Genomic DNA, 117,965 nt, shown 5'->3' with positions numbered 1-117,965 from the left:
GGTGCAGGCTGAAACCATTCCATCGGGTTTAATGGAATAACAACAGTGAAACCATGAGTGAGTTATCAAGAGACACAGACATACATCTATTAGATAAGTGAAAGACCAATTAAATCAGCTCTTCCATTTTCCTATTAGCACAGGATTGTTCCCACCCCATTCCATGCTCCATAAGCACATACACAGCTACTCTGCATTCAGTTTACGTGAGAGGGTAGTGGTGGTTCTTTTTCCTAAATGAAAGAAGAGTCCATATCCACTCGGGCTCATCGCAGCCTCTCCTGCAGGAGTGGGCACAGCTGGGCCTGGATGCCATGGAGGATTCCGAAGGCTGCGCCGCCGTCAGCTGAAAGCACCTGCCAAAGCTTTATTGCATGGTTATGGGACAGCTATCAACTGTTCACAGTCTGTGAACTCTCTCCAACAAGTGGTACAACTGTATAAATACATACTTTAGCACAAAACAGTTTTAACACGAGGCAAGTCCAAGTACAAATGAGACCTAAAGGCCTATGGGTGAACTTTAAAGGCCAGCAGTTCTTCAGAGTGCATGTTGTTTAAGGAACGCAAATCGGGTAATTTCAAAAGAAGTTTTGTGAAAATAGAGGCTTCGTTTGGGTGGTTTTTCATAATTAAGGTCCTTAATGCACGGATTAGTGTTTCCTGAAGTGCCTCCACAGAATTGACATTTTCTATTCCAGAGCGATCTAAACAGAAGGGCAGGGTGAGAGGGAGAGAGAGAGAAATTAAAAAACAGGAGGGTAGGAGGAAAAAAAAAAAATTGACTGAACAGATGTAGCCTGCAACATAAAACCAGGGCAAGAATCCCTTACTAAATTAACAAGCACAAGAAAAATCAGATATTTATGCCAGAAGTTTTAAATCACACACCAAAAGTCTTCCAAAGGTTATTTAGCATTAACTTTTCAAAGTACTAAGTTCATGCCAAACTGGCAGCATTCAATCACTATTTCTGTGATCCCTAACCCATGTTTCCAGAGGATGACAGATTGAAGCAAATGTTTAAATATGTTGCTGAATCACAACTTTCAACCCAAGGAGAAAGACAGGGTGCATGAAAGAAAAAATTTCAAATGTTTCTTAAGGCTAGATATAAAACCCTAAACTTGAACTGAAGGTTTGAGGAGAAAATCCCACTCTGGACAAGCCACAATTCTTATCTGCACAATGGGATTCTCAGGGGTAAAGGGCGTACAACCATTATACAACCAGGCACTATTTCTGAGCATGTTCTGAAGCACTTAAAAAAAATGAAACATGATGCACCCAAAAATTCCCAGCTGAGGAAAAGAAGAATGTCAACATCAAGACAAGTACTATGTTCTCACTTACTGCACTCCCACCACACCTGAAGCATTGCTTTCAAGAGAGCTGTTTTTAAGTTGAACACACCTGGTATCATTAGGTGGAACCTAAGTAAGCGGCTTGAAAGGATGAATTTTTAAGTAAAACATCTCACCACATAATCATGCACAGTAGCAGTTTTTTTTCCAAGCTGTAGCTTCTTTTCTTAAACACTATGTAAATCCAGCAGGGCACATACATAGCCGAGTGACTGGCACAAACAGAAATGTGCTTTGATGTGTACATGTACTTAAGCACTTTGCAGAACTGGGACGTGGAATGACAACAGCTTTCTGGAGTAACACTGAGTCAGATCCTACAGAGTGGGAATCCCTTCCTTATGCTGTCAGTGTCAATCCCATCAGATTGCTCAGGTGAACACTCTGGGAAGTCCTCCTGGACTACTCAGTGCAGTTCCCTACTGCTATAGGAAAAATTATTACATAATCAAATTACGGATGCATCTTGAAGCAGTTAATTGTGTTTTGTTCCTTTAGGAAGACTGTTCCAGAATCTTCCACAATTAGGAGCTCTGATTACTATTACACAATTTTTATTAGTACATATTCTACTTTTCTGTGAAGACTGTCCATTGAACAATTTTCAGTAGCACATATTCCACTTTTCTGTGAAGACTGTCCAATAGGTTTGACAGCTGCTGTCCAAGAGAACACAAATGAGGAGACATCTCTCTGCCTTTATTTATTAAATGATCTCTCCTGCTTGCCCCCTGCTCTGCAAAATCTTTGCTCTATTCCAAGCAGGTAAAATGACATTTGCACAGAATATGCCCAACAGAGTTTCACAAGACCTCTGTACAAGAGCTGACAAGAGTACTGCCTTGCCTCTGAAGGTGGAAGAATGCAGCCCAGCCTTTCCCGGCTGCCTCGGGTGAGTTACTGTAACCTCCTCACTTCAATTAGTCCAAGTCTTTCTTCCCCCTCTGAGTCTACTTCCAGTTGCTCCCAGTGGCCAGCAGATTTTGTTAGTATTATGCCAGTAAGGGAGAATAATAGAGGGTGTGTACTTCATATTCTTCTACCACAAAGCAAGACCCTTAGTTAAGGGATTAACTGGTCTCTAGACCTGCACAAACCACATTCTTTCAGCTTTGCTTCTGCCTTGCTTTTTCCTCCTCCAGTGGCCATCATCCACCTTGCTACCTCTCCTCCATCTTCAACACATCCAGCTAACTGAAGGCAGAGGTGAAGCATTCTTTTAATTCTGGAACAGTACCAAGATAATTCCACAGCACCACCCAAGTGTGATCCTGCTTTTTTCTTTCTTTGCCGTATGACATGGGAAAGAGAGGATGTACAGACTTACACAGTCCTTGCTACTACCCCTGCTTCTTCTGTATGTTCTAAATGCTACTCCTAGGAGTGGTTATTCATCCAGTATTAAGTGGAGATGTTTCTTACAAGCATTCCCCCAACTAGCAGTATTTAGAGACCTAACTTCATTTTCCATTGGTGGGTTTTGGTTTTTTCTTAGTTTTAATCAACTAAAAGTCTTTAAAAAGATCTTTAATTAGTGCAGCATGGTACTTCATATTTTGCATTGCTTAATCAGCATTCAACAGTCACACTCCTTTCTGCTTTTGGAACTGATGTAAATCCTGACTACTATCTCCCTTTCAGTATTCTCTTGAATAACCTTCATTCTGAGATGAAGAAGTCATAATGGCCTTTTTCCTCCACCTTCCATTCTTCTTACATTTATGGCATTTTTCCCTTCGCCTGCATCCCCATGTCATTCTCTCTGATCCTGTTCTTCAACTCTTCATCTCTAACGAAGCACCACCTCCCCTTATAGGAAAATACTTTTTTGGTTACACTACTCCTCAAAGAGTGGGATGCAGGGATCTGTCTTTCAAGATCTGTTTAATCAACATATGCCCACAATCCTTCGGTTCTATGGGCACCTTCTCCTTCTGGCAATCCCTCTCACTGTAAGCATCTTCCCCAGGAACTCTGCTGAGGCCACTTCTGTTCTTCACTACCTGCCTGAGCATGAAGCCAGCTCGTTTACCCACTTGTGCAAAGTAACAACTGCAGCATTTCAATCCAGTCTTATGGAACAGAGTAAAGATGCTCTGAAAGTTTTTGAACTCACAGGGTTAGCCCTATTAACCCTGACCATCAGGGTTAGCCTTGTGTCTGGAATACAGCCCCAACACTGACGAATAAAGCTGTACTTTATAAAACCCTAAAAATTTTTGCGAAGATATCCAGGAAAACTGTGATCAGACTAAAGATCAGATCATGAGGCAGCTAAGATAGGCAGCAATAGTTTCCAAAATATGATCTGAAAAATCCTCAGCAACTGCAAGAAGCCTGAATACTAAACACCTTCTCTTTGTCCTGCTGCACGGCTGTCCCTACATGCTGTACATGTTACATGCCATCCCTAAGCTAACCCCTGCTGGGAGCTGGCAATCAGCACAGTGCATTAAAGGCTGGGGAGATGGCACTGTGCTAGAAGCACATTTAACACAACAGATACAGCCACTTAGACTGAAAACAGGTGGCACAGAGATTGAGATATTCTAGGACCCAGGAGCTGAGCAAGCAAGAAGAATGGCTGTAAGCCTAGTTAGAGTGCACAAGAAGAAAAGAGACCTGGTTGTCAGTCCTTATTTTAAATGCTGCCTGCAGTTCTTGTCAAGAATTTCTGGAGTCTGGAAAGGCAACTAAGACCTCAGGTTTCTCTCTGCTACCTGAACATTTTCATTAACAGATTCCATGCTTCCTTCAGATCATAGTGCCATGCTTCCTTCACACTGCCATTTGTTCTGGCTCTTGAAGCTTGCTAATTCTGTGCCACCCTCTGCTCATTATCATGGCTTACAACCTGAAGAAGTGACAGCTGCCCTGTCCTGCGCTGTGACATTTCAGCTCAGCCATGCACAAAGCTATTAGACTGAACTGTCCTACCTTGTTACAGAGGCCTCACGTGCCTACAGCACCATGCCCGGGTGCCCCTCCTTGATAACACATGGGTCTAAATTGCTCACGTGGAAGGGGTGCCCTTGTTCAAGGAGCTCAGTGCTCCCCAGCTGCTGGCTCGTTGTCTCAGTGGGTGCTGCGAGCATTCCTGCTACCTACCCCTAGGAGAGCTTCTTACCCAGCAAGCAGGGATTCTGCATCTTGCATTCCAGGCATTATATGCAGAGCTAATGTGCCTAATTTGAGGCTTGAGATAATACTACAGAAGTAGGTGCTTAATCCTTCTTTGAATCTGGGCCAGGGTGTTCTGTCTATCCAGGGACTGAAACAAGATAGGAGGCTGTGAAGATGTCAGTGGATTGGCAGGCCTTTGGTGGTGAGAAGTCACGATGCAGATGATAGGGCTTTCTTGCTGACATAGGCAGAGATCAAACTGCTGGATTTAGACTTAAGTAAAATACGCAAGAGACTTAAATGACAACAATTGGAAGCAAAAATACCACCTTATCCTAAGACTTATGCTGTGCAAGTCTGGAGTAATTTCAGTGATGCTGTCCTGTGAAACTTAGAGGAGCCAAACAAATAGCATCTAAATGGCCACGGTGCAGCTATTTGTTTTTGCATGACATAGAAAGAAGTAGGAAAACTTCCCATTGTCACCTTTTTTTTTTTTAAAGGCAATATTAGAAAGACTAGGTATCTTAAAAAGTACATTACAGGATGCTAGTACCTTTAAAACCTACTCAACTGCACTTATACATGAAATATAACAGGGTATACGTTTTACAGAAAACTTTTAACAGAGTCACATTCAATTTTTGGCAAAGGTGCAAGTTAACTTTCTCTCCTTACCAGCAGATACCAGGACAACGGCTGTAAACAAACTCATTTCCTCATCGCTAAGTTGCAGGGCATTCAGTTTCTCACTAAATTCAAACATTGAGTTGAGCAGATCACCAGCTCCCATTGAATGCAAGTCATCCACACTGTACTTCTTGCCACTCAGGAAGGTGACAGTACGTTCCTTTGCATCAAACAAAGATGCAAACCGTACCATTAAAACCTGAAGAAAGGAAAAGGAAGAAAAAAGGAACAACAAAACCAGATAAATGCAGGTGCATTTCTAGAAAAGCCGAAGAAAAAATTGAACTTTTTAACATCATTCAAAGTGTCTCATTAACCATTCTAAAAGCATTCTGTACAGAAACTGTCAGCATGCTACTGAGCTGCAAAACACAGTGCAAGCTCTGGCCCCATAATCTGGAGAAACAAACAAGTGACAAAATTAAGGAGTGGATGCAGGGGAGGGGCTACAGCATATGAAAGGCAGGAAAATTAAAATTTAAGCCTCAGACAGCCTAGGCCACACAGACCATGTCATTCATAAATATGCCAGTAGGACAACTGCTTAAGCCACACAACAGCCAAAGGCACACAGAGCATTAAAAGAAATGTTTTCTTGGCCACACTCATGAGGAGCAAAATGAAGGTACTGAACCAGATTCTCACTTGGCATAAAGTGGAGCAGCTCTATGGAAACAATGCTGATTTACACCACCTGATGCTCGGGCCCCCTAGGCATTCTTTGGAAAAGTACCATGCCACATCACTGTACCCACAGGAATGTTAATGAGTTCTGCTAGAAAGGAGCCACATGTAGAGCTTTTAAGAGGCTGGGGAAGCACAGCTTGAGATGGCACCTGGTCTGCAGCAACTGGGAATACCCCTTTGGTACAAGCACCTGGGCTGGAGCAGTTGAGGTGTGCTAAACTTACCCCTTTGGGCTGAAATTTCTCTCGTGGTTTCTCAGTTGTACTGTGAAATGTTTCCCTCTGGAATGGCTTGTGAAGTTTCATTTGCTCATGTTCAACAACCTTATTTACATTTTCAAGGTTTAAGTTGCACGGAACAGCTTTCTTATTTGAAGAACATGAACTAACTGGCATTGGTTAAAACTTCACTGTAATCTCTTGGTGTGACAGTTGTCTCTTCTCATTTACCCTAATAACTGCATTAATTCAAATGTTTACTACAGGTGAGAGGAGAACCAGGTTTTCACAAGCTTAAAGAAAGGAGTGTTCAAAACAAACAAAAATGTTTGAGAATTCAAACACTTCATGCACATTACACGACCTTCTCCTAAATTTAACAAGCCAAACAACATGCAGCAACCTTGATGGACACAGGAGCACTACATACTATCCACTTTTGTCAGCTAAGCTATCTTTGATGTCCTTTGATGACATTAACTACAGAGTGCAGAAACCCAGATGCAGAAGCCATCAGAATACAACAAAAACAGGCAAAGGGCAGGCAGACAAAGCTGAACTTGTGCATTAGCACAGACCCACCAGGTATCCAGCAACCTTTCAGTTCAAAACAGTATTCTCCCTATAGAACTGGGCTTTAGAAACATCTTTAAATAACAAGCAACCAGGATTAGTACTGATATTCAAAACTGGAGCCCATAAAGTTGTCCTGACTTATTCTGAGGTAAAGACCTCACCTATTTCAATGCCACCATTCTAAACAAAGAACAGTTTGGACCATGGCATAGCACAGGACTGATTAATCCCATTTCACTTCAAACCAGGCTCATACTTGTACATGCTGAGGACACAACTGATCAATCCCATCACCTGACCACAGCAACACAGGCACAGAAAAACCCCCACTCTGGGAGGTTGCTCCATCATGTCCTTACCAGCTGCAGTCAAATCTGAGTCACTACTCAAAGGGATCCAAGGGCCTTGTTAGTTCTACCATCAACCACATTTGGAGGGGAGGTGGAGGAGGGCCCACTCAAAACCAGCCAAGTTCCTTATTTTAGGCTCACTGCTGTTTCTGAGCTGGCTCTCATAAGAAGCCATGCAAATGCCACCACGATACACTGAGCTCCCCAGTACTCCCAGTTCTAAGAGACCTTTTTAGCTTGTATGTGAATATAAATATAGCTGTGCAGCTTCTGCACCAACATTGTCTCCATGTGTGCTCTTACCCTCCCAGGGACAGGCATTCCTCGAATATGAGCTGCTAAGAAGCACAGTGCCAAGCCAGCCACACCACACCTGGAGGCAGCACTTTCACTCAGGTTCTTCTATTAACATGCAGACATTGGAACATCCTGGTTCAGTTACTCAGAAGACAGGAATGACCTTGGATGCACCAGGCTTTCAAGATGCTTTTGCTTCTATCACAATGGTTTCGTTAATCCTGTTGTGGATTTTTTCCAGTGTTCTGCAGCCCTTTTTTTTTTCCTGTTGCTAAGATGTCACATAGACCTTTTACTGCAAGTTGTAGCTCACTAACAGGAATCATTAATGTTTCTTATAAATAAGTGAATAGTGACAAGCATGCAGCCATACATTATTACTAATTTCCTGGATATAGAAACCTCCTTATCAGCAGTGCTTGTAACTAGCAAAAAAGCACAGGAGTGAGGCCTGAGAAAACCTTCAGGTGAAGCAAGGCCAAGACAAAATGTTTTACTTGCAAAACATGAAGGTTTGGCTTTACATTATAGGGACAGCTCAAGCCAATTTTTTCACCCTCCACCTCCTTTGCAGAGGAAGGAACCAAGATTTTTGTGAAAGGTGAAAGTAGTGAAGAAGTAAAAATACAGCCCTTTCACTACAGGAGTTGTAGATGAATATTAAAAGGTCAAGAATAAGCATAACAGAAAAAAAATACGTGACAGCAAAATGAAGGAAACAAGAAAACTAAAAGACTCCAGGCAACAAGTCTTCCTGTAAACCTTGTACCTTCCAACCCAACAATTATCCATTTTAGAACTGGGCTGTATAAATGCAGCCAGACGACCCAACACATCACACAAGAAATGTCTTCATTTCAGGTAAATATAAAATCCAGCATCTCTCTTTGAAAGAATAAATCATGTAAACAAGAGCAAAGGCATCATGAATGCTACATTCCCCAGAAAAGCACAGCAACATCAAATACTTGGGACTTTGGCTCCTCTGACCCTCTCTATTCAAATTTCACATTTGAATATTTATGAAATGTGTCCTCTCTACTCAAATTTTGTATTTGAATATTTATGAAATGTGTACGGTCTCCAGTAGACACAAGGGTCTGGAAGGGCAACTAAAACACGATGTAAAGGTCATCTAGTGAAGGTCACTAATTATAAAACAGCACCAAGCTCTGTGGTATCATTTCCAAATTAATACCACTAATTCACATATACGTCATGACCACAAGTGGATGCAATTAACCACGAGGACCTAGTGGGATTAGTCTAGAGTAAGTCAGGCTGCAGCTGGCACACAATATCTACAGAGCTGCAGCAGTACACGTATTCACCATTGTTACTGCATTGCACATGGAAGCTTCAGACACTCCCAAGCTGCCACCTACGTGGGGACTGGTCAGGATTGGATACTCTGGCTTTTGCAGGAAGCAGAGTGGCACAAGGAAGGACATGCAGAGCAGTAAACACATTCCTCGACAAACCCTCCAAGTCAGTAGACAGCTTTCTAACCTATCCACCCTTCCAGATGCAGTAGTTTTCCAGAGTAAGCAAAGGTAGCTAGAAACCCCTAATTATATATTTATTAATGCCCAGGGAAGAGGGAAGGGTAGAAGGGCTGAGCAGTTTTGTGCTCATTGGAAGAGGGACAGGTCACCAAGGTCTGACCAAACAGATCCCTTGGACACCACCACCTCAGAGAACACTCAGAGCATCCGTGAACAAGCTGGTTTCACCTGACACGCCCCAGTTCTATTTGGTTCTGTTTGTACAGGGTCAGACTGATGCACAGCTTGTCAGGTTTGCAATATACACACACTGGTCTCACCTCGAAGGTCCCAGCCTTCAGAAGATTGACCTGGTCATGCTGGGAGAGGTCTCGGAAACCTGGGATGCGCTTGGCGAACTCCACCACTTCCTTCACTGCAGGAGTAAAACTCATGGAAAACTCTTCCCAAATTTCATGGCCAGATTTGTTTGGGTCCACATGGGGAGTCTTACTCATAGGGCAGACCTGATGTTTGCAAAACACAGACAGAAAACAACCTTTAAAGGTGTAATTCCGAATACTTGAGAGAAAGATGTTTATTATTCAACAAAACTTTGCAGTAATGACACAGAGAAAAAAGATAACAGTATTCCTCAATCAATTCCCAAGGAAACTGGATTTCTTCCCCTTGCTCAAAAACAAACTAGGAAGAAAATCCACGGGATTGTCAGCAATCTGTTCATAAATTTGTCAACTTCAGAACCTACAACACTGTGTACTGCAAAAGACCTGACACAACCAAAGTTATGCTATTCCTCCCTGATCTCAACTGATCTGCTCTGACATCTGAATTTCTCTTTACTTGTATTATCCCTGTAATTTCACAGTAAATTGCAATTTCACAATCAATCAGTTGCAATCTCACAGTCACTATGACATTCATTCTCCTTTCTTGTTCTGCAGGCTATTGAAGTGCTTCAGTCAAGGCGACAAAGATGTCAACACCAGAGCAAGAAAGCAAGCCTTGGTTCCCTGAGTCACAGGTTTACACCCTCATTACAAGGATAACCCTCTTCTGCAAGTTTGCTTTTACTTGTATCACTGAAGGAGAACACCAAGGAACTGGTATTCCAGTATTTCTCAGTCACAAGATGACAAAATGTTCTTTCTTTTATTCAAACATACAGCAGTTTTTTTGTAGGAAAGTCTGAATCCATTACACTGAGACCAGACATATCAGTCAGGGCTGACTGCCAATAAATTCCCTTTGCAAGAGCCAACCAGAAGCTCTGCAATATTTTCAGTTCTAGCTTCTAAAATTTACATCTTTTAATGAAGCTTAAACCTTTTAATATTCATTTCACCTGTCATCATCAAGGACAAAAATTCCTTTTAAGTATTCCTCACAAGCATACTAAATGGTGTATGTAATCCTACATAATATCAGCAAAACAAAGAGAAAACATTGAAATAGATTAGCAATTCCTCAGAGCTGTGCTGTTTTTGCAGGGCATCTTGAATATGGTAATTGCCAAGCAATTCTTTGTGTGGGAGGTCCTAAGATTACAAGACTATAATATTTTGGCAGAAGAAAAGGTCTAGGCACACAACTAGAAGGACAGCAGCTGCCAACCACCGCTCTGCCTGTGATACTGGAATGGTTCACATCAGTATTGTTATAAATACAGCACTTTCCGAAAATAAGGAATCTCTGGTTCAGTACCCTGCTCTGCAATGGACACAAAAATCACCTTAACTTCCCATTCTACAACAGCACACCCTTACCCACAGGCACTCAGTCCCAAGGGGAAATTACCACTACCACACCCAGTGCATTGTGTCTGTGGTCTCCTGACAGACCATGGCCCAAGAACCAGAGTATCTCAAATTAGGAGAGACCCACTCCATGCTCCTTGCAGGACCACCTAAAACTAAATCATATGCCTAAGAGTGCCATCCAGGCACTCCCTGAACTCTGACAGGCTTCCTATGGAAGCAGCTGTCAGCTTGTACAGTCACCAGTTCTCTTCAGAGGAACCTCTTCAGGAATGACCAGCTCTGCTTTTCTGGTTACAGGGATATTGAGTAAAAACAACCAAACCCCTGAACAACTGTCTCCATACAGGTTCAGAGCCTAATGACTTGCCCTTATTGCTGATGACTCATTTTGGTCAGATCCTGAACTCATGGAGTTCTTGGGCAAAACCCTCACTGATATCAGGAACGTGGGGCGGGGCTGGGGAGCTGCAGTGTTCTGCTGGATTTGGTTTTGTCTCCTCATCACTGATTAACTCCTGCCTGCAGCTCCATGCACAGGTCAAACTGACTGGTTGAGTCTCTGCAAGGCAGCACCACTCCCTGCCCGCCCATACTGACAGGTTTAACCTCTGCTTCTCAGGAGTGCCAAGAATGCTGCTGTAGTGACACCACATACTTTCCCTGCAAGGAAGAAAGGCTGGGAATTATTATTTGCCATGTTGCAGTGCCTGGAGTCTGCAATTAAGGTCAGACCCTGCTAGGGATCGCATGGTCTATATATGCAGTAGACAAAAAGAACTTTTTTTTTTAAAGAAAAAACCCCAAAAACAAAAAAAAAAAAAACCATGGAAATGCAGCATCAAAATAAACACTTTTACTGAGGAGACCTTTGGGGGTCTTAAAGAATGTGTGAAGGATCTTCACAAAGTAGGAGGCAGAAAAACAGCAGCAGCTCAAGTACTTCAGAAAGGTCAGGGGCTCGCGCTTCACACCAGGAGCGCAGGATGAGAACGAGGATGTTATGTTCTCTCATCCCAGGCTCCAGTGATAAAGAGAAGGACAATCTATTTTAAGGGGCTTACAGAACTGGTTGCCTGAATGGCAGAGAAACAGCAGGTGCAAGGCAAATGAGAGGGACCTGTTAAGCAAAGGCAAAAAAAAACCCCAACCAAACCAACAACCATACACAAAAAACCAGGAAGCATCCTTGTTAGGAATTCAGTGAGAAAATGCTCTAGCAAAGTCATCTAAGGTACCCGGAAGTATGTCCAGTGCCTCACTTGCCTAAGTACTACAGAAAAGACCCTGAACTTCTAATTGTTTAGCTGTGCATCTTCCTCCTGCCTCTGTTCAAATCCATGTTCTATAGAGAAAAGGATGCGCAGCCTGTGGGCCTCATTAAAACAAAACAAATCAAAAAATCCCCATCACCAAAAAACCAGCCTACCCTGCAGCAGAGATTCTACAGCCCATAGTAAGGCCTGTAGACTGGCTTAAAATCCTAGCTCTGGGGTTTGACCCCAGAAATTTGCTCTTAAAAACCCTTAAAGAAAATACAGTACCTCTGACTGCATAGATTATTTAAAAGCGAAGTCTTCAAAAGGACTGAGTGAAAAGGGAAATTTATAAACTCCTATTTTCATTTTAAAGTCAAGTCACATAAAAAACCCATGACTTTTTTTCAGCCAATACTCTTTGATGTTATTTCTCTGTCAGCTAAAAACCAAGGCAAGAAACCCCATTACTTGCATGATTCCAAATCCGTCACACCTTGAGCCATTTTTATACATCATCACAATTTGCACTATCAAACTTGTGTCACCCTTTAAGTTTTAGCAGTTGTGCCAACTGCGTGCAGCTTCACCGAGTACTGAGGCACAGCTGGATCACACCATCAATAACTAAGTCAAATCAAACAATTGATATCAATATACCAGATGCATTCTTCCACCAGTGCTGCACGAGTAAGCGGCATTCTTGTTTGGAGAAAAGCCATCTTCTGGGATCCTCTCGCACATCCGCTGAGGGTAACCACTGGCGAAGTTCACGCAGTGGCTGTTTGTGAAGCACACGGGGTGCCCGCTTGGATAATGCATTGTGCTCCTCCCTTTGTACTGTCCGCCAAGGTGCTGCTCCCTGTCAGGGTACTGAGGGCCACCGAGGCCACCAACACAGTGCTCACTGCTCAAGATGTACTGCTCGGTGCTCTTGGACACTCTCTCCCCACTCTGGGGCTGCATCATCTCTGCTGGGTTTTGGGACTGTTCTTGGTTGTACATGAAAGTGTCTTTGTGGGCCCTGGTGACCATCCCGATGACCTCCTCCTTAGCCATGTCAGCGCTAGGAGGGGGAGAAGGGCTTTTGATGGTTTCTCGCTCTTGTTTGGGCTTGGAGGAAAGATCTTCTTGAGGTGCTTGGTCTTGATGTTCTGCCAATGCTTCGTTGGGCAAGTGACCGCTGAACTGACTGTTCATCATGGTTTTCATGGCACTCTGCATTTCAATCAACATCCTCTGTTTTTCACGTTTGGGAATACGGCCAAATCGAACAGCTACCAAGGTGGAGAAATGGATAGTGGTGGAAAGTGGGGGGGGAAAAAAAAAAGGAAAAAAAAAAAAAGTCAGTCCTGAAAGTGTTAGCATGCACACACAAAATAACACACCCCAACAAAAAATCCTGCCTTCTAAGGCAAGATTTTAACTGCTCTCACCAATACTACAGCCTGGGTATTACCAGAGAAGTCAAAGAGCTTCTGGGGCACAGGACTGGCATGAATACAAACGTATGCCATTGTTTAGGGAGAAGGCAGCTCTAAGGCACACAGTCTGTAAAGCCTTTTCCCCTTTTGCCTCAAACCTGGCTATGCATTATACACACAGTTGTGTTAACTGAATAAAGTGTCAGGCTTTAAGACTGGATCTCTTAAATCAGCACAACTTCATGGCTGACAATTAGCTAAATGTAAACACAGTTCATATCATCTTTGCATAAAAGTCCTACAAGACAGGTCCTTACGAACCAATTACGTAACTTACCAAAACAAGAGAATCAATGCTGAATGAAGCTTACCTTGGCAAATTTTCTTGGTAACTTTGCCTTGACAAGGACATTTTCTGCTGGCAAGGGGATGGGCATCATTGTGGCTGCAGCACTTTTGACCCTGTCCTAGGGAATCTACAACTGCCTCTACCACCCTGTCCAACCGCAGCCGCACGAGGGCTTATAACCAGTTTCGACTGATGTAATTATGCAGTAGTCCATCATTAATGTAACTAAGTCTCTTTCATTAAAGCAGGTGCAACCTCGTGCGCAAACAAGCGCCTAGGGGATGAAATAACTCCTATGCATGACAAGAACTCGGAACAATTATTTAAAATAAGTTCTAGCACTCCACCCACTAAATTATTAACAGCCCGAGATTCCTAGTTCTTGTGAAATAAACACCCAGAGAAAATTTAAAAGTGAAACAGAAGGAAGAGTTCTGGTTGTGGCAGTAAGTTGTAGCAGACAAATGAACTACACTTTCAGCATTATTTATTAAAATGGCTCAAGGAGTGGACAGCAGGCAAGGTGGTCAGAGACACAGACCAACACTTCCTCCTTGCCTTTCCTCTCCGTCTAAGAAAAGACAGAAAGAAGGAAAAAAAAGGAGCAGAAACATGCTCATCCTATGCACCCAAAGCTAACTCTTTAGGCTCTATGGTGACAACTCTAAAGCTATCAGGTTGGGCAGAATTCCCTTTCATTGAAAAAGCAATAGTAACAAAAGAAAATAGGAAAAAAACAAAGACAAAAAAAAAAAGAAAAATATGAGTCTTGTTCAATTCAGGTAGGATACAGCTGTAAGTCTTAACATTAAACCAAAATCGAGACGCTTGTTACAACCATCCCCCTAGCAGGCCACTGCAGCACATCCCATTGCATCAGCTCCACAGGCAGGAGGACAGCTCTGCGGCTGCCCGCAGTACCACCTCACCAGCCCAGGACACTCATGGAGCAAGAAGACAAGCTGAACTAAATGCTCTCAGACAGGGAACCTCTCCTGGACAACAGGGCTTGGCTGCATTATCTGCCATTAAGACCCTCAACAACTGTTTTTGAGGCGGGCAGCAGATTCCCTCTCAGAGGACCCCTGCTCAGTACAGGAACGTACCATCTCTTGACATCCCAACAGACAGGCATTTTTTGAAACGACACTGCTGGCATCTGTTCCTATTCATTCTCATTATAGAACAGTTGTTATTCTTCAAGCACTTCTTATATTGGATGTTTTGCTGAATGCTTCTTCTGAAAAAACCCTGTAAAAACAAGCAAAAAAACCCCACAACTATCATTACAGCACATGTCAAATCCTTCCACCAAGATTCATGTCTCCGCCAGCACGGTAAATCTCACTGCATCGCATCAGCAGCTTCAGAGCCATCAGCCCCAAGAGATTTTAAAGAACTTGGTACTCCTCATGACTTACTTCCCCTTTGTGTGTGATCTGTATGTAATGTGAACTAGTTATGATTTTTAATTACAGAAGATGCTAAGTTGTTCCCTACACAGTCAGCACCTAAGAGCAGAGCATCTCAAATATTATCCCTGTCACTGTACCAACAGTTCCCTAAGAAATGCTCTCAAACACCTGTGACATCAAGTGCAAAGATGGGAGTCAAAATAACATATTTTAACTTCCATCTCTGCAGTTTGGCAATAAAACCATCCTGCTGCACCATATGACCTTCTAAGGTGGTTTTTTCAAACAACCCTTTATGCTACTAAGCTCCTTCACAGAACATAACATTTGCAATGCTACAGATTAAGAAAATACATATCTAGTTCTGGCTTTCCCTGGGTAAAGAATTGCTTTTCCAAAGCTGTTTTGTTCTGTGTCCCAGCCCAGGTGACAACTCACACCCACTATCTCTTAATGCAATTAACATGCACATGTCTTGCGTGACATGGTCCTTACCACCTCTGCTTCCAGTTCTTGCTCTCTGCTGTGTGCTCCAAGTCAGGCAGGATTGGACAAGGGGTGGGAACAGAAAGTACTGCAAAGTTTGGAAAATGCTGTATATTCCTAAGTGGTTTGCCTGTTCCCTACAGCTTCTGAAATTTCTCATATTTAACGGAGAACTATACCAAAATTTGTTTTAGCAGTATCACCCCTTTTTCCCCTATGGGGAGAACTTGAGCATTTCACCAGCAGAAAGGTGAGCAGAAATATAGCTCACCTTGCAGCCCTCACAGGCATGAACACCATAATGAAATCCTGAAGCGACATCTCCACAGACTTTGCAAAGAAGAACCATGCCATTAAATTCTAGAATCAAACAAAAAAGTCAAGGATATAGAAACCAGTGACAACTGCAGGAACATGTTTCCAGCTTTTAAAACCTGGACTTAAATTGAAATATGTCAAGTCAGTTCAACATGTGAAAAAATACAGCAGAAGAACAGACAACATGAATGTACAAACCCCCTGAACAGTTCAGAAGGTACCAGTGCAAGGGTGGGGGGAAAAGAGGACAAACACGAAGCACTCAAACAAATAGGGAGAAAGCACATATTCATTGGGCTGTCAAACAGAGTAGCACTGCGCTCAGCAGCAGAAAAAGAAAGTCTGCTTACATTTAAGCACTTTTAAAAGGACCATTCAGTTAACTAGGCCACCAAAGTTCAGCCTCAATCTGTTTTTTCCATCAGGACAAGAAAGCCTATGAAAGGCTACAGTTTCCCCAACAGAGAATAAGCACTTTTTATCTTAAAAACCAGAAATACTAAAGCACATTTTATAATAGATTCAACACTGGTGATACACTGTAGATATCTGATAACAATTTAGGACTGGTAACTCAGCCATATCTACACATGTAGAGACCACTCATTTGAGTGCATACCCAGAATGGCTTACACACTTGAAATTGAAAATACCTTCTCAATCCCGTAAAAATGCTCACAGTTTAGGTTTTTTAAGTTTTTCCCCACCTATTTTATTTCAGCTTGTCAATAAAATTTTTTTGCAAGTCCTAAGGGCTGGTCTAACATTGGTTTCACTGAAGCCAATGGGAACCTTACCAGTGATTTCAGTAACCACAAAGTTACCTTAATCCAACAGAGACAGCTGGAAATACTCCTACAGAAACATATTCTACCAGAAAAGTAACTTACTTGACATTTGGGTTTCATTTGTAAAGAGGAACTAAAACATTTTTTTAAGGTTTTCAAAAAGGAAAAAGAACCAAACCACAACTTTTTTTTTTTTTAACAATTAGTACTGAGCTAAAAAACTTATCTATCTGAACAATTTACAACAGGTTTCATTCCAGGAACCTCTGCCCTGATACTTACAAATTTAAGTAAAGGTTCTTACTAAGAACTTAAGGTAGGAATACTTTAAAAAAAAACCCAAACAACAAAGCAACAAAAAAACCTTATTTGAGGTACAGCTATTAAGTTAGAGCTATTAAGCAGTTATTCTAGCTTCATAACAATCCAAAACAATAAAACAGTTCTGCCAGTAAAAGAATTCAGCCTCCAAAAGACCGAATTTCAGCTGTTTGCTGAATCACTCATTCCAATACTTATTTTGAATCCTGCCCTTCCAAAACTGTTCAAACATACTTCTCTATCACTGATCTTTTCTGATTACCAAAAGAAGCGTGAAGTAAATATGTAGAGATAGACTGTTGTATGTATTTTAAAAGGCCATTCTTTAGTTCCAGTTTACAAGTACTTTATTTTTCACATCCACAGAATTATGACTTGGAATCAAAAAGATAACTGTTCCACCCATAGCTATAAAAGTATTACGCTTGGGTAATTTATTTTGTTCCTCACAGCTGGTGGGGGGAGGGAAGGTGCAGGGGCAGGGGACAGAGTATGAAAGAACAGAGAAACTAGATTTCCAAGACAGCTCCATAAATACTCTTGAAAGCAATGTCTGATTATATCACCTTTACTTCATCACTTCTTTTTAACCGTTTGATTTAGCTAAGATCGGTTTTCACTAATGACCATTTGAAGTAAAGCTGAACTGTATTTATGGACTGTTTGAGGTTGGCAGCAATGGGACCCCCATCGTGTCAGCATTTCTATGGCAATACTGTAGGTATTACCGCACATTTAATGCCACAGGATAAACATGGAGGCTTTGCTATGCACCTACACCACAAGCCAAAGGGAGACCTGGTTGTAACACACGGGGTTGTAAAACATAAGGGCAAAACGGTGTTTTCAGGAACTGGCACCAAACATACTTGTGACTCCATTATGGCCTTTTGTCAAACCAGCAACACTTGACTGGTTTGTTTTAATAGTCTCCTCCAGCCGATCGCTCTTCGGCGCCCCGTCAGAGCCTTCACTGCTCCGGCCATTGCATCCGCCTTCCGAGGAGGAGCTGTTTGGAGGAGATGGAACAGGCGAAGAGGACGACTGGAAACCGCTGTCTGAGCTCTCGCTGTGACATGAGGCTGGGCTAGATGCCGAGCTCGAAGAGCTGATGTAAGCTATCACACCCCCTAAGGCAAGAAAAAAAAGGCAGCACGTAGTGACATAACCAGCAGACATGCACCGCTGCCATGTGAGCCACGCCGTGACCCAGCACCACCAGATCAGCCATTACGTGCTCCTGGGAGCACTCCTTTCCCTCCCTCTCTCCCTCAAGCTTGTTTGTCTCCATTCGTTTTCTACAGCTGACCTCCCAGTCTGCCTCATCCCCTTCTCCCAGTCCTATCAGCCTCCTCTGGTCCAGGCCGAGATGAAACGGCATAACCAAAAGATGGAGCAACAAGCCATGGTGCTGGAAGGATGGGGCAGCAGGGACAGGGCATGGAGTGACCCAGAGAGGGTTTCCCCGGCCACCCTCTGAGTAGAGCTCATCTGGAGCCAGAGCCAAGACAGGATCTTGCAGCGCTGTGGAGCCAGAATGCAAACAAGCTAGGTTAGGGACAGAAATAGGGCAGAGAAAGACTTCATGCAGGCTACACGCCAGAGGCACAGAAAGGAAGGGCTGGGAGGTGCTCACGATGCAGAAGGAAAAGGGGCAAGGGAAGGAAATAGCACTGCAGTCTGGTTAGCCTACTGAACGCCATTTGTCCGACTGCAAGCCTTTGTAGCCTTTCTAGCAGCAGCTAAACTCCAACTGCCTGGCTGCTATTTGCAAACAGCCTCTGTCCTGCCGCGTCTTGCAATCTGACACACTTCAGAATCCCTCATATGAAACAGCTTTTTGTTCTCAGGCAGACCTGGGAGCAGTTCTGGCTTTTCACAGGCTCCTTCTTCTTGCTCGCAAGCAAGAGAAATTGTTTGCACTTCATATGAGCTTGTCTCCAAGACTCAGCATTTCAGAAGTCAATATAAAAACATTTGATATTTCACTCAAGAATTTCAAAAGCCATAGCCATGAAACTGTATAAATAAATTACACTCAGTATGTTCTACATTTTATGCCTCTATTGCTCAGTAGACTCTCCTCACTGATGACTCAGGACATTGCAGCAAGGAACTCCACACACCAGTAAGAATTCAAAACTTCAAAAGGGCCATGCACTGCCTTCCTTTGGCGGAGAAAAGCACTGGTGTCTGTAGAATCCTCGATCAACTGAACTGGCACGGCAGGCAGAGGCTGTAGCATCTTACATCAGCCATACCCTCCTCACAGATAAAAGCAGTGGTATTATACAACCCTGGAAACATCGCTGCTCACAGAGAGCAATTCTGACTTACAAATATTCAGCACTTTTATTAGACATAACGGTCCTCTTAGCACCTCTGCAGCAACAAAACTGGCCCACTTCCTCTTCAACATTTCATTTTTTTCTACCAACGAAACCCTTGGCAGGAGGGTTCCCTGAACAGCACACAGCCCAGGAGCTCCTGGCAGAGCTGCCTGGAGCAGAAGTCAGACCAAGGGGCCATGTGACACGTGCAGGACACACAGACTGCTGCTCACGTTCCCAGACAGCCGTGTCCCTGCGCCCTACATGGGTTGGTCCTGAACAGATTTTTTTTTTTCTTTTTTAAGAAATCCTCCACACCGCATAGCACGCATTCCGGATCAGGTTTTCAGAGAAAGGAGGATTGGCAAGGGGGTCATGAGTTCAGCCACGGCATGAGGAGCAAGGCATCATCAGGCACCCGTGCTGGGCTAAGACGCCACCTGTTTGGCCAAGGCCTGTGCCATCCCCCAGCGCCGCACGCGCCTCTGCCAGGTGCCAGGTCAAAGCTCACTGTTCACCTGGTCCGAGGGAGGCACCGGGCGGCTCAGCAGGCGCCATCCTTATCGGCAAGGGGCAGATCGGGACACGCAAGCACAGCCCCTGCAGGGAACTCCACGTTTCTCCACGCTGCCACCGCGCCCCATTATCTTTAAACCCTGCTCGTAAAAGAGATGCTCTTTTCCCTCAAGGGTAAGGCCAATGTCACAGAGGAGCACGGAAGTGTGTGCCTGTGGGGGAGTTTCACCCCTCTTCTCCTCAGAGCTGGAGGAATTCCAGACCGCTGGGCTGCTCTGGCACCCTGGAGAGCTTGGCAGTCTTGCCAGCGCCACAGCCGCAATTCCTCGTACTTTTTGTTATTTTAGAAATTACACTTCCCTGTGAACCCTGTTTTTGTTTGGTCAGCAGGCAAAAGTTGACTGTCACACAGAGCACAGGGTGACATCTCAGAACAAAGAGCACAGACACGGAGCACGTACACGTGCACACGGACGCTGGCACTCCGCAGAAATGGGGTACCGGGGTGCTCGGTGCTCCGGCAGCCCCGGCTCTGTGAGCTGCCAGGGATTTTCCTAGGGAACCCGCCTGCCGGAGGGTGGTGAAAGGAGTCCTTCGGGCTACGCGGAGCCGCGCTGGGGCTGCTGCTACTGCGGCGGCACCGCCGGCTCAGTGACAAGGACCCTTTGGGCTCTACCTGGCGGGATTCACTTCAGGGATGGGGCGGGGGGCACCATTAACACACATGCTGGTACTCCACTAACACACATCTGGGAAGCGGTAACGCCGCAGGGGCACGAAGCAGGCGGCAAACTGCCCGGGCGACCCAACCGGCCCCCGGGACGCTGCGGCTGCCGGGGCTCCGCGGCCGGCACCCCCCGATCTCCCCGGCTAACAAAGCGAGAAGGGAGCGGGGAGCGCGGCCGCCCTCCCGCCTCACCCCATTCCACCGCACCGGGGCTGCGGCTTTTCCCTGCCGCGGTCACGCGGCGCCGGGGCTGGGAGAGCCGGGCCCGCCCTGCGCTGCCCCCGGGCCGCCCCCTCCCCGTTACACAACGCCGCCCCCGCTCATCGGGACGGGCCGCGTGCCGCCGCCGCCGCACACGGCCGCACCGCGTGTCCCCCCGCGACCCCGCGCACTCCCCCGTGCCGCCGCCCGACCGCCCGGCCCCCCCGGCGCGCTCCGCCGCGGCGGGGGCGGAGCCGCGGGAGCCGCGGGGGCGGGGCCGCCGGGCGCCGCAGCTGCGGCGCGGCCCCACGTGTCCCCGGCGCGCCCCCGCCGCCGCCGCCGCCCCGAATGTAGGTCACCAAAACAGCGGCCGCCCGCGCGCCTCACGTGTCCGCGCCGCCCGCCGCCCCGCGCCGCCGCCCCGCCGCTATTATGCAATGCGCGCGTCACCGCCCCGCGCGGCCAATGAGCGGGCGCGCCGCGCGGAACGTAAACACAGCGCGCACATGGCTCGCCCGGCGGGTCCATGTGAGGCGGCGCGGGGCCGTCCCGGCCACCAGCGGGGCCGGGGCCGGGCAGCGCCGCCGCCCGCCGCGCTCCCCCCCGCCCCGCCGCGCCCCGGCCGACCCCCGCCCGCGCCCCCGCGCCCGCCCGGCCCCGCGGGACCTTCCCGCACAGCTGCCCCCCGCAGCGGCCGGCCTCGCTTACCCGCGCTGACTTCCATGGCGACCTCCTCCCGCAGGGGCACGGGCGGCGCCGCGCTGGGTTCCGCCGGGCCCGGCTCGGCTCCGGTCGGCGCGGCGCGGCTCCGCTCGGTCCTTGTCTTCCCAGCTCCGTGTCCCCGCCGCAGCCCTACATGCAGCCGGCGGGAGACTGGCAGGCAGGGAGGGAGGGAGGCGACCGCGCTGTCTCCTGTCAGAGCAGCGGGTGCGCGTCCCCGCCGCGGCGCCCTCCCCTTTACAACAAAAGCGCTCTCGGGGAGCCGCGCAGAGCGAGTGCGGCACCGCCGCCCGCCCCGCCCCGCCTCCAGCCCGCCCCGCCCCGGCGGCCGCCCCGCCCCGCCCCCGGCCGCCCCCCTCACCCAGTGACACACTTTCCGCGCCGGCGGCCCCGCTCACGTGCGGCGGGAGCGTGCGGGAGCGCTGCGGCGGCGGGGGCAGCGCCCGCAGCGGGGCCCCCCCGCCCCTCGCCCGGCCGCGCGGCGGGGCAGCCCCGCCGAGGTCACCGCCGCCGCCGCAGCCGGAGCGGCGCTCGCCCGGCGCGGCCGCGGGGCAAGGTGAGGGGCGGCGGTGTGTGTCAGCTGCTCCGGCGCCGAGCGCCGGCAGGAAATGCCACCGCTGTGACTGCCGCAGCTGACGAGCTCTCTCCTATCCCGACACGAGCATCTGACAGCTCCCAATTCCAGCTGTCAGCGCTCCGTGCCCTCTTAGCCGCGTGTTTTCTCACTGCCGGGAAAGGGAATATCCGGGAGAGACCCCTCTCGGCAGCGCGCACATACCGCTGCAGCCATAGTCTCTCCCTCTGCAGCCATAGGGAGAGGCCATCGCACAGTTGATCCCAATCTCCATGTCTCCTGTTTTCTGCCAGGACGTGATTTTGTCACTCCCAGAGCGATTCCAGCCTCTAATACCTCATACCATGCAGTGATGTCTCTGGGAACAGACCTCCCGCAACGGGGCAGGGATGTGCCCCCAGAGGACCTAAAGCAGGGGTGTCCCAGCCGGGGTCCCCATACTCCCACTCCCATAAGGAAACCCAGGAAGAAAATGCACCGCAACAAAAAAGGGAGCAGAAACGTGGGGAAGACTCTCCATTAAGCTAATACAGAGCCCAAAGTGAAGCTCTGGCCCTCCCCGACCCCGGGGGTTCAGAGGCTGATGTGTGGCTTCGTGGACTATATTGACCTCCAGACTGAGAGCGAGGCAGTGGAGGTAAATGAGGTTAGCAGGTGGAGGTTAAACGCAGCTAAATGTAGTTTACTGCCTCCTAATTTGGGTGAGTTTCCTCTCCTCTCAAATGAGGTAAACAGGTCAGTTTGTGTGAGCTTCATCGCTTCTAGAATAAGGTAAGAGGGTGAGTTTTCCCATTTTTCTGTGCATGGTCAGCAGCTGGGAGGCATACAACTTTCCTCTTGGTCCACACTCAATATCCATCGCTATCTCCAGTCCCTTCATCCCCCAGCCCCAATTTCCTACAGAAAAAGCTCCTCATGTTCCCAGTTTTCCTCCTCATACCAGTTTTGAGCTACATTTCCTAAGCCCTGCCGTGCTGCCTTCTGGGATCTTGTTTAGTCCCTGCCTGCATGACTGGCAGCCGAGCAGTGCTGCCTGCCCTGGGCAGGTACAGGGCACGATGGCCCACCCTCCCTTCCCGTGCTCAGGGCTCTGTCTCGCTCCTCTGCCCAGCTGCTGGTCGTTGTGGACAGAGCACAAATAAAATGTATTTGATATCAGCCTATCATGGCATCTCAAGCCTCTCAACAGATTAAACTGGCCTACAGACTCAAAGGAGAAGGTAGTGAATGCACCAGATGCTATTAGAAAACTAGCTTGGATGTCAGGAACAACAGCAGAGCAAGTCCTCTCTGTCTGTATATTCTGTCTCTCTGGGGTTCCTAATGCTGTATTTGGATTTTAACAAAATGTTTGAGTAATGTTTATTAACTGGTGGGTCATCAATCCCGGGTATTAACTGAGTCTGCTAAAAAAACCCTATAGAACTCTTGCTTTTGGATAAGGCTTCAATTTGCACGTGGTGGTGGAAGCACCCAAAGATGAGTATGGAGGCACTGGCACTCAGACCAAAGGTCCACCTGGCCTGCAGGCAGTTTGTGGTGCTCAAGGGAGGCTCCAGGTTTTTCGGGTGCATGGACTCCATTCCTGAGAGTGGTCAATAATGGGAAGGACTGCTTGTTCACTTCCTTTGTGGGCAAGGATAAATGCTGCTGCTCCTGCCTGGCGGGACAAATGGGAAAGGCAATGTACGCAGGTTCTTAGGATGCCATAGGGAGAGGCTATCACATTATTGCTCCCAATATCACTCTATCCTATTTACTGTCAGGACGTGATTTTGTCACTCCCAGAGAGATTCCAGTCTCTAATATCTTTTACTATCTACTTTTGAGACTCTCAGGGATCATTATAGCAGTTTCAGCCTGCTCTTGCCTCTGGTGCCACACTTGGCAGTCCTGAAGCCAATCCCCATCTATCTTCAAGAATGTATTTATTTTGCTTCCCTCTCCTGTCTCAGAACAACCCATCCAGACCTAGGAGTGCTCTCTATGCTCCCATACTCCATCCTTTCTGGTTCCTTCCCTGAGGTGGCTGCACACACACGGTTTGCAAGAGCACTTTTTTTATGGCAAAAAGCAAATAATGGGCCCATCACCCAGCCTCACACAGGATCCTTGTCCGCTTCAAGGGCACCAAAAGGTGTGTTTCCTGAGAAGGTCCAGCAGGTAAACCTGGCTGTGGGTGGCCACGGGGTGCAAACAGTGTGGCTTCTGTCCCGGAGTTTCCACAGGAGGTCTCAGAAATGGCCCATCCACTCCTATGCTCTAGTTCTGCTGTTCAGCACAAAGCTGTGGACTTCCACAGCAGATCATGAGAAGCACTTCAATGTTTGGAGAAGAAAACTGTCTTAGACAGCATCAAGGTTTTTATTCTGCCCACTAACCTGGAAAAAGGCTCCACTCTGCCAATGTAATAAGAGGGTAAATTTTTTCTTAGAGCCTCTTTCTGCCTACCTCTTCCAAACCCACACAAGAAAACACCTGGCTAACAACTTGTGGCTCTGGGTGCTGGCCAAGTTGTGGTGCCTGGACCTCTTCTTGAGGGGCTTCTCTTTGACTCTAGCTTGGCTGCTAAAGCTTTAGTGTTACTTGCTGAGCTGCAAATAACATTCCCTTAAAGATGTGAGGCTCAGTGGATATTCCCTGGTCCCCACAAGGGTCTGTGATTCAGCTTTCCATGAAGGGCAAAACAAATCCTGGCTTTGTGGAGAAGCAGTGTACTGCTGGCATTCACAGTGGCATGGCACCTCTCCAACCTGAAGGCTGGGCAGGCACTTGAATGATCAGTGGAGGAGTGATTGGGAATTTGTGTGTTTGGTCAGTCCTTAGAATCCTTCAGCCTCTGTTTACTGCTGCTGTCTGCAGAAGACTTGTGGTTCTGGGAACAGACTGAAGCGAGGCATTGAAACATGAAGGGGCAGAAGAAGGGAAAAAGCACTGAAGGTGGGACAGACAGCTTCTTCAAATCCCTTCCCACCCCTGGGAAGGAGCACAAACATTTATCCCTCTTTACTCCCAGCCCACACACATGGAGCAGCTCAGCTCAAGCAACATGTTTAAATTCCAGAGGCTGCAGGGTGATTCCCATCCGTGCTACCTCTGGATGGGAGATGGCACAATGTTGTTGCAACCAACTAATGCTGACTTAAAAGTTAAGTGCAGCTGATAGATGGATGGTGGGACAGGATGTACTTTGGCCACCTCAGCAGAGGTATGTAGAGGCCAATGACTCTTTCTCCTCAGCCTGACATGCTGGTGGTTCCTCAGGTTAGATCCGAATGCCTGCACTTTTTTGTCCCCTTGGAGAGGCCCTCCTAATCCTAGTAAACATCCACACACCAGCCAGGAACGTGTGAGTTTCTATTAGCAGGCGTTTGTGCTTTCGGATGAGTTGGATTTCTTCAGTGCCTGGCACATTTACAATAACATCAGTTTGATCCCAAAACATAAACTTTGCTAAGAGAAAAAAATTGTTTACTTGAAGAGTGCCAAGGAGCAGCATTTTTTCAAGCCACAACAGCTCCTGAAGTTTTCTATTTCTTTTTTTCCTTATTACCTCAGGAAAAATTCCTAACCTCTTATTTGTCTTATTAGCTGATGCTCAGAACAGTGCTGACATTTGCACAGATCCACAGTAAGTCCAAGTTCTCTTCCCTGGTTGTTTACAGTGCACAGTGGTTTAAATAGAATAAAAGATATTTCCCCCCCATATAAAATTCTTTGTAATTCTTTTTCACTCTGGTCAGTTTGTGTGATAAGATCCTTCTGAAACCCTCAGTAGTGTGTCTGTCCTGAATAATTTGTGCTCCACAACTGCAGATGGAACTAGTTCATACAAGTACACTTAGGTGAGGCAACTAATACCAAACCCATGCTTGCATTTCCAGTTTCTTTAAAGCAGAGATTCACTTGCTATCTACAGTTACTACCTTAAATACTGCCCTCTAAAAGTCTTTATAAAGATAGCTGTAACTGTGACTTTCTTTCGTACATTAAATGATATAAATAGCCATAAGTCATCTAACTAATCTTAGCCTCTGGAAGCCAGTGGAAATTTTTCTATCGATTAGAGTCAGCTTGGGTCAAGCCCTACACAGTGTTTTCTGACCCCCTGCCCTACTTTTTCTCCATTCCAATTTAACATATATACCTCTAACTCTTTCAGTTGGTGCACTTTTTTCTCTCTGTCAAACAGAAATCCTGATAAGGAGGTCCCAGAGGTCTTTAGCTTGTCATCACATCCCTTCATAGGCTGAATGTGTGCAGAATGCTTTAGGAAGAAGCAAAAGCTAAATATAGAATAATTTAAAGCTGCCCATTAAGGGCATGCCTACATGACACAAATGCAGCTAGCTTAGGTACTGGGAGTGGTGCAGTCACAGAGCTAAGTATAACCAAGCAGAGGATGTGGCTCACAAACCATCCCCTTGCACTCACATCCTGTCTCTCGGTATCAGGGCCTTAGAGGAAGATATAAAAACTCGTAATAGACAGTCATATACTAACTTGCCCATAGGGTAACTCTCTTCCTGATTAAGCTCCTCAGCAGTCAGTTTATAGCCTGAAGCACATAACCCTGCCACCTTTTTCCTCTTACCCAGCATTATTGCAAGTGTGCCTTTACTTCACAGACTTTGGTAGTACAACTGGTTGCCTGGGCTGGTCAAATTGATGGGAAATAACCTCATGCAATAGTGATGTATTACCACTAGCCTCGTCTGCCCCTGTAGATTTTAATGGAAGGTGATGACTTGGACTTTTAGTCTAGAAAGATAAAGCATTAATTCTATGTCAATTAAGCCTGTCTTATATGGCAGTAATATCACTGCCCACCTTTTTCTTTTTGTGCTATAAGTTCCTTAATCTGTCAGTATATCATCTATTTATATAGAAATCAAATCATCACCTAATGAGACAAAGATGAGAATATATACTACTTGATTGGGCCAAATGGGATTTTTTGGAAGAGAAGCAGAATGGATAGTGCAAAGGATGTACAAGGAGCTACCCTTTGCCTTCACTGAAAAAAACTCCCACAACTTAGCCACAGGTGATTTCTGACACGTTGTGCTGTCTCAGAGAAGGCATCAGCAGTGTTGTATTGCAGGCACAGTCAGCATACAACTGCTGCCTTATGCTCTGACAGCTGCCAGTCCCTTCTCCCCACCACCCAAACCTCTCCAGGGGCAACTGCATTTCCCACTCTGGTGTCTGTTGTACTAAATACCCCTCTAAACCTGGATTTTTTGTATCTTCCTCTGCCTTTTTCCAACTCTTTTATATCACAGTGTCCTGAAGAGCACCTTTTTTCAAAGCAGTGATGCTCTCTAGGAAGTTAGCTAAGCTGGAGGCTGGCAGCAATCACGTTGGCACTGCCTGACATGGTGCTGGCCAGGACATCCCTGGTGTGGTGTCACTGCTGTCACCAGATCAAAACCATTGCTTCAGAAGTCTTCTCATAGCTCAGCTCCACCATTCCCCTTCTCAACCCTCCAGGCCACTGAAATATAAACCCAGTTTGATTTTTCTCTTCATAAACATGTTCATTCTTGGAGAGATGTAGAGTCACAACACAAACATAAAGCTCATCCTGGGCAGAGCAGAGATGCAAATGATGCCTTCTCCTTGTTTTGGGGAAATTCTGCAGGTTGTATGAAGGGGACACACAGAGAGAAATTATAGCCCGGGCTCCTGCAAGGTTTTATGTATCACCCTTTCTTCTCTCTTCCGCAGCAGCACAAGCTTACTGTGATTACTGATGTATTTTACAAGGAAAATTCTGGAGAAAACTCAGGTCAGTCACCAACAGATGCAAATATGACTTGCATCTGGGCCTTAAATAGCACGAGTTTGTGGAAAATGAGCAGCTTTCATTACAGGTGCCATTGGTCCCTGTGCATTGGTCCAGAGAGTGAGAACTGGTTTTACATCCAGGCAAAACAAAGGCAACTATAGTCAAATCTGAAAAAAATTCTCTGGGAAATAAACCAAAATGCATATTGGCCCTGAGACTTATTACCTGTAACTACCCAAAGGATAGCTGGCAGCTCAAGGGCCAAGACAACTCCAGGCTCTACACAGCACAGTGCTTTTCCCCCTGATTGTTGTCACACTTGGAGTCCAAAAGATGACTTACAGCTTCCAGGTGCTGAGTTGAATCAAGAAATGATGCATGGGACTCTGTATTGGATCTAGTGTGCTGCTGGATTAGGCCCAGCTGGTCAAACTCTTCTTCTGAAAAGCTGGCTTCTGTATCCTGCTAAGAGCCTAAAGAGTTAAAGTTATTAACTGGCTTCTGAATAAAATGCATTAGGAATAAATATGCTTTAGGATAAACCTATTAAATGGATAAAAATACCATTACCAGGGGTGAAATATGATTGCGTGACCTTTTAAATAAATAAGCCTGCTATGCACCAAATTATGTCAGATAATAAGCTTTGTACATGATAAAGTCATGCAGTAAGTCTCAATCTTCAGGCATTCAATGAAATATTGCTGGCCATAAAGGGCTCCTGAAATGTTACACTAAAGAAAATTGCTTCCAGCTATAAAAACTTAACTGTTAAAACAAATGGAGTCTCTCTCATAAAACCCTTTGCAAGGCATTGATAGTAAGAGCAAAAGCCTACTAGAAACAAACCTGAGGCATTTGCAAGTACACAACGCTTCTGAAAATAACTCAGATTCCAGATAAGTCTGGAATAACTCTATTGAAAGCAGAAGGGTGTAACCCCAAAACACCAGCGTGAGATCCAAATTGTACTTGTAGGGCCTTAGAAATATGTTGGTGGGATAGCCCTGGGTACAAACATTGCTGTGTATCCAAGCTGATCTGCACTTGCAGCTTTGGCACTTGTACAAGCAGTGGAAATGCTGACCTCTCTGTCTGTCCTGAATCTTGGGTCTGGCTGTGTTATGCCTCAGCGACTTGCCCAGATTACTCCTGACACAACAATATTCCTGCTAAGGCACCATTTGTATTTGATGGGATGGAAACAGAGCTGGATATTATCAGCCTTGTGAATAAAGGCAGACGTGCATTTAGCCAGATTCAGCTACCAGCTTCACATGCAGCAAAACTGGCTCCCTGCATCAAGTCAGAGTAAGAACTTTCTGCTCTAAACCATTACAAATTAGAGGGAAGGAAGCCAATTCTCTCATTCCTTCTAGTGATCACAGGCAAACCAACAAAACCTCCTGGTGAGGCGCTTGCAGTTTTAATAAAATCATCATGGTCACTTCATCTCTTGTTACGTGAACATCAGCAAATAAACACAATTCCCAGCTTGGGTCTTGTGCTGGTTTTGGCTGGAACAGAGTTAATTAGTTTCAAACACAGTTCCAAGGACTGGAAATACTCTTGGAGTTCCCTGACACAATCAATTATCTTCTTAAAAAGTTGATATCAGACATTGACAAAAAGGACCATTCTTGCTTTTTCTGGGTTTTACTTTTTTTTTTTTTTTTTTTTGCTTGTTTGTATTCTTGTGTGGGGGTATTTGTTGGTTTTTTCCCCTGAATTGGGAGAATGCATCCAAGAAAGGATCTTCTTAACCTTCATCTACAAACACTGATAATTTTCACCAAAGCTCAATCCAGTGCATTCTTTTCCACGAGGGGCACTTAAAGAGACATAGCTAAATGCAAGCACACAAAATTAGCCAGCCTTGCTCCAGTTCCCAAAGAGTTCACTGTCTGAGCCTTAGCAAAGAAAGAGGTACATTCTCCACAACTAGTTTTAGTGCTTCTGCTAAATACAGAGAGGTACACTGTGGCAAACACAACCTAAACAGGACCACTGCAAAGGAATGGGTGGCATCATGAGTCCAGCAGTGAAATTTTATCATGTTTTCCTGAACTGGAGTGCAATGTCTAGAAGCAAATAATAGATCTGTTCCAGGCAGGAGCTCAGCTGCATCCTGAAGATGCCTCCAGGCACTTGCCATTTTGTTTTATTGCTGTTCCTCACACTGGTGAATTGTAAGCATCAGTCTCACAGAGAAGACACATTATCGGAGTGAAGGACAATGGCTTGTTATATAATCCTGCCAAATCCTTGATACAGCAGTTCTCAGCAAACAACCATCTTGCTCTGAGTCATCTGGAAAGTCTCTGGTTCAGTGAGCTTCCAGGAGCAGACCATCAAAACAGGTTGTATTTCCACTTCCCATTTCAAATTACAGGAGGCACTTATGAGTCAAGGCAATAATTTTCTCTTTATCTGCCTTCAGATGCCATCCCGCATACGGATCCAGCCCGTGCACCTGCTGAGCCAGAAGCCCTGTGGGAGTTCCCAGCCAGTGCTGGATGTCACAGCTTGCAGCTGTCCTGGGTGGCTGCTGGCACGAGGGCAACCACAGTGTGAGGAAAGCCTTACCCTGCTCTTCAGAGATCTGGAGATGCTACATGCTACATGGAGCTGGACTTGCTCTACATTCACCAGCCTTTTTCTAAATGCCCATGGCTGGTCCCTGTCAAAAGCAGGCACTGTGCCCATTAGACCTTTGGGCTGGCCCTGCATGGCCATTCACATTTTTTTCTTGTTTTATTTTCCTTTGAGGCAATGCCAAGTCTTAATTCAGTGCTGGGTCACAGATCCCACGCAGCAGGACACATGACACTGTGTCTATCTTGGAATTAGGAGCCAGCTCAGACCCACTGCTCTCCCACCTCTGCTCCTCCCCACTGTGCTGACAGACAGTCACAATCAGCTCTTGGGACAACAGCATTGGCACAAGAAGCTGACCAGCTCATCTTTTACAAACCAAACAACCACAACTTTGGCAATCTCACTCCTACTGAATAACAACAACAACAACAACAACAACAAAAAGAGCCAAGTCAGCAGGTAGCAGTAGCCTGTTGCACAGAGCTGTAAATAAACCCAGGAGAAATGAGATGAGTCAGCTTGGGTTGGCTGGTGGGTGCTGAAAGAGCTGCTCCAGGGTTACCACTTCAGTGTGGGCCAAAGTGGGGAACATGGAAGGCAGTCACTTCCCTGGTTCTCTGTCTGACTCCCTGCACAGGACAAGATTGCTTCAGCCTTCATGGCTATTACAAACTTCCTATGAAAGTACCATACAATTCAGTGCTCAAGCTGTAATGCAATTAATCTGATTTTAGCACAATTTGCAGAATCTGCAAAAACCATCAAGTTTCATATCTGTGGTTCATTTCAACTGTCATAATTTGGCTAACAGAATTATTCATGCTCAAAACTTCTTATTTTAAATTTTTTTTTTCTTAAAACGGGTTAAAATTTCAGAATGTTGTCAGAATAGCACCTACTAGAAGGTGAGATTGTTTGCTAGAGATGCATTTTGAAGTTTTTCGTTCTAAACAGATAAGGCCATCACTGGAGAAAATAGAACTCATGTGTGCCATATGTTTTACATAGTTTTATGATTCTCGTATTTTTTATTAAACTAGCCAATGAACATAATAACTATACTGGAGATTTTCATTTAGCCTCAGGAGTCAGAACAGTGATTCAGTTTCTCATGGTGTTTTCATTTCTGTTTTCCTTCTCAGCAACCTAAATCATAAATCTAAGAGTTGGGTTTTCAGTGTAACCTATAGTAATCAGCTTATTTTGTGTTTCCCATTGATATGGTATAACTATTGCTTTAAAAATGCTGTTTACAATGGACAGCAATCAGCTTCCCAGCACAAATCATTGGTCTAAAATTAAAAACTTAGTATCTTACTATTAGTATATATGGGTTTTTAGTCTCTGCCTCTTAAGAAAGGACTAACAGGCATCTATCAGAAAAAAAACCACTTAGATTAAGATTTGAGATTAGATTCTACAGATTCAACAGAACCAATTGAATCAAGTATTTTCTATAATTCTATTTTTAAAAAAACAAACCCCAAGAGAAGTCCTTTTACTTTCACACTGACTTTTCCTGTGTAGCTGAGTCTTACTTTGTGTCTTTTTCTGTAAAAAAGATCTTAAGCAGATGGTCCCCACCAACACCCATAGCAGTAACTTGCAAAGTGAAAATAATACAAAACTTTGTTTTACTTAAAAGGTTCACCATGACTTTGTTTAACTGTGCCTTGGCAAAACTGCTTTCCAAATAGTTGCAAACAAAGCAATTTATAACACATTATTTTTATATATGGCTGTGAAAGAACTGAAAACACAAAGCTCAAAACACATAATTTATAAAGGTTGTGTAACTTGCTATCTAAACTTATCTGACTAATCATGAAACCCGTGAGAGAGGCAGGTGGATTGTAACAGCAGATGAGTTGAAGGGCCACAATTCTCACACAAGGAAAGGGTTCAAATAATTGCTTGTTAGTCACAGAAAAACAATGCTGCAAGAAAACTGTATGAATAAATGAATGAGTGAACACTGGACTAATGAGCTACTTCCTCTGCTTGGTGGATGAGCTCTCAAGGGACGAGAGGGATGACGACTCGTTTTTGTTACACTCCTCAACACAGAGTTAACACGGTCTTGGTTTCTGCCTGCTGCTCTATTGACACACAGCCTGGTGACAAGACCTGGGACATGGAGGGCTTGAGCACTGGATACAGGACATTTATTTCACAGCACCCACTGAGAACTGTCCTCCTGCTCTGGGTTTGGCGAAGTGCAGCCGCTGCCTGGTGTTTCAGGAAGGCAGATTGATACCAGAGACACGGTGGAGCTGTTCTGAGGAGCTGTAGGTTTGTTCAGCCAGGTTTACACTGTGGGCACTGCCCCACACAGGCCTGGCTGATGAGCCCTGAGGGACCCTGGCTAGCTGTAGCCTTGTCTACCAGGTGTTCCTGTCCCTGAGCAGCACCAAAGTACTAAGCCCCACTGAAAGCCAGCTGACTTGTATTTTTTTTTTTCACTTCTCCTCTGGTTCCCCCCCTCTGCCTCCCCCTTTCATGTGCCTCTCCATTCCTGTTTCCAAGAGAACTCCTCAACTTGCACATGGACAGCCAGCTTGGGTCCAGAGGCACTCCCCTGCTGCTCTTGTGCAAGGAGATACAAACTGCAAAACCCCTATGGAGTCAGCTAGGGCTCAACATACTAACTAGCAAAGGTTTTCCCAAAGCCTGGCACCGGATGTGCAGGGGGACCTGAGAAGGCTTGGAAGAGGGGTACCTGCCATTTGAGAGAGCAGTGTCAGCCAGCACTGGTCTTATCAGAGCCAGGCTTAATTTAATCATTCATCTGCTCTCTGATCTCCAGGATACCCCTGCTCTCCATTTCCCTGAATGATGGAGGGATGACAGTATTTAACGAGACTGAATATCATCTTCATTACAATAACAGCCTTTAATTATATCATTGAATATCATTTGATACCAAAGAAAAGCATCCTTTCTTAAATTTCAGGCAGTGACAATGGGTCCAGAAGAATTAGGTTCCATTCCTGGCTTTGCCAGAGGCCTCTTCTGGCCCATTAGGTAAGAGCAGGATAGCCACTGAATTAAAGGTTGTGTAAGCACTGTAGCTCAGACACTTCCTAACTGTAGGGAGCAAGGCTCTGCAACCTAAACACTCTGTGTGTAATTATTAAATTGAAGCTGATTCAGAACCTTGACACATAAAGAGAACAACCTACAGGCTCTCTCCATCCTTTCATACAGCTTTACATTTCAAACAATTACTTTAAAAGGACTGAATCAAAAAGCGGGTGGTTGCTCAAAGCCCCAGAAAAGAGCATCCAATTCAAATCCAAATTGGATTTTTTTGTGGCTGCAGCAGTGTTCCATCACTCTGAATATTTTGGCTTGATACTCTCCGAACTAGACTTGTGTCTGCTGAAAAAGAAAAGGGATGTACAAAAATATGGTGTTTTTTCCCAGCTTGGAGAGTGAGTAGATAACAGAGTAGGAATCAGGCTCTATTTTTAGAGCCTAGCTTTTTAATTCATTAGCTGTACAGAACTCTTCACAGGCAGTCACTTTTCTCTACTGGGTCAAGGCTAGGGAACAACTGCTGCATTACAAGGACAGAGATAAGTGAGAAAGTCGAGCTATAACTCTCCTCCATCGCTAATTACTTCATTCTGAGGCCCCCACAAAAATCACCAGTGAAATTCCATGACCTTCTGCTGCAAGGAAGGAGCCAACTGCCTCCTCTAGCAGCATCTGTGCCTTTTGCAGGCATGGTGCCAGTATGCCTCTCCCAGCAGCACACAGCTGCCTCGCAGAGATTCCCAAAGCTTCAGAGACAAAGCAAGGAAACAATTACACTCGCTGTTGATTAGTGAGTCCCTACTTTTCAACCTGGCTCGTGTTGCCAAGTAATGAGCACTTCTATTAGCTATGTGGAAGGGAGTTTCCTACTTGCTTATTTAAAGAACATCCTAAATCACACAATCTGTTTTTACACATCCCACCCTCTGGGACAGAAATAGTGCCCTTGCCAGGTCCTCACCTTGTACCAAAAGCTGAGTGATTAGCTAATCTAGGCAGCTGACACAGAAGTGAAATGCAGCCTAATAAAAGCTCACAGTCAACTATTTTCAACAGCACCTAAAACCAGCCTGAACCAGCCTGGTACTGTACAGCCCCACTTTTCTGAAGTTTAACTGTGGTATTCATTTTATCTTGCCTAGAAACCAGACAGATCTTTTAATTACATCCAAAACATGCCTGCTCAGACTGAGAAATGATCAGTCCTGCAAACAGAGCCAAGTAGATGGCTTGGAAACAGATTACTAGATTCCTCTATGTCTTAATAGATTTGCTTAGTGAAATTCCTGAAGCTTCCTCTTCCCTCCCCCTGCCCTCCTTCAGCTGCAGCTTAGTGTCCCTGTTTCAGGCAGACCCTTGGTGTCTGGGGAGGACTGCACTCATGTTACAGCCTCTCACTAGGACTGTCTCAAGTGACTGGCTTCAAGTGTTCCTTAAGGAACACAGACTACTTGCAATCTCTTGAACTTGTACAACAGGTTCAAGAATCAAGTAGGAAAGGCAGAGATCACATAACCTTTTTCTAACCCTGACTTCCCAAGCCAACAACCCCAAACAAAAAAGTTTTTCCTCAATGTTTTGCCTTTTTAAAACAAAGATTTTAATAAAATATACTCAGTCTTTCCGCTTCACATAAATTCTGCACAGTGATGTCCCTTCAAACCCAAAATCCTGTTTAAGAGCATGAGACACTTCCAATGTGGAAAGACACAAAGGCAATCTGACTTCTTGAAGACTTGGAATGAGCTGTACATACCCAGAGCATCCTTTGAAGGGACCACCATCTGTTTCAAATTCCTTCACTGGTCTGCTAGATACCATGCCCTTTTAGATACAGTCATCAGCAGCTTTCAATAAATTTCAGAGGGGATCGTATTTTCTTTTAAAGTTCAAAGAATTACAGGACCACAAGGGCCAACCTGAAGTAGGTCTCACCGAGGACACCTGCCACGTGCTGCAAGGTTTGAAAGCTGGCAAATGACACAGCATTAGTGCTGACTGCCCTGTCACCTGCTGTCACCCTCCCCCATCAATGGCAAGGGTTCCAAAAACTTTAACAACCCCCAGTACAGTATCACCAGTCATGAAGTTGTTACCTTAAAAAATCATAGATTTGAGTTGAAGGAACCTTAAAGATCATGGGCAGGGATACCTTTTTCTAGACCATGTTGCTCAAACATGCTCTGTACAGCTAATGAATTAAAAAGCTGGGCTCTAAAAATAGAGCCTGATTCCTACTCTATTATCTAAAATAATTCCAAAGGAATGGACACACTGGCCATACTGGCACTACCTGAAGCTGCTGAATCTACAAGGAGACAGATCAGCTCCCCCTCTGCAACAACCCCCTCCATGCTCAGGGGAGACCTCACTCATGAAATTTGCTCTGAGGAACTTCCTGTCCTACATCACAGGACTATCTTTCAAGAACATCAGTGATACTTTAAAGGAGAGGCTATAAAAATCTCCCATGTTTAGAGCAGATACCTTTACCACTTTTTAACAGATTATTTTGCATTTTTCTTGTTTGAATCAAAAAAAACATGCCATCAAAGAATTGCCACCTTGAGCTGTAATTCCTGGCTTTGAGAACACACTGCCAAAATGTCTCTTCTTTAGACTACCACCCTCCTGTAAGAACCTAAACTGGAGTATTAAGTGAATTTCTCAGAAGGGAGAATCTTGACATGTTTTAAATCTCAGGGAAAAAAAACAACCCAAAAACATTCCACATCCCAAGGTGAAGTTCCAGGAAGACACAGCTACTTCTGTCAACCTTCTTCACAGCCTTCTATCAACCTCTTTTCCTGTCACTAATATTATATCCTAATGGATATAATACAGAATCTGTGGAAGCTACAACAGCCATCCACCTAATTTACCACGACCTGCATTTAATCTCCCAGCCTTTATGTGCAAACAGACTTCATGCTGAAAAGGTCACACTGTGATTTCACAAAAAGTAGTCTAAATACATTCAACTGTAACTGTTACCCAAGTGTGTTTATTTCTACCACCTAACCATGCAGAGTAAATCAGAATGCAGCTCTTTAACAGAGATGCATGTTTTCTGTTCTGGCATCTGTTCTGGTATCTGGAGGGTTTGAGAAACTGTCCCCCCTCAATTTTGGCACATGCCTTACCTACTACTCTACAGTCAGTTTTTTATTGTTCAGCCTAAAACCTTGTCATTCTTTGCAATATGCCCACACTTTTAATACTGTGCACTACAATGAAGAGAGCAAGCTTTACCTTTCCATTCTGTGCTGATTTAGACAATGTTTGTAGCTGAGAGGCCTAAGAGCTGGTTTGACACTGAAGTACAAAAAACCAGAACTTGAAAAATGAAATAGCCATTAGTATTTAATTACCCATAAAATATAAATGAGCACTTTCAGTTTACATCTCATTGCACAAGATCAAAGCTGGCCTTCAGTCCAAGCACTGGACCAACAGAGACCCCAACCTACAAACAGCAACTAAATAAACTCAGACCAAGAGAAAAAAGAACATGGACCAGTCCCTGGGCTTTCAATACACACTGCACACATCCTTCCACGTTATCAAAAGTGAAACCCATCACAGAACTCTATACTCGGGGCCTACAATCTCCACAAGTATCAAATTACATTTTCAACTGCCCGTCAAAATATGGAAACACCTGAACTGCAGGAGAACTCTACGCTTATCCACACAACGCAAGAAGCAGCAGAAGCACTGTTAAGTTGAACAACCTGCAGGATCTTTATTAGATGGCCACGTTTACAAGGGTTAGCGGTAGCGGTGCAGCTGCAGGGTGTTGCGCCGTCTCCAGGCGGCGCGGCGCGAGCCACCGATGGTGTGGTGGAACTTGTGGCCCTTGCCCAGCCCGCGGCTCTTGCGCCCGGCTGACGTCAGCCCGCGCATCTCTCTGTGCTTGTGGACGGGCTTGGTGATCCATTGGGTATCGGGGTTCCGCCTGATGGTCTTGTGGAAGGGATCGATCAGGATCACTTCAAAGAACTTGTAAGTGGAATCTTCACCCACCCAATACGAGTTCAAGACTCTCAGAGCGCCGCAGTGACGGCCAGCACGTTCCTGGAGGAAAAAATAAATGCAACAGGCTGTAAAACCATGGATGCAGGGCGCTCTTCATGCAGAAAAAAAAGGCTGTCTGGATTCCTGCATGAAACAGGTTTTAAAGACCATGAGCAGGAAGGTGCTCGGTTGACAAAAGAAAGAACTCTGTGTACACAGAAGCACCCAGTCAGTAAAAACACAATGTTAAAAATAAATTCAACGTGAAGATGAAGAGCATGAGCTGCACTTGGGGTGACGGAACAATCTTTTATGAGAAGTTATGAAAGACTGATTAATTTCCACATCCAAAGCTACAGGGGAGAAAGAAATTTCTGCAGAGTGTAAGCCTGTACTGGTAGGAGTAAAGGGATAGCTGATGCAACAAATCTTTGTACCACTGCTGGTGTATCAGTGTGTGCTATTCCTACCCTCACTTGTGGTTAGGAAGACACAATCTTAGTTTGGAAAACAAAATAAAGCAGAAAATAGCAATTATGCAACTCAATCTGCTTCTCCTGTCAAGAATAGTTTATTTAAAACACATTAAGTGTGTTTAATTGTAGGACTTTATCATCATCATGAGGAAGCATGAACCAATGGAACCCATTCATCTTCTTCCCCAGTGTGATCTTAACCTATTGTTACAGGCTTTCCTAAAGAGCTTGACTATTTTCTGTACACGGAATAACATCTTTTCAAGTCCTTTTATTCTAGTGTGAGAGCAACACCTGTATGAAGTATCAGAACACCAATCACCCTCAACCAGCTTCTATTCGAGGATGGGAGTTCCAACTGAGGCTTTGCATTTCTGTAATCTGAAAAATTTAAGTCTTCCAGAAAGACTGTGTCAGATTCAGAAAATTTGAAGCTCAAACTGAGGGCAAATCACCCCTTCTATAGCTGTCCTAAGTGAGCATGTGATAGCCATCAGGTATCTGGGAATAACACATATGAAGAGAGTGCCACCAGCACTGAAAACAGAACAGCATTTTTAATTCAAACTCATCACCTGTGTTTCTCTTAAATAAGCATGACCCATTTATATTTTTTCCCTGAAAAAAAATCCCACCATATTCAACTTGCAGAAGTCACTCAGCAATATTTTCAAAGTCCTGAGAACAGAAAAGTCTTCTGCTTGAAGATGGAAAAGAAGTGACACTAACCCTTCTTCCACAATGCCTAGTTTGAGAATGCAGCCTGCTATTATCTCTAACCCACTGAAAGAGGGTTTTTTTTGTAAAGGTGAGAACTCCACCTCTTCCAGACTACAACTGTGATAGCAATGAAGCTTACAAGATCTCATCAAACCGAAGTTTACATTTTGAGTATTTCAGTAACAAGATCTCACCTAAAAATAAGTTAACCACCAAGCTGTGTGCTTGTGAGGTACCAGTTTTTTATCAAGAAGCAGAAGGTCTCTGGCACACTGCCTTCACTCCTGCAATACAGCTAAGCGTGCTGTGCTGCACTACACAAACAGGTGCTACAGGCTTTAGGACAGGAACTCACGTGTACTTTGTGAAAGGACCATCACCTACAGCTGGTGATCCACACCTTAGCACGTGCAAGTTCTTATTTCTCATGCTCAGCTCTTTATTTTACTGTGGCTCAGACTAGTTACATGTTTTTCACAACAAATATTGTGGCATACTTGGGAAGTATGAACTTCACCAGACCACTCAATTGGTTCCCACAGACCCCATTTTAAGAGTCTGAATATTTTTTTATTGTCTCAATAGTTTTTCAAGATTGCTGCTTTCCTGCCACCATTATTCAAAATCTTACTAACAGTTTATTAACAAAACAGCTGGTTTGGTTCTGTATTTTTTGTCTCTGAGTATTTTCAGCTTTTACAGCCTAAAACTTTCCAACGCAAATTTGTGAGCAGTAACCAAAACACTCACCTCTGCTACAGACTGAAGACTCCGGGCAAACTTGAGCTGGTTGACACCATGATGCACAGGTTTGCCATAGGTTGCACCTTTGGGGACGGGGCGTTTGCGGCCTCCACGGCGAACGCGGACACGGTAAATAACGTAACCTAGAACAAAGAGCGGCTTAAGAACTACAGCACTTCTAGCAGCAATTTTCATTCCTGTACTGCATTTCCAATCCCTCAAAATTTACATGAAGTGCTGCAACACTAAGTCATTTCGCCAATTTTTACCAAAATATACAACTTGAGGAGGATAGTGCAAGATGGTTTTGTTATTTTCATTACAAATGAGTAAGGAAAGTGATATCCTGATGCAACTGGTTTTGGCTCCAAACCACTATCCAGTCCCAAACCAACTAAGATCAGCTACAACTATACTATAATACAATCATTAAAAAAAAACCACCAAAAAAACCCAAAAAAACCAAAACAACAACAACAAAACCCCCCACAAAACAAAAAAAGAAAAAAAAAAAAACAAAAAAAACAAACCAAAAAAAACCCCAAAAAAACCCCCAAGAAAAACAACCCAGCAAAACCACTACCCAAACTGCACAATTCAGATGGCAGCACTCAAAAAGTACTGAAGCACAAGCCATCCACAAACACTGCTGAAATCTGGTCACTGAGAAATGACAAAGCTAGACAGACATGACAGAAGTGTCAAGTCCTAGCTTTTTATTTTCTTTGTGAATAAATATACTAGGTTTTTAAATGGATTTTCACAAGTTGCACATGGATGGCCACTTTTCCCATTTCTTTCCCTGACCAGTATCTGTTTTTCAATGACAGTACAAGCTTCATCATCTCGCCCAAGTGCATGCAGCTGCAATACAGTCATAATATGGCTTGGGTTGGAAGGAACCTTAAAGATCATCCAGTTCCAATGGACAGGGACACTTTCCACCAGACTAGCTTGCTCAGAGTGCCATCCAACTTGGCCTTGGACATTGCCATGGATGTGGCAGTCACAACTCCTCTGGGTGGTCTGTTCCTGTTCCTCACCAGCCTCACAGTAGAGTTTCTTCCCAGTATCTAATCTAAACCCGCTCTTTCAGTCTGAAACCATTTCCCTTGTCCTGTCACTACATGCTCTTGTGCAAGTCTCTATCCAGATCTCTTGTAGCTCTTTTCAAGGTGCTAGAAGGTCACAGTTCAGTCGCCTGAAAAAAGTCAAAGTAACAGATGACAAAACCTGGGTAGAGTAAGGCCATCCCCCAAACCTAGGAGACTAAAACCCCTCTCAATTGTGTGGCACTAACACTGCACAAGAACAAAAACTGAGGCCAAAGCCCACTTGCTCTTTACCTGCCAGAACGGCAACAGAGGGCACAGATGTGAAATTAAGTGAAGTTAAGGTTTTATGCTGTGGGCACTGCTACCAACTGAGGACATTTACGATATTCTGTTCCCTTCATACAGGACACTTCAGTTTATTGGGGGATACTCCACTTTCTGACTCTGCCACTCTGCCATCACCAAAGGAAGCCATGTCACGTGATTGTGAGGCACAGGGACCTCAGCTGTGCGTGCCCTTACCTTGCTTGGCCTTGTAGCCCAGCCTGCGGGCTTTGTCGGGGCGCGTGGGGCGCGGGGCGCGGTGCAAGGCCGACAGCTGGCGGTACTGCCAGCAGCGCACGCGCAGCAGGAACCGCATCACGTCCGACTGCTTCTTCCTCCAGAGCTCCTGGATGTACTTGTAGGCACCCATGTCTGTCTACCTGCTGGACAGAGAGCTCAGTGAAAACAGCGCACCAGGAACAACTCCCAGTCTGAACATCTTCCAGGGGGGCACTGCACCAAATCTCACACGGAGCAGCGCTGAAAGACAGGGAGCTCCCACGCTCCCTCCTACCACTGACACATCTGGGAACACGGATCACACCTGGCAGCCTCCAGCACGACACCCTGCAGGCACCATTCCAGCAATTCTCTTCCTCTTCTATTCATTCTGGAGGGTTAAACTCCTCAACTGAGAAACTTTCAGCAGCGCAATGTCTGATACTGCCAAACCAAACAAGTGACACCGGAATTGCGTTTTGCGTACAAATCCATCAAGGACTACAGGACTGCGAGGAGCGTGGCCTTCACTGCTAACTCTGACTGCAGTCAAGCTTGTACTTCTAAGTGAAAGCTTAACAGTTTTATTAGAAAGTGGAAGTTTAACAGCTGCTTAAGAAATGAGCTGGACTGGGACTTTTGCTTCCTTAGAGCTACTCACACGGTGCCTCCCACACCTCAGGAGAGACAAGGCCTTCCTCCACATCTGCTGAAACTGGGCTTTGAGTAAAATGAGGCACTACTGACCGTGTCACGCTGAAAAAGAAGCGTCATAGCTCAGTGTGCTACTGCTGCTGACATTTGTGTTCTGTTCCACAGATGCCCTGTGGGTTTTGATAAAGTTATTTTTAAAAAATCGTTTCTGCTGGGCACCATCGGGGATAGCTTGTATAGACTTCAGCAAAGCCAAGGATCAAGACAAAGTTCTTACAGGTCACGTTTCGTTCTTATGAAAGCAGTGATTATTACAAACTCACTCTTATGAGCTGAGTATGTCTTAATAATATGAATATAATATATGTCTATAATGAATATGTCTTAATAGTTGAAGACGTTTCAAAAATCACCTATTACTTTATTTTGTTATCATGTTTACTGCTGTTTTCCTAAAAACCTCTGAGGCCTTACACACCCGCAGCAATCAGCACGTGTACGTGATCTCAATCAAGCCCCCACCCAGCTCACCATCAGACACACGCAGCTCACTTTATTTACATTAAAAACACGCCACGAACAGTTCGGGTGTGATTTTGGGTACCCCTCTTGTTTGAACCTGCCCACCTGCACCTCATCCATTCCCACCCCCGGCCACCCCACCTTTTCCCGGCCTGTTGGCACAGAAAACCCCGCGATCAAACCGCAAACCCGGAGCGAACCGGGGCTCGCCGTCTGCCACCGCCCCGCACCCGCTCTGCCGCGCCAGGGCTGCCGCGCTCCCCTCCCGCCCCGCCGAGGCGCGGCCCGCGGGCCCTCCTCCACCGGCCTCCCACAGGCCCCGCGCCGCAGGAGCAGCCCCGTCCCAGCCCGGGACGGGCGGATGGGCGCCCGGATCGCGGGATGGGCGCGGATTGAGGGAAAGGCCGCGCGCGGACCGGCCCTCACCTGATGGCGCCCAGCGACGGAAAGGAAAGGCCCTACTTCCCACAAACCCTCGGGCCACAACACACTTCCGGCGGCGGCAGCGCTGCCTCATGGGAAATGTAGTCCTGCGGGCGTGCGGGCCGCGCGCTCCTCCCCGCCCGGCCCGGCCCGGCCCGGCTCGGCCCGGCCCGGCCCCCCGCGCCCGCCAATGGGCGGCAGGGGCGGGCCCGCGCGGCTCCGCCGCCGGCCGGGACGCCTGTCCAGGTGCGCGCTCGCGGCGGGGGGCGGCCCCGGGGGCGCGCTCGGGGGCCGGGCGCTGGGGCACGGCGAGATGCGGCATGCCCCGAGACACCCGCTCTGCCCAGCGCCCAGGTCAGGGATTGGGGGGAGACTTTGCTTAAAACCCTGAAAAGAAGCCTTAAAAATATATCTCTAAAATAATAATTATTTTAAAAATCGTAAGATTATGAGGAAAGTCTGAGGGAGCTGGGCTTGTTTAGTTTTGAGAAGAGGAGGTTGGGGGGAACCTCATCCCTCCCGGAAAGGATGACTGCAGTGAGGCTGGGGCCGGTCACTTCGCTGTGCCTGCACTGAGAGGACCAGAGGAAACGGCCCCAAGCTGAGACAGGGGGGCTAGGTTAGGTGTTAGGAGGGCAGTCAGGCATTGGGAATAGGTTGCCCAGGGAGGTTGTGGAGTCACCATCCCTGGAGGGGTTTAAGAGGCATCTGGCTCTGGTGCTGGATGATGCGGTTTAGTGGTTACGGTGGTTGATGTTTGGGCTGGATGATCTTAAAGGTCTCTTCCAACATAATTACTCTATTCTATTCTAAATAATAAATACTAAAGGGAAAAAAAAAAAAGCCCTAAAACCAATCCTAAAACCTTATCAGGGGAGGGTAGGTAGAGGGCACCATCCAGTCCCTGTTCTGCAGGCCCTGGCTTTCCCCACTGATCTGCTCCTGTCCCTGCTCCCCTCCCTCCTGCATGTGGCACGGCACAGGTTGGATGGGGCGTTGAGCGACCTGGTCTGAGTGCTGGCATCCCTACCATGGCAGGGGCTGGAAGGAGAGGATCTTGGAGCTGCCTTCCAACCCAAGCCATTCTATGATTCTGTGAGTCAGGCGTTCCCAGCCTGCAAGTCCTTTCTGCCTCCCTACCTGCAGCTGCAGGATGACCTTTCTGTTTTGCAGTGTATGCTTTTCTGAGCACCCTGGCTTGTGAAGCATTACTTGGTTAAACTGGAATTGAAGCAGGACAACGCCAGCCCCTCCTGGTCCAGAAAAGGTACTCTTCACCTCTCTTTGTGGGAAGTGGCTCCAAACAGCAGAGTCAGGGCCTGGTGCCCTGCCATAGCTCCCTGGCAGAGGGAAGTGCCCCAAGCTGCTGGATGCCTCCTGCTAGAACCACCCCCCCACCCATCAAACTGCTTTAAAGCAGACCAAAAAAAACCTGCTTCCTGCCTTTGCTTTCCTGTGCTTCTGCCTTTAACCCTCCTGTTTTGTAGCTCCTAGTCCATAAAAGCTAGAAACTTTCTATCAGCAGAATAAAGGGGGAGGAACCACCATTTTCTTGCCACCACATTTCCAGAAGCCATCCTGGTACCATGAGATACCATCAAGCCCACTGCAAACCCAGGAAACCCAATAATGCCATGCACACACATGCCAGCAAACGCAGCCCCTGCCCTGGGGGTGTGCATGCTCCAGCACTCCCAGTCTCCCCAAACCTGACAGGACAAGTGTCGAGCCTGCAGGCAAGCATCAGCACCACTGGCAGCAGCCTAAAACCTGAAAAAAATGGTGTGGGAGGAAACTCTAGTCCTAAAAATATCAGTCGCTGGCGAGCGCTGGGAGGGAGCTGTGCCCCCGCTGCTGCTTCGCGCTTTGCCTTGCGCCTTCCGTGGGCTCGGCTCCCATCCCCATCCCATCCCCATCCCATCCCCATCCCCATCCCCAGCCCTGCACCGTGCCAGGCTCACAGCCTCCCGTGTCTGCACAGGGCTCTGCCGTGGAACCAGCCCTCGGGAAGCATGGGAAAGGGCTACAAGGTGGTGGTTTGTGGAATGGCCTCAGTGGGAAAGACTGCGATTTTGGAGCAGCTTCTCTATGGAAAGCATACTGTCGGTGAGACATTTTTACTTTTGGGGGGTGGCTGTTTCCTTTTCTAGCATCTTGGTCGGTGTAGGCCCCAAAACACCAATAATGGAGGACTGCAAACTGTGCTGAGGTGAAGGAGGAAATTAATACGGTTTTGTGTAGCATCTCTGGGCTGTTCTTAAAATTCACAGTCCCTTGCTTATGGATTTTTAAAAGAGTTGTGGAGAAGAACCCGTTCTGTGATGTTCCCAGTAATAAAACACAGGAATGTTCAAAAAGAAACAAACACTGAAAGTAGGTGATGTGCCTGCTGCGTATTTACAAAAGAAATATCTTGTTCCCTGAAAGGTGCCGTGGATGCCTGAAAAATAAATAGCTGTCACATGATGAGTGTAGACACTGTTTAGACTTTTGTTTCATCTTAAATCTTTATTTTGCTTGGTTTTGGCTAACATTTAATCAAAGCTCTGGAAAGAAAAACAGCTCAGCTTTAGGTTCCACGTTCTCTGCTGAATTTTGAAGGCCAAGTGTCTCCACTCTCTAAGAAATCCCCACGGGGAAAACAGACTTGACAGAGGATCAGGGGATGCCTGAGATTTGCTGTGCACAAAAGAAAGGGAACAAAGGCAGAGCCTGCACGTTTCCCTCTGTTTCCACATTTGGCTTTGAAAGGAAGGGCAATGATCATCAGGCTGACAAATTATTCCTGCCTCACCTGGAAACAAGGGGTGGCACCAGGGCTTTGACAGAAGATGTTTAGTCACTTTGCATTTTTTTCTTGAGCCGGTAAATTAGACGTCGGGATAAGTTGTTGGATAAACACAAGGATTTCTAGCATGGTGCTTTGCAGCACTGCACCTTTAAAATGTGTGGATGGGAGGAATTTGCTGGCAAAGCGTGATACAGAACTGTGTGCTAATACCCGTGTTTAAAAGGAGGATTTCCTCTAATGTTGCAGCAACATCTGTTTCCAGCATCCTACTGAGCACTAGGCACGTAGCCCCGTGTAGCTTTCAACGTGAAGCTTGCAAAGCTTTGCAGGCTGGAGGTTTTTCCCTTTGCTGCCGCCCTGCCTCTGCTCTGTGCCGGGCTGGGTGACTGTCAGAGACACCCGAGCAGCATGAGCAAGGCCACGTTACTTAAATCGTATTGCCTTGCATTAATTCCTGCCTCCTATTAGCAACCCCGGCAGGAAGGATATTCGGGTGTTGCTGATCAGAGGAGCTATTTATGGAGCCAGCCATGTACATGATTATACAACGTCATGGACTCTGGCTGACATAACCGGAGGGAGGCCTCGTGCCTGGGGTTTAGCCGTGGGTGTCCCTCTGTCACTCCCAAATGCCCTGCTCCAGCTTGGCCATTGAGCAATGCAGACCTCCCCACTGGCCCCCCTGCACTTAAAAAGATCATTTTTCCTTGTCTGCAGCTCTGCTCTTATTTTTTGGAGTTACTGGGAAGGAACAGCTGATAGCAGATGGAGAGTGCAAGGGGAGAAGGAAGAAGGTAGTTTCCTGTTTTCTGTGATTTTGGTCAAATCATATTCCTAAGACATTCTGAGAAAGAGGGCAAGTAGCAGAGACAAGATGAAGGTATGGAGAGGGTCATTACAGAGCTGCTGCATCCCCAAGAGATGATTTGCCATGGCCCAGCAATTTTGATATCCCTTCCACAGGCCATCAGGCACATTTGAGGGGATGGACCAACAAACTGGTGCTTTTGGCAGTCCTGCTGGGTGGTCACCATCCTCCCTGCCTCTTCCTCAGCACATAGGCAGTTGTGGCAGGGGTTGGCAGGAGTATGGGCTGGTGAAAATGGTTCCCAGAAGACCTTCAGCTACTGTTCCACTCTGTATTGATTTAACTGCTGAACTGCAGGGGCAGGATGCCATTGTGAGGATCTCACTACACAAGGACAGAGTTTGAGGAATGGCGAGTCTTTGACTGCTCCTTAGCTGAGCTGCTTTAAACTGCACAACGGTGCTACCATTGCAGGGGTGGCCTTTCCACACCTGAAACATGATTACAGGATCCTGATCCTCGTTTCCTAAAGCTTGTGAGCTCCAGAAAGCTGATACGTACATCTTGGCTGCTGGCCTTTTTGGCTGGAGGCAAGAAGGGACTAGTGTGTTTGCTGAAAGCCTGTCTGTTCAGAGCCAGCCAGCAAGGCAGCTCACCAGGCAGGGCAACATGGACACAAGCTGTTTCAAAACCTGTGCTTCCTGACTGACGTCAGGAGCAGCTCTGTGGCCGCTCCAAGGGCCCAGGAGCCGTGGGGAGGATGGCCGAGCCAACAGAGGGAGTCTTTCCGTTCTGATGGCAGGCACGTGCCCCTCTCAGTGACAAGAGGCACGCTAGAACTTGGTTGGAGGCTCAGAGCACAAGGTCTGCTGCCATTCTCCGGGGCGTCGCAGCCCCTGTCGCGAGGGTCTCCTCCTGGCTGTAAATCAGCCACACGTCTGTCAATGCTCACGTGCCTCCTGTTGACTTTCCTGTGAAAAGGAGTGGTGGCACAGCTGGTGTCAGGGAAGTGATTAGAGTCCTTGGAGGTTTCACGCTGCTATGTAAAGCCCTTGGCTTTGAGCCCGTGCTCCTGGCTGTGTGCTTGGTGATGGTGCTGTAAACCCAGTGGCACTGTTTTTTTTCCTAGAAAAACAAGCACCTTCAGGTCTCCCTGGTTTGTCATGGATGAAGTCCCTGAGTGCCACTTTTACTTATGTGGCCAGCAGCTAACACTCTTCCAAAGACACTAAGATTGCTTGAGGTCAAAGAGGAAAAAGTACTCAGGAAGGAGGAATACCCTAAAAAAGGACTATCTGTGTCCCTGTAGCATGTGAGCAATGATGTCTGGTGTTGGATTTTGTGCTAGGCTTTAAACTGCAAGGGAATTTGCCTCGTGTCCCAAGATGGGAAAGGAGAGGACAAATAGATGAGAGACACTCTCAGAGTCACGTAAAATAATGTAGCTATTGCAATGCAGACACTCTCGCCAAACTAATACAAGGAATTAGAAAAAATACAAAAGGAAATGTTTGAAATGGGTGCAGATTTAGCATTGAGTCATGTAGAGACTATATTGCCATAGGTCAGGACAAATAGTTGCTGAGGATTGCACATGTGGATGTGGTACAGATACAGGTACAGCAGTGTGCCCAGGTGGCCAAGAAGGCTGATGGCAGCCTGGCCTGCATCAGAAATGGTGTGACCAGCAGGGCCAGGGCAGAGATCATCTGTGCTCAGTCTGATGAGGCAGCACCTTGAATTCTGTGTTCAGTTTTGGGCTCCTCTCAAGAAAGACATTGTGGGGCTGGAGTGGGTCCAGAGAAGGAAATTTAAGCTGGTGAAGGGAAGGCTCTGGTGCACTACTGTGATGAGGAGCAGCTGAGGGAGCTGGGAGTGTTCTGCCCAGAGAAAAGGAGGCTCCAAAGGGGGATCTTATTGCTCTCTGTACCTACCTGACAGGAGGGTGTAGCCAGGTGGGGGTCGGTCTCTTGTCCAAAGTAACAAACAACAGGACAAGAAGAAATGGCCTCAGGTTGTGCCAGAGGAGGTTTAGATTGGATATTAGGAAAAATTAGGGAAAGGCTGCTCAGGCAATGGAGCAGGCTGCTCAGGGAAGCGGTGGAATCACCATTCCTGGAAGTGTTAAAAAATCAGATATGGCACTTGTGGGGACATGGTTGAGTGATGGGCTTGGCAGTGCTGGTTGAACAGTTTGACTCGATGATCTTGGAAATCTTTCAGCCTTAACTATTCTATGATTTGGTGATTGTCTGGTACCTGGGATGATCTCTCTTTTTGTGACTTAAATGTTGTGTTCATCCAAATCCTCCACCTTGCTGTCCTGAAGAAAGAGAGGCCAGTTTTATGTCCTCAGTCATGAAAAGGGTCCTTGACTAGCAGCAGGAGATTGTCCCACTAAGTACCTGTGGTACCTGGCACTGCTTGGCCTGACCTCTCTTGACCAGGCTGGCAGGAGATTGCTGGCTTAGCTTTGGTACAGGACATGTCTGTAAAGATGGATGTTTTTCTTTAAACAGTGTTCCTCTTCAGTGATGGTGCAGAAAGGAGTCTTTCTTCTGCCTTAAAAATATTTCTGGCCTCTCAGCCTACACTGAAACTTATCAGCTCAACAGGAGGAGATGAGAACTGTCCATTGTAGAAAACTTATCTCTGCCTCCTGGCTGTGTAAACAGCTGGCATGGTCACGTTACTCATAAGCAGCTACTTCAGATCCTCTTACTAGCTAGGAATGAAAACACCATATATTACTGTGGTAGAAGCCATAATGAGAGAAATTGCCTCACTCGTTCCAGCTGGAGGGATTTGGGGTTTTGGCTTACACACTTTGGATGTGGAGGCTAATTAACCTAATTATGCATTCATAGAATCATAGAATGATTTGTGTTGGAAGGGACCTTAAAGCTCATCTTCTTCCAACCTCCTTGCCATGAGCAGAGACACCTTTTTACATCTTCACTCCTTAAATTAAAATTTCCTGGTGATAGAGTTGCAGTCAGCTTTGCATTTTAGAAATAGTTGAAAATGGAACTGAATGTATATAGCTGAGGGTCAAAACCTGGCTATTTGTTGGTGGGACCAGTACTTCCCTAGCAGCTAAATCTAATCAGAACAGCTCCTCTTGAGGTTTGTCCAGCTCTTTCCCAAGTCAGGGATCCTCTGATCCACTGTCTTTTGAGATCTAAATAAGAAAAGCCTGTTATTAACATAAGGAATAGCAGGTTTTAGGAGCTCTTTGCTGAATTCCTCTGGAAAAAGGCAAAAGAGATTACAGAGGAGCTCTTCAAAAGTACTCAAGAAGACACAAAATTTGTACTGTGTTAATGTTCCATCTGGGAACTTTTGAATTTCCATCCCTCTTGAAATTTTGCTTTATTTAGGTATTTGCAGTTTATCTGCTGTGCATAGCCTAAGTGTGCAGTATTAGTATATTAAGCCTTTTCTTTTCCTCATTGGGAAGCCACAATGGGTTGGAACAACACCCAATTTGTGACAGAGGCTTCCCGTTGCAGTTCCTCTGTGGCAGCAGTTGGTAAAAAACAAAGACCTTTTTGCCTCTCCTAAGATTTGCACTGGCTAAGCAGGTGCTAGAGAGTGGCATCACTTCTGTCTATTCCTCCTTTCCCTCTCAAATTTTTTTATATCTTTAGTTTTCAAAAGAAGTGTCACATTGTGCACTGTGTTGTTAGTTCCCCTTCACCCCTCCAACTTCTGAACCTGAAAACTGGCCCATGTGCTCTGCTCCATGGTAAAACTAGACAAACTGGCAGCAGTCTGCAGGACAGGAACTTCCCAGCACAAGCTGCCCTTGCCCACCCAGGTCGAGGTGGTGGAAAGATGCCTGAGGATGCCAGTGAAGGGAAGGAGAATCAGGATCTTTGTGGCAGGGAGGATGGGATGGTGCCAGCACCTTTCTAGGACAATGACTAGTGTTCTTCTCTTGCAACAACTTGCCTGACCCACTTTGAATGGAGACCTAGGGAGTGTTTGAATGGGATGCTACTAACAAGAAGTGTAAATGTCATTGTCAGCAAGGTACAGCTGGGTACATGGTCTGGGCTTTAGGAGCAGGACCTAGAATAAGGTGACACAGGTATTTGTAAAATAATAAAACATTTCTATCTTTACTTAGGAGACTACTTGCATATACTCCCCCCCCCAGTGCATGTAGATGAAATTTCACCTCTGGAATGTGATACTGGTGCATAAATTTCAACTCCCTCCTAAGTGCCCCCCTATTTCACATCAAAATTTGTTGCTCTACTCTGCTGAGTTAAGTCCCAGGTCTTAAATTTTCCTCTTGGTTTTTAAATAGGATGTTAAAAGACATACTTTTCACTGCTGCTTTTAATGCCATTAGGAAGAGATTGTCACAGGATAACAAGGATATATTAGAGGCTGTTGGATTACAGTGTAGCATTTAGAGGATGAAAAACTGTACAATATTATTTGTTGCTTTAAAAAAAAGAAAGCTTAGGTACTTATGGTTCTTTCCTTCTTGCCAAAGCCATGTTTACTGATGCTAGGTATTTCCTTGACCTGTCTGTACAATGCAGCAAGGCAGAGCAAGAATACAGTGCTGTGTCTAAACAACAGTGCTATATCCAGAAAGGGCTTTGTTACTACCTCAGTCTTTAAAAGTGCCCCTTTAACACATTCTACAATCACACAGGATGCATTTGTGCTTCCTCTTTTCATTAACCTTTGCTTTGTCCTTCTGTTCTTAGTTTTGCTCCCACACATTAGCATGGCTATATTTGGAGGCAAGATAAATTAAATCTTTGGAAACCTAATAAGAGTTTGATCTATGAAGACTGCACAGAGAGGGGCAAAAAGAACAGTTTGTGCCACTTTCCTGCACAGGAATGCTGCATACATCACAGCAAACCATCAGCGTGGGTGGAATGCTTTAGCTTGTTTGTCAATGTGAAGTGTTTTGAGTAGTGTCACTGAATATAGCAAAATCCTTATTTTCATAGGCCAGATAATCCCTTGTGTTTTCTTAAACAATACACTAAAAATGGTCCCTTTTTGGCAGACAGAGGATAAAGCAGCACTCATTATTGTAGTCCTGCAGCAGCAAACAATTGTATATAGGAGTGCAGTGGAGGCAAAAACGTGGGTTGCAGAGGGCTTATATGACTACTTAAAACCAACTCTGAAAGTGGCCCAGTTACACTATACATAGATTGTTTCAACCTGTAACCTTATGCACCTGTATCCAGGAGGAACACAAAGCTAAGGTGATTGATGTGTTTTCAGGTTTGGCTTAGGAAAAAAATAATTTTGATTAGTTCAAAGCAAGCTGCCTTGAATTAACCTCACATTTACTGTGTGGAGAGGAGGAAGGAAGGAGGACCACTATGCTGATAGTCAGGGTGGAACAGGTGATACATATATGAAAGCTTGTTACCTTGTGCATGCTCTTGCCTTGCAGTAAATGAACTTGTTCCTATTAGCAAATCTGATTCATTTTAAATCCCTAGGGGATGGAAAAAGCTCACTGTGTATTTGAGTAAATAGAGGATGGAACTTTGTTTGCCTGCAAACATCCCTTTCTGGCTTAATTTCACGTATTGGTTAGTTATACCACTTAATACACATTCATTTCCAGAATTATTCCTTTGGCTCCTGCTTCTGCAGTATGATCCAGCTCATTATGAGGAAAAGAAGTAGGCTTAAGATGTTAGTACTTGACTATCTGGTGTTCCCTGGCTGTTGTTCCAAAAGGGTATGTTTGGGCAGGCTCGTTTTGCAGCGTGTTTGGCACAGAACTGGTACAACTGGCTGGTTGGAGTTTGGAAAACTTGGGAGGAGAGCATATATCTTATTCTATTCTGAATGTGCATGTTGCATAGATTAATTTTACAGGCATAATCATGTGCTTACATATGAATGTATTTACAGTGGAAATAGCTAGTGCAGTCATCTATGAATACAGCCCTCCAAGGAGATGCCAGGCAAGGTCAAGGCCTGGTCAAGTCACTCTGTAAAACAACACTGAAAGCTACTGTGGGGAAAAATTCTGCTGCACTGCAAAGAATTCTTATAGTGAGGCTGTACTTACAGCAGTGGAACGTTCCTGCTTGTTTTCAAACAGGCTTAGAAGAGGGTGCCACGATGGAAGATGTGTATTTGGCATCGGTGGAGACAGACCGGGGCGTGAAGGAACAGTTGCGGCTGTATGACACCAGGGGTCTGCAGGAGGGCGTGGAATTGCCCAAACACTATTTCTCTGTGGCTGATGGCTTCGTGCTGGTGTACGCCGTGACCAGCCTCGAGGCGTTCCAAAGAGTCGAACTGCTCAAAAGGGAGATCGATGTCTTCAGGGACAAAAAGGAGGTAAACGCGTGCTTGGCTAAATGCTGCATCAGTGATAGGAAGTTAAGGTCCCAAAGGCCAGCTTTTGTTTCTGTAAACGTTGTGTACAAAGGAAAATGAAGGTACCCACAGCCTTGGGCAACCCAGCAAAAAGGAGTCCTTCACATGCCAGGGAAGCTTAATTCACATGCCATGCAGGTCATGCAAAACGATGGGGATTTTTTTCGTCCTTATTTCCTGTGCTGCAGCTAAAATTGAGTCAGCTGAATGCACCAGCCAGGACAATTATGACTAATAAAACATATGGTCTACAGCAGTGCAGGCTCATGTTTTTTTAGATATTGTACAGGGGAAGTCAAGTGCATAGAATAATGTAACGAAGGGTATTATCTTTGTTTGTTTTGTATTCATGTACTTGATGGCTTACAAACTAGTGTAATTGACAATGGGTCTCCCAGACATTAGTCAATTGGCAAAGCAGCTTTAATGTATTTTAACAACCATATTGAATCAATTCAATTGTGTGAAATGACTGCTCTATTTTCCCTTAGAAAGCAGCTAGTGTTTTCAGCTGACAGCGTTCCAGCTTAGCTAAACAAATATAACTTGCATGTGGCATTAGCATTACAGCTTTTCCTACAGTATCTATATTCTGGAGTAGTTTTCCCTGTTAAATGTCTTTAGCCTACAGCTTTCCAAATGGCTGTTTTATGCTGTTTAAAAGAAAAAAAAAGCATGAAGAATTAATTGGGTAATGGTTGGGAGGGACTTTGCAAAAGTGTAACTTGTTTTGTACTGACAGCACACAGGGTGGTAGAGGAAGGCAGGCTCAAGTTTGACGGCAGATGAATGTGCAGTCACAGCAGAAGTATGTTAGGTGGTAGGGCTGGTGTGAGCTGCACACTGTCCCTGTATATCAGGGACACAGGAGTCAAGCACAACTCCCCTGCAGGGCAAGGAAAGGTGGACAAGCAGGAAATTTTTCCCAGGCACTGTGTTTTGTGGTGGCCCTGATTTGGTACCATACAGCATGTTGTAATGCAGAGAGGGAGTCACAGCCCCAACAGGATCTGCGTCCTGCTCATCCGTGTTACCTGTCAGAACTCTTCTCTCTCATTGCATGCAGGTATTTTAGAAAAAAGCCAGTTTGCTTATCCTTTTGGAGAGCTTAAAATTGTGACTCTGACTAAGAATCACTTTTTTAACATGGTTAAAAAAGTGGTGGCCACAGTAAGATGGATAAAATAGTTTTCATTCCAATGATTTCCATAAAAAATAGGCTTTAAGATATACAAGGTGAGACCAGGAGTCCTACCTTAAGGTAAACTGTTAATCAGCAGATTAATGATTCTGTGACTTAAAGTCTGGGCTCTGCTAAAATGAATTCTTTACTGAATTGGGGATGTATCTCCACACATGGTTCTTCTGAGCTGGCAGAACTTTAACTCGTTGAGTGGCACAGTCTCCTGTTGTGTGGCAGATGACAGAAAGCACTGATGGCTGGTTCCTTGCCTCTGCTGGCTGTGGGGGCTCTCCAGCTCACACCTGAAAGCCTGGCCAAATTTTATACTAAATAGAGGTTTTGTTCTGCTACACTGACAGAGCTTTGCCATAGCTAAAATTCAGATGGAGCATGCAGTAAATACACATGAAGATTATAGCTTCTTTCAAAGCCTTCACAGAGGGAGAAAATACCCCTAAGCAGCATTTTTCCAAACACCCTGGACTGCTGTAGAAAAGAAAGGAAGTCTCAGACCTCACAGGAACAGGACTAACATCTCTAGCTGGAAAGCAGCAGAAGGCATTCTGGAGTTAGCCTGAACAGGAAAGAGCAAGCGTGGCCACAGCAAACCCCACAAATCTTCATCAAGAGAGGACTTTTATCACTAGATCTTTGTCAAACCACTAGTGTGCAGATGAAAACAGAATTTGACTAAGGACCTTGAACTAAAAATGTAGGCATGGTTTCCCCCTAAGAGCTGGTGCTAGTAAAACATTTTAGGGAACAGTTAACTTAAAATAAGGAGGACCAGTAGCTTCATATGGCCAGCACTGCCTTTGGCATTTCCTAGAGTTGAAGCACTGGGAAGGCTTCATGTACCTACTGAGCTCAGCCACGCTGGACTGTCTGGGTGATAGTGACACAAGTCACTGGATGCATCCTTACAAATGCAGATCTGAGTTAGTAGAGCTGTGCAGCTCTTGAAACTGCTCCCCAGAGGATGCTGCTGGTGCTCATCTGTGCCTTTCAGCACACTGTCCCCTTCAGCCCTTGGGGTGGCTCTTGGTGCCTGGGGCTGTGCAGCCAGCAGGGCTCAGCTGGGAGAGGGGCCCCATAGCCCAGCCTGCCTGGGCTGCTGGCACGGTTGGCTTTATTTATGTTGTGGGATAGGGCTTGGGAAAGAAACAAACTGGGCAAAATCCACCACTGTGGGATCCAGGCTTTCTCTGCTGCTGTGCATTTTTTCATCTCTCAAGCATCTGCTGCTGTGACCTACTCGGATGTCATGCTCTTATCATTTGTCCAGGGCAGCTCAATTGCCAAGTAAGTGGAGAATAGGGCTGTTTAACTTTGGATCTCTTGGCTATTGTTTCCCTTCAAGCAATCATTGAGGGCGGGAGTGGGGTGGTGAGAAGGGGAAGTCCTACATATCCTATGATTAAAACAAGCTTCCAACCCATAAGTAGATGAGGCTAATTCAAATCCCAGACCCTGATATTCCAATCTATATGCAACTTACCTTGTGCCAGTGCTAAGTTACAGAACAAGACTGAACTATGTTGCTACTTGCCCACTGTTTAAAAGGATGGTGACTGGTGGATGGTTTTGGTATCAAGCTCACCCTCTTGTTTGGTTTGTAGGTTGCAGTTATTGTCTTGGGGAACAAAACTGACCTCCTGGACCAAAGGCAAGTGGAAACAGAAGCAGCACAACAATGGGCACGGGCTGAGAAAGTGAGACTGTGGGAAGTGACTGTGACAGATCGGAAAACACTGCTTGAACCCTTCACCTTCTTAGCTAGCAAACTGTCCCAGTCCCAGAACAAATCAACATTTCCCTTGCCTGGAAGGAAGAGCAAAGGGAATAACTGTGAAAACTAGACTAGCTTAGCATTGTCTCCTGCTGCCAGGTCACAGTCTAAGTCCTTTTTGTGCCATTTGCTTCTTGCAGTTTCACTTAAAGCAATAATATCATTCAGCAATAAAATCAGCAAGCTTACAGCTAAGAGGTATCCTTCCTTCTCATAGACTTGGCTTGGAAAAGCTGCTGGTGGTAAAAGCCTCAAAAAGCACTTTAGGAGAGCAGTTATTTTGTAGTCAGGGTTATGGAGGAGGAAGGGATAGATGGATACCTCTCAAGCAGGGGCTTTTACTATGCCTGGATACAGCCATGTTGAGGGACAAATCAACAAGCTTACCAGTATATAATCCCCCTGCACATCTATAGCCTGTAGTCATAAAAAGTATTAGCTGCAATAAAGCATTCAATTTGGAAAGGTGATATATTTGAAATGGCAACAGTTCTTTTACCTTGACCTTAAACAGGGCCACAGGGCTTTTTGATGCTGCAAGAGGCTGAGATCAGTGTCTTGCTGTAGGAGAAGGATATAGAGCAGGAGGAACAATTACCAGATTTAGCCACTGATGTTTTGCTAGTGTCTGGAAGAAAAAAAACCACCCCCCACATCTTCTGGGAAATACCCCAACATGAACCTTGTCAACAAAGTCTAGTAAGCAGTGCTTTCAGGTCAGGAATTCATTTGTGGAAACCAGAACAGCTCTCAGAGCACTCATTGATTGAACAACCACCTAAGGACAATATAGCTGTGGGTTTGTTCCTGTATGTCCACTACAAATCCCATAGGTATCCCACATTCCCACAGGTGGTCATTTTACTGAGAATTACACTGACTGATTTTGTATAAGCTGGGCTCTGCTTAGGGCACACTCACCTGGCTGCCCAGGCAAGTGCAGCAATCCACCCTCCCTAGGCCAGGTAGCAGCTGGAACAAAGCTCTGTATGACTCTGCAGGTGGGGCTAAGGAGGGTAGGAGGCTGCCTGCCTTTTTGGAGAAGGCTGCCTGCCTTTCTGCCTGGCAAACCTGTGTGCTGCAGGAATCTGCTGTCCCAGGCCAGCCTGGCAGTAAACTGAACAAAAGGGGATATATAGAGTGACAGAATGAGCAACTTTTCCCAGAGACAGGGACCAGTTTTTGGCATCTAACAACCTCCTGTACTAATTGATGCTGCCTTTTCCTTATATTTGAAGGCAAGAGCAGAGAGAGGGAGTGAAGTACCCAGTTTCTGTATTTTCCACTAAATTAATCCTCTTTTGAACAAATACTGAGAATTTCACTGTGAATCAGCAAAACCACAAGCATTATTTGCACTGTCATATCATGACTGCTAAATAGTGTGCTTAATGATCACAATTAAGCTCATAGTATTGCTCTTCCTGAATACTGATTAATAAAGCCTGTCAGCATTACTAAAGTCTGTCAACATTATTAATGTCAGAGCACCAGTACACTTCACTAAAAATTAAACAGGAATCTCTACCATTATAATGAAGGTAGATGAAACTGTTTATGTGCTTTGCTCAATATAGTTTGCATTGCTGTGGCCAAGGAGTAAGATAAGAGAGCAATTATGAATGAGCAAGCTCTTGTAATGCCCTCCTAGGAACACACAATTGTTTCCACACTGCAGCTGAGTAAGCACAATAGCACGACCTCTGTGTACCTGGCCAGTAAGAGTCATTGTCCCCAGCGCTGCTGCAGGATGACACTCCCTCCTCACTCATTTCCTACTGAACACACGTGTACTCCAGGCTTCTCTCTACCCAGAAGGCTCCATATCTACCTGCATGCTTGGGAAGCGGAGGTGACTTCAGAGCAGCAGTGGTTCACCTCCTTGCTGCAACCTCTTACCAAGGAACGGGTCATGTTTCTCTTCTTCAGCTCTGCAGAACCCTTCTGGAAGTGACTTGAATCAGCCTTGGATCAATCAAAATAAGTGAAGATGTCCACTAACAGCACATCACTAAAGCTGACCCTTGAGCCAAGGGAGTGCAGGTTGACAAGTCAGAATGAACTTAAAATGCCTGGAGATGGAAAGAATGGGGATGAGTGGTTCCTGTCCAGCTCTGCATGCTGCAGACTTTGTGCCAATTCTTCTGCCAAGACTGATGTCACCTGTAGGCTGCCAGATCTGTGCAGTGCAAGTGTAGCTTGCTCACTTGCTCCACTGGACTCCCAGGACTTGACAGTGTTTTAAGTCAGGCAAGAGAAACAGTATCTTCTAAATGACTAAGGTAATTTTTCCAAATAGGCTACATAAAGGCAAACACATTTTCTTTGATTTGGCTAAATGTAGAGTTTAAATAATTCGAGGCATTCAGATAAAAAAAGAAATCACCACCCACTGTTTTCTTTCATAAACTTACTCCGATGTTTTTCTAAATATCATAGTCTTTTACTGAGAAGTGATGGAAAATCTAGTGTCTCCTCTGCAAATGATATGCACACAGTGGCTGGTACTGAGTAAAAATGAAACTTGCTGTAGTAGAGTTTTACACAGGGCAAATAAGCAAAGTACAGAGTATAACGTAGTAGCTAACGGGCAGAACATTTATTTAGTTCTTCCTGTTCCACTGACTCAAACCCTGTTCTAGGTTACTGGGATCACTTACCTTCTGCAAAACTAGTACTTCACAAGATAATGGAGAAAACTTATTATATGAAGAAAAACAAATTAGTTTTGTTTGAGAAAAATATCTTTCTCTGTTCCTCTAAAGCCTCTACCCTGCTGAATAGACACTGTACAAATCACTCGCCCCCACCAGTTACAACAGTTAATTTGACATGTCCTGGTGGCACAAAGAAAGAAGCTGGCAAAAAACTACTGAGATTAAGCCATTTACCTCTTTACTCAGTAGAGGAGAAGGAAAGATCACCAGAGGTGCTCCTAGTGTGATGTAGCTATGTGCCAAACAGGTAAACAGCTGAGGGAGCTCATACCCCAAAACATGCACTGTGTCAAATGACAGCAGTTCAGCTGATGGGTGTACAGTGCTGCTACCCACCCAGCGAAGGAACGGACACCTCTAATTAACAGATTACTTTGGACCGAGTTATATTTGCTCTGTATCTAGATAGGAAGGGAAGTATGTAAATTAAATGCATACAGAATTTATTTCAAAGTACCAAGCCAAGTCTGAGAGCACAGGTGGCCACCCAGCACTCACAAGAATGTCGCGAGGCGAAGCACTTGCCATGAAAAATGAATCTGTGCTTCCGGCCTTTACCTTAAGGGAGTGGTCAGAAATGCCATACCCACAATTAACTTCCCTGTTGCTACACACCTCAGTGCAAACACTATGTCTCTAGGAGATAATCTTTATAGGTAGTTAAAGGATGTACAGATACTCCTTTACAGTATTGTCTGCTACCTTACCAGGACACGATTCCTACTCTTTCAGGTGTGAGTAGACCACTCCACCAGAAAAGCATCAAGACATTCTTTCCTTCCTTTTATTTCCTGTCTCTTTCCGTTCCAGATAGCTTACACTTTTCTGGTTGTACTTTCAAACAACATGCCAGTCTTGCGGAGGCAACACTGTGAAAATTTAAGCTAAAAAGTAACTATTGTGGACTCTGTGGCAAGCTACCTCCTCATGGCCAGGTCCCTGCACAACACCTAGTGAACAGTTGTAAAGGTCTTATGCTGTCATTCACTGTGTGGTTGTCTAGCAGTGTCTTCCTAAAACAGCAGCAGTCAGTGCACTCACCTGCAGATCTCCCTTGTCCATAACCACAGCATATATCCTCCAAAGCTTACAGAGACACCATTCTGGCAAAATGACAAAGCAAAGGACTAAGCAGAAATCTTTCCTTCTTATTTTTTTAAACATCTTTTTATTAGCACAGTAACAAATGCAGACTTAAGTAGCCCACAACATACAACCAATCCACTGAGTGACTCCTATTCCACACCTTACAGTTAAACAGCTTAAGGTATTTCACTACAGGTTACCATAAGTCCTGATTAAACCCTTTATTCTTTTCACAAAGATAGATTGGCTTATAAAATAATACATTAACTACTTCTCATATCATATATGAGGCCATATATCCACCTCTCCATATCACAGATCATGAGATGACAGTCTTTAAAAAGGATTTGTTAAATACCAATGTGCCCTCCATAGGGAAAAACAATCCCAACATCTTTTTACAAAAAAAAAAAAAAGAAAAAAAAGAAACTCAACTCAGAACAAAATAAATCCCTCAAACCCAAACAAACAAAAAGCAGAAACAGTGTGTAGAGTCTTGAAAGGACTTTTACATAAATGTCAACCTATGTACCTGTACAAAATTAAGCTGTTTTAATCTTTTACATATTGCAAGCAAACTGAAAACCAAAGAAGTCTAAGAAGTTTACATTCTTCTCGGTACTATATGTGAGCTAATATTGCTGAACTAATTACAGTCTTAAAGTATGCTATTCCAAATCCTAGCTGTCTACTGTAGCAAGATACCTTAAGTTACAACAACAAAATCTTAGGAAATAAAAGACTGAATAAAATCTGTTATAGAAATACCCTACTCTTTACCAGCACCCTCCCACCCCCCCACCCCTTCAAAATCATAAGCAGCTCTTTCCATCACAGACAAATAATGTAAGAGTTTGATGAAAATCCAATTTATGTAGCATATCTTTTGGTCCATTGTCTGGCCATTCTGTCATGCTCTGCTCTGTTAGTCATATACTGAGTGGCAATGCTTCCAACCAGGGGATCAGCTGAAAAGGAAACATACCGCTTATTTCAGACAAGTTACCCAATAAAAGCTTTTAAATAAAGCTGAACTATAAATTTCATAGAAGGCAAACACACAGGTAAGGTGCACTGTAACAACCTAAACATTGATGATCTGCATATTCTCTGATTTGTGTATTTATGGTGATGTACTAATCTGTAATTTAATAGTGTGAAATGCCAATAAAGTTTTAAGAAGTTTAAGACACAACAATAAGTCATATTTTGCATTATTGAGGGTTTTCACCAACTCATGCTTTTCAGGTTTATTTTATTCCTTCTAAGGGTGCCTGAGATACTCATGCCAAGCGTACTTGTAGCATTGTAAAGATGCCTTCTAGGAAATATAAAATCTCAAGAATGGGTTTAGTACAACAAGTTTAAGTACACTGTGAAATCTGGCCTTTCTCTCCTCTTTAGATATATAAAAATGCAACCTGTAAAATGACTTTGGAAATGAAGACATATTCCTCTTAACTCTTGTGGACAGCAGGTGGGTTAGAACTGCAGTGATGACCACTTGTGGCATAGTTTGGCCACTTCTTTTAAATGGATGATGGAATGTAAAAGGTCAACGCCCCGTTTTCAGAACCGTTTGTGGCTCTTCAAGCTCTGTTACTGAATTATTGCAGCCCTACAGACCAGCTAAGGCTGCGTTTGGAAGGAGCTTTCATGTGCAGGAGTATCACTTGTTTCCCCATGGGTCAGCCTGAGGAGCAGTGAACAGCAGGCTGGTAAGGGTTATCCCCCTCCACCACCTCCAGCCCCTCTCCGACTGCCCTGGAGAGGGAAATGTGCTCCACTGGAGCATGGGCTGAGCTGGCCATACCAATGGAGTGAGGAGGGCCACGTTATTTAGGTGCTGGGAGGAATGCAAGGTGCAGGTGGACTTACCGGGGTTACAGTCTGTGAGGAGGGAGCAGATGGAGAGTAGAACTTTAGAAATGGTTAACGCTGGACTCCAGTTGTCTTTTAAAATGTCCAGGCAGATGACGCCTTGGCTGTTAATGTTACAGTGGTAGATCCTTGTCCGGAACGTTACCTGCAAGAAAGGCGTGTGAGCGGGTGTGCCGGGGTGCCGCGGGCTGTGGGGAGCGCCAGGACAGCAGCACCAAGGGGGCAGCGAAGCAGCGCCGGGCTCCGCGGGTCTGGCCCGCCTCGGTCCCGGGCCGAGCCGCGCCGGGCTCCCCGGGCCGCCGCCGCCCTCTCGCGGCGGAAACAGGAAAGAGCCGGACTTAGAACAAAAATGAGAGCCAGCTTCCACGGTCAATGCAAAACACAGGTCATAGTGGGTTTAATTTCGTTTTTCCACTTTTTTTCTGTTTTTATTAATTTTTGTATTTTTGTTCCCAGTGACAAAAGGGCCCAGGGCCTTAACACCAGCATTTTTCTCCTTCTGGACTCCCAAGGATTTGTAAAATCCTTCAGACAGACCAAGGCACTTGGAATCACAGCTTCCATCACTTCTAAGAGGCTCAGCAATAAGAGAAGTTAGTTAGATTTATTTATTTTTATGATGTAACTGAGCTAGGCAACTTGCCATAGAAGCTATCCAAAAGGGAAACACAAGAAACACAAGCACCAGGAGCTGAGCTCAGAACACCATGGGACCTACAGAGAGGCCTTACCCTGACTCTCTGAGTGAACAGCAACAACAAATTTGGTGCAATTTGAATGGATTAGGAGCATGAAAAAAGGCTGGTAGGTTCATGTCCTAAATCCTCAAAATTTGTCAGCTATCCACCCTAGAAATTTTATTGTCTGTTTATAGGTCACAGGAATATTTGCAAAACACACTCGGTAAGTGTGTGGTATGACAAGAACACACCAGTGCTTTCTCTCGAGATGGGACCAGCCCACACATAAAACTTGCCAGTCAATCGTCATTTTTTTCTACTGCCTTTCTGATGCAAAAAATTTGCCTGTGACCCTCACTCTCACAGGCGTGGGGAGCAGGCACAGGGTGGGGTGACAGCTACAGAAGCCTGGTGACTGGCATGTCCTCGTGCACTGAATCCATGCAGTGTTTCCAAGAATGCTCCCAATGCACAGAGCACATGGGCTATTTTTGGACTTGCAAAAGCGGTTACTTGTCACACAGGAGACACCCACACTGCATGCTTGGGGAGATTTTACGCTTTATTTCTTGTGAGCTGCTTGGATTTTGGACTAAAACAGGAAGCAAACAAAGGAAACCCCAAATCCCTGCACGTTTGCACATTATGGGGGAAACAGCAAAATGACTGCAAGAGATCAGAGATGTGTTACCCTCCCACATCTTCTGCAAAAAGCTGCCACTCCAAAACCAAGAACTCCAGATGCTTTCTACCTGAGGAGCCTTGGAGGTAATAGCAGACACGAAGCCTAAATGACCTTTGTTTCCCAGATCATCTAATCTTCGGAGGAAAGGCAGCAATTACTCCCTGCAGTCATGTGGAACTCCACGTGCACCAGCCTGAGCAGAAGGCGGATCTGCCTCTGCTGTACCTGCCCCAAGCCACACTGTTCAGGGCAAAACATATTCGTGGCATTTGCAGTTGCTGGCAATGGCTCTGCCTCCTGAGCAGCCCTCAGCCCAGCCCTGCTGCTTGCTCAGTATTTCTGTGTTTGACCTGCACCTTTGGTCTCCTTCCAAGAAGGTTTCTAACTGTAAGCGAGGTAACCATTTTGACAGTTTAAACACTTCCAGAAGGGGAAGCGTGGACTATTTCCAAGCTGATATAATAAGGACCAAATTAACATAGGTCAACAGTTCTAATTTGTAAAGACAGAATGTTGTTAATCCTATTCTCAGCACAAAAGCTAAATACTCTGTAGACAGTCTCTCAGTCCAGTTGACTAATAACTGATAACAAAGCATGAATGCTGTTTGCCTTTAAGAGCAAGAGTTATTTTTAAATTATTTTTCATGGAGGAGGGGAAAGTGAAAATGAAAGAAGACTCCCATATACTTGCAGAACAGCCTGGTTCCTTAACACACCTTAAGATCTTTAAGGGATATATATCTGTGGCACTGAAAGCAGTTTTGTCCAGTTAGAGGAACTCTACCAAGCACTGTGGAAAAATATCTACGTTTGTTTCCGCTTTAGCAGCAACTCAGAACTAGGATGGTGTTAGACATATGTACTCCAGCTGTTTGCCATTTCAATTTTAGCTGATGGCACAAAAGCCAGCAGTGCAGGGAAAGCAAATGGAATTGGAAGAGGAAGAAACTGAAGGCCTACTAGAAAACAAAAAAAATATTTAAAGTAAATGCTCATTACACCCTAAAGAGGGGAAAAACCCCTCACATCAAGCTAGTACATTCAGACCAAAATCAAAAGAAACTGAGTTACCTGGAAGGTAGTGAAGAGAACAGCATGTGGAATAGCAGAAAAATATAGTGTAACTGAACAATCCTTTGGAAATGTCCCACCTGAGATTACATTAATGCAGTAACTACATGGAGTTAAGCACAGCTTTTGAAAAGACATAAAAGAAGCTAATCTCAACCTTACCCTGAAGTGATAGCAGAGGTTAATTTACACAAGCAGCAGAATAGGAGTGGGTGGAAGGAAGTGGTTAGAGGTTATTAATACAAATGATCAAAGCACACACCCCAGGTCAACACAAGCTACTGTTTTCACCTCAGTAAATGAAATCAAACCCAACTATAATGTAACTCTTGGGAAAATGTCCATTGTAATAGTACTAATACTGAACCTCTTAAAGTCTAATCATACTTGTTTACTGGATTCTCCTAAATCCAGGCACACCCAGCACGTGCCTGACTCATTTGCTACCTGAAACACAGGCAAAAACCAGAATACAACACAAAATGAGAAAACATAAAAAGCAGACAACAGATTAACACTAATATTTTCAAGGTGTTGTATAGAATTCTCAATTAAAAGCAAAAGAACTCCATTATACATATTTGGGACATCAAAGACAGTATCTGTCTCTGTATCAGATTTCTCCCCCTGAAGTTTCTTGTACCGTGCAATGCATTTCCAAGTCAAATTTTAAGATCTTTCATTTCTCCAACCTCAAGCAGCCCCTCTTAATATCCTCACAGGAATCTAAACATCACTTCTAGCACAGTCTTTTGACTCTCCTACAGGAACATCCTCTCCAAAAACATTTGCTCCAACATACTGAATCAAGCCCCCAGCTAGAGTTTGACCCAGTCCTCAAAAGCTACACCTGTATATCCTTCATCACATATCTCTAAGATGCTCATCAACCACACAGCATTTGCCAGTGTTTATGCCTCAACACCTTCTCTCACACATATGCCTGAGAGCTTGGAAGCTTGCCAGGATGACCATTTTCACCTGATTTGATTTAAGAAGGTAAATCCTTTAATGGCATTTTAGTTGCAGATTATGAACTGTGTTCAGTTATAGGCACTTCACCATTGGGCAGCCCACCACGGCAGGAACTGTCCTCACAGGAGTTACCAAAGACTCAGAGAGATTTTCTTCCACTGGTCTTACAGGGCTTACAAAGGAAGATCCAAGGGTTGCAAGTGCTTTTTCCTTACAGAGCATCATCTTTCCAGAGATCAAGGATTTTAAAATGACATTCTACTCTATTTTAAAATGACTCTACTGTTCTGTGAGTGCTTAGCATCAAAGTGATATACACTGGATTTTGTTTCAACTAGCTGTTTCTTTATTTCTTGCCCTAAAAGGCACTTACAGGAAGGCTACTGTAATTACATTAGCCTACCACTTAAACATGATCCACAGACAGTATTTACTCGCTACTGCAAGTAGTTGGATAGTCTAAAATCAACAAAATAGCAGGAATAAAGCAGGAGTAATATGATAATCATATTTTCCACATTACCACTGATTAACACTAGTGTGGATTTTAATACAGGAGCAGCTTTGGTTCTCAAAGGATGGTTCTTCATTTCAACCTGAAGTGTCCAAGTAGAGGAAGTGTGTTCTATTATAGCACCACCATGCTTTCTCCTATATATCATCTCAACAAGACTGAAGTTACACGTATTTTACTTCCATGCCTACATTTGGTTTGTAAACTGACTTGGACTTTGCTAGATAAACTCCATTTAAATGAAACTGATCCAATACAGTGAATCACCACTAAATTCATCTTTTAAGGCCTCAGTAAGTGGTGTCTATCTGTTTTAATCCCACCCTTCCTCTCATCTGGGTGAGGGTTTAGATGCAAAGACAAAGCGATCTCAGTCAGAAGCACTGAGCAGAAAGCAGGGCTGAGCTGGAATGACATGACTGTTTATTTGGCTCTGCATGGGGGAGCTTGGCATACAGGGCTGTCTCTGTAGCTCTGGCAGTTACAGTATGGTCTTGCAAGGCATCCTGCTCGACCCTTGAAGCAGCATGGCAGGAACACATCTGAGAGCAAGGGCTGCAACTCTGGCTGGGGCATTGGCACCACCTACCCTGCCCGTGGCAGATACTTCTACCCAGATGGAGCTGCTGAAGGGAGAGGCTGCAGAGTGGATCTCAGGCTGCAGGCAGTGTCGAGACCTTTCTCCTAGGCAGGACAGCCAGCAGGCCTGCCTGCAAAAGGTGCTGCCCAGGTGGAAAACCTCCTGCAGCAGCTGGCTGAGCTGTAGGAGGCAGTGAGAAGCATGTGTGGCATCAGGGCTGCTGAGGAGGAGTTAGCTGGTTCCAAACTGCACTGGACACACATCCTATGGCCAAACAGCCACAAACTCCCAAGCACACAGGGGAGGGAGGGGGGCCAATAATGCAGAAAAATGGAAGCTTTCCACGGCAAGGATCTGCAGGAGGAGACTTTCCCCCAAAGACTGAAGTGTCCCCACAGAACCACTTAGCTGCTGTGAGATTGGAAACACCCATTCTATCAGAAAAGACACTAAAGCCCAATAAGGCAGTCCTGGGAGTGACAAGAAAGGACTCTGGAGCATAGATGGCTTTTTCATCAATCCTCCTGGTCAAAGGGAAAGGGTTCAAAAGGGCTAAGTCAAATCTGGCAAACCAACACATGGTTATGGGATTGGTGCCACAGTCAGGGGTTTGGCTACTTAGACCATGGGACTTGCTTTGGGAAACCTGGCACTGATGGATCCATCTGTCAGAGAAGGGGAAGGAGCCTGCATGGATGAACAAGGAACTCCTGGACAAACTCAAACACACAAAGGAACTGTACTGAAAGTGGAAGCAAGGTCAGGCAGCCTAGGAGGAACAGGGAGAGGTGGGCCTGTGAACTCATAAAGTTCAATGAGCCCATGTGCAAGGTCCTTGTACCTGTGTCTGGCAATCACAAGCACTTGTGAGACCCCACCTGAAGCGTGGCATCCAGCCCTAGGGCCCCCAGCATGAGAAGGACATGGAGTGAGTCCATGCTGCTGGAATGAGTCCAGAAGAGGGCCATCAAGACAATCAAAAGGCTGAAGCACCTCTCCTATGAAGAGAGGTTGATAGAGTTGGGCTTTTTCAGCCTGGAGAAGAGAAGGTTCCAGAGAGACTTTAGAGCAGCCTTCCAATACCTAAAGTGGACCACAGGAGAGCTGGAGAGGGACTCTCTACAAGGCCATGGACAAGGAGTCATGGCGTTAAAATGAAAAAGGGTTAATTTAGATGAGATATTAGGAGGAAATCCCTTATTGTGAGAATGGTGAGGCACGAAAACAGGTTGCTCAGGAAAGTTGTGGATGCTCCATTCCTGGAAATATTCACGGCCATGTTGGATAGAGCTTTCAGCAAGATGGTCTAGTGGAGGGTATATCTTCCCACAGCAAGGAGGTTGGAACTAGATCATCTTTAAGGCCACTTCCAACCCAAAACATTCCAGGATTCTATGATGAGTCTGAACAAGTCTGGGCTGATAAATGCTTCTGCTAGCATAGAAAGCAAAGGTGTAACAAAGCACACACGGAAAAGCAAAAGATCCCTCTTTAAATGCTTACTGGGCTCGCAACATAATAAATTGCATACAGTTGGCTGGACAACAAATTATTCAGCAAATTAAACAAAAAAAACCCCCAAAACCAAAACCAACCAAACAAAAAAACTACTCAAAAATGAATTAAATTCTGACATGAGAACCATCTGAGAATGCCGGAGAATCTCCAAAAAGAGAAGGACAGATGTCAGCAGAAAACCACTACAGATGTCCCAAGGCAGACCATACTGTTTAAGAACTGGAGCCCTATCTTAGAGGAAGAATTTAAGGACCTTCTACCAGAAACCCTGAAGTTATGTGAGCAAGAACAGGCAAACAGTTTCCTTAATTTGGCAAGCTTGTATTAATTTGTCTTGTGCAAGCAATTAGCATTTCTCTGTTGAGATGGCCTGAAGAAGTCCTTTCTGCTGCAGACTAGACCGAAGTATAAAAGATGGTGTAGTCATTGGCATTTATTTCATCAATCAAACAACATTTAAGTAGAAAGTTAAACATGCACATAAATGCTTTCAGATACAAGACAAACACCAAGGGTATGTGCAAGCACCTCTTGTAACCCAACACTCCTCCTGTGACCACATATTGGAACCACCGGATAATGTTCACTTGCACTGGAACACAACAACACTGGAATGTAAGAGCTTCACAAATATAACACACCTACAGAAGGTTGTTACTGTACAAATAGGTGTACAACACAAGTGTCCAACAACACTGGAAAATGAAATACTACTTTGGTGGCTAAAACACATGTAACTTATGCTTACAGTACCTAAATTGTTTGAGAAATAAGTGTTTGTAGCATTTCTTCTCTTCTCAAGTTTATTTACTTTTCAGTTTCTCAGCCCTGTCCCAATGCTTGCACTAAATGCTTAGGACTTCTTCTAAACAGAAGCAGGACAAAAGAAGGCAAGCTCTAGGATAATTATCAAGAGGACTGAAAAAGCTGTCAACATTAGCTAATAGAAACTCCTGTAATGTCTAAAATTAGCTTAAGTTTGTTCTTAAGAAGAGTGAATTTCAAATGGGCTGTGCTCCCTTAACACTGCATGCTATTCATGTTTAGCACTCATGACTTATGATGTTAGCTACAGGTCTCTTACCTTTGGAGGCTTGAAGGGATATTCTGGGGTAAATGTGATGTCAAGGAAGAAAACACCTCCCTCATAGACTGAACCTGGAGGTCCTAGAATGGTTGATCTCCATTCATAGATGTTATCACCTTTGGGGCCAGCACTAAGAGATAAAAAACAAAATCATTTTGTTTTTTAATAAATATGTTTTGTTTGTTAATAAAAGTTAATAAAACTTCTAATAAAAAAAAACTTTTAATAAAAAAAAGTTTGTTAATAAAAGTTTGTTAATAAATACGACTTCTTACATTTTTCAAGTATGATATGGAGGAAATATTTCAGTGTTACTCTTCATACACCACCTGACATAGAGACGGGGATTAAAAGAAGATTGAATGCTTTCAAACACTCAGAGATCTTACCCGAACTTATCAGTGCTCCAGACTGTTTAGCAAAGCTGAGAAACTAGAGCTGGGGTATGGTTTCCACTTGCTCTTTCTTGATAGTTACATGAACAGCATTGCCCAGAACTACTCCTAAACATACTACACTATCAATTCAATACAAGAGCTGGGTTTCAAAGAACAATTTCCTACTGTATTCAGAAATGGCTCTTCCATTTCAGTCTTAATAAAACTGTACCACATTAAAGACCATAATAAACAAATTAAGGATTTATGTTCATGTTACTAATCTTATGTGTTCTTTAAAATTAAAATATATCCTGCATTATTGTTAAACAAAGGCACATAGTATAATTGAAGGAAGCCAAATTAATGATGATGCTCTTAAATGTCAAAATTTTCTACACTTTTATCATTTTACTGCACATGATCTTACCTGGTTGATATTGCTTGCATTGTGGAACTGCGTTTTTTAGGGGGAATTAAAATTAAAACAGCAATTTCTCAAATTAGCTCAGCTTATTGGAGATTCTGCCCAACCTGCCAGCAGCTCACTACAAGTAGTACAAACTAAAGGTGTTGCAGAGATCAAATGTCTGCTTGGTGAAACTAGTTTTACTGATATCCTCAGACACTTGTACTCAGTAGTGTGCCATATGTCACTGAGTATTTCTAAGTACAGCTCAACCTATAAAGCCATTAATGGTGCAGGACTCCTTTGCTGGCTCTTCCCTTCTGTACTGCTATGGTAGTATTTTGTTCGTAAGATGCCAGAGCTGGAAAAACATTTGCATAACGGGAAGTGCTGACACAGCTTTTTCCGTCATGGATGTACCATGGTGTCAAAAATCTCTTCTCCCCTTGTTCTGAAGGGGATGGATCTTAATGTTCCTAATACATTGAAAACTAGCTTTGCTGTTCTTTCCTCCTTCTTTTAACAAGGCTCCACTAAGACAGAAGGTAAAAACCAGGCTCTTTACATATTATAGTAATCACAGAGCAGTATTACTTGAGAGGGAAGACAATACAATAAATTCAATATACACATGACAATGTGCATTTGATTAACATGCAGGAAACCAGAGTAATCACTAAGTGTTAATAACAATGTTACAAACAGAAATACAACTGCAAGAACATAAATTGTCAACAGTGATCAGAGACATTTTTTCCCCTGCTCTTCCCAGTACTGGTGAACATCTTCTTGACAGCAGGGGAATTAGGAGAGAGAAAGGGAATTAATTCTGTTATCAAACCTAACATTTTTTTCCAGATTAAACTAACAATAAAATTTCACAATATGTTGGTGCTAGATAATTTAACAATGGTGAAATTATGACTAAAAGCATGCTTCTAGGGAAAGGAAAGCATGTAAGAAAGCAGCAGACGGATCTCTGCAAATGATGCACCAGCCACAAGGGAAAGACTTTTCTCTCCAGAACACAAAGCCCCACACAGCTCAAGATCAGTATTAAATTAAAGTAAAAGCCATTCCATCCTGAACACTCCTGGCATCCCACTCCACCTTAATGACTTGTCCCTGTCCTTTGCAGGTCCATATATTTGGGCACTCAGTACTCTCCAGCTACCGCTTGTGCGTTAGACTGGAGAAGTGTCGTATTTCGAGGGAAGCTCTGGCAAGACACCAACTTAACTGTGCAAACTTACTGAAAAGGACTCTCTGGGGCACCCTTAGCCACCGCTCCAAGGAATCACTTCTTTATGTACCTATTAAGCAACCTACTGACACACTGTCATTACTGCAAGCTGCGCCGGCAATCATCCTCCCCTCCCTCCCTCCCTCCCCTAAAGGTGGAGCTACTGAACGGGAACAGGTACTTGAACTTCGTTAGCACCGATTTACTGTGGGAATTTATAACACCAGAACTGCCAACGGAGAGCACTTCAGCACGCAAGAAATGTGATGTGCGATTAGCACTGAGTACAGCCCTCTGAGCCAATGAGATATATTTCAACATTTTGCATTTCCAGCATCAACCCAAGGGACTGTCAATAAAAAACTCCCACAGACTTCAAAAAATATATTATCATTAGTAATAGTCTGAGAAATCTCTTGTATCCTATTAGGTTTCCAATTAGAGCTATCACTGCACACAAGTAATATACTGCCATATTAAGAGTGCAACATCTTTGTAAGACATCAGTAGGCTTTAACAATGATGTGCTAAGCTTTCCTTTTAAGCTTTTCATAATTCAATTAACAGCATAAAATAGCTGTGCATGTCCAACTTTTACACATTAACATTGATTTCTTATAAAAGAAGGACTGAAAGAGGATGATGCAAGTCAGCTTCAAGTATGATACTGCTTAGATTTAATTTAGGATTAGTAATATCAAACAGCTCATGAAGACCTAGTGCATAATAGAAAAGTGACAATACTTGACCACAGTGTAAGAACAGTGGCATTAACTTTTGGTGGAGATATGGAAACTGTCAAAGGCTAAAGATTACATTATTTGTTTAAAATCCTTGCAATTATCTGCTTCAAAAAGAAATTCACTGATGCATGGACACAGGGCTCAACTGGCAGAGCTGTCACCTTGCCTGATATGTGTCAACACTGCTCAAATTAAGCGTCTAGATCTACTAATACAACACTTTAAAGCTGTCCAACATATGACCACTAGGAAGACAATTTTAACCAATTAAATAGAAATTGTTTCCACTGCAAGATGAGAGTATGTGAGCAACAACTTTCTGTATTAACTCAGCAGCCCACAACCTCTTCACTTCCAAAGAAAGAAATGAATAAAAGACCAGCAATTCAGAGTGAAAAGTGACTCTGAAAGAAAACTGAAAAGATCCCAACCCATTATTATCCTATCAAGCAGCATGTGTTACACTGCAGTGCAACTGAGATCTCTCTTGGAAAAACAGTGATATATTCAGTGAAGAAGGACTGCACTCACTGTAACAACTGATCCTGATTGTTCCCAATGATGCTAGCTTATCCCCCAGACTGATGACAGAAACATTCCTTGGGAAACCTCCCAGAGCCAAGGTATTGTTTAAGGAATATCTAATTTTCCGAGTCTAGAAGCAGGAAAATGCAAGGCATTACCTCCTGGTAAACCCAAGGCAGAGAGAAAGAGTCAGCACAAGTGAGACCCAGCTCAAAGTCCTGCATGGGCCAAGTCCTAACCAGCATTGTGCTGCTTTGGAAAAACCTGATCTTGCTCTGCTTCTCTTTGCTGGCAGGCGCCATATTCTTTCCCAACTTAAAAATCCATCAGGTAAATTAGAAATGCCTGGAGCAGAGGCTGGGGAGCAGAACCATGCCTAGGCAAATTAGCTGCAGATGCCTTGCAGTACTGAGCAACTGTAAACACAGAACTCTGTCTCAGAGATTCAGTGTTCATGGAGAACACACACACACACACTTTCACAAATAGGAAAAGCTGAAAAGACAGACAGTCTGCAAGAACACCCAGCCTGTGGCTTTTTTGTGTTAAGCCTGTCAGATGTATCCTCTACCACAGGTCTGCAATACATGATACCACCCTGATATTTTGCACACACAAACTCAGCTTCCTCCTCCGCCCTGGCATGCTGGGCAAATCACTCAAAATATGCCTATGCCACAAGGGAAGGCAGGACTTTTTGGTGTTCAACACATATAGCTAATGTATGAAAATCCCTGGGAACACCGTGATGGTACTTTCCAGGAGAATGACTCAGTAAGAGCCCATTGTTTATGTAAACATGCTAGTTCATTTAGAAACTACCTGGTCTTTCTAGGAGTCGACCAAAGGATTAATGTAAGTACTCCCTTTAGTGAAAATTCAGACTAGCAAATAGTTTAATTTCTCTTCTTTGAGATACAGAAGACACAATAGCAGATCGCTGCAGTGATAAATCAAAATAGTTGATGCTACACTAGGTTAGTACCCTGATATACCAAAGCAGCATATATTCCTTTTAAAAGTTAACTAATTTAGCAGAGTAGTTTAGAAGTGCCATAGACTGCTATCTGTCAGCGTGATGAGAAGAAGGGCGATTCCCTGGTATGATGAATGAAATAACACTTAATGAAAACCTACAATATATTTCAGGTAAAATTGCAAGTAACAAACCCATGAACTCATACACCAACTACTCCATATCCCCAGGTGCTATTTTTGAGGTTATTTCGCCCTAAACATGAAGAGTCTGATGCTAGTAGCTAAGCTGTTTTGAAGTTGCACACTTGGGGAAAATAAACATAAATTCTAAAAACACTGCAGACATGACCTTTTCCAAGGGACATAGCTCAAATCAGAAAGCAAACAACATACTAACACCACCTGGGAATTTCAAGGTAGCAGAGAATCTAATGATCTCCAAAATAAAACTTCACCATTACAAACTGATAGCAACATCAATTTTGTCTTGCTGTTGCTTTGTTTTCTAGTAAGAAACAGTTAATGGCTGAACATGGAAGTGCGTCTTAGTTACGGACTTACTAGGCAGCTTTAGGGAACAGCCGACTGTTAGAAGGTCCCTTTTATTTTCCCACCCTTTTTTCCCCCCTATTTTCTACTCCAAAGATGCAAGCTCAAAACACATTACAAGTTTTGGCTGCCAGGCAGGAAGCGTATCATTCTCACCTGAAGTTCTGTTGCACCTTGGTTTTTCTGACAAACCCACGCCACTCCTGACCTCAGGGTAAATACATTTTCTTTTCTAATAGTCCACTGGGTGGGTCCACCCCAAACTTGCTCACTTATATTGTTAAGCTGAATCTGGTGGAGAGATGGAAAAAGCACTCCAGAAATACTGGATCACTGGGGGAGGCAGGTGCCACCTTTACAAAGAAACAGGACAGCTCATCCATTTTAGCCATTGAAAACAAACAACAAATCCTCCATTCAAAGAAATTTTGCTCTACAGATCTTTAAGCAAGCTGTCTTAAAATTGGTGTGTGGAAGGACAGAGTGAAAACCAACAGAACAAAATGCAGCTACTCCTTTGGCCCAAACTTTACTTCAAAACCTTCATATTAATGCACAGTTTTAATTTTAGAAATAAATTGTCACCTTCTGCACATGCTTTAGCTACCAAAATCTAGTATTATTATTTTGATTACTATAGCACCGAGACACTCCATTCATAGGCAGGACCCCATTATGCCAAGCCTGCTACAATACAATCCAAAGACTTGTGTACACAATTTGCAAAGGTTTTTCAATTATAAAATAAGCATTAAAACATTACACAGTTATTAGGAAGAAATCCAAATAGACAAAACAGAAGCAATTAAAAGGATACCTGGGGCCATCCATTTAATTACTATTTTTTTGGCAAAGTAGTTTAAAAGCGAGATGCTTCTTATTTTTAAGTCAAAGAATGGAAATTAAAGGAAAATAAAGGAAAAAAAATAGCACAACACAAGAAAACCACTCCTGGGCAACCATGGCAAATTAAAGGTAATATACTGAATTACCACGTGCCTACGTGAATCAGCAGCAATTTTTGCCCACTGTCATTACACACAACCAAGCTGCTCCTCTGTGTTAACATACAAATGATGGATTGCTATCAGGTGAACTTCCTGCAGGCTCAATGAGAGATAAAATGAGAGGGAAAACTTTTTCTCTTGCTGTCTTTTCCCTCAATGAGAGCAAGAGAAAAAGTTGCAGCTAGCTTTAGTTAAAACATAAGAAGGGGGCAAAGAAGGTAGAGAGGTAAGTGAGCAAAGATGGAACATAATATTGCTACAGCAATCCAAACATAAAGTTTTGAAAATAGAACTTAATTCTCCTTCTAGTTCATATTCAGGGATATGGTTCTCTAGTACAAAGCTGTAAATATTATTATTTTTCTAAGTCATTGAGAGTATTGTGTTTTCTGTCTTCAATTTAAAATGCAGTCACAACATTATTGCACGAGCGCAAGTGCCTTACAAATCCCACCACATTTCCAACAGAGTTAGAGATAATATCATTCTTTGCATTTTCACACACAGAATTTGTTTTAACATCTGGGAAAGCTTTTCCCTTAAGTATCAGTCTAATGTAAAATTAGGAAGGTTTGAACAATTGCACAAAGCTTAAACTGGAGGATAAATGGTGCAGTGAATTACTTTCTTACTAGGTTAAAAAAGGAACTAAATAACTAAATAGCTCTGATAATGGAGCTGATAAGTTGCAATGCAGGGATTTATGGGACTTCAAGGAAAACCGATCACGGGGATTTCTTTGTGGGAATAATAAAAAAAAAAAAAGGACTACATTTCCAATTTATATAAAAAATACTTGGCAATAAGATCACACAACAACCAAGAGTTACCACAGCCAAGATCTCATTCTTTTTCTATTACAATAGGAACAGAAATGCCATGGTGTACTTGCAAGTTTAGGACTTTTACCTGAAATATTTCAGTCTCTGTAAAAGATTACTGTGAAGTTACTACTAAGCTACCTGGTGAAAAGGCCAACCCTCTTACACAATTCCACTGCAGAGTTTGATTTTTAAACCAGGCTTCAAAGATTTAAAATAAAATCTCAGTTTTGACCTCAGGGAGGTCAGGAAGAGACTTGCAATATTCTCAGGAGTGTGCTGCAGCTCTATTTAGTTTAACAATAATCACTGCAATTTAGGAGCAAGGCCTTATAAAAAGGTTCAAGAGAAATTAATCCATTTAGCATTGGTTCCAAAATTGAATGGAAATCCAGGCAGCTCAGTTCTCAAGGGTTTCAGTTTTTCTTTCCAGTGGCTCCTTTGTAGCCTTCTCTACTGCAAAGTACTGGAAGTCTGTCCCACTACATACATGTAGGAATATTTTCAGTGTCAAACATGACTGCAGAAAGGCTGTTTCTGTAAGTCTGAGACTTTAGTATGTACAGTACACGAATACACAAAATGCCAGACTAAGTAATGAATGAAATTATTTTCATTGTATGTAAAACTTTTTATTTTCTCCTCATATATTTAGTTTGAGGCTGTGAATAAAAATTTCTCCTCATATATTTAGTTTGAGGCTGTGAATAAATTAAAATGCCCCAGCTTGTATGTGACCTGACACATCCCATTAAATAATTCTCTGTATAAGAAACAATAAAACAAATTGGGAAAGAGTAACACAAATTCGGACCCACCTAACAATAAGCAATTTCTCATTTAAAATGACAAGAAGATGTGATGGTAGAATCTGAGGTCTGCCAACATAACCTCATGTTATTTTTAAATCAGTTTCCTTCCTGCCATTTGTCTGTTGACTATCAACTGCCAACATGGAGCCAGAAATTATTACACATCATCAGACCTTATTTCCAAATTATTTATGTATTTAAAACACAGATGTGTAATTTACAGTTGGTAAGCAAAACCAGGCAGTTTCACAAATGCACTATTTCTGCAACTACACCATTTTTAGGGGGCATCTTCATATTCCAACAGATTTTTGTAAATTGGTGTAGAAATTTAACTAGTGAATCTATTTATTTTTGTGACTTTAATGGTTGCAGAAAGCAAGCATACCCTAAACTGGTTGCCTAGAATCAAACTGACAGACCTATAATTAAAGATAAATAAAAGACAATCAATACTGATAAATATGAAAGTTCTTGTTTCACTAATCTCAAATGTGGTATATCCCTGAAAAGAAAGCAAATCTACTTCCTCCTGGCACCTACTGGGATATAGCAGGTTCTTCATACATGGAAAGGAAACTATCCCCTCTGACAACTAAACGGCTCAATAATATCCCCTTCCCCTCTATAAGCTCTAGAGGTGCTACACTGAGTCACAACAGGGCTCTTTCCTAAATATGGTGCTTTATCCATTAAGGAAAATAGAAATCTACCACAATTAACCTGCCATTCCAGAATCAAGCTGGGACCTACATCTGTGTTTCTGTCTATCATGCCCATCTCCTGTGCTGTTCTCACCAGCGTGAGAATACGGAAGGTGATCTCACTAAGCAGATAAAACTCCCCAGTACATCATAAATATTTAGGAGCCCTACAGTACATCAATTGTAAAAGAAATAAATTTGAACCCACATCACCTGGACACTTCTGTCTCTTCACTAGTTGCTTGCCCTGTCAAGGAAAAAAAAATAGAGAATCCCCCCGATTTCATAAACCTACCCAGCACCAAGCTAACTTAGTGGACTGTTTATTTTGGACTTTATCATCCATTTGCCCTATTGATTTCATTATAATTCTGTAGATGTAGAAATACATACCCTAAACAAATTAAGTTGAAAGGGCAACAGCAGCCACAAACCAACTTGAAAAAAACAGCCCCAGAAAGTTAAAGATGCCATGTAACAACTGGCAAGATACCTCTGCTATGCTGAAAATTGAAAGCAAACAAGACTCTCGAGCTTCCTCACTCTAATAAGGACAAGGTTCTTGAGGCTTCACCCAACTGCCTCCTTGAGCTAACTTGCTTACTTCCATGGGGAGGAAAAGGGCTTCTTGAAAGAGAGGAGTCAATACATTTCCAGACAAGAGATACACTACCATCTCTCTTGTACTGAATGGAGGAATTGTGCTTAAAGTCTGTACTAGGAACAGATGAAGTAGTATTTTAAGATTACTAGTTTATCTGCAACTTCTAAGTTTTCAAGAGAATATAACCTAAGGGAAAAAGACTTGTTTCTGTACCACACGCTCCTAAACTGATTTACCTGTCCCATCATCTACCTACCTACCAAATAACTCACCCTAAAAAACACGTTACAAATTAGAACATTCCACCAGCCAATCAACAAAGAGTCCCCTTCCCACTAGATGTATGATAAGTAGAGTCAACATCACTTAACCAGAGAAACAGGCCATCCCATTATCTTGGCTTCACATCTTTATATCGCTTCCCATCAGCATACCAATGCTGTTACTGATAACATTATGTTAAGGAACAAAATACAGTATGTCTTGAAGGACATATCTTAAAGATACATGAAAGATAGAAAGAAAAAAGTCTAATCTCGATGTCTTCCCTTTTCCTTTGCCTGCATTTAAACCTCTTTTCCTTGCCACTCACTAAATAAATCAAGATCGCTGCATTTGAATGAACCCATTTCACTGTGGATGCTAACAACAAAACTACACAAACCAGCTAATAACAGCTCAAAATGTGATTACTCTTCTCAAAACAACAACAAAATATTCTCAATTATACTGTACTACCCAGAGAGAAATTTTTTCCTGATTTTCACAGTTCTAAACTATCAAAATTACCTGGCTGTAATACAGCACTGTTTATATACCACTGCAAGTTGTTCCCATTAATAACAAGAGCCAGGCACAATAGCTAGCCAACATTTACTGTAGTAGATACAAATATTTCAAACCTGGGTTAGAGAGAAAAAAATCAAAAAACCCCCAAAACTTATCAAGAGATTTAATAAGAAAAATAGAACTTTGATTCTTTTACCGTAGATTCACATACATAAAGGATAGTCTAAACAGGTGCTTGCAGTGACTTTCCAAACTTTTCTGGTGGTTTTTTTGTTTTGTTTTGTTTTCAAAGTATTAGGAACATTAAATTTAATCCTCATTAGGAGCCACAAGAAGACTAAGCAGTGCTCTTAAATAATGTATACAGTTTTGTGGCCAACTTGCATGCCTTAACTTGAAGAATACATCTAGTCCTTCACAAATTATCTTTTTTTTCCCTTCAGAATCCTATTTGGCAATTGATGTTAAGCAACTTCCCCGTGCAATGCAAAAAAACCTCATAGATAAATTTTGAACTTCCCAATACCTTTACTTAATGACCCTTTTATTTGGAAATGTCCAAATGTCAGGAAACATTAATGACAATGAAGCAATGAAGTGACAAGCAATAATCGTTTCAATTTAGGGCACTATGTCACTTGCACCTTTTATGAAAAGCATGTTACACTCACACAAGCCAACACTTGGTGTCTTCTCCTCCCTGATTTCCACCAAAGAAAGATGACCTAGCAACAATTTAATAAGCTGAAAGACAACTCCCATGTGTGGCAGTTAAGCTCTGCTGACAGAGAACAACAGCAGGCAGGGAACAGGGAATTGCAAGGGAGCACAAGAAATTCAGGCATCCTCCTCAACATCACTCCTGGTCCCATATGGCTTAGGAATTTGCTTCTTCAGCTGATCACTGATATCCTTAGTTTAAACTAAATTTAAACTTTTTGGTGACGTGAAGAAAAAGAAGAAAATCATGCTAAATTCACACTTATATTACCTGGAATCACTCATGTTAAATAATACTTCATGTATGTTGCCAGAGAGGCTTTTCTAGTCATTAAAAGACATTTTCCTCACAAATTTCTGGTGCAATCCAAGAAATGTACAAAGAGGGTTCTAAAATACAATTTTTTTTCATTGGATGGTGCTAACACCTGAATTGGTAGTAGCTCTAGCAAGTGGTTTTCTAGTGTACAGGCAGAAGGAGGAGAGCACACCTCACAGAGTGTGCTCTGAGACAGAGGACAGCATACATTTTCTAACCTTTTAACCTCAGCATTGCTGCAAGTTATACTTTGAAGCAAAAGTGACAAGATTGGTTGGATGTTTTGAGCGCTGAGCCTTGCTTTTGTTATGCTATAACCACTTTCATAAATGCTGAGGAAACTGCAGAACTGACATAGAGATAGATGAGCAGTTTGCACCTAATATTACACTATTAAGTTTCCGAACAGTAACTGAACACGTTGCTTCTAATTAGGCACAAATATGAAAACAGCATAATAGCACACAGTGGTGTGGCAAAACACCTGGAAGAACTGCCAGCCTCAATACCCATACTTGATGCAATTTTCCATACATAACAACATAAGAGAAATAAATCTTTCACTAGCTACAAATTGCAGGGTTTTCAGGTATGAAGGTAGGGAAAATCTCTCTAAGCACAAAGAAAAGGGATTTGTTTCCATTCACCCCAAATTCATTTAGTTTGATTTTTCTTACTAAAAGGCATTTCAAGTATTTCTTGTAGTGAAATAAAGATGTTCAAACAGCAATACGTTTACAATGCAAATATATTTACACTATCTACACTAGGTTGGAAAATTTCTCATCCAGTCTAGATAACCCTACCTGAAGTTTCAAGACAAAATAATAAGCAGGTATTTCTTCATTTAAGTTTCTCTGTCAAGACCTCAGTTAGAAAGGCCAGAAAATAGAACTCTTAGAATACACACAAAAAGCCTTCTCAATAAATTAGTGAGAATAGAAAATTTCCAAAGGCAACTGACATTCCCATCATTAAAAGTAACTTATCCTGTTTAAAAATATATATATATATTAGGTTTTTAATCCAATGTAGATACAGGTTATGACAAACCAACTTTTTTTCCAATTAAGATAGAAAAGCTGAAGGTAACTCTCTTCTGCTGAGTTTGTAAGCATCAGAAGAGTGGAACACATCACTCACAAAAAATCATCCCCATTTCAGTGTCGTTAACAGATTAGCAAACTAACCAATATCAATATGATTTTTTAAATTCAGTCTACATAAATATACACAAATCTCATGCAATTTTCAAGCCATGAGTTAATGACACTACAAACTTGAAATCCAATCAGGTAAAGTCAACCTTAAGTACTGAAGTGAAACACCAAAGTGAGTCCTTGTTTTGTGCTTTAAGACTCAATTCATTGAGAGACAAACTAATTTGACAAAAATATAAAAAAATACTTTTAGAAATCACTCTTAATAGTGCTTTTTAATATATACATACACACAGACATATATGTATGAGTGTGTGTTTCAGATAACACAAAGCATTTTACAATTTGACTTACAAAGATTTTTTTTTCTAAATATATTTTTCCTCCTGTAGAACAATGTTAAAGTTCAGTTCATGCATTAGTATACTAGAGATAGTATTACTCCAAAGATTTTGATCACAGGTCAAGTGCAATTTTTATCTACTAGCCTATAAAAAGAAATATAGATCCATCAGGCTGGACCTGATCTGAAGTCCACCTAGTTTAACACCTCGTATCTCACAGGCTTCCAGTGTCAAATGGCAGAGATGGGCATCAGAAGGTTTCTGACAAGTTTTCTGTTTTCCTCTACCATAGTAACACCCTCAGTGGTAACTGCTTGAGCCTCAACACCAGGCATCCATGTTTCTCTTCTGAAATCAGTATTATGAATCAGCTGCAGTAATTCTGTCTGATTTTGCCCTCCATAGAAGCCTGAGACTTTTTGAGGCTTGCTTAATTCCTGCTTTCAGTAATGTAATACAGCATGGAACCCCTATGCCCCATTTTGTTCTGTAAAAAGTGAACAAATTAAATTTCACTATCTTTTATTCTCATTCCATATGCTTTTGTAATTGTCTTAGAAGAAGAAAAAACCTTCCTTTCTATTTTCTCTCGAGGTTAAAAAAATGAGGAAAAGGCTCAGGCTCCCCAAGGAAGAGGTCACAGCACCAAGCCTGATAAGATTTCAAAAAGTGTTTGGACAATACTGTTGGACACATGGTGTCATCCTTGAGGATGGTGCTTTGCAGGGCCAGGAGTTGGACTTGATGACCCTTGTGGGTCCCTTCCAACTCAGCATATTCTGTGATTCTGTAAATGCTACATTTGTTGGTTTGGTTTTTCAGTTTTTGGTTGGTTTTTTGTAGGATACAACCCCTGTGTCTTCACATGAGAAATCCTCCATTTCCTTTTCTGAATAAATTCCATCTCTGCTCTCCAAAATCCGCTTACTCCTCTAATACACTCTTTTAGATAAAGTGGACAGCATTCCACAGAAGCTGATAGATGAGCCATTACTCTGTATGTATTTGAACTAAGCCTTTTTCCCATTCACACGATCCATTTTTCAAAATGGGAAAACTTATCACCATAGGTGATAATGCCTCAAGTGAGCACCAGGCCAGTAAAGAGTAAGTTTCTTTCCCTACTTCAAAGTTTATGGCAAACCACTCATTGTTAAAGGTCTATCCTGTAAGTATACATTTGTCAAGTCTCTTTCCAAAAGCAAGTACTTCTGTATCAGTCTGGGCTAGCTGAAGTCAATGACAAAATTCCATCAAGTTCAACAGAACTAATTCATATGCAACGCAGGGCACAGAAATCTCTTGGGAATCCAGCACAAGCCCCCCAACAAAACCAGCAGCAACTGCAAGAGCCAGATCACTGCAGAGTGCTTGGACTGGGAGGTTGCTTCATCACACTTAGCCCAGTCAGTAATTATGGCATTCCTAATTCCCACTGTCAGCAAAGAACACTCTTGAAAGCATCCTTGTTGCACCTGCATCCCATGTAAATACAAAATACTGTATTTTTTATGGAAGAATAAAGTCTAAAAGTTTGTTGTCAATCAATGCTGCTGCTGCGCATCTCCAAAACAAGAAACAAGTTTTGCTTCTGTCATTAAACTGACAGTAGTTTATAGATAATTACAGAAGAGCGGAACCTTATAAGGAAAGCACAGAGCTTTACAGAGAGCTGAACTCCTCTACAGGAGAAATTTTAAGGTTCTTTTATTTAAAGCCACATGATTTATTCAAGTTACCTCTCTTACACTCCCAATATGAGAATTTGGAGGCCAGGAATATTTTGACTGAAGTGTAGGTATTTCTAATTTTTGTTTCTATTAGTTTTTGCTCAACAACCTTTTTCTTTTCTCTTTGAATCTACAGATGTGGGTTTGTGTTGGGTTTTTCTGTTATGTGGTTTTGGGTTTGGGTTTTTTTGGAGGGATTTGTTGGGGTTTTTTTTAATCTTTAGCATATCAAGATATTTCTCCTCCCTAGCCCCAACATGTAGAAACCATGTAGTTTAAAGTCCTGATGAGATTTGCAGACATAAATGTCAATGATAATAGTCTAGCCTTTTAACATATTTCCTTCTTCACTCCTGATATTTTTACACTCTGTGGAATTAATTCTGTAACCTGAAGTGCCACTTATTAAAAAGGCAAGCCATGGTAAAGAGCTTGCTACCATCATCACTTCCTTTACAGAAATATAGTGATTTCACTCATTACAGCACACTCAAGTTTAATCAACACTCTGGCTTCTGCTCTGTGTAGGTATTAATCATTTATAAGTCTTTGGATTCTATTGCCTCGCTTTGTAGGTCATTTCCGTAGGCATTCCCTTGCAACCTGATCAGACATGATGCATAAAATTAATTTCTGGGATGACCTGATACGGAAAGAGATGTGGAAAAGGAGCATGAAAAGTGATGAAGTCAGTAAGAGAGGAGGATTTCTGGTCCCAAAGAGATACAAGAGAGGTGTGCACACGTGTATGTGGAAGGAGGGAAAAACAGTTTGTGCAAATCGGGATTGAACAAATATTTCTATGTAATGCTCAGAATTGAAGCAGATTTTAATCTATAGGCAAGTACAATTGGAAGAAACAAACAATTGCCCCCCAGACCCAAAAACCCCTCCACCATGCTCTTCTGGTACAGTATATCTCAAGGTATCTTGCTTAAACCTAGGAGCATGAGTTTAATATTGCTCCCAAATAACCATAATGAATAACACTGACTTTGAACATTGATGGTAGCCACATGCTTGCCCAAATCTATTTCAAATTCCATCATGTTCTTGGCCTCAATAATTTCCTACAACAGTATGTTCCAGAGACTAATTATATGTGTGAAATACACATAAAATACCTTCCCTTTATTGCTCTTCTATTTGCCATCTTTGATTTCAATAGAACATCTCTCTTAGTTCTTCTGTTATGAGAAAAAGAAAACAGATGTTTCCAATTTATTTTCTCTTACACTAGAATTCAGTGCAGCACGAAGTTAGCAGTTAAATGACTGAAGTATTTCATCCTGATTGTGTTCTTCCAGACAGAGTAAATGTCTCTTCTTCCAAAGTAAACTTACCCACCTACTAAGAGAATCAGAGAAAGATGAGCAAGGAAGTAAAGAAATTCAAACTTATGAACTTTAGGCAAAAGGTTTATGACAGAAAACGAGAAACCAAATACCAAAATCATTAAAAATGCTCCCCTACTCAATGTTGCTATGTCTACATCTGGGGAAAAACCAAACCAAACAAACCACCTCAACGAGCCACAAACTAACCAAATAAAATTGTGTATGGCTGACAATGCTAGTGAGGGAGAGGGACAATTAAAAAAGCAAAAGAACAGAACTTTATATGTAACATCAGCCAAACCTCTGGTATCACAAGTACTCAGCATGCTATTTTAAATTGTAGAAGCAATTAGTTAACAGTTGCAGCTTCCTTTGTAAGCATAAGCAGGTTCTCAGTGCCATCATCATGGTCATGGATGAACAGCTTAATAAGGGATCAATGCCACCATTTTGTAATGACATTTCTGGGCACTTGCAGGAAAGGTGTACATCTGTATTTGTTTGTAACTACCACTATCTGGGTGTAAGCTGTATCAAACAAAAGCATGACTTCAACCAAAACACTTCATTAACTAGGGATGTCCACGTAGAGGTAATGAATTTGTAAAAGCAAGTGGAAGTAGATTTCAGAGGGAACACACCAGATTGCAGACTGATGACACTGGTACCAGAATTTCAGTGGAAACCTTGCTTGATTTAGTTATTGCAGGACAGGAAAGGACGATTCAGAGAAATGACAGAACTTTTATGTTACTTCAGCAGTAGGACTGATCCTTAAACACAAAGGTTGCCTGCCCTTACCAGCCTGCACTGCCTTACTATACCCAATTCCAACTTTCCTCATTTATTTTAATGGAAACAACACTGCAGTTGAGGAACAATACACACTTTGATGCTTCATTCTGCAGGATGATGGGATCCTTGTTCTTTACACTGAATTCATTAACATACATTTGATACATGTGAAAAAGCCCTACCTATATTGCCCAGCTTTGAGGACTTGAAAACAAATTTCTGGAGCAGAGAAACTCTTGTTGACAATATATATCATTTGGATCAGATTTTTTTTTAAAGTGTATTTTCAGCAGTGAAACAGATAATAAATAAACAAAGTGTTCTATTATAGCTAGGAAGTCCATTGCTCCAAGTCAAAACACTGTAAAGACTGGAAGAAAGCTACTAATCTGCTATGATTAGCCAAGGGCACAAGAGCACGGTTAGTTCTTACTTGATGACAGGACCAGATACAGAAAGGAAACCCAGGTGGGTGATACACAAAATGAGGTGTCCTGATTGAATTTTCAGATTCAGATTGAAAATTCAGATTGAATTTTCTAAAAATGTCATACATCTTTTAACAAACTTGTGTGACAATGGTCCTCTTATATCTAGCTCTGATTATACAGACACTATTTCATGTATAAAACTGGAATACACAAAACCTCTACAACCCCCGAGCTGTACTCACTCCATTCAGTGATGTGATCGCACACACTCCCATAGGGTATTCCGTTACAGTGGGTCTAGAATTGTATTATCATTTTTGCTACAAAATAATGACAAGAATATACATTATGGCAGCATGATCCCACCTCAGTCATGAAAAGAAGTTTAACTTTACCCTTTATACCACTAGTATTAACTGACAAGTCAGTGTTACCCTTGGAGTCTGTTTTGCAAACCCCTAAGAGATTTTCTCCTATGTGTGCTTTTTCTCCTGGGTGATGCAATGTTTGCAGTTTTTATGAAAACATATACTCTGTCAACTTCTACAAGTCAAATTAAATGCTGAAGAAAAGGAAACTTGATCTTACAGTGATTCTTTTCCACACAGCTACTTCTGCACATTTAGGAGGGGAAAAATAAAGGAAAAAAAAACCTCTTTACTTTCTCAAAACTTCCACTGCACTGTGGTAAGTGAATGGAAAATATGTGTTTGCACACACATACATGCTTTAAATACACTACTGACAAAAAACAGATCTGATTCAACACTGTTCCCTAGAGCTGTTGTCCCAGATAGCATCAAACAGTTTTAAAATGTGCAAATTACTATGAATTACCTCATAATTTGCAAAATGAAATGGCGGGTAAAAAAAATCAAGCTAAAATTTACTTCATATCAAAGCTGAAGTCTGGTAGTGGTTCAGTCTTCTTGAACAATTCAACTACTGCAAAACACATATTGAGAGACACCATTTAGAGTCTTCCTTACTGTATGGGATTTACTTATAACTGCTGGCAAAATCCAAGTACATGTTCCCCTCCTGAGCATCTTTTAATCTTTGTAGTTTCTGTTCCTTTAATCCATGTAGAACAGACCCCCACCAAGTAGGTATGTCTCCCCAGGTCAGGTTACAGAGGGAAGGCAGCTCTGGTTCGGTGTCGACTGAGTTCAGGTGTATTTCTGAAAATACTAGAAAGCAAGATCTAAGGTGTGCAAGCTCCAATTAAAGCAGAAAACAGCTTAAACTAAGAAAAAGCCTACCTATTAAAAACTTCTTAGCAGCTGTGACCAGCATGGATGAGAAATGGTGAGAGAGGTTGCCCAGTGGCTGTTGTGCTGGTTTCACACACTTTTCCCGCTAGGGCAAAGAATGATTAAGAGACTCACCATCTCAATGAGTATTCTCACTGGAAACAGCTTTTGTGGAAAGTCAGACCCTTAAATGTACCCATGTCATAATCTTACTCCTATGAGACATAGTGTTCTACTACATACTTAAAGGCATACAGAAAAATTAAAAATATGGGATAATTTAAGCCCTTGTTTTCTTCACTACTACTTGTAAAGAGAAGCCTGAACACATAAGAGAAATCACTTTTCATAACTCCATGAGTGTGCTAAGGATGCACATGGGCCCGACTGCCCACAGGCATGCAAGTACTAAAGAAAAGGAGTTAAACAGACCTCCCCTCACCAGATCAATGTCTTACTGCACATAAATTTATCTTCTTCCTTTGTCTTCTGTATGCCCACTAGGTCTACAACTCCTGAAGTCTTCTAAAATCAGAGGACTTTAACAGAAAAAGCAATGCAAAGAAAAGACAAAATCCCCAATCCTCCCACCAAAAACCACCCCAGCACTGCATGTGCTTCCTATCTTTTCTTATACTGAGAAACAGAATAATAAATGAGTAAGGAAGCAATGTGAATCTGTGCACAGCATTACCTTTTTTTTAAATAGTCTACGTGTTTGCTTTGCATTAGCTCTCTGTGGTGGCAAAACTATAAATGTAAAAGAGACATAAAGGGAAAAAATAAAGCAGCCAATAGCAAAGATTTCAAATACACTTACACAACCACAGTTTGTTTTACAGCTGCTTTACATAACAATAAAAATGTAATATACCATGGACTTCTGGCAGTGTGTAGAGAGGCAGCATCAAATGCCAATAACAGAGTAAGCACAAATGATCTCCTTGGAACAATTAAGCAATTTTAATAAGACCATTATGTCCAACAAGTAATGTGTCCAACGAGACAGAAAGGTCAAAAGTGTGAGTTTCTCTGTACTGACCAGAGATCACATTTATAACCCTCTGGAAGAGAGGATACCTTCATAATCATATTATATAACCCTTACTAGAAAATAACCCTGTTTAGCACACTAAACAAAAATAGAGATCTTTCCTGCAGATGCCAAAGGCAAGAATGCTTTCTCCCATCCGGTTGTCTCAGCATAATTAATAAATAAATAAATAAGGGCAAAAAATGCTTACCTTCTGTATATAACCTGCTGAGAAAATCATTGCCTATATATAAAACAGTGAAGTGCTCACTGAGTTCAGTAAACAGTCTGGCACTTTAAAGAAAAAAATGGGTAAATAATACATATTGTACATTAAATGCTTCAGATCAGTTTTGGCGACCTTGAACTCCAGTAATATAAGCAGGGATATGCAAACCTACTTATTTCTGGACACAGTTCATTCACTATCTCCAGCAAGGAATGAAATTTAACACTGGACCCAGTGTGTCATTAGGATTTGACACATTATCTTTCAGGAAAGCCAATCGAAGCAAACATTATATTTCCATTACTTTAATATCTAAAAAAATGAGATTCTCCCTCTGAAAAGAAATCATTTTCTGAAACAGCAACTAAATGACTTTCCAGGTGTGACATTTAATGTGTACATGAGAGGAGTGTTAGTAAAAATACTGAGCAAAGAGTCTTTCATTTGCCTGCCATATAGTTGTCTGCTGTGTAAATGCTCATACAGGCTCACCTTCTGCACAGTCAAATGCCCTCATAACTCTGAAGTGAAGTTTAGATGTATCCTCTTGACTAGAAACCTTTCAAGCTAATAAAATACTTTTCCAATGACCAAGGAATAATACACAAAAAAAGAGAACAAATTTCAATTCCTATGTTACCTTGCACTCAGAATTATCCCATTTGCTCATTGAAGTACTTTAAAAACACTTTCCCTTTCATCAAGCTACTCTGATTCATGACCCAGATACTTTAGCAATTAAAAAAAAAACAACCAAACTATATACACATTCAGTAGTTTGGCTGATCATTGCTACTTCATTTGCAAGTAAATTAATAAAACAGGAATGGTTATGTCTACTTTTTTAATTCCTAATATACATTTTCTATCTGTCAACAGGATAACCTTGCCTCTTCAGTTCTCTGTAGGCATGGGCGTCAGACTTTGACAGATATAATGGCTTAGTGCTGAAGGATCAGTGCAGCCATCAGGAAAGAGAAGGCACCAGAACACGCTCAGCTCAGAAGGATGAAGAGGCAGGAGACACTAGCACTGTTCTTTACAAGGCTGAGATGGCTTGCAGAAAGAGGGGCCCAACTCCAGGGGCCAGAACAGGCACTCTAGCTCTTTCTTCCAGAACTTACACCACACTGGTGACTTGGAACACACTGGATTATGATGAAGGAAAGGAAAACCTAGAAGAGAAGCCCAGAGATTGCTCAGAGTCTCTACAAGAGACAGTAAGATTTACTACTGGAAAGGGATCTGGCAATATACTTTTCTTCTCTCTTCCCTGATTTTAAGAGTTACATCTAATACCACCCTATATTTTCTTTCTTTCCTAGACAGTTCAGCCATCAACTCTAGCTCCATCCCTTTTTTCCTCATTTGTTCTGAATCACTGAAGACAGCTGCAAACACAACAGACTTCAATAGGTAAAAGATAGCTCTCCTTTCCAGATCCAAATCTAAATCAGCACTCCAACCTTACCTCTCTAAGTCAAGCTGTGAATCACTAACAAATCTCAGCCAGCTGTTCAGCCAGCCACAAAAGAAATCACAGCACATCCGCACTTACCCACAGCCTTTCACTCTGCTGCTACCACATACAGCTGGACCCTGCCTCCTTGTTGTATCCCCACTGCCAAGTGTTCCCACACAAGCCTCTACTAGCCAATCTCTACTTTTGAGTCCTTCCTGACAAAATCCAGTACTAGTTAATAAACATGTCCTAAATGGCTGTGCTACCCAGCATGCAGTGAAACGTGCACCTGAACAATCCCAATGATAAATCATTTGTCTGGACTTTACATTTCCTCATAAGTAAGACTCTTCTATGAAATACAAAGCAAAATCCTTGAAATGCAATGTGGAAAGTAGAGACTGCACAGTCTATGGGGTTAGAAAATTTGCATCTTCTGTGGGAAAAACAATGTATAAGACACAGCTAATAGATTACAGAACCTCGTATGTAACATTAAGAGTACACACACTGAATACTAAGTACTTGAAACTGGAATGTCTCAACACATGTAATAGCTAAGCATTTGAACTCCTATTTCCCTAACAAATAGTTACAATTCTCCTAGATATCGAGGTGGAAGGTGAAGTAGGAGCACAAAGACACCAAAGAAAGATATTAGCTGTTGGACAGCTTCATTATTTCTCTGCCACTATCCAGGAAGAAAAAAGCCCCCAACACTAACATATCTCAAAATACACTATCCTATTACAAAGTAGTAGTATCACAAAGTAACATCTGTGATAACCTTGGTGTGCATAAAACCAGAAAATAATCAAATCACATATTCAAGATAATACAATACCTGCTGAATAAAACAACTCACCTCTATCAGATAAGGGGGGGAAAAGGCAATTTTGCAACATAAGCAGAATTTTTTGGGGTGACACCTACAAGCCCAAAGACTAAACCTACTTTATTAATAAAGAACATTTAAACATAAATGGAAATTTACATACCACTTTGCCAACATCAACAAAAATTAAGGAAGTGCTTTACTCTGAAAAATTTACAGTCTAAATTCAGCAACACAAATGCATGAAGGTTAATCCTTCACAAAAGCAAGGAGAAGTGGCTCAGTGACAGGAAACAAGAGCTTGCTTCAAATGGCAAAGCATAAAAAGAGAGGCAAGAAGGGCAGAAGTTGAACATTTTCTGTGGCTAAAAGCCATGTCAATTGGAACAAGGAAATAGAAAAGAGCCTGAAGTTAGTGGAGTGGAATGAGGGACAATGGGGTGGGGGAAGGAGGTCATTTTGTAGGTATTCCACACAGAATGTAAAAAAACCACTTGGGGTCATTTAATTCGGCACCCTAAGCCTGGCAGTGGTAAGAGCCTACTCCTCAGAACAGGTGACAGTGGACACACTCTGCAGTCCACATTCCCTTTGTACTCCCTCAGAACCCACAGCCACTGGATTAGGGGTGCTAAAGGGTGAATGCCTGACTTTTTTCTTTATATCTGTTTATGGACCTGTTGCCCATGAATTTGTTCAACCCACCTTTGAACATCCTGATCCTATCTGCCTCCACAATCTCCTGCAGAAAAGCTTCCATAACCTCACTACCTACGGGGTAGAAGGACTTTAATAGTTCTAAAATGACCTTTTAACAGTTTCAGTGAATATGTGTTTCCAGCATTACGGAATTTACTGAATAACAGCTTTTGCCATACTCCTCTTCCAGTTGCTACAAAAACAAGGTGTACTCCTTTGGGAGATTTGGATTCACAACAAAATTAATTTACAACTTCCTATCTTTAATACTAGTCTTTTTGATTGGGATTGACTGAGTCATTTGCTTCTCTCTCCATTTTCTGCCCTCTTCCTCCATTTCTCTGCCTGCCTTTCACTCTCTCTGCTTGCTATCACTTTCCCAGTTCTCCCCCCCCCCACACTCCTTACACCTCACTAATGTGTTTCTAGGAGGACTCAAATAAAGAGTCACAAGTGACTCAAGCAGCAGTTCAAGGAGGTCTGCAAAGATAGACAGGGGCACCTGCTACATATATTCTTCAATGTATAGTATGTTGTTCCCATATAAGTGCATTCACTTTATTACTAAATTAATATTTTATCTCCCAAGTGGGGGTGCAAAACAATCACCACAGCAAAACTATTGTTGCAACTTGTATGCTTTACTGTTTCAAAAATCTACTCATGCCCAAGAAGAGGGTGGCCCATGGATGGTCCTCCCCATCCATCAAGAGGAAGATCCCGTGTCTTCTGCTCCTTACAGTGCAAGGAGCAGAAAGTGGAGCTAAATTGCTGGAGCAGAAAAAGCATCAGTCTTGTCTCTACTTCTGCCTTTGCTGCAACCATTCCACTAACCAGGGCAAAATCACCTTAGCCACCCTGATGGGCCACCTCTCTCTGCTGTCCCTTATAGTCTCCATTAATGCCTTGTACAATCTTGCTGCCTTTAGTGGTTTTATGTCTTTTTCTGTTCCTCATATGCAACTCATTCATCTCCCAGTCTTACCAATACCTGCAATCTGATTAATCTCACAAGAGAAGTGAGGAGATGGAAAAATTGGAAAGATACTATTCAAAAGAAAACATTAGGATTTCACTAGAGATTTCAACCCTGGGATGCAGCTGAAAGACAAGCAGCAGGGCAGCTGAAGGCCTGGCACTAGTTACATTCAAAACTTAGATCTTCTAGGTCACTCTTGCCACTACGGTACATCTTTCTGCCTGATTTCTTAGGTTACAAGGGCGCTGTTAAAATTCAATTTAAAGTAGGAAGGAAAGCATCACCACAACTTTAATGCAATGGAGAATTCAGTGAGATTCATGATATTTTGAGACTTAGCATAGCTATTTAAAGCCTTCAGTCTTTTCTCTCTCCCACAGTCACACAAGTGTAAGGAGACATAAATACTTTTACCAGAACCCAAAGCACTACAAAATACAATGAGAATCTCAAATTAAGAATTACCCCATCAAAAAGAAAGCTAGACAATTGTCATTGATAAATGGCTTATAGGGAAGACAAGGAGGACACTAACTATAAAGGCTTGTATGCATTACCCAATTTACCTCCTTTAAAAAGGTTACTAAGACACATAGAAAACACTGTGCAAATACAGTATTACAACAATCTGATTGATCAAAAACTTCTGATAAAATGACCTTTTGTGGTACACTACAGTATTGATCTAATTACTTTTAAATTGTATTATTACAACTGTGTACATTTTAGCCACCTTTCAAAACCACCTGCAGCAGCTAAACACTGCTTTAATGAAATAAATTGCACTTTCTCCACCATTTGTAGTCCACTTCTCAGAGTAGCTACACTTGTTCAGAATATAAAATAACATGCTGAAACTTTCTAGAAGTTGTTCACTTGAGAACTGCAAAAATATGAAACCCATAACAGTCATAACGTAAATTAGCAACTTAAAACATCAGTTAAGATATTCTGCATCTAAAACCTTTGAGACAATTACCCTGACAATTTTCCTTGTAGAACAATCACTGTCTCCAATAAATCTGACAAAGTTCTTAGACCGTATCAGAAGTAGGGGTTTTTTTATCAATTCCCCTATTATTAAAAGACACTTCTGAATTCAGAATTAATTTTAATGTCTGGGAGCCTTTTCACTCCTGTGTGCAACTCCTGTGTGGTCCCAGGCATCAAAAGAAAACACAGCAAGCCCCCTCTCCTGATTTCTCCCAGTGAAACACTGGGATTAGCATGCTGACCAATATATTGCTCAGATACCCACAGCAGAAAAATCATTAAATATTAGCAGTTCACTTGCTCCTGAAAGTTCCTCCCCATTTTGCATTTACCATTCTCAGTACCAGATCAAAATTCTTTATGTTTCCAGCAAGTCCAGCAGCTCCAGAGGGAGAGATAAGCAATCTTTTTAAACAGTCATTTACACTGATACAAAGTACAAAACACACCTACTAATATGCTTATCTGATTAGGTCCACACTCCCTTTTGACTCTAAAAGTTGAAGCTCCTGAAGGAATTGAGACCTAAACTCTACCCTGATTCACAGAAACACAGAAGCAAAGAAATCTAACAGGACTCTACATCATTAATCGTCCAGCCTCTTTAATCCAATTACTTCGTATTTTCTCTTAAATGAACTGCCAAAACTTGGCCTGGACCCAGTTCTCAAAACAGCTCAATTTCATCTTACCTGATCCATATTTTCAGATGTGAAACTATGGAAGAGACTGGAGGGAGTGAGAAGATTCAAACACCACATCTGCTCTGAGCTACACTCTGCATTGCCCCACTCTCCTTTTCTCCCCCAGCTTCCTTCCCCCAGAGTCCAGGTTAATAAAGAGCACTGCAAATTGGATATTGAAGTTAAGCATGCAGCTCTGCAACATCTCCTTCTAATGTCAATTAGCCCCTTACACACAGAAAATATGTATTAAATGCATGGTTGCAACCATTACACTTTCCCCAAATGCCTTGGAATTTTAATTGCCTGTTGCTGAAATTTGCAAATTGGCAAGAGAAATAAGAAAACCCCTCTGAATTCTTGAGCACACAGTGCTTATTTTGACAGTTGTAGTTTATTTATAGTACTTGACAATACATGTTCTCTCCTCGGTTTAACATAATGAAGTGAGCATTTAGACCTCCACTGTTAAGCCTCAGAGGGAAAAATAAGTATAAATTTATTTCATTCAAATAAATTTACAGATTGGCAAGATTTTACTTATAATGACTAAATTGCATCATTAATTTAACTTAGTTTGAAGCACTTTGTTTTGTGGAGAAAGCATAGCCCTTAACTTTGAGCATGGTGTGTGCCTGCACAGGTGTGCAGTAATCTCTTAACCCATCCACATAAAATGGATACTTTTTTTAGTATATTAAATGCTTCTGAAAAGGTGCTGTACGGAAGGCTGGTCTGTCATGTACAATTACAGAAGAGTGCAGGCAGAGGCTGCAGAAGTTTCACTATGCACAAACTCACTGATAACCTCGATCCACCGATGTACTGGTGCAGGTGAACACCGTTTCCATCCCCAACACAATCCCCTCCAAGAGGGGGACCAAAGCAAACATCTGCCAGACACAATGACACTGGCTCTCAAAACCAACCCGTTCTTCAGAAACCACAAGGCTCTGGCAACCTGCTCTTGTTGAAATCTTCAAACACAAACCCATCCTCCTCGATCCCCTAGACAAGTCAGTTATCCATGGGTAACTCTGTCTTCATATAAAGAGGCAAGATAGATTCAAGCCCTAAAGTATAAACAGCACACATACATTGTTTCCCATTTACATCTATGAAGTATCATACATACACAGTGTATGTTTCTTAAAACAAAACCAGGCATATAAACTGCTGCTATACACATATCAGTGTAAAAATCTAGACAAGCAGCACTGGAACACAACTGAAAAAACTAAACAAGACTGCGTAACCAAGACGAAATATAAGAATTTGTCAGATAAAACATACATGCAGCATCATAAACACAGTTGCACAGTGCCCTCCAAGGGCAGCAAAACTGAAAGTCAAATAATAAAATTAAGTGATATACAAGGGAGGGTACACAGAAGGGATTTCAATCCTCTTTGTTCTTAGCCATGATACAATTTCACAGCCGCTTTCAAGATTCATCGTTTCCATGTTTGGCATGCAAGAGCACAGAACGCAGTTCATTTGGGAATTACCGAGCCAGGACGTGTGAAGCAAAATCTAACACAGCATCAGCCAGCTCCTGCCACAGTGTCCGAACAGCCTGGCCATCAAAACATTTCTGACAGTTAAAATAAAAACAGAAGAGGCTTCAGAAAAGTTAATTCCTGTAATATTAACTAATCGATCCTCAGCAAAGAAACTGCTCCTGTGCAGCCTTTGTCTGAGTACATCAGGCAGAGGACTTTGCCTGCAGGAGCTGCCCCCTCCACATACTTAAATTCAGCCACTGTAGAAATGTATTATTTTTATGGTTTGCAAGCTAGACCATACACAGCTGCAGAGGATCTCTAAATTAGTTAATACACCATTTCAAAAGGAAGAGTTATTTCTCCAGGGATCACGTGCCAAACAAAGCAAGGAGGGAATGCTGAACCACTGGTAGTTTATATGACAAAAGATATTTTTCAACTACACACAGCACTAATTATGTAGGTCCTTCCTATCGTACACCTGGAAACTTCTCACAGAAAACAGTCACATTTTCAACAAAATACAAGATGAAAAAAGTAAAGAAGACTTCTAAAACCACTTTTGTAAGATGATAATTTCACTTCCCTTAAAGGTGATAATATTTTTTTATTTCTACAAGGAAGCAAAAGCTGGCATTTGTGTCATTCCTGACCTAATAATTTGACTGTGTATACTAAGGAAAAAAGTCATAATGAAATTAAGCTTGTTACTTAGAAAATGTAAACCCAGAAAGTTTATGCTATAGAATACAATTGTGCTGAGGAAGGGCTATTTCGCACATGAAAATAACAAAAAACAACACTGATATTGGAGTTTAACAGTGACAATCCATCCTTAAATAATATGCTAGATTTAAAAGCAAAAGCACTTCAAGCATTATTGGAGTTGAAAGTATTGAAAAAATACATTTGCAAAAAATTACAAGCACCATAAAAAACAAATGTAAGCAAGACAAATGCCAGACCTGCATGGTATGTAGATGAAATATATTAATTATAATATGAAGCTGTTGAGTTCAAAACTGCCTTTGAGCCACACATTTTATGCAGACTTCTCTCAAGCCAAGAAATCTTAATTCCACACTCCAAAGTTTTGAAAACTATTAATATTCCATACATTGTAATGGAGAGCACTTCTCCCCACCATCTTTACTGAGACACATATTTATTAAGTGCTGACAGCTAACTTTCACGAGACTCTCAAGGAGATCTGGTCCTTATTCTGCAAATTTACAAAAACTGGGCTGAAGGTGCCAAAAAACACAACTGTATTTTATTATTATTTAAATAATGAATTTGTGATAGCATTTTCCTCTGAAGCAATGGAAAGCCCTGCAGGCAAATGCCTCTTTCAACAAAGGTTTGAAAATTATTTTTGTTTAAATAACAGCTGGTCTCGCCTATATGGACTTAAATGAGCCATGTGGAGACAAACTTGTTTCACTTCGGCTAAGATAGATTAAAAAACATTAATTCTAGTTAATATCCATTTTGGTCCCTCTACACAGATGGGAAAAATAACATTAAATTACCATGCTTACATACAGTCAATACCAGACACCCAATAAAGCACAAATGCAAAGCCCTGCTCATAATGCAACTGAGCGCACAGTTCCAGCCAAACAGCTCAGCTGCAAGTTAGCTTGAAACAAAAGAGATTTACATTCATTTCTCCACTCTGCCTGAGACTTCCTGCACGACCTTAGTCAAGTCACTTGTTTTCTGTGTGCTGTAACTTCCCACCCCTAAAAATAGGGAAAACCACTTGCTCCATAACCTCCATAACCTTCCTGCACGACCTTAGACAAGTCACTTGTTTTTTGTGTGCTGTAACTCCCCACCCCTAAAAATAGGAAAAACCACTTGCTCCATAACCTCACATCAATAAGCAGATCTACCATCAGGAGATGCTTAGATACAGAGGTTGAATAAATTCCACAAAGTGAATAAAGAGTACTTAAAGCGCAAATTAACTTCTCTTAAAGCTTTGGACACTTCATCACTGAGACAGAAGGAAAGCTTTTGCACAACACTCCTAAGTGTTACCAGCAAACAAAAATCAGGACTGCCTACATAACAAGATAGAAATGTATTTTGACATGTGCAGACCCAAAGCAAAGGCATGACACCTCCTCTGTCACCAACATATACAAAAGACAAAAAGTAAGAAATTTCTAGTTACAAAAGACAAAAAGTAAGAAGTTTCTAGTTACCTTCCTTGAGCTCCAAAACAGGAGTTAAACTCTCTGATATAAAACAAAGTAGGAGAAGAGTTCACCAGATACTCTCTCAAAAGATGTTAAACATTTTAGGTCCAAACAGTCATTCTCCAATTCATATTAACCACTAAACACCTTCTGAACTTGAAAGTAATATTTAACTTTCATAACTCAGTATTAATATCGGGAGTCAAATCATCTTGCAGAAATTAAAGACCTCCAGAGCACTGGCCTACTGAAAATAATGAAGAGGACTAAAATCCATTCAGAAGTAGCTGCCAAACATACATTACACCAGGACACTTATGAGGACAAAGCACTGCTCCCAGCAGGAACCCACGAATTTGCAACATGTATTAAATATACCTTTTTAGAAAATGTTTTCAAGTCCAAAAATCTATGTTTTGAATGCAGGCCAAACAGAGACTGCTTCCATGCACATATTCTGCACCTCTGCACAACTAACTGCACTAGCCTGTGAAAATCAAAATCACAGCCTGAGGAAGGAGACAAATGCACGGGGAGTAGGAGAAATGAACCAGCCAATGACACACAAGCCCAGGTAAACTTCTGGGGGACACAGGCAAGCTATGGAAGAAGCAAGGAAAGTGCTGAGAAGAGAGGAAGTTCTGGAATAAGCTTCCCCTCATATTACCCACATATGTGCAAAAACCACACAGCTGCTCAATCACAGGGTGTTGAGTGTGCTTGGGGTTTGGTTTTTGGTTTTTGTTTTTTAAACAGATGATCTGTGGGTTCCATACATGAAAATACAGACATTGAAAGCTGCAAAAATAAAAATGAAATGTTTATTTTTAAGCTATTTTGTTTGAAATGCCAAATGGTTTGTCATTATTTGTAATTGCATCTTGTATGTCATATTTTATAAGAAGAAAAATACCTCATGTAAGTTATGGTAAAACAATTCTTACTAAAAATCATTCACAACCTGAACCTTTATCTTTCAATATGCAGAACTGCTCTGGGATGCGTTTAATATCCTGAACTCCCATTACTGCAATAAGACTGAAAGAAGAACATCATCTTTCTCTCTCCTCTTTCTCCTCTGCAAAAGAGTATTTTGCAGTGAGGCCAAAAATTAAAGCACAGCCAACCATGAACTTATATCAAACACCAGACACAGAACAGGGGAAAATACAAACATGGTGGTGGGGGGTGTAAGAACAGATGTCCAGAAAAAGAAAAAATATTAAGATGTTTCCAACATGACACAGGATACAGTTTCAGACAAACATTTTCGAGTGTGACATGAGGCTTTGGCAACCCCTAAAACTGACAGTACAACAGGTAGTACATGGCATCATACATAATGCTTTGAATATGTAAGTTCTAAGACTAAATTTGCAGGAAATAGCGAGATGCCTAAAAGGAGAGGACTGGCTTCTCCTCCAGTGACACCTGAAAAAAGTCTGTAGAGGAACAAAGGCAGCAAGAGATATGAGGGGCAGGAGGTCAGAGAAAAGGTTAGAATAAGCAAAGCCATAAAGGCAGGAAACTGAAACTAAATTCTCGATCTATGTATTTAATACCTCCTTCACAGCATGCCAGTAATGTTCATATGAAAGGGAAAAAAATATAAAGAAAAGCCGTGACACTGTTAGCAGGCTTCCCAAGAACAAATTCTGGCAACCTTAAACATCATGCAGCAGAGCCAGAGTACCTAATTTGCTTAATCTCCTCACAGTCACAAATTGACAATTTCTTTTTTTTCTCTTTTCTTTTCACAAGAGGTGAACTTTCCCCACAACTGCAATAGCTGAAACTCATCTCACTGTTGTGGCAATCGGCACCTGCCTGCCTTTTTACAAACCAGCCACTACAGGGGCAAACTCCCAGTGCTTGACTGCACAACTGGAACCTTGTTAGCCATAAGCAGAGCTGCTCTTCTTGGCTCTCAGCACCGTGTTTACAGAAGTAGGATGACTTCACCCCAAGATGAGCAATACCAAAACTCCTTTGGTCACACATACACGCACAACAAACCCCTTCACTCACGTTTTCCTACCTATCAACATATTAAAAGGCAGTAACAACTACACCAGTTTCATGCATTACTTGCAGGAGCTGGCAACCTTCACTGTCACTCATCTGAAAGTCAAAAGGAATGCAGAATACTTTTAACTCCACTATGGATGAAGATTAATCATCGCTATTTGTACTACGAACTAATTTTTACCATTAGAAATATTTGTAAAGGGTGAAATAACACAAACTTACTATGTGGGCCTTGAAGCACATTATCTTCAATTGTTTTTGTAATTTAAAAAGAAAACCCAAAACTATACTGCATTTTGACAAGTAGTTTGCTAGTTCATCTTTACCTGTGAATGAATCCAATTGAAACAAGGACAAATTAGGGCTCTAATATCATTTACACAAACCTTCAGAAGAAACATGTAATCTAACGTAGTCATATACAATCACAGCTTTTGGATAGACTTGCAAAGCTCAGTCTGAAGTCTCAGCACCTTGACCATCCAAAAAATTAGTGTTTCTGCCTAGTTTCAAACTAAAACCACCACACTCAATTTTCTAGAGAGCAAGCAACAGTGCCTGAGATGTGCTTCTGTGTTTCTTTCCCATGAAAATCAGTTTAAAGTGGGAGGAGGAGGGAAAACCATGCAGACTTCGTCCTGACACAGAGCTGGGATGCACACAGGACATATCTCCAGCCCAAGAACTGGAAATTTTGTAATATTCAGGTAAGCCATTACTGTCCCTAAAACAATATCGTCACAACTAAAGATTTCAAAACTTATTGGTTATCATCCCAACAGCACAAAAATCTTCTTAGTATCAAATTAGATGTCACACATCACATTCAATCTCTCCTTCAATTAATTATGATCCTAGGGACTGGTACTGAAAAGGTGGCTCTGGACCTGTCAGGCTAACTCTTGTGCTAATGCCTCCCCACAGACTAACAGTGGCAAAAAGCTTCAATAAAAAGGTTCACGTACATTTGTGGGTGGAAACTCAATACAAAAAAGACCAATTTAAACAGTTATTTATAAACATAATTTTCTCTGATTTCTGTCATTACCAACATCAAAAGACATCAAACCTCAGCTACAGCAAGAAGATGGGAACAGAGTTATGTGTTGGCAGCTAGAGCAAACACAGACCAGACCAAAAGCCTCTTTCCTCTTGGATGAGCAAGTATAACCAAATATGTTACACTACTACTGCCTCCTCCCCAAATGCAAAGAGGTTCAGTGACACCATGCAATGAAACAAATCAACCTGCCAGAGGTTTTAAAAAAACAATGCAAGTTTCTAAAACATACTTAAAAATAAGCTGCTTTATAAAAGGCAACAGAGTATCCCTGCTTTCTGTTTCATCAGCTAAGATGCATGCTCCAGTGGGGCATCCACTGAGTGACGAATTCGCACTTCACTTCCACTGTCAGCTGCTGTTCACAACAGAACGCTTAGCTAAAAACCTCAGAGCATTCTCTGCTTCCTTGGCAGGACTCTTATTTATATAAGATTAGCGCAGTCAGGCATTAGATTTATAAACCAAAACCAAAAACAAACAAGAAGAAAGTTTTCACACTCTTCTTTATATATTCAGTTTCTGAAACGTACACACACAAAACAATACAACATATTGACATGCAATTGTTAAAAAAACAAAACAACCCCCAAAACAAACAGAAAACTGGTCAAAACACATACAATCTCTGGAGGTATCCCCATCTGGAAACTATTTAAAGCATTCACAAAAGTACTGCTGGCCACCTAAACAGCCGTTCCTCTGCTCCATCCAGAGCCTCTGAGGGCAGTTACAACACACAGGCACACTTCAGCCCATCACCTTCCCCCACCCTCCTCAGGTAAGGAACCGACACCAACCTGCAGTTGGGAGGTGGATCTAAGGTGATGTCAGCCAATTCCTTCTGAATCCTGTGGCAATAAAGCAAGAAGGAACAAAGGTAAGTCACTGAGTGGGACAGCAGTTAACACATTCTCCTTGCAGACACACTGTCACTGTGAGCTTGCACAGTGCATAAGAGAGGCACTCTCAGCTCTGGCCTCCCACCAGCCCAAACCCCTCAGCAGGACAGGCGCCCTGCCCTGTTAAAGAACAGGCTGAAAAGCACACAGGCATCGTGCACTGAACCCAGACAGGTGCACCGCTCTGCGCTCCCACAAAGATGCCAATGGCACAGTGGAAAAGACTGTCCTCTTTGCTCTGCCAACCAGCCTGTAAATGAGGGGAAACCTCTGCAAATGTGATGCACCAAGAGGAAACTGCAGTCTGAAAAGGAAATTTGTCTTACGGGATTGAGAGAAACAGTCGTTGCCAAATTGGCTCCCTCCTCTCTCCCCCAGCTTCTCATCACCATCCTGAGAAAAAAAATCCACAGCCCTGAGGGAGTCAATAACTGCGCCATTCTCAAGGACACTTTAAGGAAGGTGAATATCTATTTCCGACGCTCCTGCACTTCCTACCACCTTCAATTCTCCCTTCTCTTCACCCTCAAGAGCCACACAACACCCCCACGTCCCCCCCCTAGGACTCCAGACGCTCCCTCTCTCCACTGTGCTCAGCCAACACCCTGTCCTCCCAGCCCAGACTATTCTGGGCTTACGCTGCTTTTGCCACAAAACGCCCAACCAGCTATCATCCTCTTCCCTGGAGTCCCATTAATGTCACTCAGGCTTCCCTTCCAGATTTCCCCACCCAGCACTCAGCCTGCCTCCCTTCTCCTTTAAACTCAGCCAGCACCTCCTGCCACTTGTCACACACAAGAACCACAGCCTTTCCACAGGAGGCAGTTTAAAATCTTCTCCTTTAGAACAGTGAAGGGCACAACACGTAAACACTGCTTGCCACTATCTCTGTCAGTTTGCCATGGAAACCTGCGGAGTGGAGATCTGGAATAACCAAACCGCCTAAATTCTACAAAGCCACAGAGAACTCAGTTGCTACGACAGGGCATTTGCATAAAACCCCAGTCACTTTAGACACCTACTGATACAACCTCTCTGCTGCTTGGCAAAGCTGTTCAGTGAGATGGTTCATTATTCTTACTGAAGTACTGCAAGTTTGCTTGAAAACCTCCATTTGTCAGCTTAGCTCCCTGGAGCAGGATGGTGCTGAATTCAGGTGACACACAGAATAAATAAGAAAGGGTAACTTAAAAAAAAAAAATAGTAGCTCCAAGAGTCTGTCCAGGTGAAGAAAACTGACTGACATAGCTGCTCTGGAATTTCTATTCTATGCAGGTGTCTCTCCCTACACATTATTCTGGAATAAAAATTACTTTATTCTCAAAAAAAGCCCAAACCCACTCTGTGCTGTGAGCAAAGACTATTTCAGAGCAGAATGTCCAAAAGTGGGCCTGCTGTGGATTATTTATTTCAGTTAGCATCCAACCATACACAGAAAATTCACTCTAAGTGATGAGCAGACAAAAATAACAGTCATGTATTTGTTGGTAAAGATCTGGGGCTGTATTACACCCCTCGCACTGCAGTGCACTCCTCCAAAGCAAGCAAACTCAAAACTTCACAAACATTAATTAATCTCCAAATCAGTTCTGGAAAGACAAAAAGACACTCTGGACTCCAACCCACAAGAGAGCGAAACAGATGTTGAAATGCAATGCCTTACTTGGGACCATACAGCTTCCAGTGGCAGAGAAAAATATAAGGTCTAAATGTCAATTCTACACCATTCCCATAACAAACACTAGTAAGGAAAAAGGAGAAGACAGCAGAAATAAATGAGGGTCAGAATAACAGCCCAGAAGAAGAAAAGCCAGGAAAATATTTGGAATAAGCAGGAAGAGAGACCAGAAAGCAGTGAAGTTGGGCAGAGACTCACTGCAGCGAGACACTGAAAAAAAGTGAGACAATAGCAGCTTCATGTAGAAAGGTTGAGCATAAGAGCTAGAGATGAGGAATGGGAGCAGCAGGGGAACAGCACAAAATAAAATGAGGAAGAAGGGAAGATGCAACAAATCAGTGAGAAAACTGACTGCAGCCTCACCTTTTGGCACTGGTAGATAGCAGTTTAGAGTTTTTACTCATGCTGACTTTGCTTTCCTTCTTCTTAGGCGTGCTTGTCTCTTTCTCAGTCTGTTGGTTGGAGGATGAAGATGAGGAGGAGCTGGTGCTGGCCCTCGAATCGTCATCCGACATAGCGACCCCCCCACCACACACCCCAACCTGGAGAGGAGACACCATGGGGCGTGGGGAACAAACAGTGAACACAAACACACACAGAGAAAGGCTGCTGACAATCTCGATCTGTGTTTGGGTCATGCTCCTTTTAAAGGATCCTCGTGTCTCCCTCTCCTCTCTAGGCCCTACAGCCATAGCAGGAGCAGCAATAGCTTCCCCTGCACTAGTAACACCGAGGAGCAGGGGGAAAGGGACTTTAAAAGCTTCCTCTCAGACAGCAAGTGCGGAATGAGAGGAGACTGGAACGAGGACAACTGCGAGGATCAGGGAAGCTCAAAGCAATTCTTTCTAATCTCCCCCAAACTGCACACACAAGAGGAGCCATCACCACCCACCACTATCGAGCCTAGGGGTGTAGGAGATAAAAATGGAACAGCTCCGGTCCCTTGGGTTCCCGGGAGGCACATGGGGGAGGCAGGAAGGGATGGGGCATGGGGGGTGCCCGTCGCCAGTTCTAAAATGGAAGTGGGGCATCACTGGCAACACAGGGAAGACCCTGGCAGATTTGTGACCTGTGGTGGGGAAAGCCCTGCCTGCTGGATAACCCCCGTCTGTGGGATCGGGCGCTGGAAGCCGTGAGGGGAGGCGGGCAGGAGGGGAAGGGCTAAGCAGGGAGTGGGGGGCACTGGTGGCACCCACCGAGGCCCACCGCACCGAGGGGCATATGCCAGCGGAGGGGAAGGGAGCAGAGGGTCTGTGCCGGGGGGGACGTGGGGGGAAGCAGGGCCAGGGCCTACGAGGGGCGGGAGTGGAGGGCCCGGCGAGGCCGGTGTCAGGGAGGGGGGCAGCGGGGGCCAGCGGGAGGCAGCCCGGCTCCATGCGGGCACCCCGGGGGCACGGGGCAGGAGGGCGAGCACGGCGGGCTACCGAGGGCAGGTCCGCACTCGAGAGGGGCGAGAAGCCGTCGGGAGGGATGGGGGGGCTGGCAGGGCACCCCGGGAGAGTTCGGGGGAAGGGCTCGGGGTGCAGCCGCGGGCCCGGGGTGGGGGGGGGGGAAGGCGACACACGGCCGCCTCCCTCCCAGGGCCACGGGCCCCCGGGGAGCTCCCCTGCCCCGCCGGCCGAGAGCCGGAGGGGGCCCGGCCGAGCTGCCCCGGCCGCGGGCCCGCAGGGCCGGGGGACAGCGGTACCTGACAGCCCCGGGCGCGACCCCCCTGCCCCGCCGGCTGCCGCCCCATCGCCGGGCCGCGGCCGGCCCTGCCCCTCGCCCCTGCCCCCGGGGAGGGCGGCGGGGGGTGCCCCGTCCCCCTACCTCTCCCTTTGTGTCTGGCTGCTCCTCCTCGGTGCGGCTGGGCCTGGCCACTCGTGTCTCTCTCGCTGGGAGAGAAGCGGAAGTGCTGCAACAGCAACTATTAAACAGGCAATGGCTTCCCTGGCTGCCTCCCCCACCGCCGAGCGGGGCTGGGGGGCGGCGGGGCCGGGGCGCCACCCGGTGCGGAGCGGGGGGCGGCGGGGGCGGGCGGCGGAGCCCCAGCTCCGGGGATGGAGGGGGATCCCGGCCGTCACGGCCCCCTCTCTTTCCCTTCCCCCCGGGGAGGGAAGAAAGGGGCACACGGAGGGGGACGTGAGTTTTTAATGGAGACCCTCTGAAAAGTAACCTGCAGGGGTGTCGGGGGGCAGAGGGACAGGCGCCCTCCCCGGCTCCGCTGCTGCTTCCGTGCGAGAGCCCCGCAGGGACGCGGTGGAAGCAGGTGGCTGGGAGAGGGGCAGCTCCCGGGGCTGCTTTTTTTAAGGCTCGGAGGGGGTATCAGGCTCGGCGCGGGGGTTTGCTTGCTGTCCTCCTATTCTCAGAACTGTTTCAACCCCAAAGCTTCTCCCCTGCCTCACCTGCTTTGTCCCTCCGGCGGCAGCAGCAACTTCTCACCTGTCTCAGTTTGAAAGCAATAAGGGGAAAAAAGAAAGGAAAAAAAAAAAAGAAAAAAAGGAGCCTAACCCAAAGCCCACTCGCCCCCACCAATCCAGGCAAAAGGAATCCCCGTCAGCTTTCCCGTCTCTCACCTGTTTCAGCCCTAAAGCAGCAGCTGTGTCCTCCCTTCCCTCCCCCGGCTCAGCCCTGAACCAGCAGCAGGAGCAGCCGCTTCCCACTCGCCCTCGCCCGGAGTTCAGGATTCCATTGTCCCCCACACTGCATTTGGTGACATCACTGACACACAAAGAAGGGGCACTTCGTGATGTCATCAACGCATGCTGGGAGAGAAAACAAAATTCTGGGCTTGGCAGCGACAGCGCTAACACACAGACGCACACAGATACACACACAGACCTTTCAATTTCCCAAAGGTAAAAGTGTTAGGGATATTTTTTTCCCCCCAGTCCCCTGATGGGGAGCCCGTCTGCGGAAAAAGGCGTGTTGTATTCGCTAGCGTGTTGTAATCGCGAGGCGATTTACTCATTTCTCCGAAACCTCTGCTGTCCATCTCTCGCTCCCTGTCCACCCAACGGAGAAAAGTGATTTGGCCGGAGCGACACACCGCCCCCGGCCCAGGCGGGCAGCCCCGGCTCTTCCTGGAGGTGCCGGACCCACTCGTGAAGGGACAATGGGGACCAGCATTCCCACCGACCCGGGGCACATTTGGCTCGCTGCCGCCAGTTTCCACAGCCTATCGAGGGATCACCTCTCGAGTTACTTGGTGTCTTCGGTGGCCGAAAATACACTGGACTGTCACCACCACGGTAATGGATCGGAGTTTGTATGTCACCCTTTCTCCCACGGGAGGACCTCGAGGTGATCCGCAGGCACACAGGACTGCTGGCTCCACAGGGCGCTGTTACGACACGACACCTGGGGAGTCCCGAGGGGTCAATTACGGAACCGAAGCCGCAGGAGCGGCGGGGGCCGGGGGGAGATCCCCGGGCTGGGCATCTCCGCTTGGCAGCGGCCGCGGGGGGGAGCGGGGGCAGCCCAGGCTGGCTCCTCCTGAGCCCGGGCTTCCCGTCTGACGCTGCCCGCTCCCGGGCTGCCAACATGGCCCCGGCGAAGGGCGCGGGTCCGGCGGGGAAGCCCTCCCCGTTCCCCGCGGCCGTGCCCAGGCGCTGCCTTCGGGCTCCCCTGGGACACCAGCGGTCACACCCGCCCGTGGGACCCTGGGGTGAAGCTGCCCCCCGGGAAGAGCCTGCCCCTTAGCTAGGGAGGATGCTTGAGTGGGGATGAAGCCCTTCAAGCTGGGGTCGGGTAGTGGGTGCCTGTGGCGTTTTTTGGGGTCAGCTATCAGCCAGGCTGCCTGGGGGTGCTGAGCCCTTCCTCCATGGGACAGCAGCTTCACACTTTGTGACTCAACACAAGGGTCTGCTCATGGCACTGACCTTTCGCCATTTATATCGTGTAATCTTTGAGCCAGAGGTACCTCTGGAGTGGGCATCCTTGCAGGGACAGTCGTTTCCTCTGTCACCCTCTCCTCTGTTTCTCTAGACTTCTGCATCTGCTTCTCTCTCCTTACCCTCTCTCTTTCTCTTCCTCACCCATTTTCTGCACACATCTCAGCAGCACCTCATTTCCCCTGGGCCAGTCCCTAATCTACCTACACTCCCCAAACTTGCTGCCTAGGCTCCTGTTTGAGACGTGGAGCGTGCTAGATATGTACACCCCAGTGACACTGTGCGTGTCACCCTGACAACAGAAGGAATTCCACTGCAGTGTCACGCTTAAATGGTCTTTGTGTGTGGGTTTTGATTTGGGGGCTTTTTTCCCTGCTAACCATGCTCTTCAGTCTTTATTACCTGTCGTACCATGTACTAGGCTTCAGTGAACTTTCTTCCAAAAACAGTTTGCTAGCAGAGACAACCTGTCCAGTTTGACCTATGGGAATGACACTTGGGAAGCTGTGGTCATCCTGCCTACTAAGAGCTGTAGAGCTGTGGCATCTCCACATGGCCATGAAGACATAATAAATGTAATGAAAACTGGCATTTAGATAAAGGTGGGTGATCTTCATGCCCCTCGTTGACCAAACAGGGTCAGAATTCAGCTCCTGAAAACTGTGATGAGCCCCTCTGCCATCATTTTCCTAATTGACCCAGGGGGCTGTGGAGGATGGGGCTGGCAGTATGGTGCTATGTGTCAGATGACCAATGCAAAAGATGTGAGGACACAGAGCAAAGTGACTAGGCTTAACAAATTTCACTGCTTATATGGAATAGCTCTTTAAAAACAGAATATCTTAATTTTCACCACAAGAAAAACCCCAAAACAACCAACCAAACAAAAAACCAAACCAAACAACAACAACAACAACAACAAAAAAACACCAAACAAAAAACCCCCAAAAAACCAAACAAAACCTCCCAAAAACTCCAGCCCTTTCCTGTTGTCACAGGAAACCTTCAGCGAAGTCAAGTGAGAAAACTGATACTATTGATGAAAGCCCTGCAGTTCTGTAATAAGGGACGAGGAAAATGTAAATATTGCTACAAAATCACACAGGCATTTGCTATTATATGTTAATAATCTTGGTGGGGGGTTATCTGTAGATTAACCTTTTCTGTAGCACACAATCCTTGGTAACCCTGTTCAAAGCAATAATATGATAACCAGCAGCAGCGGTTATTTACTTTGAAGCCTACCCAAAAAATGCTTTTGCTGAAAGCACCTACTAATGTCAGCGCTTGAGCAGCTGTTACAGTGGCAACTCCCATTTTATGACTCACCTCCTGGGTCAGGCTAGGATCAGCAATGGGCTGTTCTCCTGTGTTAGCCATGCCATACCCAGAGCACTGGACAGAGAGGGAGCCAAGAAGACAACTTCTGTGCCCAGAAATGTTTTTGCAGCTTGCCCTTCTTCCATGTTTGGCCTCTCAGCTCTGCACAGACATGGGAAAAAGGGAAGAGAGTGTAAGACATGATTCTTTTTCCACCAAATGGAAGAATTACCTCCCCTAATCAATCTCACTCCACCTTGGGAATTTTAACAAAATGCCACTGATGTGCTTCTATTTCTTTCCTGTAAAGTGTGTGCACTTTATTGGGTGAGCTTTCCTTCTTATCAGTGCTTCCTCTTCCTGTTTCCTTAGTTTTGTTTTTGTTTTATTTTCTTGGCTAAGTTGTGCAAAGGACTTGCAGAGGAAAACTGATCCAGATTATTAATTTTCCCTGTGCCCCAAGCTTTTTTAATCGATGGCACTAGTTCAGTGCAGCAACTGAATTGGATTAGTCACTTTTCCCTCTGGATTGAGTTTGGAGGAGGCTGAAAAGATAGATTGAGTTGCCTTTGGGGCTTTCAGCTTAATTCACAACAGAAAGTAGCCAGTTCAAATTGCTCTGAGTCTTTTGCTAAGGGAAGGTGACTCAGATTAGTCCTTTTGTACCATCTCACTTCCAAATACCATTTCAGCATTATTTCTAGCTGGTCTGTTTGGGTCTGAGCCAAAGCACCTTATATTTCCAGCAATTCCAGTGAGTTCTGCATCAGATCTTTTGTGGGGAGCAGAAAGAAATTATCATTTCTTTGGCTCTCCTAATGTCAGCTTGCTGGTAATGTCGTGCTTGCAAGTGACAGTGGCAAAGTGAGAAACATGCTGATACCTCACACAGTCCTGTGATGACACACTTTGTCCTTTCTGTGTGACCCTGTGATACAAAGTGAGGTGGCAAGAAGAAGTTACAATAAGATCAGGGCTTACGATACAACTATTTGAATAAAGCTAGACAGAAACTCTTCCAAAAGAGGAAGGAACTTCATTGAAATGAGACAAAACATAACAGAAAACACAAGTGGCTTATGTATGTGACATAAGATAGTGAATTTACCCATTGGTTTCCTGTTCACAACTATCTTGCCATAACTTAATAACGCTGTCCAACTTCCCTTGCTGTAATTTTCTCACACAATACAGCTCTTAGCCCTTAGAATTATATCTTTTTCAGTTCCTTAGTGAAGAATGAAAGGGTCCACAAGCAGAAAAAGACTTGTTTCCCCTCCTTTTATTCCAGTACAAAAGAGGACTTAGTTGTGAAGGAAAAGTTTAGGTCTCATTGTCAGACTCTTACTATTTACTACTTGGTTTTGGTTCTGTTTGAGGTTAGTCCTGGGACCTGAAGGCCTGTCTGGGAGACTCTCAGTGTGGACAGAAATACCTGAGATCTGTTACATGTTTTTGCCATGTTGAAGTCCTGGCTGAACCCCTATAGATGTAGAAACCAGCCAGCAATTAATTCCAAAAGCTGAAGCAGAGAAGTATAGCTGCCTATAACTATACATACCTTCTGCCTCTACTGTGCTCCTTTTGTGCATCTCCTGGTACACGGTCTGGTTCGTTTTGGTAATTGAAAAACTGGAGATGCTTAGATCAATTCAATTTCACAGCCTCATAAGAAGTTTCACAAGATATATTTCCAGGGGATTCTGCCTCACTTCCAGGTGATAAGATTGAGTCTTAGAATTGCTTTACCTTGAAGATACAATGATTCACTGCTTTCTCACTTTGCCCAATCTATAGCTATTACTTAGCAATCAAGACTGAGAGATATGTGGTGCTTCCCTTGTCTGTATTTCTGGCATTGACTCCATATTTCTGATCTTCATTTTCTATCCTGTAAAAAAAAGAGAATTATATTTATCTGGAATTAGACTAAAAGTATAAATAGAGGTGCACATTCAGACTTCACTCGTGGCCACTCGTTGGACTTTTTTACTTTTTTGTCACTTCTTTTTTTGTGCCTGATGGATTGATCTCCTTTTCTGCAGAATGCTGCCTCTCTGTGCTTCTAGTGGTCCCTGTGCCTCCTTTGGGCTTTGCAGTAGCTGGCACTGCTTTTCTTCATGGAATCACAAAATGGCTTAGTTGGAAGGCACCTTAAAGATCATCTAGTTCCAACTCCCCTGCCATGGGCAGGGACACCTTCCTCTAGACCCCATCTGGGTTCCCTGGATTGCTGTATTCCAGACTCTTTGACTTTTTCTGTTCTGGCAGTGCATGCTTCCCTAGTTCAGATGTTTTCCCTGTTTTGGCCTATTTTTCAGTTTACAGGAACTCTTACTTTATTGATCATCATCAGCTTTCCATTTTACATACCCCTTTTCCTTGGCAGCAGTACTCAGGTTCTGAAGAAAGATAGTGGAGGGATTATACTAGACTGAGCAGTAAATGGACTATCTCAAACAGTACTGCCACAGGAAAGATCCCAGGGTGATGGCACTCCTGTTGTCAAGTGCTCTGGAAGAGATGAAAGATGTGGGCCAACATGAACCAACAAATGGACTCCTGGAAGTGATCAGGGTCAAACTGCATTAAATACACTGCTTTTGCCTCTCTTCTCTGGCTAGCATGCAGGAAAGTAAAACTTGTCATTTAAACTTGTGTTTGCTTTTTATTTGTCACCACTAAGTGGCCAATGGCACTGTCCACTGCTGGAGCAAATCCATAGCTGACGTATGGTTAGGTTATGACATGCCTGTGCTGGGATAACAGCAGGGGTAGCCCAGTAAAAGCCAGTCTAAAAGACTGGTTTGCCAGCACAGAGTCCACCTCCTGGCACTGCATTTGGTAGGTACAACTGTATTGCCTGCACAGCTATCCAAGTGATCTTTTTCCAGTGTAAGTTTAACTTTGGAGTGCTTCTGTCTTGAAACAAAATAGTCAGATAGGAGAACTACTATAGATGGCTTATTAATAGTGTACGCTCACAGTTTATGACTCTGCCTTTGATTTTACCACTTTGATAAATTTTTCATTTTTTAAAATATATTTTTCATTTTTTTCATCTTATCAGTTTGATAAAATCAGATGAAAAAGGAGAGTATTTATCATATGGTCACCAGAATGTTAGATTGACCACAGAATACGTACCCTGGAAAATCACTCATTGTGGAGATGCAGATCTGCAATAAAACATAAAATGTCAATCAGTTGTACTGAATAAGCTATTTGAGGACTCAGTAATAAGTGGACAAAGTAATTTTCCTAACATTTGAGATAAAAGGGTTTCTTGCTTTGTAAATAATATTTTTATTTTAAATAAAAAGGACCTACCATTCTTTCTTCTTGCACCTTCAAATACTTCTTAGTGTCACAGTAAGTGTCTCTCTGGCTCAGATAGGTTAGTACATAAAATTCTGCTTTGCTTGCTCATGCACTGAATTGGTAATATTCTGGTTTATTCTTTCTATTAAAAATGAGAGATTTCCCATCTGCTACAATCCTGTGGATTTCTAAATCCATATGAGGAAAAAAATCTACATGTCCTAACTTCTTAGAAAATGTATTTAGTGAGGATTTCAATTGAGTCTTTCAACCTCTGGCTCCTCATCTAACAAAGGTTCTTCTCAACAGAGAAGGATCAGGAGAGGTGTTCAGGGCTCAGTAATTTCACTCTGTGGCTTGACTACAGTTCAAGACTTCAATGGTCTTCAACTGCAATTTTTCTCCCTAGGCCTTCTTATTATCAGAGCCTTCAAAAGGAAGCAATAGAATCACTCAGACTTTTACAGATCCCTGATGCTGCATTCTTGAGAAACCAGTGTATTGCAATTCTTTTCTTCTCTTTTTGTCTGACCAGTATATGAAAGCAAAGAATAGAACATGCATCTGATTGTTAACCAGTACTTATATTTAACACCTGAATCATATAGTTTTTAATCTTTATTGAGTGATTAAGAAGAAGAATACTTCATTTCCCATGTAAATAATTGAAACCAAAAGTGTAAGTTTTTTTAAAACTCCGGGTTTAGGGAGCCCTTCATTCCAAAATTTCTTAGAAGTTATTGTCTATTTTTTTTTCTTCCTGATATAGACCATGGTAACTCTTAGATTATGCCAAAGGTTACAGAAGTGTTCACAGCATGGACTAAAACTTCACACATAACACTATTTCATTATCCCTTCTGTCATTCATGTTCCTGAAAGTTCCACGTAGCATATTCAGCAATTGCTGACATGGAAGTATAAGCTTAGGAAACCTAAACGTTTCTGAGTACCTGTAAAATACCTTTTTTGTTGTTGTTAAATAACCTTGTGCTGTTTTGTTCTGTTCCCATAACACCATAAAAGGTGTATTTGAAATGTGGCTTCTTGCTAAGCTAAAGAACATCATGTCTATGATGTCATGTCAGCATTTATGGCCTGAAAGGCAGCTAGATATTTCAGACTTTATCCACACAGACATGTTTCACCATTCACATCAATGCAGCCATACAGATACAGTTAAACAAGAATAACCCTACCTGTGAACTGCTGTCCCACCATAAAAATGCTGTGTCCAGTTCAATTAATAGCCTTTCCAGAGCAATATAAGTCCAAATTGGAAAAAGGTTCACTTCTAGAGTGTTCACATGAGGTACTGTATAATTATATAACATTATATGTAATATAACAACCTCTTTGGTTGCACAGACATGCTTTAGAAAACTTTTTTCATGGTGTAATGAAGTTTATTTGCCAATCTCTTTGTTCAAAATTTCTGTTGGGTTAGAACTGGAGCAGAAGGAGCTTCCTTTAATGCTGTGTTTGCAACTCTTTTTCAAAGAATTTATTGTAGCTTTTCTACCCCTCTGACTTTGTCTTTTCTTTCCCTCTCCCAACAGCCTGAAGTACTGTCTTTCTCCGTATTTGTATGACCATGATTCTCTGATTGTTTCTTACCTTTTTCAATTTATTCTTCCTTTTTTCTTTATTTAACTCTCTGCAAGTGATTCCCTGAATTTTGGGTAGTATGTCCAGTCAGCCAGGTTTTTTCCTCCCATGGTCTCCAAGCACACAAAATGGTCAATAGCTCTTTTCCCCCATTCCTTCCCTAGAAAATGCCATTACACAAAGTCCTTCTCCGTGTTTCTTATTTCTTCTAGGCTTCCAGGCTGCTCCTTGAAGGGCCTTGCAGCTGTCCATGGAAGCAGCTTTCTCTGGATCGATCAGTAACACAGCAAATGCTCTACCAGACTCTCAGCTCCACAGAGCCCTGCAGTTTGAGAACCACCACCTCTTGCATCAGTTGATGTGATACAAATAGGAGCCCTCTGGACATGAACTTTTAATTCCTATACCATAATTGCGCTTTAGGCATTACCACAATATGACCAGGCATAATGACATAATTGCAGAATTTTAAATCCTGTTTCAAGGGATTTAACTCCTTTATTTTTTTTTAACCATACCCCAAGTCAATAGATATTTTCATAGAAATAAATCTATTGTTGTAAGATGTCTCCCAGCCCAAAGACATGTGTCTGGTAAGACTCCAGTGATCTGTAAGCTTAGAACAAAGCAGAAGAACATGCCTCCTATAGAGAATACAATGTTTAAGGTGTCAGTGAAACTGCACAGCTTTGTGGCACTTTGGGTGGCAATTGTACCACACCCTGAAAGGGTTTGTTTTCAAAACTGAGGTTGAGAAAAAATGTATAAAAGACACTGAACAACAGATGTCAAGAGTACTTCCTCTGCTAGGTACAGTCAGAAGGAGAGTTGCTCTTTGAAGATTTGCACATAAATTGTTGTGTCCTCAAAAATGAAATTTGCATTTCAGATCTCAGAATTTATGTATTGAAACTACAGGCAGTCTTTACAGCGTAGGCTGATATGAAAGGCATATTAATATGATTTTTTTAAAACAGCTAATAAGAAAACAGCGTATTACCATTTTTTCTAGGAATTTGCTGGCAAAAAACTTGGAGATTTTTTAAATAGCAGAGACAGGACTAACACCTTTCCAATTCCACTTCTAAATTCTGCCATTATTTTTGCTTTAAACCTCTGCTAATCTCAGATGATGCCCTTTTTTTTGTCCATGCCACAGAAAGACAACATTCAACCTACTAAATATACAGTGTCACACAGGACAAACAATGCAGTATGATCATCTGCAACCTGAGAAACTGTGGGTTTATTTAAAATGACAGTATTTCACCAGCTTGCCTTTTATTTAAGTTCATTGAGCCTCATGTACTGACTTATAAAGTCAACAATATTCTTTTCATTAGTTTAATCTGTTTCAAATCAAGCCATTGGATAGGAGCAGATTTTTAGAAGCAACTCCTTATTGGAAATGCTGCTGCTTTCTGCAACTCGAAGATTGCCATTGGGGCAATCCTTTAGTTGCCTTAACATCTGTGCTGTAGCCATGTGTTTTGGATGTGTTACACAGGTATTGGGGGTTTCTTTAGTTTACCTGCCTTGATATCCATTCAGTTATGTTCTTTCCACTTCTATGAAATATTATTTTCCTGTCTTCCAGTTTCTGTGCTATTGGCCCTTCCTCTGTGCTTATCAAAAAAAGCAAGAGAAGGGACAGTGTCACACTTGAATGATTTTTATAAGGTTGGGATATACTGTGGTTTCACAATAAGATAGCCTGGCCAATGGAGTTTGTATATAGAGATTTTTCAGTTTTGTTACAGCTATGGGATTAGGCAGCACAGTAAAGGAACAGAAGTCAAGAGAGGGATTCTGACTTTGCTTTGGCACAACTCTATTGAGTTCAGCAGGCTTACTCCAGATTTACACTGGAATAAAGGGAGCTCAGAGTGAAGCCCAATAGATCAGTTTACTGTGCTTTTGGAGGCATCAATTTACTCAGTCACTTGGAAAATCTTACTCCCTTACTGCAAAGATCTGGGACAATTCACATTTCTAATGTATTTGTAGGTCTACTCTGTGATGTGTAGATGTGTTTGCTTAGTAGAATTAGGAATCTGTTAAGCAAATTTCATATAGCAAGCCCTTCCCTCTCTTAAGGGCAAAGGAGAAAATAAGATGCACAGGGAATTTCCCACCCCTGTAGGAAGACAAAAAAAATAATGAGTGCTGCTGGCCTGTAACAGACCTGGATGTAGCCTTCTGCTTGCTTACAGAGCCCCCAGAAGAGAACACAGACACAGGTCTGAGTGCTCTTGTTCATGGGGAAAAGGATGCCAAGAGCCTGCTGTGAGGAGCCCTGTCCTGACTGATAGGATTTCTCCCACGCTCAACAGCAGCTTTTCTCCCCTTCATTGGATGGACAGCATTTTTATTTGTCTTTTAAATGGCTTAATATACTCCCATTTTTCTGTAACTGAACAGACTTAAGCAAACTTGGAGCTGTGGGCAAAAAGGCTGTTTGCTTTCTGTATCAGCGGCAGCTACATGAAGTAAGCTTATATATGTTGCTGTTTGGAGTTTTTCTGACAGATTCGGTTTTTTTTTTTTTTTTGGTCCTCCTCAAGGTGTGAATTGCCACTTGGCAAAAAAGTATCTGGACACTAGAATGTGTCATTTAGTGCCCTAAATGTTTATGTCCAAACCCCTGCCACCGATGACACAACATGCTGCAAGAACAAAAGTCTGTTGGCTGGAGTCTGAACTGGTTTCCTAATTCACACCTGTGCATTGGCAGGCAAGCAGCCATCAATCACAGACTCTTGCATATCCTGGGTATGCTGTTATGGGCAGGGCTGGAAACATTTCTGAGTGCTGATGGGAGGGATTGGGTAAAAAAAAAAACAATAGAAGAAAAATAAGAAAGCAAAGGTAATAGATTTATAGGAAACAGGGCTGTGAAGGATATCAGGAGGCTGAATTGACAATGCTGGTCTCATTCCTGACAGAAGAGATTAAAAATGATCTCTTTGAAATGCATTATGGCCACAGAGCCACAGATAAAATTTGTTAGAAAAAAATTACTCTCTACATCTGCTAAATCTTAAAGCACCTTCCCAGAGTGGTAGACAGGATTTTGAGTTGCTGTACAAAAGTTGCTATATCTTGTTTTATTTGAGTATGTATAAAATATCTGTATAAAATATTTATCTACAGGATGGAAGAGTATAGGTGTGTATGATTTTTGTAACACTGACAAGAAATGGAATTTTCCTAGACTGAGGCTTGTGCAACATGATTGAAATTGGGCTCATAACCAGCTTGTACATCTTTCCGGTTTTTGGATGGATTTTGTGTTTAAGAAGTAGAAGTAAATAAAAGCAGATAAAAAAAATGTGACTACTATGCAGCTAAATCATCTTTGGGAAGGTATCAAGGCCAGGTCTCCTCATTAGTTTCTTTCTTCATTAGTACTGGAAGAACAAAGAACAGCATTTACTCTATATTCTAAAGATTAATTGAAGTGGGGGATGGAGCAGTGAAATTGAATTAGTAAATTATTAACCAATTTCTAAGTAATAAGAAATAATCTATTACAGAGGCTATCCCTCCATCTAGAGATTTGTCTTGAGCATTTGTCTTTGGGAGAGATGAAAGGAATAAAGGGATACAGACTAGAGACAATCCATCAAGTCAACTATTGGAACATGAATAATGAAGACCTTTGAACTTGGCAAATCTTCCAGATCTCTCTCCCTTAACTGTGACTTACAGATTGTTTCAGGGTTGCTGCTTAATCTAATAGTCTCTTTTTAATTTTGCCTCCTCCCCATCTGACCTCCCGTTATTAAAAATGTTCCTGTTATAATCTCATCATCTGACAGCCAAAGCAACAGTTAAGGCCCAAATCTGGCAGTGTGTCAGCTCAGGAACTCCCTCCAGCCTGCAAATACAACTCCACCCACTCACATTTTCAGAAGAGGAGCCTGGTGCCAAGGCAGTGCTGGCAAGGTGGTGGCTGGGGAAGTGGAGGTTCTGGCTTCTTCGACTTCAGAAGCTGCCTATGAACAACCGCCTTCTTTCTTCCTTTTTGAGTCAAACCTCACTTTGATGGCTGGAAGGTTTCCTCATTGCCTGTTTCTAAGATTAAAACTCTGATTTACTTTTAGAAACCAAAATAAGTAACATTAGTGTCCAACTGAAACCAGCAAACTCGCCTTGTGTAAAGTTCTGACTAAGAGGAAGGGTCTGGCTCTCACTAAGAATAATTCTCATTAGCCTTGTGGTTTAAAGGTGTTTTGAAGCAGCTCATGGGGGTGAGAATTTAATCTGTCCATCCCTCCTGGCTTCTGGCATATGGGATGTGCTTCCAGCATGTGTGAAAGTATTGGGAAGGAGGAGGGGAAAAGGCATATGGGGAACTCACAAGCTTCTTCACCCATCCCAGCTGCCCAGTGGAGGTTATGGCTGTTCTAAATCCACCTGGTCTCCTGGTCTGGGAAGGGCTAAAGCCTTTATACCAGGTGTAAAGCTCTGTTCCTCTGTGCCTGTATGGTGGTCTCCTTCTGCCCTTCCTCATAGCAGCTCACAGCTGCAGCCCACAATGCAGGCACAGTCTCTGCCCAGAAGTACAGATGTGTTTTGTCCCAAGGTCTAACTGTGCTCCTCAGTTTATGGGGCCCTATGAATGGCCTTGATGGATTTTAGAGATGGGAGTGGGGAGGCCAGAAGTTGGATTTTTTGGAAAACATCTACCCAGTGGTACCTGAGCCGTGCCAGATTTCCCTGGCTGGGCTGCAAACATGCAAACGCACACTGCTGTCTCTCAGACTTTTGCTTAGGCTTTCGTGCAAGCCCACAAATGAAGTACTGCATTCTTTACTCCCACCTCCAGTGTTAAATGAATAGCTGCTTGACTCCTTGTACTTTATGCAGATTTTTAATGAATCACTTCAGTTCCAGGGGTGAACCTCTCTCCCCAGCCTACTTCCCTGTGTGCCAACACCTCTTTGTCCTCCTCACCCTAGTCCAATGGCTTAGAGCATCTTCCATTGATTTCCAGGGCCTGCCAGGAGTGGGAAGTTGCAAAGGGATACAGGTGAAATTGTCCTGTGGTTCATTTCCACCTCAAATGGTGTTCTTCTTGTTCCCTATTAGCCTACAGCTCTCAGCTCATACTGAAGAGGGGCCCGAATCCAAATTCTCCCTTATTACCCCACCTCCTAATGATTGTTGGCTCTGGTTTGTAAACAAGAGAACAGCTACACACCTCAAGTATCTGATTCAATGTTTCTTCAGAATATGTCCTACCTCTGAAAAAGTGAGAGGAAGCTTTTGTACTTGTTCTCTTCAGTTTCACCATGTAATTGGGCCCTAAACCACATCAGACCCAAGTGATTGCCTGTTGTCTGGCAACACTGACTGGTGATGATTTCTCAGCACAGCTTTCGCTTGGAAAACTTAATTCCTTCTTAAAATGCTCTCACCATACTCTGTGTGAAGACGAGCTTCAGCAGTATCCACTGCTGCATCCATATGCACTTCTGGATCTGGCTCTCCCATCCCTCACTCCTCATGCAAAGTTCTGCTCTTTTTCCTGCTGTACAGAGACACACTGCATCTAGAATGTGTAGATGGGGAGA

General features: G+C 43.4%; 4 protein-coding genes and 3 long non-coding RNA genes across 18 annotated transcripts in view; 2 read left to right on the top strand and 5 right to left on the bottom strand.

The window, feature by feature from the left end:
- Positions 1 to 21,714, bottom strand: part of NR1D2 (nuclear receptor subfamily 1 group D member 2) — a 24,030-nt gene extending 2,316 nt beyond the window's left edge. Inside the window, exons 1-8 of one of the 2 annotated variants that reach the window (XM_064414561.1) lie at positions 21,407 to 21,714; positions 17,794 to 18,054; positions 15,769 to 15,857; positions 14,703 to 14,847; positions 12,484 to 13,100; positions 9,131 to 9,316; positions 5,166 to 5,376; positions 1 to 707 (exon numbers count right to left, since the gene is read on the bottom strand). The exon at positions 1 to 707 is cut by the window's left edge and continues 2,316 nt beyond it. In XM_064414561.1, coding sequence (XP_064270631.1) covers positions 511 to 707; positions 5,166 to 5,376; positions 9,131 to 9,316; positions 12,484 to 13,100; positions 14,703 to 14,847; positions 15,769 to 15,857; positions 17,794 to 18,054; positions 21,407 to 21,422 — 1,722 coding nt within the window. In that variant the 5' untranslated portion in view covers positions 21,423 to 21,714 and the 3' untranslated portion in view covers positions 1 to 510. Of the gene's footprint in view, positions 708 to 5,165; positions 5,377 to 9,130; positions 9,317 to 12,483; positions 13,101 to 14,702; positions 14,848 to 15,768; positions 15,858 to 17,793; positions 18,055 to 21,057; positions 21,265 to 21,406 lie in introns of those variants that run through there. The other variant, XM_064414554.1, reaches the window with a different exon arrangement.
- A 15,426-nt stretch (positions 21,715 to 37,140) lies between these two features.
- Positions 37,141 to 42,713, bottom strand: RPL15 (ribosomal protein L15). Of its 2 annotated transcripts, none has more exons than XM_064414512.1 (4): positions 42,578 to 42,713; positions 40,955 to 41,136; positions 39,384 to 39,520; positions 37,141 to 37,497 (listed from the first exon to the last, which is right to left on the bottom strand). In XM_064414512.1, the coding sequence occupies exons 2-4, from the start codon at positions 41,124 to 41,126 to the stop codon at positions 37,192 to 37,194; spliced, it is 615 nt and encodes a 204-aa protein (XP_064270582.1). In that variant the 5' UTR covers positions 41,127 to 41,136; positions 42,578 to 42,713; the 3' UTR covers positions 37,141 to 37,191. The 2 variants fall into 2 exon arrangements, with proteins under 2 accessions (XP_064270582.1, XP_064270575.1); XM_064414505.1 differs by having other exon boundaries at positions 40,955 to 41,139; positions 42,578 to 42,711.
- On the top strand, positions 42,692 to 59,758 carry NKIRAS1 (NFKB inhibitor interacting Ras like 1). Of its 2 annotated transcripts, none has more exons than XM_064414522.1 (5): positions 42,692 to 42,820; positions 43,748 to 43,841; positions 44,556 to 44,680; positions 52,274 to 52,515; positions 55,357 to 59,758. In XM_064414522.1, the coding sequence occupies exons 3-5, from the start codon at positions 44,587 to 44,589 to the stop codon at positions 55,594 to 55,596; spliced, it is 576 nt and encodes a 191-aa protein (XP_064270592.1). In that variant the 5' UTR covers positions 42,692 to 42,820; positions 43,748 to 43,841; positions 44,556 to 44,586; the 3' UTR covers positions 55,597 to 59,758. The 2 variants fall into 2 exon arrangements, with proteins under 2 accessions (XP_064270592.1, XP_064270598.1); XM_064414528.1 differs by lacking the exon at positions 42,692 to 42,820 and adding an exon at positions 42,864 to 42,928.
- LOC135287707 (uncharacterized) lies at positions 46,008 to 50,314 on the bottom strand. The gene is made up of 3 exons (XR_010351264.1): positions 48,579 to 50,314; positions 48,433 to 48,496; positions 46,008 to 47,144 (listed from the first exon to the last, which is right to left on the bottom strand). It is a non-coding gene; the product is annotated as an uncharacterized LOC135287707 (long non-coding RNA).
- On the bottom strand, positions 59,535 to 105,015 carry UBE2E1 (ubiquitin conjugating enzyme E2 E1). Of its 9 annotated transcripts, none has more exons than XM_064414444.1 (8): positions 104,821 to 105,015; positions 104,650 to 104,686; positions 104,075 to 104,139; positions 102,629 to 102,807; positions 100,486 to 100,536; positions 68,320 to 68,452; positions 61,208 to 61,355; positions 59,535 to 60,297 (listed from the first exon to the last, which is right to left on the bottom strand). In XM_064414444.1, exons 1-8 carry the CDS (start codon positions 104,998 to 105,000, stop codon positions 60,200 to 60,202), a joined length of 891 nt encoding a protein of 296 aa, XP_064270514.1. In that variant the 5' UTR covers positions 105,001 to 105,015; the 3' UTR covers positions 59,535 to 60,199. The 9 variants fall into 9 exon arrangements, with proteins under 9 accessions (XP_064270514.1, XP_064270523.1, XP_064270536.1 ...); XM_064414453.1 differs by having other exon boundaries at positions 102,629 to 102,717; XM_064414466.1 differs by lacking the exons at positions 104,075 to 104,139; positions 104,650 to 104,686 and having other exon boundaries at positions 102,629 to 102,717.
- Positions 105,016 to 105,044: 29 nt separating this feature from the next.
- Positions 105,045 to 116,146, top strand: LOC135297225 (uncharacterized). Its single transcript, XR_010359266.1, has 3 exons — positions 105,045 to 105,495; positions 106,587 to 112,090; positions 112,599 to 116,146. It is a non-coding gene; the product is annotated as an uncharacterized LOC135297225 (long non-coding RNA).
- LOC135297226 (uncharacterized) lies at positions 109,207 to 111,820 on the bottom strand. The gene is made up of 4 exons (XR_010359269.1): positions 111,743 to 111,820; positions 110,605 to 110,636; positions 109,831 to 109,971; positions 109,207 to 109,348 (listed from the first exon to the last, which is right to left on the bottom strand). It is a non-coding gene; the product is annotated as an uncharacterized LOC135297226 (long non-coding RNA).
- Positions 116,147 to 117,965: the final 1,819 nt, after the last annotated feature.

Source organism: Passer domesticus, chromosome 1 (assembly GCF_036417665.1).
Source record: "Passer domesticus isolate bPasDom1 chromosome 1, bPasDom1.hap1, whole genome shotgun sequence".
Taxonomy (NCBI): Eukaryota; Metazoa; Chordata; class Aves; order Passeriformes; family Passeridae; genus Passer; species Passer domesticus.
This window is presented reverse-complemented; position numbering and strand designations above follow the sequence as displayed.

Excerpts from the sequence above, each read along its gene's own strand:
- NKIRAS1 (XM_064414522.1), top strand. The coding sequence starts at position 44,587 with ATGGGAAAGGGCTACAAGGTGGTGGTTTGTGGAATGGCCTCAGTGGGA. Across the intron at positions 44,681-52,273 it reads CTATGGAAAGCATACTGTCG|GCTTAGAAGAGGGTGCCACG; the intron begins GTGAGACATTTT and ends GTTTTCAAACAG. Across the intron at positions 52,516-55,356 it reads TCTTCAGGGACAAAAAGGAG|GTTGCAGTTATTGTCTTGGG; the intron begins GTAAACGCGTGC and ends TTTGGTTTGTAG.
- RPL15 (XM_064414512.1), bottom strand. The coding sequence starts at position 41,126 with ATGGGTGCCTACAAGTACATCCAGGAGCTCTGGAGGAAGAAGCAGTCG. Across the intron at positions 39,521-40,954 it reads GGGCTACAAGGCCAAGCAAG|GTTACGTTATTTACCGTGTC; the intron begins GTAAGGGCACGC and ends TCTTTGTTCTAG. Across the intron at positions 37,498-39,383 it reads GTCTTCAGTCTGTAGCAGAG|GAACGTGCTGGCCGTCACTG; the intron begins GTGAGTGTTTTG and ends TTTTTCCTCCAG.
- UBE2E1 (XM_064414444.1), bottom strand. The coding sequence starts at position 105,000 with ATGACATCACGAAGTGCCCCTTCTTTGTGTGTCAGTGATGTCACCAAA. Across the intron at positions 104,140-104,649 it reads CCGCCGGAGGGACAAAGCAG|CGAGAGAGACACGAGTGGCC; the intron begins GTGAGGCAGGGG and ends CTTCTCTCCCAG. Across the intron at positions 60,298-61,207 it reads CCTCACAGACTGTAACCCCG|CTGATCCCCTGGTTGGAAGC; the intron begins GTAAGTCCACCT and ends TTTCCTTTTCAG.